The sequence below is a fragment of the Micropterus dolomieu genome, linkage group LG13 (genome assembly GCF_021292245.1).
Source record: "Micropterus dolomieu isolate WLL.071019.BEF.003 ecotype Adirondacks linkage group LG13, ASM2129224v1, whole genome shotgun sequence".
Lineage (NCBI taxonomy): Eukaryota > Metazoa > Chordata > Actinopteri > Centrarchiformes > Centrarchidae > Micropterus > Micropterus dolomieu.
The window spans coordinates 11,394,800-11,538,450 of NC_060162.1; the positions used below are offsets into that span (position 1 = coordinate 11,394,800).

Below are 143,651 nucleotides of genomic sequence, written 5' to 3' on the forward strand. Positions count from 1 at the left end.
AGGCACTAAATATCCCTGCAGCACTAAAGACCTTGTGTGGCCATCTAAAGTTGGCAGATCCTAGACTAAACTGTGCCACAGCTCAAATTATGCCTCAGAAACATCTCCTAGGCCTTGCTCTGTTGTTGCATGCAAGAGACCGCCATGCCTAGAAATACTGCTGCCACAAAACCACAGGGCAGAAGGGGACGGTCCGCCTCAGATTTGTAGCCCAGACTAACGGGGTGTGTTTTTGCCTCAAAATGGCGAGGGTGAAATTAAAGGCAGGGTTGTCATGTAATTGCACATGGATGTGCCCACTGCCCACGGCTCTGACCCCAGCTCTTGCACTCTAATGAAGGGTTGAGAGTTTGAACGGGGCAAACCCAGGCAAAGTAATGGCTGCAGTGATGCCGGCCGAATAGATTTTGTAATGTGCTTAAAGTACTAAAGCACAGGGCCCTTATCTTTTTTCTATCCGGCCATTCTCATTTAACCATTAGTTTTTTGCTTTGAATGACTATGAGACTATTATGTTACCAGTCACATAAACTGCATTATAATCAATTATGAATGCTCTTAGAATACTTTATATGTGTAGGCACTTGTGAGTGCACACTGCTTTTATATTGCATTATGATTAATAATGAATACCCTGATCTGTATATGCCCTATGACAAGAGTTAGTTAAAAACTTCATCTACATCTACAAACAGAAAGCAGGTCCTGTACAAAGCTCTTTAAATACATAAATACATATATGTCAAACAGAAATACAATAGATCTTCAATCTCCATTGTATTATTTTATTATTTTTACAGTCAAACATCAAACAATGACCAGCAGTGGAAAATAACTAAGTACATTTTCTCAAGCGCTGTACTTAAGAACAATTTTGAGGTACTTAATTGAGTATTTTCATTTCATGCTACATCATACTTCTTCTCAATTACACTATAGCACTAGTCATAGCTCCACCATGACCAGCTGCAATGTTAACCTGCTGCATATATGTTAATGTGTAAGAAATAATAATGAAATAATAATATTTCATAACAATATACCACTGACGTGGGGACATCCTGCTGCATAATTAGTACTTTTAGTTTTGATTCTTAAGAACATTTTGCTGATAATACTGTACTTTTACTTAAATACATTTTTAATGCAGGACTTTTTTTCAGAATACGTCTTCTAACCGCTGACAATGTCACACAGAAACAGTAGTGTATAAGGTCCAGGGCAGGCTGTGGTTGAGCACTGGAAACTTTCCCTGAGGAATGGTTTTACCAGCTGTGAGGCCAACTAGTCTGAGGGAAGGACAGTTATATTGTGTATTACTTTGAAATGAGGGGTTACAGCGTGTAGGTTTATACTTAAATAATATAGCATTATAATAGCAGGAAATCACACATCTGGTGTATTGATGATTTAGGGGAGACGTACAGCTCCTGATGTTGGAAAATGGCAGCAATTGAGAACTTCAATTACTGTCCATGCTGACAAAGATGACAGGAAAATTCAGTCTTACTTTAACCAAAGAAGTGGTTGCCTACAAAGTAACATTTTAGTGAGGGTGGTCCTGCAAAAGTGAAAACCCTCGACCCATGCTTTTCTTCAGTAGTCTATGAATACACATAGACATAGACTCACTCTAACCACATAATATGGGTTTGTACTTGCAGATGGTTTCATATTTGGCTCAAAGTTTATGTAAATGCAGATGTGAGCCCAACATCACTGCAGTTTGCTGAAAAACCCAAGGTTTTTCCAACCATGTTCCTGGGCTGTTAATCCAGCTGCCTTTACGTAGGCACATACTGTGATTGGTCCCAGATTTGCTGTGGGTCCAGTATAACTATTTGGCTTTTTCCCTGAGATTTTCCCACTGCTGCTGGCACACTGCGACCTGCAGGAAATGACTGAGAATTGTGACTGTAACAATGCTGGTGGACCAATGCCAGACCACAGCTGTTTATTCAACCACACAAAACATTCCTCCGGCTTAATAACCACAGAAACTGGAAGAGATCTGCTATTTAATGATTTGGTCTGGTACACAGTACAGTATGTGCTTCATTTGGGGAAAATTGCAAGCAGCTAAATGTGGGGCTTCGTATAAAGTAAAGCAATAATAGTCTTAGCGTTTGAGTCATATCCACATAGTGCACAAGTCCAGCGCACGATGCTCATGACTCAGTTGTTCTTGGTGCAATTTCTGGATTTTGTTTGAAAATAAGGTTTATTGTCACATTTTGGTCATTTTATGTTAAGTTTTAGTCAGGGTAGTCTTAAAATCTCTGCAGTATATATTCCACTTCACCACATGTATTTTAAAGAGTCATCATCTGCCTCCCAGACTCTCTTGAGTCCTTCTGCTTGCTGCCAGCCCTGCCCATCCTTCCTGGATATGAGGTCATGACAGAAGGACCAGAACAAAGGATGGGCAGCAGTCATCTTAATTTAAACTCTTTCATATATTGTATCTTTCCCTTTTTTGTCCATGTGAAGTAGAAACAGTGAAAATCAGCAACTAGAAGCTTATTATGTGTAAATGAATCTGCAGAAACAAGGCTTTTGTTGCAACTTTGTACATTATATCACTGTACACTTAGTTATTAGACAGAATGGTCCTAGTTTTAGTTAAGTTGTTTTTATTTTATTTTAGTTATTGTTTATTTCATCTGTCTCTTCTGTGCCTTGTGGCACATATGGCCTCAATTGTTTATATAAAAAATCCATATATTATCACAAAATATTGTTTATTTAGTTATCATTTCTGGATATGTATCCTATTTAGTAAATTTAACTATCTCATTTGTTTTTCAAGATTCAAGGTACTTTTATTTTTCTTATTCTACAACGCAGGGCTGCACAGTGGAATTAAAGCTCATGCCCTTTGTTGTAAAATGACAAATAAATGTAACATTACAGCGGTGCCATTTATGTGACTTGCCTGCTATAATGTTTCAATATTCAAGAATGCTAGCTAGGTAATGTTATCTGTCTTAAATTAGCCTCATTCACAGACTCAAAAGCCTTTGAAGAGGAACTTGTCACTTTAATAAACCAAATTAGGGTCACATAACTTATTTCAAAATAAATGACAAAACCTGAGGAGAAACAGTTGGCCAAAGTGCTAAATAGATAAGAAATGTTAAATAATTGTTTCTTGTTTCCATAAAACATACCAAAAAATGATACGTTAGTAAAAAAGAAAGTGGATTACAAACTAATTTGGGGCTTTGGTACAATACCCAACCCAAAAATAATTCTGACGGACTTTCTAACATGTCTGGGACAAAAACAACATGAATTCCCACATACCTCCTGGCTTTGATATTCCTCGTGTATTGTACTCACCCCTCAGCCGTACAAGCCTCTGAGCTCTCTCCCAGCCCAGGCTGAAGGAAGGGAGGGGGGGGGGCAAACGCCGACAACTCCGGAGTCTGGACGTGAGTGAAGATGAGGAGCTGCTCTCTCCCATTGAGCGAGGGAGACGGAATCAAAGTTCAGCATCAAATCTAGGAAACACGGAGAATAGCCTACTCAGAAATGAAATGTTTGCCTCTCAGTGTGCGTTTAATTTCCGACTAAACCCTGACTGCGAGCATCCTGCGGTAAGTTGTGTGAAGGCTCTCATTTGAGAATTTAGGCTACTAGACTGCTCGAATCGGCACAAGTAGGTTAATTACAACTATGAAGTATAATTTACCGTGAGGTAAAATCGATTATGTCTACAGTGGATGATTGTGATTACCAATAAAGCTAATTTCATGTCAAAGATAAATATTCATATTCACTTTTGTAGTTCTGGTAGTTTGTGTAATGGTCCAAGATTCCTATGTACTAGCATCATGGTATATTTTAAGGTGTAGACTTTGTTTCCTAGATATTTTTTAAGTGTTCTGCAGGTATTTTCAAGTCTTAATGATGTCTTGTTTCCAAAGGAGTATGCTAAGGAAAAGGTGATTATTTAGTTAGTTATTTATTTATTTAGTTTTAATCCATCAGAATAAACACATGAATTGCTGAATAATGACAATATTGAACTATGAATTATCTGCTTTTTTGTAATAACACGCACAAATCTTCCAATGCAGTTGAACACAGTGGATCTACTGACACTGGACTCCTTGCTCACTTCTGACATCCAGTGTCAGGAGCTGGTGCTTTGAAGATGATCAATCCTCAGATATTCCTCCACTACAACTACACAGGAAAGCTGGACCACCGGCCCAGCGTTGGCACAAGCCCTGGCACTGTGGACTCAAAAACCATTGTCTTCCTTGTCATATGCAGCTTCATCGTCTTGGAGAACCTCATTGTGCTGGTAGTCATATGGAGAAACCACAGGTTCCACAACCGCATGTACTTCTTCATCGCCAACCTGGCGCTGTGCGACCTGCTGGCTGGAGTTGCTTACCTGGTCAACCTGCTCCTGTCAGGAGAGAAGACCCTGCAGCTCTCCCCTGCTCTCTGGTTTGTCAGAGAGGGAAGCATGTTTGTAGCACTTGGCGCCTCCATTTTTAGTCTCCTGGCTATTGCTATAGAGAGACACCTGACTATGATAAAAATGAGGCCTTATGATGCCAACAAGAACTACAGAGTGTTTCTGCTCATAGGGACCTGCTGGCTGATCGCTATATCTCTTGGAGCTTTGCCTGTTCTAGGCTGGAACTGCCTGGACAATCTCCCCGATTGCTCCACAGTCCTCCCTCTCTACAGCAAGAAATATGTGGCTTTCTGTATTACAGTTTACATGGTTTTGCTCTTAGCCATGTCTGTCCTTTATGCCCGCATCTACATCCTTGTTAAGTCCAGCAGCCAAAAGGTGAGCAAGCACAGAAACTCTGAGCATGCGATGTCCCTGCTGCGCACTGTTATCATTGTAGTCGGGGTCTTCATCGCCTGCTGGACGCCCATCTTTGTCCTGCTCCTGGTGGATGTGGCATGTGAGCAGGGCTGCCACATTCTCTACAAGGCTGATTGGTTCATTGCGGTGGCTGTGCTCAACTCAGCCATGAACCCAGTCATTTACACTCTGGCCAGCCGCGAGATGAGACGGGCCTTCCTGGGTCTGGTGTGTGGCATTTGCTACAGGGGGAAGGCTTCTGTAAACGGCACAGAAGCCAGGCAGGCTCTGGAGCCCAGCCGCAGCAGGAGCAAGTCATGGAGCAGCCAGAACAACCCCAACCAGAACCAGCAGAGCTCCAGGCAGGAGGAGCTGGAGAAGGAGGAAAAGACAGTCCCGGTCCATGGCAACGTCTCGGTGGTGGCAGGAGGGGCTGCTCAGGCCGTCCTTGAGAGTGACAGAAAAGACTGAAATAAGGGAGCAAGATATCTACAATAGGAAGGTCAGTTTGTCGTAATGTAACGTCCTGTGGGCCTGTGCAGTGGTCACAGTGGACTGAATTGGTGACGAAAAGGAATTTGAGTGATTGATGATTGTTGGCAGTGGTTTCTCCTTTGTACTTAATATTTAGTTTGTGTCATTCATGATTGGGAATGTTGACACTTGGGATTAGACTGATGCATTAATGTATGAGGCCAATGTTCAATATCACCTCCAGGTTAAGTGGAGGTCATATTTCATTACCGTCCAGTGTTTCCAAATTTGGTTATTTAACAGCTAACTGAAGGATAAAACCCTTTCTCGGCTGAGAAAATAAGCCATGTACAAACATATTGGATTATCTGAAAAAATGCATTGTTTGTAGTGGTTTTTGCGGGACAATGACTATTTGCAAAGAAATGGTGCTCTTAACCCTTGACAGAAAATATAAGTACCTCTGTGGTTACACCCTGACCACGTAAAACAAAAGTGAAAAATCACCTTCAATGAATTAAAGTGCAATTATAGTTATGTAAAATAATGAAATGAAGAATGTTTGTAGACAATTATTAGTGTAATGAAATTATTTATTCTTTGTATTCTATTCTGTAATTTTGTATTTACTCAGTAATATTCTACATCACAATGTGCAGTTACTTTAATAAAAACTGCATTATAAATTGCATATGTGATGTTAATTAGATAAAAATGTGCTGAATAGTCAAAGCTACTACTCTTTTCATTATATCAGTAGCATCGCGTTCAAACGGCATTTGTTACCGCTGTACAAAGAATTAGATAATGCAGAAACATCAGTAGTTGCAAGTGATATCAGAGCTCCACCTGCTGGTTAATAAAGGTAGTTAATATCCTCAATGCTGCCTAGGAATTTTAACATGCTGCATGTTTAGTACAGAATCTTTTCAGTCCTCCTTTTTGTACCAAATTAAAATAGTTGTGTATGTGTTTATCTGTGTTTTATCTGATTTGTATCAAAGCATGATGCTTGTAAACTGAAGGAAGAGGCATGTAAATGCAGCACGTGAAATATGAATAGTGCACTACCTGCTATTTATATGATGCAAAATATAAGCTTTCACATAATATGTCATGTGTAAAAAATTTAAATATAAGGATAATTCACCTGGATCACCTCATGTTCCCAGTAAAGAGTGCAATTCTGCGTTGTTATGTGCAGTGTTTTTTTTTTCATTCGAGAAAATAACTTAAACGTTAATTCATCCAAATCACTAATAAATTTATGTTACTTTCTCATTTATTTGTGGTGGTATTTAGCCATGCAGGAAGTTTTAATTTCACATATCCACATTTAGAGACATCTGTCTCTGAGATTTCTGCAGGTAAAGGGATTTTTGTTTGTACTGCTCACAGAAGAGAAAAATAACTATTCAACATCTCTTCCCAGAAACAGCATCCTTGTTACTCTGGATAATCCAAAGACCTCACTGTGAACTGTTTTCATGGCAGCTACTTTGTTTGTCCAAAAGAAGCCACTATTAAAACTTTGGACAGTGTGTTCTGTGGATTATCCAGAATAACAAGGACACTGTTAATGGATATTTTTGTATCTCAGAATCTGGGCACAAATTAACAAAAAGTATTTGCATGGCAAGATATCACTAAAGTAAGTGAGAAAACATGAAAATTTATTTATATTTATATTTTGGATGAACTGATCCTTTCATATTTTAGAGAAAACTGTGATGACACTGGCTAAATGCTGGGACTACCAACTCAAAACTCACTAAAGTGAAAGATGTTATTGACTTTGACAACAACAGAGGTTCTACACATTCACGGTTTTATTGCCAACAGTCATACAGAATAATGATAAACCCATACAACCAAAAGATTAAATCTGTAAACATCATTTGGACTTGTTTCTTTGTTTTTATTTCCTTTTTTCTTTTACTATACCTGTTCCAAAATATCGAGTTTCTGTGTGATTCCCTCTGACAAAGATTTATATTTAGAATCTGGAAATGATACATTTATAATATATAGTAGAGAGGGTGGGAGGGAGAGAAAGAGACAGATAGAAAGAAAACGGTAGTCTCAAGCAGCAACACGCAGCAGGTTAAAACACAACCTCTAGTGAACAGGCATGCCCCATTGAAAATCAGCTATTGCACTTTGAAGAGAGAGAGTAAGAGAAACAAAAATACCATTTGTACAAATAAAAGGCACATTTTCATCAACAGAAATTTGGAAAGAAGCCATGTTCTTTTTGTGTCCCAGCATGTTTGGTTGTATAATTTCTTTATGCCACACAGCTAATCATCATGTCATCAGAGAGATTCAAGTATGGAGCTGTTCCTGCTATACTGTATATGCTTTTTTCAAAACTTTGCACATTTTGCCAAGGTGATTCTACAAATTTGCTCTTCAGAAATAAAGACTAATCTCAAAAGAATTCTTTACATTATTATAGCGCTGTTTTTAATTTAGAGCATTATTCCTTCTCCCAAGATATTAGATTTGATGAAATTATGTCACAAATTGGACAAAGTAAAGGTTAATGGTGGATAACTGTCAAAAAAAAAACACTTCAATGATCCCATGTGCCCTTCACTCTCTCAAAAAATGCCAATATGTTGCTCTGCAAACGGACATTGCTCAAAGAGACACAAGGAATCAGAGAAAGTCTTATCGGCTTAAACCAAAATGGATCTGGTGCTGGATTTTTTCATAACAATCCCAGTACTGCTCTTTGCCAAAATGTGTGTTGTTGTGAGATGCATGTACTGTACACTTCCTCTTGCAGCAAAATACAGGCACGTTATATTACATTGCATCTGTCTTGTCAAACTCATTGAACACATGCTGATTTTGGTTCAATTGAAGTGGTCCAGTGCATATCAAATACAATGCCCCATTCATTTGGTTTCCATCAGAGTACTGGCAATAGTGAGGATGAGAGCATTTAAAATGTATGTTGCCAGAACTGCTGTGTACTATTTCTATAAACCATTTTAAAAGTTTGATTCCCACTCTAGAAAAACAGTCTGTATAACCTAAATACAGTGAACTGTTCTGTGGAACGATTGTGTACAGTGGACTGCAAAATGAAAATGACCTGTCAAGCAACAATGTTTGAAAACTTGCTTCTTACAGAGTTGGATTTCCCCCTGTACTGTACACAGCCAGCATCCTTTGCTACTAATACGTGATGACACAAGAGAATTGAAGTGAGTGCGACTGACAGGGGCAAACAAGTGTCACATTTCTGTGATGACATCTAGTGGCGATACAGTAGTCTTGCCATAAGATATCCACACACATCAATAAGTGAAGGTAAGCTAATATTAAACATTCTGTGTTGAGTGGGCACTGTGCGAACTCAGCGTGTGTCTAATCCGGTCTCTTAAGTAAAAAGTCTAAATTACATCTCAACACATTGGTAATACGTCTTGGTACAACTGACACAGATAGATGATCAAATGATCTAACTTTCTGATTGTGCTATTCATTTGTGATCATTCAAATTCAAACAATTACTTTTTAAAAGTTCACCAAAACAAACTAAACAAAAATGCCGAAAATGTTGATTAAGAGTGTGAGAATATCCATTGCATGACTGAAGCCCCAAAATTAATCATTGACTACACACCTAAAAGAAGAATCCAGAGAAAACCAATTCAGAAATAGTCACTGGTTGAAAAGCATAAATATTTTTACAGTGTCAGCATACACAAGCACCTCTTTCAAATAAAGGGGTATCAAGGTCTACGAACAATGTCCACAAGAACAGTTGATTTTAAGTCATGCGACTGCAGTGACACAAGAAAATACTTGATACTAAAAAAAGTTCATCTTTAAAGCCATTGACAGCACTATGAAGGATGTCTGTTTGCACCCCAACACTGTGACTACTGCAAAGCAAAACACATTCAGTTCTAATCCCCAATAAAAGCAGATTTCATATAGTGACTAATTGAGTCAGCCATCACACTATTGGTGAGATTAAAGGACATTTTCCCCTAAAGTAATTCATTATAAACAGCATTTTTTGTCCAAACTTTTTTATGTTTCCTCTACCTCTTAGGCAACACTTCCTGTATAAATGTGGTTGTGCTTGACAGACAAAACTAAAATTTCAGGTTTTTATTCTAAAATACTCTTGTTAACACCTCTTTGAGGTTTGATTTGCACTTCATCTAAACTACAAGAACAAGTGTCTTTTTTTATCTTTTAAAACACCAAATCAAGATATTATGTCCAAATGCACCTATGTCTTCTCAAAAATATAGCATTTCAGTCATCACAACAAAATAATAACAGTTCTATAAATAAGTTTTTTATCTTAAACAAATCTTTCCAGTGCCTCAAGTAGAGTAACCACGGGCCAATTTCCCCACAACACTGTCAGCGCATAGAGCCTTTAAGCATCTTCTCTTTATGTTTCATCTTCAAGTTTCAGGATGGTAGGAGAGACTGTCCAGAGCTTCCTATTTCCATCAGGCATTGCAAGCATCACTGTTTCCTTCCAACGGGCTGTAGGAGACACAGTTCACTCCCAGCTGACACAATCGGCAGATTGTTGTCACGGTGATGGCCAATAAGATGGCTAATGCTGTCAAATATATGATCTTTTGTCCGTACCTTTGAAAAAAGAAACAGATGTTATATGTCTGTTTTGGCCTAATAAGAAGTTAAATTTTTACTTGCACTATGAAAAATCTTTCACTTTATGCATTCCTGCTCACTGAGACCTTCAGTCATTTTTATCTACAGTATCTCCCTGAAACACACTCCACAAGCACTTTAATCTTACCGTGCCCTCAGGGTCCACAAGCAGTAGGTGTTTGGCAAGTCCATTGTGCATGCCCGTCAGAACGTAGGACCCTGGGTTGGTAGTGCTTTTACGAACCAGGAAGTCCCCATCTTCTTTCAGCAGTTTTTCAGCGTCACGGCGGCTCATTTTGCCATGGTACCATGTTTGGCCTTCCAGCTCCTCCTGTGCCCGGAAGGCCAGTGAGCGCACAAGAAGAGGGCTCGAGTTGTCCACGGATGCTGCCTTGTGAAGACCAGAAGGCACCTGGGACTGGGCTTGCCCCTGGGACGGTGGATGGGACTGCGACTGAATGGCATCCTCGAAGGGCTCTGGTATAGGTAAGGGTGGTGCCAAAAAAAAGGTGAATTAAGAGAGGAAGGAAATCTGTAGCACAATTTTTTACTTGACATCCTACAGCTGTCAAGACCAGCTGCTATAATAGTTAGTATGAAAACCTGAATATGTCTCTCGGAATCACTCTTCAAGTTATCATTGCTTTAGCTTGAGCACAGTGTTCTCAGATTTCTTCATCATGATAAAAAAATTGTAATTGGATCATCACTGTTATTATTATTATTATTATCATTATAGATGTAACATCCTCGATTAGAATCTGACTATGGTCTTTTTTTTGCATGACATTCCTTTCTCACTTTTTCCCCAAGTAATGGACACTTTTTAAAAGGTACCCTGTGAAGTTTTCGACCACTAGTAGTGCTATGGAGCAACGTATATAAGAATGGTACCCGTTTAGTTTGTCTCTGGAATGCACTACACATTCCTGCCAATGGTTTCACGCTATTCCACTAATCGACAGGTGGCAGTAATGTACCGAGAAACGTAAAAATTTATAAATGCTTTATGAAGAAGGCGGTAGACTCAACACATTTAATAGACCTAAAGGATAAACACAACATATTTTGGTGAGCAACACAGAATGCAAAATGTTGTTTACAAGACAACTCCACAGGGCACTAACTTATTTACATTATATTTGTTCATTTAGCTGATGCTTTTATCCAAAGCGACTTACAATTGCTATACATGTCAGAGGTTGCACGCCTCTGGAGCAACGATGGGTTAAGTGTCTTGCTCAGGGACACAATGGTGGATGGGTCACAGTGGGAATCAAACCCGGGTCTCTCCCACCAAAGGAATTTGTCTTATCCATTGCGCCATCTGCACCCTTTTTTGATAGACTGGTATAGGTCAATTACATTTCCAGCACTATACCATAACTGTTACGGCTGTATGTGTTTCCCTGTGCTGTGTGTCTATGTTCCTCTTCTATCCTCTCATTCTGCACCAGGAGTGCTACAGCTGATTATGCCCTTGTGTTTTTGGTGTTCTTGATTTATCGTCTTGTTATGTTAAAAAAATCCTCTAATTTGGTTGTTTTAAAGGTGTTTATCTGTGTTAAGTTTGGGTCAGTGTTGGAGTGTTGTTTGCCACATGTAGCCACCAAAGGGTAGGGCGTAACCATAACCTATCATCATAACCTATAATATAGAACTGCAATTTGTTAGTAGAGGAACTAATATAATTGAAGAACTACAGTAGGTGGACGCCTGAACCTAGATTTGGATTTCATATAATAACAGTTAACTGCTCACGTGTAATTAGTGTCATGGCTTCTTCATACATAGTTACACACATCTTTATGTAACTGATCTGTCATGTACAATAATAGCAAAGCTACGGTTGAAGTTTAAAAGGAGGAATAAAGCTGTACACTGATATTAACCCTGTCCTATTGTCTTCATACGGATATGGTGCTATTATAATGCCACACTTAAGTCACTGAGAAACAAAAGCTGGAAAACCTCTATAATTAAGAACTCTGATTAGAAAGTAATTTTACAACTTTACTTTAAAGGCAAAGCAAAGAACCTGTTCAGATTCTTTGTAGTGTTTCAACAGGTGAGCCTCAACGACTGCTTCCAAATCCACTATTCAAATCATATGCCCAACAGTAAAAAGGGATGCACCAATCTAGGTATTTGAGTCAATATCGGGCTGATATCGGATAGCAGCCCGATACTGACTCAAATACCTGTTTTGGCATAAGTGATAAAGGGGCCAATGGGCAGATCTATTAAATTCAATTACACGTGTACTACGCGATGCACCACCTGTGCGTCAGTAGGCTTGAACATTTTTCTAGGAGAGCTAACATAGAATGGAGATACACCCAAATCTTAACAGGACTGAAACAATTGGACTGGTGCATATCTAATAGTAAATGAAATTTCGTTACACAGCATAAAGACTTACTCATATCAAACAGGTCCTTCTGTGGGCTCTCTTTGGCTGCAGCTGCCATGCCCTTTGTCACATTTTCCGCCTCTGCCTGGAGTGCTGCGAGCACCTGGGCATCAATCTGCTGAGTGTTCACATATGCGGGCATCTCCCCTTTTTTTGGTGTCTGACCTTTACTTTCGGGCAGACTGCTTATATCAAATGATCCTACAGTAGACATTTGAAGAAAGAATCATAGCCACAGTGTTGAACTGATGAAATTTAACATGTGTTATGTGTTTAAGTGGTGGGAAGCATGAATTTTCTTACCCTGCTGTATGAATATTGGCTTTCTTTCATCTCCCCAGTTTTCTCCACAGTGCCGTCCTTGGTAATATGTCTGATCTACTGAACCTGGGCCCATCTGATGACATACAAACACAGATATTAGTTATTACTCAATTAAGAAATGGAAATAATTAGTTGATATTTAAAAAATATTAAACATTGATTATGTTATTGCGATTGCGTCCACATAAGAACAAAAGTTATTCTGTTCAAGTTGAATACACAAACCAAGTTGTACCTGGGATCCATCTGGTGGCGCATTCTGATTACTCAGCCGGGTGTCGATGAAGCCTCCATGGGGTGGCATCTTGCCAGGGATGTTGTTATAGTAAGGATGTTCTGTTGACTCCTCCTCTTCCTCTGTCCATGGTAACTCCTCCATGTTTAATACCCTGAGGAAAAACATGGTTTGATCCTGAAATTAAATACTGTCTGTGTGTGTGTGTGTGTCTGGTTGTGTAAGTAAATATGTACTTTTGTGAGTGTTAGGTGTATTATGACCTCACCTGTCGTGTGTGGAGGACGGTTTGCTTGAGGGACACTGCAGGTACTGCTGGAAGCGAAGGTCAAAGGCCTGGCCAATGGTGCTGATGACGTCCTGGGCCAGCCCGTCAGAGCACTCCAGGATGTGACATGCTGACGAGGGCCAGAGAAACAAATTTTAATGAACATCTTACATGTGAGATATGATACACTCAAGTCTGAATTAAAGGCATGAACACCTACCTCTTCTGTTAACGGGGTCCTTTGCTACATAGGCAACATAATCTGTTGTGTCCTAAAAAAAGATACATTACAACTGTTGTAATAATCTCCAACTATAAAATACCATAATACCTTCATACAATAACCTTTATTTTCTGGTTATTACATATTGGCTTTTAATACCAGTGATGGGAGGTTAAAATTCATAATTTCCAAATACAGAATAACTAATAAATATTGTAATACAATTTGGATATTTAGTCATGTTTGAAGAGGGAACATATTTTGGAACAGGTCTTCAGTGAACAATGTACAGTATTGTCAGTAAGAGTAATACAATCTAGACTGTATAAACATTTGTTACACAGTATAATGACACATGCTTCTTTGAACTATATATACTGTAAATGCACTTCTTGCAAGTGCGTTCCAAAAAATTCCAATTAATAAAGATAGAATGACAATACAACTTTGATAAATAATAGTTTCTCCCATGGCCAAACTTATTTGTTAATTATATTAGCAAAAATATATTTTTGTTATTAAGTAGTTTTCATTATTATTATATTATATTATTACAGATGGCAGTTAATTTGACACAGGTGACTGAGTTACTTACAGGATCTCCACCTGATGCAAAAGAGATGGACTGCATGTGATGGTTGGCTATGATCTATCAAGAGCAAAATTATACAGTACACATTAGTTAGCACATGCCCCTTTATACAAACAGTGATAGATACAAAAGCACATGCATTAATTCTACACACATACAGTATATATACTTTAAAATGCATATCAGAAATTTGTTTATTTCTTTTATTCCTATACCCAACGACAAAACTCTGTTGCTGGTATCTAACACACTGTGACGCAGCCATATTGGAAGTCTTCTGAAACAGTACCCTATAAAGACATATTTTGAATTTTGTGATTTTCTGAAATGTATTTGCTTTCTATACCACTTTTATGTCTGTGTGTTAAATATGGAGCTGGAGACAGAAGACATGCTTTGCATAAAAAGTGGAGCAGGGGGTAAAATCCTGTACCCTTAGGCTCACTAATTAACACTGTGTATCTTAATTGTTGTCTATAGAAATGTAAAAATGAAAAGTTGTGGTTTGACTGACTGGTTGTATTTCTTAACATCTCAAACATCTCATCACATTTCTCAAAACAATTAAAACAGCATGGTTAATGTCATTGTTTTTGACCAACTGTTAATTTTTCTTCTAATACATTTAAATCACTTTCTGTTTTAATGTTATTTACAGGCTGTTATCCAGCAAAAGTATAGTATTTGGTCAGCTAACCATCAGTGCCTGCTTGAAAACACATCTAAAAGGCAGCTACAGCAGGAACCTGCTTGTTTACATAATCATTTAACATATAAATCCAGCCTGCTGCCTTGTTAGCAACAGTCAACAAAGGGAAAACAATTTGTTTAATTTAACCTTTCTTGAGCTACAACGCAGAGATTACGATCGAAGAGAGAAAGGGTTGGGTGAATCAGGGTCAGTCCCCAGATTTAGTGTTTTGTCAGCTGCTTCTCTGAATTATCACCAGAGAAACTGATATCAGAAATGTTATTCCATCTTGTTTGAGTGACTATGTGGGATTTGAATTGTTGAACTATTTACTCTTGCACCATCTGCTGGCAGTATTGAAGAAGGACACAGGAGTCTAGTTGCCAACCTCCTCTGGTTATTCTAGCAGCATCTGTTCCTCAAATGTAAGTCGTTTTGGATAAAAGCGTCTGCCAAATGAGTAAATGTAAATATAATGTAATATGGAGAGGTCATGTGCTCTCGCTTGTCTTCTTCTTTTAACTGCTCTTTTATTACATAAACCTCCTTAAACAAACATCCATTGTTGTATAAAAACTGTTATCACTTAAAAAATAAGATTTCCTCCATCGCGTCAACCTAAATTTGGAAACAACTGATCTCTGATTACTTTTTTCATCTTTTTAAATTTTTGACCCATGCAAATTGTACATATAGCGCAGGGTATACTTACTTCACTATTCTCTGAGCTTTCAAGCATATTCCATGGCCTTCTTCAGTGAATGTTTTTTTAGGTATATTTATTTCTGGCCAAGTCTTACTTTTGCAGAGCAATAATTAACACTGGTTGCTGGTAGGTTTGTGCAGACTGTCTAATACAATGGTGCCGCTTTTTTCTTCCTATATTTTTTTACAAAGGTTGCACACTGACCTGTTTGCCGTCAGGGGTCATCAGGTTGAGGCTACTAGTGGAGATATTTAGGTTAATAGACATGCCAGCAAACTGCAGGTTGCTTTTCCCCAGGATACTAGACAGAGCTTTGGACGGTGGCTGAGAGGATCAGAGGAGAACACAGACAGACACAAATATTTTACTATGTATCATATCTAAGGGAATAATTTAACATGTTTTCGGAAAAATATTTGCTATCCTCTTTGGAGTTAGATGGGAAGTTCAATACCACTCTCATGCCAGTACGGTAAATATGAATCTACGGCCAGCAGCCGGTTAGCAGATAGAGCTGCTTAGCTTAGTTTAGCTTGACATAAAGACTTGAAAAAGAGGAAAAGCTTTCCTGGCTCTGTCCAGCGTAACAACATCCACCTACCAGCACCTCTAAAACTCACAGATGGAAATGTTATATATCTAACTATTTCTTGCACAGGCATGGTGACTTCCTGGAGTATCTGCCGGTGCTCAATCAAAAAATAGTCCGGCAAATAACCTCCTGCAAATCTAAAATTAAGTACTGAGCTTTAGAGGCACTGGGTAAGCCTCTAATTTTGTCTTTGGACAGAGCCAGGCTAGTTGTTTCCCATTTCCAGTCTTTATGCTAAGCTAAGCTAATCTGTAGCCTCATATTTACTAAGTCTCGATGAATAAGTCCCTAAGCAAGAATGCTGAACTATTCCTTTAAGGAGTATTATCCATTAAAGTGTAATTTCACTGCTAGTAAATGAATACAGAAGAAACAATTAATCTAATAATAGGGTGGGATACTTAAAATACTGTTGTGAGTGGTGGTTTTGAAGAAGAGAGGAGGCAAAAGGCCAGATAAATTAGCCAGGTCCAGTGAAAATTCTCAGTATGAAGCTGATGTCACCATAGTGCATTTGTCACACAGCCAAAATAACATTATCTTATATCTTACATCTCTTCTGAGAGAGAAAATAGTCTGCACTGATTTTGAACAAGCTAGAGAGAACAGAGTAATGCTTCATTTCACACCCCACATTCAGATACAGTCTCCTCAAACACTGTGGACACACAACATGTACACGCACACACACAGAAGACAGACGCTCACACAAACATGCAAACAAGCACACACGTGCACACGCACACACACACACACACACACACACACACACACACACACACACACACTAGCTCAGCCTCCTGATCACAGATATTGTGCACTACATGAGTCACTATGCACTGTGCACGGTGTGCAATGCATCGTGGGCTGGAGCTACGCCCACGCACATACAGTCCCATACCTCTTCATCTCTCTTCTCTCTCCTCAACCTCTCTCTTCTCTAAGTACAATCTCTCTTTCTCATCATTTCTTCCAATCGCTATGTGCCTCCGTTTTCCCTCTCTTTTTACATGAAAAAATAATTTAGAGAGGCGGTGCTATATATAGAACGTGAAAGAGTAAATTAATATCTAATGCTGTTTCCTCTTTTTCTCTCTACTGTACCTTTCACTAACATTAAATTAAGATTTCTCAGCTCTCTCAGTGTGGGCATCACTTCTCCTGTGATCACTCCATCTCCCTCCCTCCTTTCCTCTCTGTCCATCCATGTACCTTTCTCTTCCGCAGAGCTCCTTTGGTCCCTGGAACAGCCTCACACACCAGGCTGATAGCTTCCCTAGAGAGAGGGTGAGAAGAGGATGAAGCCCAGATGGTGACCATAGACAGCCACAGAATCACACTTATTTTGGCAATTGGTTAGACTGTGCAGTTACTATTCATGATTTTGTAAATGATTTTTGTAATTGCCATGATAACAAAATTTTATTTTTGTTATCTTAACAAGATTGTACAGCCATGCTAGTGACTCTGTGAGTACATTGTACATTGGCCCAGTAGAGCTCTCAGCTAAATGCTAATGTCAATGCATGTGGATGTTTAGCAGATATAATGTAAACCATGTTCAGCATTCTAACGTTATCCAATTAGCACTCAACACAAGTACAAGTACAGCTGAGGCTGATTTGCAGGTATTTGGTCAGAAAGAACTGGACAAATTAAACATTTAAACCAGATGATGGCAGTAGATGAAAAGTCAGAATATCACCAAAGTCAGTAGGATTCATCCTCTGGGGACCATCTCTGCACCAACATCTGCACCAAATTTTATGGTAATCTATTAAGTAGTTGTTGAGACATTTAACTCTGGACCGATCAAATGAAATGTGATTCCTACAGCCACACCTTTAGCTTGGCTTAAAATATTTTCCTAAATTTAGGCTATTCCTTGATCAGTTATCATGATTCTTACTAAAAGAGAAATTAACTCTTGAAAAGCAAAACTAAAAATATATATTTTAAAGATTTTTCGACGTGTATAGGGAATGTTGTCAGATTTTATATTGGTTTTTTTTACAAACAGTTTTTTTTCTCTTCTGTTACATTTTTGCAGTCTGATTTGAGAGTTACTGGACTATTCAGGAATGTTAGATGTAAAGTTTACATATACAAGGAAACAAAAACAAATAAATAAATACACTACACAAAGAAATTGTAGAAATTGACATTGTATTAACAGTATGAACTCTACAGGTTGTTACACATAAAACTAAATAACCTTGGCCACAAGAGATCTGAGTCAATATAATTATAGTTAGTATAGTTATAATATGTAGTCTAGAGTGTTTTATATTGTGCCATAGGGAATATTACAAATGCACTGAACCTCTTGTAATCATGCAGCTGTATCTGGTATATAGTGCTACACATCAGAGTGAAATCTAAAACTGTCTTTAGGATGTGAAGTGAACACAGAAATATTTATGCAAAAGACATGAATGTGTGGATTAAATAGCGGCTAAAGATAGAGCTGCTTTGATGCAGAAAAGTCAAATTCCCCTCTGAGACAAAGTGAATATTGGTTTCATGACAGTAACAGAAATGTTAATTTTTGTATCCTTTCTACCTGGATAAATCACACACAGCAGTAGGTTCTTTTAGAAAAGGAGAAATCTAAAAATAGCAACAGACATAGCTTTATCTCTGTGTTTGTCTATCTCTCTCTTTATTAGAGACAGAAACACACATACACAGTGAGAGAGAGAGAGAGAAAGAGAGCCTACCGCTGTGTGGCCTTGCAAACTAACATTAGTCTGGACTGACTTCAGGAAGTCAAGCATAAAAGTGGACATGACACAAACTGATTCACTGTTGGCCTGTGCCTCACTGCACATTGGTCAATAATTTCAAATATACATACAGAGTCACAGAAAGTTCCATGCAAAGAAATTGTGATCCCTAAATGTATTCTAAATACATATAATATCAAAATATTATGGATTGCAGATAGAAGCTTAGTAATACTGATACCTAAGTTTATGCTTGTAAGTATACGTTTATATCTGGTAAAGCATGACAGAGCAGTGATTTTCTCAAGGGAAAAAAGGGTATTAATAGATAAAACTAAATGTATTCATTTCTAAAGGGAGCTATAATGTGAGCCATTTGGGCACAGACAACAATACAGAAAAACTATATTTAATTTAGACACACTAAAACATTTTCAGTGACTTACAATGCAGTAACAATGCATCAAATTCAATAATTTTTCTCTTCTAATTTCTGGTAATTATTTCTGTCTTTGCTTTACTCTATGTTTTCTGCTGTTTTTCCTGTGCTCTTCTTGTTATGTTTCTGCTCCTATTTTTTTTTTGCCTGGACAAGCTATAGAGACCTCATTGTCAGTCTTTTAGTCGCTATAACCATTGTGTATTTGCTGAAGTACACAAGTTATAAACAGACTCAAAACCTGGTAGGAACATATAGGTAGCTTGAATTTGTACAATTTCATTTAAAAATTAGTGTCTTGTTTTAGACCCAGTATGAACAGTTTTCTGGATTTCACTGGTATGGATACATGAAAGGGCATGTAAGACTCAGTCTTACATTAATTCATCAGTAGTTTATTCATCACAACAAAGTTTAGGCTAGTGGAATATAACATTTGATGGAAAGGTAACTGACTGTAGTGTAAGCAGATCTTTTACAGTAGACAGGTTAAGACAAAACAGATATGAAACTGGGTCCAGACTGCCCCTTACAACGGGTAGTTAACATGGTTCATTTTGTATTGAATGATGGTGTTGTACTTGTTGTAGGAGGCATATTAACTTTTATACAAGATAATTAATTTCATCAGATAAGATAGTTTAATCTTCCAATTCTACACAAATTAATATATCTTTTCACATTAAATTGTTTACAGTGAAACTAAAGTCAAGAGGCATTATATAATTTTATAATATTGATACAAGAAAATGTTTATGCCTATTAAAAAACCCTGACATGATTTGTATTGTAATTCATTATATTTAGTCTTTACTGTGAACAAATATACGTCAGTCTTACGCGTATGTTGTTTGTGGGTATAAGCAATAAAGATAAAGACAAATCTAGTGAATGCTGAAAAATGAGAAACCAAGTGTGAACATACCTTGTAATTTGTGATCTTGTGGTGAAATCCAGGGATCTCATTGACCGAAGGACTTCTATACAGCCCAGATACTGGAAAGAAAAAAGGTGAAAACTGTGTGAAATACATATTCAACAAGATGTTAAAGCTTATATTCAGATGTTCATGAGTAACACATCATCATGTACAGAAAAACACACGGGATTTGTTACTAATCCAAAAATTAAATCCAAAATACGGCAATCCTTTAATGTATACCAAATCATTACAATATTAAATTAATATTTAGAAACCAGGGACTTATTTCAGAAAGGAAAACCACAAAACTCTGGAGTTCCGTCACAACAGTGACGTGCATGATTTTTAAAAGCAGACTGAAGAATTATGTCACATTACTGTCATAAGCTCAAGTGTGTCGACATGTTTGTAGGGCTGGGCAATAAAACAATAATAATTATCACAATATAATTTTTTCTCAATAACAATATAACAACTTATTGTCAATAAATGATTTGATAATTTGATTTAATTCATTTGAATCATGGACAAATTAGCATGTAATTTTTCTATTAAGATGTTTATTTTGTTGAGGAAAAGGGAGTGAAAAAAAGATTATTTTTTGAAAAAAAGTTTTCACCATAATTGTTTTCAATGTTCCACCTCAGATTTGTGAAGTGATCCACTGTTTGGGATCAAGTGTTTGTCATGTTCTGACCATTAAGAATTTTTGTTTAACCACACAATTAACCATCTGGTTTCTTCAATTTTTACTCAGCAGCAATATCAGCCTTTAAACTTGAAAGAAATAATGATTTGACTTTTATTGTGATAATTATCGAATGGTATGAAATGTTTTTGGACATATCACCCAGCCCTACATGTTAGATTAAAAAGCTTACAAATGTGGGATGACGATCTGGATCATTGGTCTTGTGTGTCAGAAATGAGACAAAAATTGCTTATAGCTACTGTATAACAATAAAAAATTTGTTGTCTGTCTCTTTCAACTTATATTCTCTGCAAAATGTTAAATCATGTAACCGTTTGTATGTTGTTTCAGATGAGAGCTAACTATGGATCTTTCACAGTGTGGCCGTATATATAGGTCTAAAATGGTCTTTACAAACTTTAGTTTCATAGCAATTCTAAGTGTATTAAAATACACAAATACAGCAGAAACCAGAATTACTGAAAATCTGTCTGTTACTATGGCAACTAAAGTCCTGTCACTAATCTGCAGCATGGCAGGTTAACTTGATCCTAACCCCTTGTGCCAGGACAGTTTAGTTAAGTCAATCGCAAAGCACTTTAGGCAACTTATTTTGATTTTAAAATGTATGCATGCATTAGAATTAGAATTAGAAATTAGAATTGCTATGAAACTAAAGCTTTTCAGACCAATATCTATGGCCACATTGTGAAAGATCCATATTTAACCATTTGCTCTCATTTCAAACATACATACAATCTTGGTAAGATTGCCATGTGATTGGCTACTAAAACTGTGAATTGTGTCATGGGAGGGGAGTCTCAAAAAACCCACACACAAATACAGTGACGTTACCAAAAGACAAGTGAACCTGTATTTACAAGTCTGTAAATGTGTTACAATAAATCTTGCTTGAATTCTTTTCTGATTGCCAATTTGCAACAGTTTTGGACAAAAACAAAGACATTGAAGTTGTGACTGTAAAACGTTTAAAAAAATGTTACCCCTGCCAGAGAAATCGTTCACTTTCTGGCTAAGTTCATCACTATTAAGTACTGTCACAGGATGTGTTGTCTTTGAGTTGGTCACTGTGATATCCACTATTAATATCCAGTCAGCACAAAACACACTGAGTACAAATTATTTTAATTTAAGTCTCACCCTGATCTAATAAATGGATATGTAAGGGATGTGACTGAATATCAAATTGGTAATTTCAGTTATTATCCTTTCACCCCACCTTCGTCTGCTTGTGCACGTGAAAATAAGAGTTGCAAGCAGACCTAAACCCGTGCATATGTCCAATGTGCTTTCATAAACTTGCTGGTATGAGTGAAGTCTACTTTTTTGTTAAAATAGAAACATCTAGCAGGACTCTGACTCAAAGTTGGAATAAAATATTAAGTCAATGCTTGTTCAGAATGATTTGGAAACTGCATCAGTGTGTTACTATGCCACATGAGGTGATTGTAGTCCTCCGATCCCATAAAACCACCTACTCACATTACAACACCTCTTCTGATTAATATTGCACTGACTGGGAACATTTTGTGCTGATGACTTCCTATCGTTATCAGAATCACATTCATAATCTGGCTGTAAACAAAGCAGACATCCAGACACACTAACGTTCCTACTTCCACTCCTGTTCAGAGATAAGTTATTAGAATCATAACTTTCATATTATGAGGCCCCTTCTCTCCAGTGAGTGTTTTGTAAGTACAAGCAAACAAATTCCATTTTGTCAACATGACGTTTGCACATTTTTAATGTAATCTAATTTTAGAACAGTGAGTTTGAAGCGCACAATTCAGCAGGGCCAAAAATATATCAAATAGTTCTAAAATTAGTAGAGAACTATTCTGGGGCACAACATGAAGACATTTTTATCTTATGCTGTACAACAAACAAGAACATGGTTCACACAGGAAAACTGAACTTCAAATAATTCAGTAGGAAAAGGGAGGCCAGCCCATAAATGATCTAATAAATAGCAGACACATACAGAGTACTGGCTTTGTAACAGGCAAAGGCCTTTATCATATATCAGTCATATATCATACTGGCTGCAGTTGTTGCTTACTGGAGTTAAAATGGGCTCATAAATTAAAACATTTAGTTTATTTTACATACATAACATAAAACTTGGCTCTCATATCACTTGGCTGAACTCAGGTTAAAGATGTCACAAAAACTTGTTCCATAATGTGTACAGCTGTTACTTTAGACACATTGTATCATATACAGTCCAGTTGTATACAGTCTAGACAGAAGGACTAGAGGATAAAGCATGTGTTCAACAAACAGGCTAAATAAAATAGGCTGATGAAATGAGTATTTATAAATGTTGAATAATTCCTGCTGTGACCCATCCACCATTGTGTCCCTGAGCAAGACATTTAACCCATCATTGCTCCAGAGGCGTGCGACCTCTGACATGTATAGCAATTGTAAGTCGCTTTGGATAAAAGCGTCAGCTACATGAATAAATGTAATGTAATGAATAACTAGAAATATCTGTACCAAATAAGCATGATAAACAGGCATGGCTAACGACATGAGCAGAAAGTAATTACAATATACTAATCAATGTAAAAAGGATGGCAATTACTAAAATTAAATATTCAACAATGTATCACATGGCTATTTGTCTGTGAAAAGTGTCACGAGTAGTGATGAATCCACAGAGTTGTCACCTAAATCCACATTTCCCCATAGCTCTATGGAGCTTTATTGTTCTGTTTCTTTGCTCATTTTAGGACATTTGTTGATTATTTGTTGCAGGACAAAATCTGGACTGAATGTGTGTTTTGTTTTTTTGCATAAATACATAGCTACCATGGGCTAAAAGTGTGGGTGTAAACAGTGTCACTGTCAATCAATGTCCCTTTAGAGTAATGGTGCATGATGTGCGAGGAGTGACCACATGACGCTAATTAAAAGTGCTGTGAGCATAATACCATGTTGAACTCAATACACACAGGACTCAAACCACAGGAAAAGCAGAGGGTGGGGTTGCAGAGACCGGACCCATTTCCCCTCTCACAGTGTGGATGCTTTCAGCAGCATTGACTGGACAAATAAGCGCTCCCGTCCTTAATGCAGTTAATGGAATGTCATGCTGGTCACAGATACTGTAGGCTTTGTTCAGGCAAGTTGTAGTAGGTGTCATATGATGACAGTCATACTGTTCAACAGCATTGCTGTTCAGTATGCTCATTCAGCCCCCCTCCAAAAAACTACATCTTGCCTTTTGTTTACTGTACACAAATTAGAAAGAGAAAGAAAGACTGAAAAGATTACACGTTCAGGCACATGCACACTTTACTTCTACGTTATGGTTTCAGTGAAAATGGTTTGCTCCAGTTTTTTCCATTCTCTTTACACCTTGAAGAGCCAGGGCTCAGCATCATCACTCCTAATGCTAGTGACTCATTGCCAGCATGATGACATTCACAGCTCTCGTAGTTGTGCGCCAACTTGTGTTCCTTTAAATGATGTATGATGGCTGAACATTAACATGAGATACAGATGTGATGAGACAAACATGCACTGTATGTCTTCTTTTTTTTCTTCCTATTCCACCATTTCACTATCTGCGAGCTAAAACGGCCGTACAGCTCATACAGATGCACAATGTTCAGAAATAAAACATCACCATGGTTACAAAAGCATAACGCTGCAGCTTCACATGCACAGAAATACAATATAAGTTGAAATTGTTACAGCATGCTGAAAATGAAACTAATAATTAATGCTTTTGTTTTCCCATCACAGATATATCCCCTACTTTTCCCTCCAATGCTGACCTTCTATTTTCTGAATTATTCAATGACTATTTTCTGGTCGCTGCTCCTTCACTCAGACAACCCTCTCAAGGGCACGTTGTGATGTGCCGATGAAACTACATTATCTTTCCTTTATCCTCGCTTGCAGGTAGCTAAGCTTGAGTCATTGAAAAAAAGAGAAAATGGGGAAAGAATGGAAAAGAGAGACAGGATAAAAACAGAAATGAGACAGGGGAGACAGAGAGACCACCAACCTTCACAATGTATGTCACTCCTGGACCAGCGATCTTCTCGCTCGAGTGTAGCCACCCTCTGGAGGGTTTGCTCACCAGTCCACCACCTCCACCTGGATTCCAGTCTTCTCTGCCCGGCTGGTGCTCATCCAGCCTGCTCTTCTTGCTCATGCTGACGGCTGGCTCCAGATGCGAGCAGGGAGTTGAATGGGAGGCCGAGCTGCACAGAGAGCCGCCCACACCAGAGGCTGCTGCCGCTGCTGCTGTCATTGCACTGGGGCTCGGGCCACTGGAGCTGCTTGAGCCCGATCCCCCACCCACCTGCAGCTTAGACACAGCCAGGTCCTTGACAGCCGAGGGCAGACCCTTGATGCCCAGCAAGCTGCCCGAGTTGCTGAATTTCAGGCCGGACACCTTGTTGATGAGGGTACAGAGGGTGGTGCCTCCATCTTCCAGGTGGTCAGAGCCGTGGCTGGTGGGGGTGCTGGAAGCAGAGGTGGTGGAGGACGACTGGACCTCAGTCGGGGGTGTGTAAGATGTCTCGGCTGCAGACTGGGGGGTGGCCGAGACCTTGGGGTTCATGGACAGGCCGTGGAGAAGCTCATCGACGGATGTTACTGACTCATTCCTGAAGCGGTTGTATTTGGTACGGTGAAGCATACCCTTCTCTCTCTTGCTCTCTCCCCTCTCTCCACCAACCGACACGCACAGCCTGCCTCTTTCACAAGTGTGCTGGCAGACGTGGCTGAGCCGTGCTGATTACCCTCTCCTGTAACATAGCAGCAGCGGTACAGGCAGCAAAATGCCTTTTAGCAACACACAGGCCACCTGACTGTAATTTTCTCTATAGAGGTTACAGTGGTGGTTGTGTTGAGCTGCTGCTGCTGCTGCTGCTGCTGCTGCTGCTGTCGCCAAAGTCCAATCTGCTCTCAATGAAATCCAGAGCAGCAATCCAATCCGTCAGTGGGAAATATACAGACACAATCCAGCATTGAGGCAGAAGAAGAGGATGGAGAGAAAAAGGTCTCTAAAAGGCTGCCAGTGTTGTGGGGCAGCTTGTTTGGTTTCCAGCGGTGATGCTGCTGCTGCTGCTGCTGATTTCTAGCCTCAAAAATCCAAAAACTAAGAGAACAGAGGAAGGTCTATGTTGTCGATGATCACGGATACTGCGAGGGAAGAGCAAATACTCTCTACTGACTGCTGCCTGCCTGCCGGCTCAGAGCTAAAGCATGACTCACTGATCTGAGAAAACCTTCTCAACAAAAGGCTTGCTGAACACTGCAAATCACTTCCTGTCGGAGGGGGGAAAAAACCTCCCACTTACAGCACACTAGAACCAATCAATTTTTAAATTCCCCAGTCTGATATTTATTCTCTGCAATTCTGTCCTTCCTATTTGTTTTTCTGAGAAAAAGAAATGAAGAACGTGAGGAAGATTGATTAATTAACTTAACTGTGACATAATTATTCACACTTATTTGCTTGAATTCATGTTATACACAATTCGCATCTTACAAAATGGATGGAACCGACAAAAGTTGGGACAAAAGTCTGAAACACACGATAAACTAATCACAGAGGGGAAAATAAATTAAATAGGTAATGCAAACTAGCATCCATTTAATTGGCAACTACAATCTGAAAGCCAAAATCTTCTCTAAAAAATACATACATCTTTGATTCAAGAACATTTAACATTCACTCTATTTAAATGTTTCCCAAATATGTCACTTTCCTTAAAGGATGTAAAAGAGACCTCTATAAATCATTGTAAGCAACAACACATTTTAGCATGACCAGAAATACGCAATATCATTAATATATTGTCCATGTTAATTTATTATAGCTGCAGAATATGGACAGACTCCTGTTTCTCCATTATGTACTTTCAAAAATCTATGATTAGTTAATACACATTTCTCAAAATATTTATAATCAGGCAGTAATGCAAAAATGAATTTCTTCCATACAATTGTTTAGAGACAATTTGTCTAATGTGTAGCACTAATTCTCTGTCAGTATTCTGCAACAAAGGATTAAAACATTCAGTTCATAACTAGGAAGCAGATACAATCTCTAAAATACCCAGCAATTTGTCCAAGTTGAACTACATGAATGATGCAACTCAAAAAAACAACAATATGAATGACATGTTTCTCAGGCGGAGGAGTCAATGAAACAACCAAAAGCATAAAAGAAATAGCCCACGAGTCTCCTTAAAACCAGCAGCAATGAAGCATTTTTGTCTCCCCGGTAGCGGAAAGCACACAGCCAGACACCATTCATGTAAAATGTCCTCAGGAGCATCTAGCAAAGCCGAGAGACTGACACTCATTCATAAGCAGCTTCCGCTCTCACTCTGCTGCAGATTTCGCACTGCAGTCCCTCCCAACATCTCTCTTTCCTGCCTGGCAAATATAGAAAGAAAAAAAAAAGACAGCACGTCTGCCTTCTCTCCTCAGAAAAAAAGGCAAACACAAAAGCTGGGAAGAAAAGCCAGGCCCTCGCAAATCAAAAGAGGAGGCAAAAAGACAAAGGTGAGTAAACGCAGAGCACAAAAAAACATGCAATATTTAGTCTTTTATGTGAATGAAATAGCAGGCTGGCATACCAATGTTTCTGTGAATGGAAGCAAGGCCTTTCTACCTCTGCAAGGCAATCCCTTGGGATCGCATGGTCTTATCCAATGAGCAGCCAGCTCGATGACTCATTCAGGGGAGGCTTGCAGAATAGTGGAAGAGACCATTCCAGACGCAGGTGTACATTTCGTTTTCTCTCGACTGACCCCCTCAGATTTGAGATGTTTGCATAATGTAACAAGACAATGTTCTGTAAACAAAATAAGAAACAAGAAACATATCCAGGCAAGAAATTACAAGTAAAAATGCCACCCCCATGATTTGGATTATCACCATTATCAGCCCCCCCCCCCCCACACACACACACACACACACACACACATATTCATGTGAACAGTTAAAACTAACACATTTAATTAGTAATTTACTGTTTACATATATATATAAGGGTAGATAGCACAAATGTACTAAAACAACAAATGTATTTTGGGTTGACAAATATGGTTAGATAAGACAATATTTGTCTATTTTATTTGATTTTACTATTAGAATGACCTCATGTATGCAAATATCATATGTATACACTGTTAAAAAAATTCTGTGAAAAAACGTTCTGAAAAAAAAAACGTCCGGCAGCTGGGGCGCCAGAAAAATACTGCAAAACAACAATAAATAACTAACTCGTAAAAATACGGAAATATTCCGGCAGCTGGGGCGCCAGAAAAATACTGTAAAATAGCAGTAAATAACTACCTTGTAAAAGTACGGTAATATTCCATAATGACAATACAGTTTGTACAGTGAGGTGTACAAACATGCAGAAGAAGATCTGTGTGGGCACATGAGACTCTCAGAAAGAGGAGACACCACTGGTAGTAGGCTAACACCAGCTGGTCCAGAAGCTTCATCTTGATGATGGTCGGTTTAAGTCGTATTTTAGGATGAGTCAGGGACACTTTGTTGCAGTCTCCGGGACAATTCAAGTAACTGTAAACTTCCGTCAGCACAACTGCCCGTCTCTCCATTCATTAGATTGGACAATGGGGAAAAAAACGCGAATGACATCGGCCACGAGTTGAATTTTTTTCAACTCCGTGTGCTCAGAGCGCTCATTCAAAAACTCAAGGCGCAGTAGGCGGCCAAAACACGAGGCGCAGGATGCATTAATAGCGTGCAGGACTGCCAAAACAAAAAAATTTTTAAAGGTGCCTCTCACTGCAAAAAACGCATTCTGTCTGATCCGTGGAGGTGGTGGGGGGGGGGTCGCGAAATATTTTCAACTTCAAAAAGGGGTCGGACTGCCAGAAAGGTTAAGAACCCCTGCTCTATATGCACTGTTCCTGAGCTAATGTGAAGGCTACACGACATTTGGAGCACTGTCAGGGGTGGAAATTAACACCCGCCAAGTGCCAAATGCGGGTAGATTTTGCGTTTGGCGGCCAAATGTTGGAAGGCTACCCGCCACATTGGCGGGTAAACTATTCGGTACGATATATGTAAGGGGGTGGGCGTTAGGGGATTGAAGTCGGGGTCAGGAGCCGTCAAGTCGTGTTGGAGTCCCTGGAGTGTTTTTAGCATTTAGCTAGCTAGTTACCACTACAATGTGCATACCTGTCAACCCTCCCGTTTCCCCCGGGCTTCTCCCGTATTTTACCGTTCTCTCCCAGTATCCCCCCGTTAAAATATTTCCTTGCTTTCCGCTGTTTGCTACGTTCCCCTCCGTTAAAGCCAGTGGCAGCATGTAGAACAGCTCACAGCACCCGAGAGACAACAGAGTATTTCACATGCATTTGTACAAGAGATACGTGAGAACCAGAAAAAAGATTTACTACGTGTGAGTAAAAACTACAACCTACAGTCATTTTTGTGCATGAATGGTTGTGATGTTTTTATTAGTACTTAGCATTAATAAATTACAGACCAACGTATACTGTTTTTCTTGCACAAAGATTTAATAAATGAAAACAACCTACAATTAATATTAGGCCTATAGCAGTGATAAACTTTATATGAAAGTTTAATAAATATAGGGGGGGGGGGGGCTGAAGCAGAGCATAAAATAAAACTAATTAATGAGGAGGTTTAAGTTGAATGATAAAGCATGATTAAGAGTGAGCAGTAATGAGATTTAAGCTGAATGATTAATAAGCATCTTGAAAGTTTATATAACAATTTACTGATATGTCTTAAGTACATTTTATAGCAATACATATAGTAATGCTTATTATCTCTGTTAAAAGTACTGAAACAAATGTTTACGTGACATAAAAAGGCAAGTTATTATTTTGGCTTTGGTGAGCCAAAAAGTTAATTTCCACCCCTGAGCACTGTAGCTATTGACTCTGCAGTGGCCTACCACTTTGTGGCTGAGTTTCTGTTGTTCCCATCGCTTCAAATTTCTTATAATACCACTAACAGTTGACCGTGGAATATTTAGTAGTGAGGAAATTTCACAAATGGACTTATTGTACAGGTGGTAACCTATCACAGTACCATGCTTCAATTCACAATTCACTGAGCTCCTGAGAAAGACACATTCTTTCACAAATGTTTGTAGAAGCAGTCTGCATGCCTAGGTGCTCAATTGTATCCACCTGTGGTGATAGAAGTGATTTGAACACTTGAATTCAGTGATTCGGAGGGGTGTCCCAAAACTTTTGGCAATACAATGTATGTCGTTATATCACACAGCCCTATTTATTAATGGCAGTTATACTGTAAATCAAAAACTCTCAAGCTTTTTGGATGTAAAGAGCGGCAAGCAAGTGAAGATCATCTGCCTTTTGCTTATTGCTCACACTTGATGGAAGAGCTGGTGGTGGAGGGGGAGTGGTTATCTGCTCTGTCATTTTTGCAGCCAGGTAGCCACCTAAATTGAATTTTTCCTTAATTCTGTGGAGAGGGCTATCGTCCAACACATCTCCATAATCTGGTCACCATACCATTATTAAGGGAAACTTACTTTATGTCTTGCAGACCTTGGATAAATATGCTGTCTATTATGTTTGCGGTTGTTTATGTTTTCCAAGTGAGCAACCTTGAGAAGCAAAATGGTTTCTTAAGGTCATCCTGAGGTGTTGTTGTGCAAAGTCAGCCAAATCAGAAAATATACTTTTGGCTTGCATACCAAAAACTTGCAAACAAATGGATTCATTAGGACTGCCAAGAAACACTTGCATATATTCTACAGTGAGTGAGCTATGGCCACCCTTTGTTTGTTGTTTGAATAGGTATTATTCAAACCATTTTAAGAAAACGAGTTTCAATTCACATTGAATTTCAGGTAAACTCTCTGCTTGAGTTGTGTTTGTATCACATTCCCACTTGTCTTTCTACTTACACACATTTGCATCTATTTTGTATACCAACTTAATTTAGAAATTGTTGACCTAATTCAGCAATCAGCTGTAGCACTCCTGGGGTAGAACTAGAAGAAAGAAAAGGAACATGGATGCACAGCACAGGGAATCACATACAGCTGTGACAACATTTACCGGATACAAAGAACTTGCTTTAGAAGTCGTAAAATGTCATATTGAATCCAGAAAATTATGAAGTCTGTGGATTGTCCATGAAGTTCACTCTATGTAAAATCACCATTTTGGATGTACCATTATCCCCTCTCCTTTGCCTTTCATGTCTCTCTCTACAGTCCTATCAAAGCTAAATGCCAGTATTTTAAGAAATACTTTGCAATTACTTCACATTCATGTTCCACTTTAATCATGGAGCTGTGTCTAACAGTGTCCAAAATGTTCTTGATGTCGAACCAGTTGTGTTTCTAATGAATAGATCTGAAAATGTCGTCAATAAGGTAAATAAAAACTAGTTCAGAAGAACAGTTCTTTACACTGAAATGTTTGACTTTTGTGGCTTATTTGTTGTGAGCATGGAACTGAATAAATGGTCTATAAATAGTATCAGATGTGGGTATTTATATTGTGGTGGTAATTTAAAAGGTCTGAGTTTTCTCAAATTAAGTTAATTTAAGGAAGTCTGAAAATGTCACAAATAGTACAAGATAACTCAAAAAGGGTTTCCGGTCTAAGATTAATGGATATATATTACTCTAATGTAAAATGTGAACATGTGGTAATTTTTAATTAAGAGAAAAAACTGATTTAAATATGTTGGTTTGATAATACACCTATAGCTAAGACTCTTCAATCGAAGTATCTGTAAAATGGCATTAAAATTCATTTTTAATCACAAAACCATAATTTTACAGGAAGTTTACATTTATTTTTTAAGCCCATTAAAAGGTGTGGACACCTGTCATTTAACAATAAATTAAATATTACCTTTCTGTAATTTTACCACTTTTGGGTAATTATTAATATTTTAATCTAACTTGTAATCTAAGCATTATGATAAAAGTCAACATCTGTGAAATTACAGTAATTATGTCTGTTTTCAATGCTCAAAACTGTGTTTTGACAGTTTGTTGACATTATACACTGATTAAAATAACATGTATTCAATGTTTTTATTTTCCAAATATTCATAATTAAAGGAGATATGTGTCAATTAACAAGCAAATCTATGTCAAATTACAGAACACATGTTTTTTGTTACGGTTAACTGTTACTAATTGTACCAAGTTTAAGAAATGTTTTTACAGAATTAAACTTAAATTTAACAGTTTTTTCTTTTAAATAAGACAAATAATATTTGTGAAAATACGGTAAATTCCTGAATGTATAGGAACAGTTTGTTTATGTCAACAAAAACAATATTTTCTTTAAAATAACAGAAATGTTATGGTTATTCACAGCTACAGGTTTTTCACGTTATTTTACATTAGACATGTAAATTCACAGTTTATTTTTGTAATTTTTGGACATTTTCATGTATTTCAAAAATACAGGAATAATCTGTGAAATAAAAAGGAATAAAACTGTAAAATTACAGATGTTTTTTACAGTGTACATCATCAAGTCCTAAATGCCACCCGATGAATTTATATTAGCCTTTGCAATTTTATTACCCTCTGAAACAATCATTATTAATTCTTTAATACATAACGTCTTCTTCTTTTGCTGATTCCAAAAATATCAGCCGATACACTGGTTAAATTATAAGCAAACACTACTGGTCAAGCAAGTGTTTGTTTGTATTTTTTATTAGTCTTACCTTGCTAGTACACCAAATGAAAACTTTTTCGAACTAGGAAACAACTCCGTAATTACCGTAAAATGTAAATTTGCTGCAGTTTTGTTTGAAAGGTTTGATATTATGCAATGGACTAAAAACATCATCATCTTACAGTTTTATGCTATTGTCTTGCAGTTATTCTTTCTATAAACTTAAATATGTGCCACAACTGGCTTTCAACAATATTAAACAAAAAATAATGCATGATCAGTGCAAGCTGAGTCAGTACCGTATGGAGGCTCAGGAGTGTCAATATTAAAAAATCAAATTGCAAATTGAACTTTAATTTGATGATTTAATTTTCATTTATAATTTTTGAAATATCACTAGTGCCAATATAAAATTGGAACATCTAACTACACAGTCAAATCATTTTCAGCTATATATGGCAGTAAAAGTAAACCTTTACTTATACTGCCATATTTATAATCAAATTTAATGTGAAATAGAAGCAGCATTTATATTTTCAAATTGGCAAACAACAACATGAAAAATTCAAATTCAAACTGGGCTTGAATTGACATTGTGATTTAGTTAAAATGTAATAAAAATAGAATGGATTTTGTATAATCTGTTAAAGTCACCCATCAAGAGCAGGACATAAAATGCAAATCTCATAAATTCCTCCTCCAAACAGTGATTGTCCAATAATGGCTTCGCAATCACACCTAGGTATGGCGGGTCTGTCAATCTTCGGATTTGTCCCTTGGATGTATTGACAGAGCTGAATACAGGGCAGCTACTCAGCTTTACTGACAATTTGCCCCAGTGGCCAACTGCGACACTGAAACAAAGAAGTTCCTTATGCTGCTGCTGCTAACAAGGTCAGCTGCTAACAAGTGACAAAAGTCTGCTTAATACCCCTGAAAAAGGGTGTGGCCCTACAGCTGAATTGGACTGAGTAGCCTTGCTTCACAGTGAAGCCATGGGGACAGAAGCAAAGAAATCTCTACTCACGCATTGTAGTAATCTGTAAGCAGGTGTCCAGTAAGTAGTCAGAGATCCTGAGGCACTGAGAGCCCACCCACTGTGGAGAGAAACATGAGGGGGCTGAGTTGAAAAGAAAAGGTGGGAATATTTTAAATTAATCATGGGTATTAACTAAGAACATTCACAATATATAACCTAAGTTACCATGATTAACACGCAAAGCCTTTAATAGATGGAAGAATAACTACTTGTGATAAGTAAGAACAAATGTTCCATTGCAGCTAAACATGCAATATAATATCAGTTGTCCACCTAATGTGGCAGACATACATTAAGAGTGAATGAGAAATGAGACAGAGGGAAATGCATCCATTGGAAAGCAGCAGACACTTCTCCACTTGACTACTGTTGCCAGGTTACCAAAAACATTCAAAAAAGCAAGAGTTATTTTCAGACTATCTAGAAGCAAAATAACCAATGTTACAGAAAGGGCAGACACAGGCAACTAGTAAAATGTGACAATTTTCTTGTTTTAATAAAAGAAGGATTATTCAGAAACAGCAATGAAAAGCTCCAGAGATCTGTCTCATTTAACATTCACAATTAAACATGAACATATGGTACAGATTATCAGACTATGAGCAATATTGTTAAAGACAAATTCGCAGCATTTAATTTATTTGTCCTGTCAAATGTATTTTAAATAAGCTTTTCTTTGAGGCCTTCAATTTTCATTTTCACTTCTACAACTGCAGCGGGCCTTTTATCCAACCCACAGTCTAACATTACAAGTGCCAAACTAGACCTGGAAGACCGTCGGGCATTCATATTCAGCATGTCATCTTCCCAGATAACTCGAATGTTTCACTGGGTTGCAGACATGAAAACTACCAACCACCTCTGATGCACAGTTAATTGTGGATCCATACCTGCTTCCACAAGGTTTTGTGTCAAAAACAAGTCCCTGAAGTTGAAATGATATTAAACAGAAACTGCTACCAAGCCACCTGAGACATTTGAAATTCTCTCTCTTCACCCAAGCATCCAGAGCATGTGTAAGTCTGATAAGACAAATACAATGTTACTCTGGAGCAATCTACACTTTTGTTGTTTCTCAAGCACTTTACTCAACGTAACTAAAGCAGAGAACTCCTCAAACAAGTGAGTTGTTATCTCAGCAAGGCTACACTGAGGGACTGGGTCATGTACCAGGGCAAACTCCAACAAAGCAGCAGCAAGGGGACTTGCGCATGAGTTAAATACTGACATTATCTAACGTCTCTCTCGCAGCAAAACCATGTTTTTGAGAAAGTATTTATGATTTCCCATACTGCGTGTAAAACGGAGATTTGATGGTACAATCAGAGTGGAATATGAAGAGAAGACAGGACCTTAAGATGTTCTGTGAGGCTGTAGTTACACACAATGGTGCATGCTAAGATGCAGCTGGTAAGAAGGTATAATGTTCACCATCCTGGGTAGCATGCTAAAATTTGCTTATTAGCGCTAAACACAAAGACACAGCTGAGGCTCATGGGAATGTCATTAGTTTAGCAGACGGACCAGATGTTTGGCATGAGACAAAATAAAAATAAACCAAACTAAAAACTATGTTCATTGCTTCTGTTTGCTGCATCTCATTTGGTTACATCCCACTAACACTTCTGTTACAAGTGAATTACTGATGATAACATATAGTCAGCCCCATGTATATTCAGTATTATATGGGCCGGACACACATCTTTATTTGATGAAAATATAAATAAAAGTTACACAACATTTGGCTACCATTATATTCACACTGACTGGAATGGCGTTTAATTTTCTTGCCCTAAATCCATGACTTAACATTAGCCTGTTTGTAACCATATGTCAACAGCATTATGACTGTGGTTATACAACTGTGTGTCATGTTTCTTAAAAGCTCAATGAAACACAATATGATGAATAGCAAAGGGAAACAATGTTGATTGCCTACTTGAAGAGAGCAGAGTGATGTAAGAATTTCCTGTGTGGACAGTAACATCCACAGCCTTGAGAGCTCATTTTCATAATCATGTCTGGGGCATAAGCTTTCTGTGAATGGTTCATTAAAAAAGCAGCAGCAGCGGAAGCACAAGAGGTTCATATATGCATAAGTGTATGTGTGGGTGAATGTGTCTGTAACCCTATAGGCACCGTGACCTTACATTCTATACGCCATGCAAGCCAATCTTGTAAATCAACTAACCAAATACTGGTAATAAGGAAATGTATTCAAGAAATAAGTAATAGCCATTTTTAATTTAAATTCTTTAGTGGATACAGCACACCTCATGTGTTGATTGTTACTGTATTATTAACACAGTAGCCTACAAGTGCAGTAAAAGATGTGTTGAAACATCATCGAAACTGGCTGTTATTGCTAATGATCCTCTATTTTATGTGATAGAGATGAAGTGGTCATGTCTTTAAAAATTACATATATTCTGTGACCATGCAAGCCCATCTCTCACACCAAAGGCATGTGTCTTATCCACTGCTCCATCACCACCCCAATTAATAAGTCAAATGCCTTGACACAAAAATGAAATAAAATAAAAAAAACTGGCCCGTGTTGGGGGCAACACGGGCCAGTGCCTCTGTAACGCAGACCTTGGACGCCCCTATGGCCCCCCTCTGAACAAAAAGTCTACAATAATAATAGCAATATATCTTCCTTGCAACGATATGGTGCTAATGCGAAAAAGGGAACAAATGTGTCTCAACTTGGTGGTGCCCAGGAAGCGGAAGGAGTCCACAGTGGCGACTGGGGAGTCACACAGGATGATGGGGGAGGGTAGGGCTGTGCTCTTTTGAAAATCTACAACCATCTCCACTGTCTTCTGAACTTTTAGCTCCAGACTGTTCTGGCTGCACCAGGTCACCAGATGGTCAATCTCCCACCTGTAGGCAGACTCATCCCCCCAGAGAGGCGCCCAATGAGGGTGCTGTCATCCGCAAACTTCAGGAGCTTGACGGACTGGTGACTGGAGGTGCAGCTGTTGGTGTACAGGGCAATATTATGTATCTGCAGTACCGGAAACTGCAGTTTCAGGACCCCTGCAATCCTGGGACTTCAGTTCTTTTGCGACAGCGCAATCTAGTGGACTGGTGGTGGTAATGCACAGCAACACAAAAGAGGTTAACGCTGGCTGCTAGCACGTTGGCTGTGAGGCCGATTTGCTAGCTGGCAGTGTCAAGGTAAACAAGGGTCCTAGAAATGCAGTTCCGGTCCTAGGATTGCGGTCCTGAAACTGCAGCCTCTGGCACTGCAGCTACATACTACTCATACAGGGACAAGAGCAGAGGGGAAAGAACGCAGCCCTGAGGGGATCCGGTGCTGATGGTCCTGGAGTCAGAAACATGTTTTCCCAGTCATCATGTATAACCAATAAAAAGCATGCTCGTATTTTTTAATTTAAACCGAATTATATCATTGGTCAAGCCCAAGTGTGGAAAGCACTTAACAGTCTGCCCTTAATGTTGGTCATCTCATAACCCAGTGCTAAATCAAGCGGACTGTGAGAATAAGTCAGTTGTCGTAGCTCAAAATGAGTAAGAGAAGTGGTTGTAAACGCAAAGGAAACAGAGAAGAAGAGGAGAGGGAGGTGTCTTTATTGTGACATGTGTCATCTATTATCCAGGAGCCAGGAAGAGAATCAGGGTGAAGAAGTTGTGGAAGATTCTGTGCTTGTAATCTGTCAATGTGAGCTGGACTGTGAACCTAAACTAGAGAAACAGCTGTGGGGAGAGAAGAGGGAACTTACTGGCGGGAAGAGCTAAAGCGGTTGTGACTGTCATTAAATTTTAAAGTAAAAAAGGTCTGCCTTTACGTGGCGACGAGGTAGCCTTTTGTGTTTGTGTGTGAGTTATGGAAGAATCTTCTTCATGTAACTGGATTAGAAGTGAGGCAGTTTGTGTTTACATAATGCCAGTGATTTACTGTAAGCAATGGAATGTATTGATATTGTTGCTACTAGTCCAGGAAAGCATTGTTGCAATCATGTAGTGTAAATCCTGTATGATGGAGGATGTGTACAGGTGTTAGTCAGGTTAAGTCCTGAAGAGTCTAACCGATATGGGTTTTTGGAGGCAAATGCAGATATTAAAGTGAAAAAGAGAATTTTTAAGCTGATATTTTGATTTTGAAAATGTTTGGATAGAAGACCCCATTACTACTAGCTACTAGTAGGCCAATATTGAAAGCTGTGGGCTATAATACCTTTTCCTAAATGGATTATGTTAAAAAAAATAACTTAATAAATATTTCCTGCTAGAACATGCAGAGATAGCGAGAGAGAATAAGCATATTCACATCTAGTTTATTCTTGTGCCAGCACTCTTTAATTTTAAAGCTAAAGGAAACCATTTCTCAATCACTACATGATTGTCTACAACTACTTTGGGATTTCAAACTGTTGTACATTTGAAAGAGGAGCTAGATAACTTTGTTTGGCTGGAAGCTGTATAAGGTTCAGCTTACTTTTATTTATATGTTGGACTATAACTACAGACACGCAGATTCGCAGATATATTTAGAATAAGTTAAACACTATAATTTAACCATGTTAGTGTTCTTCAAAGCATGAACATGGAATTAACTAGCTGGCCAAACAAGTGATAAATATATGTTACTTATTAACTGTGTATCCTTCTAGCTACATCAGTTGGTAATCCTCAAAAGTCAGTAACTAGTAATAGTTTATGAATTTCCTGGGACATTCTGCGGTTTTTTAAGATGCCATACTAATTGCACCTACACACACACACAGAGTTTTGATAATGTATTTTACATTCATTGTTGCTCTGTAAATTTCAAGGTATGGCATCAGAGCATAATGGATATTTGTCTACCCACAACTAATGACACTGAACCTATCAGTGACTACAAAAAATCTTTTTAATGACCAGTCATGTTGTTCTTCCTTGGCTAAATGTGTTCCAAGACTGCATCTGATGTCTGAAGACGAGTGGAGACAACTGGGAGTGCAGCAGTCTCAAGGATGGATCCACTACACATGACACACGATCCATGTACCAACTCATTGGATCCCACAAACATCAATATGCTCACTTGCCTTCAAAATGCTAAATGCTAATATGTTACAAAACAATGTACTTGCAGCAGTATTTATAATAATAATAGTAATATTTGATTTTCTAATTCTTGGTGCTTATGTTAATCTTAGAAATTGTGCTGCTTTACTTGGTCACAAGAGGGCGCAATGGCTCCATGTGTGGTAGCTGCCGCATTACAGCGTCATGCTGAGCTACAGAAACTTGGCCTATGACAAAACATTTAGGATTTCCCCATTCATTTTTGTTATACATTAGTTGTCTTATACTATTACATAGCTATTTAAGATCTTAAGAACCTTTTTCTGATTATTCCAAGTCAAGTCGTGTCAATTTTATCTATAACATACATTTAAAAACAACCAAAGTGCTTCCTAGTTATATGGTCGGTGGGGCATAAGCGTTTCAGCATTTAGTTTATAACCTATATCTATAAAGGAAATACATTTTCAAGGATATTAATTGTATCCTCTGAAAATGTCGTAACTGGCTTCAGAGTGGGGAAATGCGTGGTGGACGTTGGTTACTAATTCAGACGGTGGAAAGTGTTGCTGTGGAAAAGGCTGACGTTTCACTGTACCACTCTAGATGGATACTGAAGGAGTAATAACCTGGGGTGAATATTTAATTTATTATCTGGTATCAGAAGTGACAAATGTGCTTAATTCAAACATGGTGAAAACGTGACTTCAGTGTAGGCAACAGATACAACAAACTCCATTTATTTCTGCTTCAAAGGCAAATAGGTAGTCACAGTTTAAATGTGAACCAAAATGAACTGCAGACACAAATCAGTAAGGTACAAACTCTATTACTCTATCATTTAACCTGTGCCATCCTTAGCATGTGGATGCTGGGGGTTTTATCTGAATTCCACTTTTTTAATGTCAAACAAGAGGTGGTTTTAAAAAATAAAAAAAATAAAAAATAAAAAACTTACTTCACACAGCCACCTAACTACATTCCTGCAATCAGAACCCTGTGAATAAACTTGGGCTTTGACTCTCTGGAAGGAAAAAATAAAGATTAAAGACACTATAATCTCAAGGGGAAAATGTCAAACTGCAAGATAGCTTTGAAGGACCGTACTGAGGCTTTAGAAGGCAGCGAAGGTGCAAACATTTGATACATTTGTAAAATAAACTTAACTATAAGCTGTCAAGATGTTGTGTCACTTATAAATGCAGATCAGTGCTCCTCATATACCAATAGGTTTATTGTTCCTGACAAGCACTGTTTTCAGGATGTTCATTTTCATCAGTAAAAGTAGAAACAAATGCACGGCAGCCCACACGCCCTCAGACTGAGGCTACATGCAGCTTTGTCTCCTCGGCAGTTTTGGAAGGAGTCCCCAAACCATCATCACAACCCGATGAGCCCCTGCAGAAGGCAGGTGTTGTAAATACTTTGCTGCACGGTCCATCAAACTCCTGTGTAAGACGTGAGCACTGGGACATCGTATTCCATCTGTTTATGATGGATTCAGTACCAAAGGTGTGGTCCACCTGTGATGATGACCATGATTACAACCAGATTCCGCCAACACAAGTGAAGCTTATGACATCTTCACAGAGATCAGTGGCCATCACAACTTTCCTGTGGAGAAAAGAAAAAACAGAGTTGAGCAGGAGAAAAGGATGTAAACATGGAAGAAATATTTAGGTATTTATCTTTTTAATGTTAATAAAATATTTTAAACTAACATCTAGACCTCTGAGTTGCTGGCCACACATTCAATTTCATCAGTCATTCAAATAAAAAGGAAACAAAATGATCATTCAGTCTGAATATCAGTCTGAAATTAAGCTAGTTTAACAGAACGCAAACTGCTTTGCAATGAGGAAGCTAGCATGTTTTTACGGTCAAACTTTATGCATGCAAGTAGTACACCTGCATTCACCAAAAGAGAGACATGGTCTCACAATTGAGACAGAGTCCCTTTCAATGTGAAAGGGAAAAGTACAAACAGGAGAAAGAACAGACAATGTAGTTAATTGTAATGTTGTTAAATGTTAAAAGTTGCAGGAATAGCTAGTAATTCAAATAAGTGTACTTCACTTTCTCAAACCCTGGCTTTAAATGTCCTAATTACTGCAAACCCTTTTAAAGACACTGAATAAAGAACACTAAAACTGTTTATTTCAAGCAATAACAATCAAATGTCTTTAGCTCTGTGTCCCTAGTTATTTGCCATAGCCCCACTAAATCTGGACTTTGCACTTCTCTAGTATTAGAAGGTAGAAGGTACAAACAGGTGCACATGATACAAGTCAGCCAGGGCAACTGCGCAGCAGCTTTGGTGAGATTGGAACGAAACACACTCACACGCAACATAAACCTACCCAGGCCTTTTCCCATCTTTTTAGCAGTTGCTCATGCTCTGTGAGTGCACCTCTCCATTGGTCCAAATCCCTGGATGGAACGCTCCCCTCATCTGTCAAATAACAACATCTTTCATCGATATAAAACATTACAAATGTCCATCAGTGGCATTGTTGACAACCAATCCCAGGCACTCTGTTCTATCACCTCTCTACGTGCATTGCTGTGATCACAATTGATCTCGTAAAAAGTTTTATTACTTCAATACATATTGCCAAGGTAGACAATCTCAGCTTCATGATGTTCTGCACACTGGACATTTTCACAGCCATACAACACCGGGTCCAGATACCTCCAATAGGGATGCGGAGGTCAACCTCAGACGTGTCACTTCCAGTACTGGCCTCAGCGACACAGTGATAACGGGCATTCTTTATCAGCGGCCCCTCTTGTAGCCAGCTGCTCACTAGTACCTCCCTCTGACCCAGCGGCCGACGGTATTCCATTATAGGGGTGTCCAGACTACGCCCATTTATTAGCCAGTGAATGTGGACATCACTTGGACCTGAGGGACAGAATCGGACTTGATGTTTGACCCCAGATGGTCATGACACCGACACATAGACGAACTGTACATGAAATGGGAATACTTGCCTTTGATTAGGTCCGTTTGTGGTGTTTCAATGAACCGCTCTAGAGGTTTGACTAAATAGATGTGCAGTGTAAGTGTACATGTATGCATAATACCTGATATCAGCTCTGATATTCAGTGCATCCTGAACAGTCGGAGTCACTTAGCTGTACATATGTCGTTTGCATAAATATTATCTGAAGGCTAATCATCACCAGTAACATTTACAGTATTTAACAATTTTTCTGTTTCTATTTTCATTTTATACAACAGAATCCTAATTTCATTGCCACATACAGACGTTTTCTGCAGTAGCTTTTGCCATTATCCTCACTAACAAGTTCACAATGTTGAAAAATACACGCAAGTCAAAAAATTTAAGAAAACAAACCAGTGTTGAAAACGTTTGACAAGATTTATTTAGCCTCCCTACCAAGAGCAATAGTCCCAAAATGTCCCCTAGATTTATTTACATCTTCTAAAATGTATTTTTCCATATATACAAAATATATTTACACTTGTTTACAGGCACAAAAAAAAAAAATTTATCCAGATAAAAGTATTGAGATGTAAGACATTTGCGCATACTATAAACTGTTCTGAGGAGAGATCCTCAACACCCTGGATTAAAAGGATCCACTTCTAAATTTTACATGTGTCACATCAGACTGCTGTTACACAATAATATACATAAAATTGTACCTTTCATAAACATAGAATTGAGAACCAGATCACTGAGAGTTTGACAGTTAATATTGAATCCCAGCTTTGTCGCTTTAAACATTCAATCATTATACAGGCATCTTACCAGACACCTAAATTTGGGGGTGAACAATTAGACACTTTAAAGCAAAGGGCAGGCTTGTCCAGAATCCAGAAATACACACATACACACTCCCGGTTAGTTTATGTTTGGGAAATGGGTGGAAGGTGTAGAGAAGGGAGAGAAGAAAGAGTGAGAAATAATGGCACAGAGAAAAGGGATGGTTAAAAAAAGTGAGGAATAGATTTCCAAACCGAGCAAGAGGAAAGGGTTGGGTTTGGGGTGGGGTGGGAGGGTCTGAGTCAATGTCACAGGCACCACTCACCCAAGGCCAGGCAGAAGAGCAGGAAGGCCTCCTGGGCATGCACCCTCCAGGCCTGGTCCTTTAGCAGGGGAGGCAACAGTCTAACATCTGCCTCCTGGGCCTCCACACTGTGGAGCTTCGTGAAGGAGGAAGAGGAAGAGTAGGAGGAAGGGGAGACAGGGGGAGTGCTACTTCCAGAGGAGGACAGGGAAGATGAAGTGTCGAGAGGAGAGGAGGCTGTGAGGGAGGGAGTGATGGAAAAAGAGAGAGTATTGAGGAAAACAGGAAATCTAAATAAGGGATGATATGCAAAACAGACAAAGGGGAGACTAAGGAATGTGGACTAGGATCTAAAACCTGCTGCAATAAATAATAAAATAAAAACAAATGAAGGAAGATACACAACTGCTTGCACAATAGACAACAGATGTGACTCATCTTAAATAATAATTCTCTAAGACGAAAGGCTTCATTAAAAAAACCCCAAAAAACTTCAGATTGTTTCCAGGGCTGTTTAAGAAAAAGAAAAAGTGATGATTGATATTATCATGCATCGAGTCATTCTGAACATATTTATGTTGTCAACAGATCACATAAGGGAAATGACTAGTAAAAAGGTTAATACACAGGAGCATCAGCGTTGTATTCATGTAAGAACGTCGACTTCACAGGGAGGGAAAAATAAAATACAGAGAAACAACACTGTCATTCACGACAACGCTACACGAGACAGTGGCTTGATTTATTCCAGCCTTTTTTTTAATATGCAAGTCGTCGCTTGTCCACTTGGTTCTCTTCTTTTCCGACCTTCAAACCGTACACTGCCACCTCACTGGGTGAGATTAAGGCCCACATACCGGGTGCTGCAGATGGCAACACTGTACAACAAAGCCAGGCTATAAACTGCAGAGCAAATCTTCCCTGAGAAATTACTGTAATATTGAAGCATTTATCCAAGTCCAATATCCTACACATTGCTTCAGGAAAAAAAGTGAAAGCTTCAAGAGATTATATTTCCACCAGGCTGTACCATAAAAAAAAAAAAAAAAAAAAAAAAAAAAAGGACTCCAATTTGGAAAACATTAAAGTATCTTACCAATTTGGTAAACAATGTTTCCAATTTGGAATTTAACAAAATAGCTTTTCTCGCTGGACTAAGCCGAGAGGGTGCAGCTTCTGTGAATACAGTTTTTGTTTATCATCATAGGAACTAAATCATACAGCAGGAGTTACATCTCTACAGGCAAGTGGGACGCCTGACTTCAGCCTTGTAAGAAGTAGTAAGAAGATGCAGCAAGAGCGTGACCCCCCCCCCCTATAAAATAGTCTCTCTACTAAGGGGAACAAAAGCAGATCAAAAGGCTTCTGGCCATCAGCAAAGTTCATCTGCATCAGCAAACTGGATGGGCTGAGATACGCAGTCCACATCGAAGGGTTTCTCCTGGGATGGGCTGTTGTCTCCAGAACAGTGAGAGGGGATCAGACCATTGCCACACTCCGGCTCAGTCTCATAGCCAGTGTCACGGAGTGCCCGGAGGTTTTGAGTGGTTTGGCTGCCATTCTGCGTAGGCTGCTCAGTCATGTTAATTTTGTCAGTAGCAGATGCTTCCATTAGTCCTGCTTCACAGGCCCGGTACTCGGGCTGATGGGCGCTCTTGTGACTGCCCAACAGAGCAGCTCGCAGCCGTAGGCAGGGAGCCGGAAGATACTGCATGTAGCAGTTGTACACCAATGCAGCCAGGAAGAGCAGGAAAAACAGGAGGAAGAGGAAGAGGAGGGCAATGCTGTTGTTTTGCTGCAAATATTCAGCCGCTGGGTCCCGGCTGTCTGGGCGGGGAGCGTTGGAGCTCGGGGGAAGATGCTGCTGGAACTTGATTGTGCTGCTGGGAGGCGGGGTTAGTGATGAGTCAGTTTGGGGTGGGGAGGTGAACTGGACTATAGCTGTGAAGCTGGGAGAGGCAAGGGCCGAAGTTAGTGTGGCTCTGTCTGTCTTACCATTACCTTCAGCTGCATGCGTGCCAGATGTTTCCTGGCTGCCGAGGGTGGTGGTCACGTGGCCTGCCTGTTGTGGGGGTCTGGGCGGGAGATCCAGAGTCAGGACGTATGCAGCCAGGAGGCGGCTGAAGTTCTTTCCAGCAGCTGGCGCCCATTCCACTGACCAGCACTCATAGTGACCTTGATCCTCTGGAGCCACGCTGTAAATAAGGAGACCATTTTCGCCTATGAGGTGGAAGCGAGAAGCCTCAGTGAGCGCCGAGCCGTTGGATTTCCACATCACCTGGGCTAGGTTGGACTTCACCAGACAAGGCAGCTCAGCAGAGCTTCCTGGTTTCACTTTCACACTGTGGTAGTCCTTCAGAGACCGGCCCGACACTGAGACACAAACCGAGAGAATAAAATAATGACTTTTGGGCAGTTAAAGTCTAGCCTAGTGAGAGGTTTGTAGTGTATCCTGCTCAAAACAGATGTCCAGTTGAGCACAATCATACATGATGCATCCTTGAGTATGAAAACAGCATTTAAGTTATGTTACAGGATAATGGTATTCAGTATCCATGTTGAATGTTGTGTCAGGACGGGGGTGAGCGCAGATATTCGCCACTTTTTACTCTCACTTCTATGTAATAAAGCTTCTTTACCTATGTGAGCATGTTTCATCCTACCTGAAGGACACTTGTCTGCGTCACCATTCAGGCTCTGGATTAGCTTCCTGAAAAAAAACAAAAAACAAGCAAGCATTGTTTTCACGACAATCGAAAGTATGCAGTCACTCTGAAATGAAGACATATCCAGTCTGAGACAGTATAGCAGGTCAAACTGGATGGAGCATCAGTAAAGTCTCTCGATGGTGGTTTTGTTTTTGTTAACCAGTCTTTTAATGTATGAGCCAAGTATCGGCATCTAGAAAAAAAAACTGATAAAAACAATAGAGCGAATGTTGCAAATCTAGCTTGATGGTGAGTCACCTATGCCGCTGGCTTGGAGCCTCAAAGATATTGACACAGGCAGCCGTGTGAGGGTCCCAGGCGCAGTACGGGTCTCTAGTCAAGACACAGTCGTCGCAGGACTGATACCTGCCACAGAAGGCTGTGGGCGACTGGACTACACCCGAGTCTGAACCAGCATACAGGGATCTTGTCTGTGGAAGCACAAGGTTGTTCATGTAAATATGCCATAGAAAGAGTGCACAAATTTTCACGTGACAACCATTTAGAAATACAATTTATTGAACTTAAATACGTTAAAATGTCGCAAAAATTAACCCTTTAATGCCTACAAACCACTTTTTAAAAACTCAAATCAGTAAAATGTCTGTCATAATTTATAAGTTGTAATGCAGATTCCAGCAAACAAACTAAGTTTTTGGTTTTGCTCTTAACTGTCATGCCATCTTCTTGGTAACTTCTTATTGTGAGCTTTTTCACATCAGAAAAACACGCAAAAACACTTTATAAGGCTACGGACCGTAGTATACCCACATGCACACACTGCCCGTCAAGGTGTTAAGTAAAACGTCTAACTCTTCTTCCACAGTTGTCTCTTTGTACAGTTACAAATGTTGCAGTGACTTCACTGACCTCTGAGGACAGCAGTAAGTTCTTGATGGACTCAGAGTTCTTCAGGAGCTGAATCTCCTCCACAATATGGACATCCCCTTCAAACACTACTGACTTGTGCAGCACTCCCTTATCTAGAGATGAGAATGGTAAAATGTCATCATTCAGCAGAGGCGGAAGCCAGTAAAAAAAGAAAAAGATTACAATGAGAGATGTTCTGAATGATCAGTACACAGAGCTGGTTAAGGCATATTTCAACTGACCCATTGTCTACTACTAAAAAAAAATATATAGAATAGCTGTGATGCCGGGAATAATAAACTTGATAGGACATCCTTATTTGTAAGTTTCAATTTCAAATGTGTTATTAAGTGTTAAGTGATGTGTTCTTACCAGTTCCAGTGAAGATGACATCATAGATGTTGTTATTGAGTGCACGGACCCTCTCCACAACTATCTGAGTGTAGTTGACATCTTTGGTAATGAGGCGAGGCCCGTTGCCGATGGGCAGGACGGGATCCTCCAGCAGGGGGTGGTCCTTAACAAACTGAAGGGTCTTGTCTGGCAGGTGGAGAGAGCTGCTAATGTTCTGCCGTCGCATCAGGTTGTTAATACACTGGTGGAGGAAAAAAAAAGGTAGATTAGTCATTAAAAAAAAAACAAAAAAAAAAACACGGAGTCAAGATTCCCCCCCCTCCTCGAGGTCTGTATTAGAATGACTAACTAACCACAGCATTTCCTAGCCCTGGACTAGCATAACTTAGCTAAGGCTTAATTATTCGAGATGTGTTAAAGGTACTTACTGCTCCAGGACGTGGAGAAGGAGTGATGCCGTTATACCGGACCCACTTGGTGTGAGACTGCTCCACTGTGGCCTTCTGCATGTACTTGCCCTTGGAGAAGACCTCTTCCACAGCTGTCATGTTGTAAGCACACACTGCTGACAAACCCACATTACCCCTGGGGGACGAGGATGGAGTGAGTTTAACGTGCTGCATTATATTGCAATATCCTGCTTTTTTCTTTTTCTGACCCCTACTGATCCCCTACTCAAGATCAAATAACTGACCACTGCGAGGTGAAGACCCCGTAGATAACGGTGTCCCTCCAGTCTGCCCCCTTCAGGATGAAGACATCATGAACTACGTTAAAGACAAAGTTGAGCTCAGGCACGGAGCACACCAGCTTGGCTTTCAGGAAGGAGGTCCATTTCTTCTGCAGAGTGCGCTGCCCCCCGAGGTCACCCTGTGGGAGAGAGGTTTGTCAGCACATTAGGCGGTGTGGGGAGAGGCAGTCGAAAGAGGCTGAAAGCAATCTCCACTTTTAATGTTTCATGTTGATTTTCTTGCCAAACTCTCTTAACATTGTTCGCTTACTGTCCCACCACAATAGTCCAGAATAGATTAGATGAATGTTAACAAAAATGGTTGATAAACTCATCTAAGCCGCCTTTATTTATCACCCTTCTCTCAAAGCAAAGCACTGCGCCTCCCCCAAAACTCTTTGGAGCCCACCTAGAGAGGCCCGCCTCCCACTTTGAAAACCTCTGTATTAGTACTGACAATAAAGAGGGTAATATAGCATTTGTATTTTTAAAATTAAATAATTAAAAAAAAAAAAATAGCCTACATATTTACTTTTTTATGTCATTGTGCCCTCCCCCCCCACCACTCCTGAAATCAGACCTACGCCCTTGAATGTGTGTACAGTTTAATGTAAATGTAGTTTTAATGTAAAGAAATTAACTTCTGTGTCCTGTTTAGATTATGCTTCTGGCTTTTTCAGGAAACATGTTAAAGTTTATGATGGAGCCATTATATCATGGTTTTGGACATCAGTGGTAATACGGGATGGGAACCAGCAAACGTCAGACATTTGGAACAGACTTGCTAGTATGCCTGAACAGCTGCTTACTGTAAACATCTTTTAGAGTGACATCTTTATTTTGTTTGTTTATTTGTTTATTTTTCAAAACAGGAGCAATAATTATAATGCACAAGGAAACAGTAGTTGTTTCTTATTCATTATGTTTGTACCAAACATTAACTGTGTGTAGAGCCTTATCTGAGGCAGAATTTCACTGAAAGTCAAAGACCTGTGTGCACAGTTATGTTTAGAAACAGGCAGACAAAATGCTCCGATTATTATGTGATTTAGGAGACTGAAAAAAATCCTTTTCATGTTTTAATGCCATATAATTAAAGAACGACTCAACGGCTTCACTTTTTAGTCAAATGGCCCTTCATTTGTGGTTTTAGTTGAAGGATTATAAAAAAAACTCAGTTACGTTTTAAGGAAGGGAATCTTTTATTGTGGCAATTTCATTTGTAGACTTTGGAACAGGAAACAAATTCTTTGACAAATATTCCACTGTTGCAACAGTATTTTTGGTGTTTTTGAAGTGCAGTATGTGCATGACGCAATAAATACCATACCTGACTAACTGTACTTGATTTGTACAGTGATGCGAGCTCAGGTCAGATTAAGAAAAGAGATACTGGAAGATAATGGAAGGAGAAAGACAGAGGGATTGTAGTACGCTACTGGTATGTGCAGATGGTGTATGACGTGTACTGACCTTACAGACACGTGCCACCCTGGGGATGAGCAGCTTGCCAAAGAATTCGTACTCCACTGACACCTCAGTGAAGAAGTAGTAGATTTTATCATCCTCACCATCTACTCGGTTTCGCTCTTCTCCCCTGATCACGTCGGCAAAAACAAAACTGGGCTCTGCAAGGAAAGCAGAGAGGGGAGAGAGAGAAAGGTATTAGTAAAAAGAAGACTGGGACAAATGATTCAAAAGATGTTAAGTTTAATTTATTTATTTATATGATTGGGTAATTCAATTCCTGAAACTGATGTGACACAGTCCGCTAGAGAGAAGATGTGTCACTCTGTTAGAACTACAGAAACCCTCAGTCCACCTGCAGTTCTATGGTGGTGTGCACTATATTGTCTCAACTCACCATTGAGCCATGATGTGGAGTACTCGGTTCTCAGCAGGGACTGGGATGCAGAGTATCTGGAAATAATTGGTTCACTCCCTAAGAAGTTATAAGCTGTCCCCGAGTACAGCTCTCCATCTGATTGAAAAGCAGGGAATAAAACAAACCAAAAATAGCAATTCATTGTCCAGTGAGTCCATTTTACCTCCCAACAGATTATTGAGGATTATTATGCATTTTACCAACCAAAACAGCTCTGAAATGCCATAAAATTGGCCTCAACTCACCAACCATGACAGTAGTGAAGCTTTGTGCGGGGTCGAAGGAGCACTTTCCCCTGCCATCTTCAGGTTGACTGTCCAACGAGAAGTCAGCGAGGTTCTGAAAGGAGTTTAAGATTCAATTTCAGTTAAAAACAAAAAGGTTGCTGCGATGATTGGTGAGCCCAATCACGTTTATTTGTGCGGTGTGATGTTCGCAGTTAAGGGGGGGATTAAGTATTAACCTACCAAGTGGTCACACTGAGGTTGAAAAGCGTGTGTGCCGCAGACATAGAGCCGTTCATCATCTACGAATTGGAGCACTCGAATGTAGTTTAGACAGTCCCGCTGGAAAGCAACATTCGATAAGCTAATTACAATAAACTGATTTTTTTAAAGCAGATGGTTCATTTATAACACTAGAAAAAATTACTGATTCCGATCCCATATAGATTAAGACAGATAAAACATCAATATATGAATTATTGAACTAACCTCTAATGATTTCCCTTTAATCTTGCACATATGCGCGGGTACTTCCGAAACTGGCCACATAACCTTGTTTAATCGAAAGAATATCATAATTAAAATTTACAAGTAGTTTACAAAATGTACAAGTTTATTTTCCTCCCTTTGTCACAAATCTTATTAACATTTTCATACCTGGTTGTGTCTGACTGTGACATTCGTCTTGCTGAGCTCAAAAATGGCCTCCCTGGCTCCTACATACAGTGCATCCTTTTTATCGCTCAGCAGCAACGTGGTGTAGTTGAAGATCTCAGGCTCCGAAAACTCCATCAGATCTAAATCTGAGCACAAAACCATTGGATCACATTACTTAGCCATCCAAAAACACCACAAACTAAACATGCTAAGTTTTACTTGTCAACGGGTGTATTAAACATTGAGAATTCAAATTAAAGTTGCAATAATAAATATTTTATTTTCATGTTTATGTGGCTTGTAGGGATTTTGACTGATTATGACGACTCTCCAGTTTCCCTCAGCTCCATAGAGTGTGTGCGTTTTAAAGTTTTTCAGCTCATTGTTTTGGTTTTACGGCCCGGGACTGTTTTACTGTGTTAGTTCACTCTCATCAATGTTGTTTTCACTCGCAGCAGGCGGTTGTTTTCAGCAGAAAAAAAAGCTCAGATAAACACACTGAACACTACCTGCTACCAGCAGACAGACACAGTAAATGACTGGCTGGTGAAAATAGTGGAGTGAGTCAGATATTTTTCTCAGGAGATAAAAGAGACCAAAGCAGAGCTAAAACGAAAGTGAAAATTGGACTTGCATTAATCCAAAATATGGCTCAAAATGAATGCTAATGTTGTTCCATGTATGCTGATGTGTAAATAAGGGCCATTTTGATAAGTTCATTATAACAACTTTAACTCTAATATAATATTTCAGTATTGTGTTTACAGCTTGTTTGTTTAAAGTTGTACTTTGAGTTCATCGGGAGTAAATATCGTTAATGTCTTACTCACTTACTGCAAGACTGTGGAGGCTGAACCGCCAAACATGTTGTGTTTCAGACATGTTTCTGCTTTTTTAAATGAGACACATTAGCATTGTGTTGAGTGCCTCTCTTGTTATACTGTGTGCTGTGATTGATGGCAAACCTATTGGAGAGTTTGCCTCTGGCTGACTTTGGTTGTGCCAGGTGCAAGTAGGTTCGGGTTGCAGGTGCCTGGACATAAACACCACAGTGATGAAAGCAAATACTCTCACTGACTGACTGAAACAGTGACTGTGTCACAGTGAGTGGAGAAACTCGACTTTGTTAAAGGGTAAGCAGTGCTGGTTCTCACAGGCCGACTGAGTTACTGGAGCTATTTATGTAAACAGCAGTATACAAACACAACTGCCACCTGACAGGAACTTGACAGCCTGTGGTGAGACCTTCTTTTATACGGTCTGTGGGTGAAACTGAGTGCAGTCCCTTGAGATAAATTAAACAGGTGTCACTCAACTATCTATTGTGAACCTTGAGTTGAAAACAGAGTTTTTAATATATTTTAAAGATCCATCTATACAGCATGAAGGCTCAGATCTCATGGCTCGTGGAGCAACTGAATTTTACATGTTTTAAGCATAAATACCAACTTAGACAAACGAGCACGTCAGCAGTGTGGTTTCAAAAGAACATTTACCAGAAATGAGGCTGGAGTTCGCTGTAAAAAGGATACAAGCGGAAAAGGGAAAAGGATGTTGCTAAAAAAAAAACCTTTTATAATAACTAATATATTAAATATTTGATTAGATGATAGATTTATAAAATACTTGATGAAAACAGAACAACAAATGCCAATTTGAAATTACCAAAGCCAAAATGTCTTATTGTATTGATATCTTTTATGTATTAATAGTAGTAGTACGGTCTAAAATGTACTATTATCAGCAAATGATTTTACATAATGAATGATTAGTTATCACAACTGCAAACAGTTTTTCTGTCAATCGTAAACGTAACACCTCAACAACCAATTCTTTAATCACTCAGAAATATTACATTAGTCAGGCTTTACCTTGGTGTCTCCAGGAGGTTCTAGGCACAGCATGGGGTCCATGGGTGGAAACCTCCAGGAGCAGCCCCAGAAACACTCCCAGCACGCCAAATCCCATATTAGGCTCAGATAACTTCGGAACTGTGAAGTTTCCTCTGCAAGAAAAACAGTAAAGCAATACCTAATGCACCAAAATTATGTTTTTTTTAATGCAGAAAGGGAAGAGTTCCTCAGAGGCTGATTGTATCATGCAGCACAGACGCTAAAAGGGGACAGGCATCAAATCCACTTCCCTCATTCTGAAAGCTGGCAGGAGAGATTCATCCTCTTTTGTATCGCTTAAGAGGTTAGTACAGCACGTAACATGCATTTGAATAAAATACACAATATTTTGGACAGAAACTGCACAGTGAAAAAAAACAACACAAAAACACAACCTCTCTTACAATTAAATCACATGTGAAATACAGAAAATACTTCTCATGTGAAAACACATAAAATAATGTTTTTAAAGTTCTGATCACTCGAGCTGCAACATTAAATAAATGTTCAGTCCATTGACTGATAAATATCAGTCAATGGACTGAACAAAAGTGTGCTTTAATAATTTAAAAGTGATGTTCATGTCCCAATTCCAGATTAGATAGAAAAGCTGCACCTATAAATCAGGAACTACTGCTACTCATGTCCTTTCTCCTTCATGTTTATGAATCAGTAGTCGTATTGTTTAACACAATGCAATATAAAAGGAAGTAAATTTTCACTAGGGTTCAGAAACAACTCCTGTCATTTGCAGTTTTTATACTTTCATGCCAAAGGACATCTAAAGGCAGTCTTGTAAATGACTGGTCGCTTTTGGAACCGTTTCAGACGTGCGGGGTTACAGAGCAGGTATAACAGTATGTGTAGTTCCATGTGAATGATGAATCAGAGAGGGGGCTGTGAGGAGGACAGAGAGGTAGGGGTGCAGCATGTGGTGGGGTCTTGAACTAACATTACTTACAGTGGCAGAAAAACACCTGCTCTTGTTTGTAATATTTACAATAACCACACACACACACACACACACACACACACAGAGTTGGCCTGACACAGTAGCATGCACATGAACGCGTGCAAATTTAATCTTTATTAACAGGGCAGTTAATGTGGTGCGTGTCTTATGACCACGGTATGGCACTTGAGTTCATTGTTGGTATATATGCGTCATGCAACAAATTAACACCTCAGGCATAGGAAAATCCCGGTTTGTATTGAAAACTGGTTATTCTGCACTGCACTATTGTTGAGACACGGCCATAGGTGTATCTGTTTACGCCGCATGATGATAACGATAATGACACAAATTCCTGGTAGCTATCAGCTTTTATCAGACGTGGGTGTCGTTTTCCATTTGCCAATTTGTGGAACATTGTGATCTCTCTGCCTTTCAACAGCTCTCTTGGTGCATTCACTTCAGGATGTGCCCGATACGGACTCCATTAGGCGGATCTGTGCCATTTGTGCAAGTGTATAACTTGTCCAGACCCACCTCAGGAGGTTCATGTTGTCATATTCAATAAAAGCTTAAGTTGTCTTATTTAATGTCTGGTTTATTTCTTTAGCACTCAGTGGTGGTAAACGATACTCTCTTTAGCAATGGCCTTACTCAGTGATGAAATGGTAACATAGAAAACAATGTCACAACATGGTCTTATCTTGAAATGCTGTGTATTTCATTTTGGAATGTCTTAAACATAGAAGATTCAGTTACTATAATTTTGTTGGGACTTATTTTTGTTTAAAATGGTATCTTCTTCATTGAACAAACCGTATTGAAAGTGGCCTGTTTTAGGTCAACAGAGAAGCTGGGGGGGGGGGGGGGGGGGGGGGGGGGGGGGGGCGCATGCTTTAAAGCTTAAATATTAAAATAAATCTCTAAATCTGTTCTCAATCCTGCTTGTAATACATTTGACAAATTTACTGTAATGCAAGGTCATGCGCAGAATAATCTTAACTGTCTACCAAATTCAATTGTAAGGTTCAAGTGCTTCCTTTCTCTTGATCCAATCGGGAAAGGAGCAGTGTGGGCAAACCTCCAGCTCCGTAGCCCTGGCCATTCTCTCGTTTCACACAGATGAAGTTGCCTTTTACAATAATGACCCTGGCTTGCTGATGGAGCCCTGTGGAGCCTGCATACATGTGTGTTTAGGGAAGGCCAGTGTTGTTTTAATAAGCAGAAGGCAGGCTGGTCTGGCTGGTCAGGTGCCTGGGTGCAATGTCTCTAAGTAAGTAAAATGATCCAGCAGAAAGCAGGTTGTTCGGGTTTTCCACAACGTGCTCAAAAGAAGCTGAGGTACCTGCAGGACCTACACAAAATGGGTGGGCCTGTCACACGAAGAAGGGGATTAAAAGGTTATGGTAGATGTCTTGTAAGATGAGGTCTGACGTAACAAAAACTTGTCTCTCACAGGAACCAACAAGCAGTCTCACCATGTCCCAGTAAGATGGGTTTAATTAGCATTCAAGCTACTGATAGTAGTTCATAGCATTCACTCAGCTTACAATCAAGTGGCTGTAGGAAGTAATGAATAAAAATTATATACATTTGTTATAAGATCTAAAAAAAACTATACTACCCATTTGTCCTCATTTTAGATTTTATAACCAAAATTAGAGAACAAATGACAAATAAATCATTGTCAACCACTTTTTGAATGACCTAGTAACACCATTGTGGCTCATTCCACTCAAATATAGGTTAGTAAATCAGTCACCCAAACGAGGGGGAGATATATCATGTGGCACAGCACGTATAAACAATCAATGAGGGCCACCACAGCTAAAGAAAAAGGAAGAGAATGATAATTGGTTATTGATGTGGTTGTAAATAAGAACAAATGGCCCCAGAGGCATGACCTTCCTGATACTGGGATTGTTCATTTTTTGTGTGTTTTCACCAACTGAATCTGGCAAAGATGGAATTCCATCCCGGCTTCAGCCCTAGCCATGGACTCCACTCTGCTTAAGAGGGGGTCAAATACACAAGGACCTATTGTTTGCTGAAGATGAGGGTAGCCTCCACTCCACCCCCATCACATCCACATCATCACTGCAGAGTATTCAACAATGAACAGAGAGCGACAGAGAATGGAGAGAGGACAGAACGAAGGAGAGAGAAAGGCATCATGTCTCCCTCACATCCAGTTCTTTTACATCCTTGCCAATCTAAATGCCAGGACAGCTTAGCCCCGAGCCAAGCCAGTGTTTTCAAAGATCACACAAGCCCATGAGATCCGGAGGCATTCCCCGAAAACGCTCCATAAACTATCTAATGATGGCAGCAGATACTGTTATTATTTAACGGAGACAGACTGAAAGAAATAGAGTGACGTAGGCACAGTGTGAGTGGATGAGATAACAATACTGAATCAATGACAAAAACCCCGGACAGACAAAATACCTCTCCGTTTTCTGTCCTAAGTGAAATCCTCTAGTGGCACACTGCATAAATAAAAGTTTCAAACTACCCTCATTCCTCCATCTGTGCACTCCTGATGCCCTCTATCAATCTTATCACTCTGAACTGAAACCCATTTAGGGCAAAGCTTTAAAAAAAAAAAATTCTTCATACCCCTTTGAGCCAGTGTTACAGTAGCAGAAAGAGCACACTGGCAGCTACCGTATGCTGCTGAGAGATTTAGAGGAGTGGCCATACTGGCCTGGGATATTTAAGACGGTTACCATGCTGGCAGGTCTCTTTGAGCCTTTTGTGTTTCCCTCTCAGCGCCTTTGGCTGGGCAGGGAGGTTGACACCTGCTTGGGGCCTTGGGGTTCCCAGCACTCTGCTGTTAACTGGGCAGAGATACTGGCAGGCTGCCCACTGAGGACAGGGGACAGAGAGGGGGAAACTGGAGCTCTGCCTATCTGTGCATAAGCACTTTGAATGAAAATAAATCAAATATATCTGAAAAGTGCTTTTATGTCTTTATGCAACACAAACAAATAGTTAGGGGTGTGCCAACCATTTCATTTTGATTGACTGTAATAAATCACTGTATAACCAGATTTAACCACTGGGTGGGGGTTCATAGCTATACACCTTTTGATTATTGTTTTTCCCTTCGGCGCACACCATTTGCTAATCAAGCAAGACCGCAATGACTGCTGAATTACCAAGGCAGCCTATAACTACTACACTGTTCCCTCATTAGTACTTTTCTGTAAAAAGCCAGTTTAAATGGTAAAGAAGAAAGTTTGTTTGCACTTCTTAGACAAGACAGAGCAGTGTCCTTGTAAATTACAAATGATAAGAGATACAGAATGGCGTCTTCACAGCAACAATGTTTGTTTAAGGCCAACGTGTGTACAAGACAAATCTTTTGATTCCAGGTGTTGGAAATATCAAAGACAGCAAGCTGACAGTTATCCTGAGTTGTATAATCCACCCAGTCATGTTCATTACTGAAAATGAGGGGGGCCTGGTGGAAAATATACAACAGTACATTTTGTTTAAGAATTATCAGTCTAAGTGTATGTTGTAAGAAACTGGTGCAGAACTGCTCTTCTTTGTCTGTTTGATCAGTTCTTTTTACATTCCCACCTGGGTGTGACTGACCCATCTACATGTATCTTTTCCCACCTTATAGAAACTCCAGTGGGTTTCTGTTTCTTTCCCAAACACTGAAGTAAACGCCTAATCGGTGTTGTCTCCTAGGCTGAGTCAGCCAGACCCTAACGCATCTCATGATCAATTTAAATTAAGTAACTGTATTGTATTAAATAGTCATTGCCTATACCAGACCTGTTTATTAAAGTCAGGTACCAATCTGGTGTATCAGATCGGTCCCTAATGCATACTCCACACGCAGAGTTGGTGCATGTTGATACAGCAAACATCTAAACTGTTCAGTGAACACATTACTGGCCATGTGTACATAATAAACATGGACTACAAAACCACACAATCACATTTTTAAAAGGGAAGCATGACAAAAGTTTGCTTTGCATCATACCTGTGGGTACCTTAGTGTAAAAGCTTTATTCGCACTTCTTATGCCATACCTATGATGTCTACGTGCGCTCCTACAAGTATCTGACGACAAAGGAGATCGGTGAGAGAGACGACAACATGAAACAAGTTGAAAAAAAGGCTAGCTACTCCTTAGTAACACATCTAGCAAATCCATTTTCACTGCAATTCTTCTGCTCGTGGCGACCCACGCTCTCTATAACAGATATCGAAAAAATTTAAATACAGTGACTGGACAGAATAGTCTTAAATTCAGTAATGAAACAAAGTGGCATTCATTTAGGCTTTCCGACTGAAACCATGTCAGATGAGGTCGTGTTGTATTGCAAGTTAAACCTGGTTTCACTTTTTTGCCGGACGACCCCGCGTTGTTTTGCTGGAGCCTGCGTTGGCACTCCTGCTGCGTCGACGGGCTGGCTTCATTCAAATGAGGGGAGGGCTGGACACGGCCTAACAGTCATTTGATTTTATTTGTGGTGACTGCCATCTGTTCAAGGGCTAATAGGCAAATTGTTATAGTGGCCTGAAGCTATATCAACTAAACCGTCCATATCTGACTCAAAGAGAATCTAATTACCTGCGGAAATGGTTGGATGACTTGTCACATAAGACCACATTGTAGCTTCACCACTAGCCCCTTCATTTCCAATGCGGGAGAGTGCAGAAAAGAAGCTCCACATCCTGTGAGCACAGAGTATGGTGAGGACACATGGTGTGATCGAGGATGATGAGAGGGAGTTGGACATTCACTGCCTGCCAACAACTCCAACCTCTCACTTCTTTTCCCTCACTGGCTCTCTTTTCCATGTCCTCACTCATCATCAGCATCAACGCACAGAGATGCTCTTCTTCCTTTTGCTGCAGCACGCAAAGAGGCTGCTACTGATTTTTTTCTGCGCCTGTTGCTATAATACCCATGTGCCTAGCCATACACAAACAAACTGTAATGGGAAATGTGCTTTAAGTAGTTCATTTTGTGGAAAGAACATCTCTTGGCAGTTCAGTGTGGCATTTCCATGCTGTGCTGCACACTAACTTTCCTCTAGCTAAAGTATTTCATCTTCCTCTTAGTAAAAAAAAAATAACAACAACAACAACTTCTGCTGCCGTCAAGTTGCTCTTTCACACCTTTATGTAAAGTCTATATCCTGTTGTCAATTCAGCAGCGAAGGGGAGGAATTGTTCTTTTGTGTGACGGCCAGTTTCTTAGACAGTAGACCAACATGAAACCATGGCAGTAGGGGTAGACTGATAGCTAGGATTTTGAGATAATCGGCATTAGCCGATACCTACATCACAAGGCGTTAAATAGCTGTTATATTGTAGAGAATAATGCAGATTGGCGTCACTTCTGAAAAACTGTTCCCCACTCTTCCTTAAACACAATTAATAAAGATTCTATCTAAAATAACATGTTACTGGCTAAGATAAGCATTAGATTGTACTCTGCACAGAATAATGGGATTATACATGATTTTTCTTTGTTGTTATCTGCAATATACATCGGCTACCCTTCTCTCTAAGTATCGGCATTGGCCACTGAAAAACTCATATCAGTCGTCCACTACATTGCAGGTCACATATACTTAGCGTTTCCTCTGTCCTTCTCTACATCTGGTATCACAATTTATGAGCTTGTGGCTGGTTGACATATCCCGAGGAGACAAGCAATAACAAAACTGCACTCTGTTGGCAGTTTATAATTAATTAATACCTAGCTAAAACTAATGCAGTCCGGCAATAAATCCCACCTTCATGAAGACTAAAATACTTAGTAAACTGTTCACTTAAATTCATGGCCATTTTGGAGGCTGCAGTGTGTGTTGCTGTTGAACTGTACTGCGTTACACTGACGGGTGTTTTCATTATTTTGTCCACCAGATTCATACCAGTGAGGATAGGCTAAATAACAGAAACACACCGCTGTATAATACAATACAGAACTGTTTTATTACACTGCATTAGTTTTGGATTGAACACCTCTCAAATACTTTCAACAACAGCTGCACATTATAACCTTGATAGGATAGATAGGACTTCATTAGTTTTAGCTAAGTGTACCTAATAAACCATCAACTTGACGCATATACAACATTTTCTTAGTTCACCCCTGACTCAATCAACAGTACCATGTACAGTACCCGCCCAGCTGTGGGAATGGTGATAACACAGCACTTACAGTTTATGCAAATCAGGGTGCTCTTCTGAATCGTATACTGTAGTTTGACATTATAACCGGCAGTATGACCTCGTGCCTGATCAGTCCCCACAATTGATCAATCATTTAAGCAATCTTTTAAAGGGGGGGAAAAAAAAAAGAAATCACTGGTTTCAGCTTCTCAAATGTGAATATTTTCTGGTTTTCTTAGCCTTCTTTGATAGTAAACTGAATATCTTTGCACTTTTGTTTGTTGCTGAACAAAACATTTAAAAACATTACCATGGGCTTAAACAACTTGTTATGGACATTTCGTTTCTATTTGCTTCCGTGTCCATAGGACTCCAAGTACTGCAGGTGCTTCTTTCACTAGGGCTATTCTCCACGGGTATTGTGGGTTATTTGGAGCGAGATAGCCTCCACTTGAAACCAAATACTGCAACCACAGAGGATGACACACTGATGGGGACAGATGTCTGCTCCAATGTCAATTGCAGATTAATGGAGTTTGGCTATAGATGTGGCAGAGACTCGAGCACGCTCACATGTGTACATGATAATGCCAACTGTAGGCATCAAATCCCTCATATGACCAGACAGGGACCAAGAGCCCATCTTAAAATACTGCCAGCTGCATCAGAGTTTGGGGTTGTGTTTCCCCACAGGCGGATGAACTGTTTTTGACATTTCAAGTGTAGATAACCAAGGCTTTACAGTCTTAGTATGGGCTAAGCTACTGCTTTTACAACTCCAGCTGACTATTACACTTCCATCTGGTGATCAAGGCTACAGTCTCTCCAGTTTTGTGCCACTCTTAGGCAACATCTTAAAAAGACAACTTTCCTGATTTAGCATTACATTCCCATGACGTCACGATGGACACTAAAAAAATTAACACTGTTTCGATGCAGCAGACACAAGAGAAATGATCTCTCTTATTCAACACATTCTTCTTAATTGTCAAAATTTGGCATCTACATTAACCACAATGCAACACAAGCACAGAGGGTTCAGTCAGGGGATTTAGGTGGATGTTAATAATGTCTAATGTAGCCTTGAGCCATTAGCTCCGTGCAGAGATGAGGAGCAGCTCACAGAGGAATGGTAACATCACTTCTTTCAAATTCCACACACACAGCCTGTTTTTTCCTTCTCACACTTGTAATGTTCAGCCACGACCAATGTTTGAAGTGAATATCACTTGTGGCAATAAGACTTCCTGCACCTCCTTATGCATCAAAGACTTCCCCTTACTTTCAAGAATAGTCTTATTTGCTCAATTTGTCAAAGTCATCGGGATAAATCAACACACAACCAGTTCAACCTGCAGCTCTGGTCAATGTCCAAACCATCAGGTCTTCACTGAAGATAGGCAGCAGCTTTCATTTGTGAAGTGCAAAGCTACCGTGTCAAAGCCACATCATGTTAACATAAAGCCATCTGAAAGCCAGTGAACAGCTGCAGAACCTCTACTGTACAGCTGACTATTTGCCATAGGAGAAAATCATCTAAAAACTGCAACAGATGATGCAGCAGTCATCGTACATTATCCATGATGAGCTCACTGGATGACAAATGGGAGGAAAAGTTAAACTTTTCAACTTCTTGATCTGGCTATATCAAGGATTAAGGCATGATCTGCTACATTCATAACATTAATTCACTTCTACATTTAATAATGAATGATGACAAGGAGCACATGATGCTCATTTCTGATGTGTAACAGGCTAGAAACTGGTACAGAAAATTAAGTAGGTAGAATAAAATTTAGGTAAACCACGAATGACAACCCAAATGTCTAAATTGAGGAAAACAGCTTGTGTGAATTCAACACTACACAGGGGATGTTAAATGGAAACCCTCCAATATAATTACTAGCTGTAGGGCCCCTGCTGAGCTAGCATGTCGACCTAAAGTGGCCACAGCAAAGGCAAATGAGGGGTCAGGTCCAGTAAGGGGTATATTTAGTCTGCCGATGGAAAGCTTTTTAAAAACAACACGCCCTTTCCCTGAGTCACATGGCTCTGGAAGATCTGAAAAACTTCCCTATAAACATACAGGCAAGTGAAGTAAGCTAACTAGAGGACCAGGATTGCTGTGTGGTGTTCCCCATCCAAGTACCCAATGTTCCTCTGTAGTTTAACATGAAAACATAATCACCATGCGCTTTTTTTTTTTTTTTTTTATTAAAAAGGAGAAAATAAGTGGAGGAGTTTTACTATTGACATCTGCAATGACAAAAATAACAATAAGGGAACTTTTGAGGATTACCTACTTACGCATTTACACATCTGAAAATTGCCTTTTAGGTCTCCTGTTAGTACACAGGTCTCAGACAGCAGTTTGTTGAAGACAATTAAGACTTTACTTCCAAGTGTCTTGATGCAAAATGCCAATATTCCCAATAATGCACAATTTCCTGTAGAAAGACAACTAAAACTTCCTCAAACTAAGCTTCTCACACTAACCTGATGTGCTGTGAGGAGACCGCCTAGGTGATGCTGCTCTTCAAATGTGGTGTTCAAGATCCAGTGAAAAACATTTGTTTTGTCACTTATCATTGGATGAATACGCCACATAGTCTGGGGCTCAGATGAAAGCCACCACGCACAGTAAAGTCATAAACCTTTCAATTGATGTAGTTTTCTTGAGGCTACGGTGATGCCAGCCAGGCCTTGAGGCGTATAATGTGGGACTATTTTGGGAAGCTGCGAAAGCCCAGCTGAAGGTCTTGTGGTCCCCAGCTGAAGGCCTTGCGGTTGGTGAATGGTAGTCACATTGATGGTAGCTTTTTAAACAGCAATAGCCAAGAGCAGGTGACTTCAGCTCCCAGAGCAGAATAAGTCTCAAGGTCTGGGTTTTGAATCAACTGCCATGGAATATAAATATCTAAATAGGACTGCCCTTAGTTACACTGCAAACATTTTACTGATTATGGTGCACTGGTGAAAGAATACAATGAGATAAATAAAGAAACAAAAACAAACCGTCTTTCAAATTACAGTTACTCAGGGGACATTTGAAGGAAGGGGCTGTAAACATCACTAAAAACCCTACTATATTTTCTCCTCTCTTTCCTGCCTTTAAGAAGAACTCCTTTCTCTTCAGCTTTTCTCCCTTCAGCAGGCACTGATTTCATGGTGGTAATTTTGGACAGCAGAGACAAAAACCTCCATTGGAGTGCTGTGTGAAAACTCACCCCATCACCCACAGGCTGCCACAACACTAACAGTGTGTCCTCCTGAACTTGGCATACCAGGAGATAAAACACTAATTTCACCATTTCCTTCACAGCACAGAGAGGCGTAACAAACACAAAGCCAAGCCCAAAACGTTTAACACTGATCACACAGATTTCTCGTGATCTGGCGGGCAGATTTAGGACATACATCCTGGACTTCATGGTAATGAAAATAATTTACAGCATTAAAAAAACATTAGTTAAAGCAGCTGAATAAGCAGAATTACTTATAAACACAACTTCAATAATATAAATACATCCTGAAAGTAAAAGCACTTTTGAAAGACGTGATCCCTGGGGAACAGGTGTTAGCATCAGCTCCTCCCCTAGTTAACGCCACGCAAGCATTCTTCTCTCACTACAATAACACTTGAAATTGGACGTTATTTTTCCAAACACGAGGTCCTCAATTTCACACATTGTTAACACAAGTTAACAAAAGCAGACTTCTCATTTCCAGCTAATGACAGCATATTTTGTTAACTGAAATGATGACAGTCGCCATTTCATTAGCAGTAGCTAGCTAGCTTATTTAGTTGCTAAAGTGTAAAACTTCCCCAAACCAAATTATCTGTAACCCCACATAATAACGTAGTATGCTAAAGATTTGCTCCTTGGAATTGGAAGTAAGGTTAGTTTACCACTTTACGTAGTACACCGGTTAGCTAAAAATGCTAACATAGTAGACAAACACGCTGCTTTATCCAGTACACTTCTGCTCCAGTGTTTTTGGTGGTGAAAAGGCCATAAAAAAGAAACCACCCTTCAAACTCTTGAGTTTAAAGCCCCATTCACACTGCTTCCGCATTTGAATAAATTCAAAACTTGACAGACCTGACGTGCCTTGTTACAGTTGCAAAGTACAGTTGCTATGATTGGACAATCACTGTTTGGGGGAGAGGTTCAGCAAACTTTCAACTGCAAAGCTACAGAGCGTAGTTTGTTGTCCAAAAGGCCACTGGAAGCAAGCAGCAATGTATGTCACTGTAAACATTAGATGTATACAAAACAACGTAGACCATCAGCTTGCTTCAAAGCAGATATAAAACAAGAAAATCACAACTTAAAGAGAAAAGGAAAGCAAAATCACAAAGTGAAGAAAATGACAGTGATTGGTTGAAAGGGAAAGTATCATTACAAAAAAGGACTCAAAATTGGCACCACAAGCACCAAAGCCAAGCAGAATCAAATCAAAGTAGGATTGCCCAGGTCAGGTGTGGACATGCAGGGGGAACAAAAAAGGAGTAAAGCCCCGGGGGTGGTTACAGGAAAGGGGTTGTAGATGCATGCAGCATTCGTGTTGAAGCAGGCGGGCTCATGAGCAGCTCAGTGTCGCTCTGCACAGCAAAAAGGGGGAGGGAGGGAGAGGAGTAGAGTTTCTGACCTGTGGCTCCTTACAAGATGCGACGCTCTTCCTCCGGAGAGAATTATAAAATCCTCAAGCTAGGGAGGGGGGGAGAAGACAGAAAGATCAGACAAGACAGTTATGTAGAGAGTGTGTGCGCCTACAAGAGGGAAGAAGTGGTTTGTGTGCATTGTGTGCGCATGTCCAGTGTGTTTGTGTGGTAAGCTGACTAGACCATGGTTAGACAGACAAGGTGATGAATCAGTAAAAACACATGATGCACAATAAGACTGCCATTAAACAACATTTACAAAAACACATATCACTTATTCACTCATCCACACACACAAGTTAGGTAGATAATCATTCTGGGAAGGACAAATCTATTAGGTAGTGACTTAAATATCCACTGCCCAAGCCAGTGATTTCATATGTCAGCCAGGACTGTCCTAACATTTTATCATCAAGGACAAATGACTGGTGAGCATGCAAATGATCACATTAGCACATTAGAACTTTAGCTTGTAGAAACACCATCAGAGGAACCTGAGGTCTGTGACTGCTATATTCATTTCCTCTTCCGCTTCTTTGCCTTTGAGATATGTGAGCACAAATGTTATCAAGGCCACTATAACCTTCAAACCCCCTGAAAACATGCATATAAATGTGAAGTATTTCTCTTAAGTCTGCATCTAACAGTTCTTTTCATGAATCGATTAATCTGCAGATTATTATTTTCTTGAACAATCAATTAAATTGTTTTGTGTACAAAATGTCGGAACAACATTCCATAGCAAAATCCTAATTGGTCCATAGAAGTAGGTGACTTCCCCTTTTTTTTCAAACTCAGCCTCAAACCTCACGACCAATAACAGCACAGACAGAAAATCTCTCAATTGAAAACAACCAAAGCAGCTTTAACTTTGGCAGAGAATTATGTTGTAATGTAGCTCCACATTGTTCACAAAAAGAAGCTGATTGAGAAAACAGGTTTTTAGGGCTTTCACAGTTTTGTACAGTGTCAGCACTGGGGTCGTGCATCACTAATGAATCAAAACGAGAACAAAGACTTTAGGGAATAATCTGCATTAGCAGTAACAGAACAGTCAGCTGGGAAAATTCTTTTCTTTTCAGTACACAAAAACAAGTTTTTATAAGTCAAAAGGGAGGGAAGGTAGAAATCTTATTGCCATCGTGACAGATGGTTGGGCCTCCATTCACAACGCTTTCCACTCTGTTCCCTTAGACTGCTTCCTTGAGCAAAATGAAAACCTTTACAACAAGGCTGAATACATTCTCCCTGCACAAGTACACAAGCTTTATTCCCACAGTCCACTACAATCCAACTCTGTTTGAGTGGAAAACATGGACTTACATATTTACTTTGCCTTGGCTATAGTTCACTTTGTGACTCACTTTCTAACTTTTTAACAGAGAATCAATGCTCCTTTCAACATTTCTTTCCAATCTTTAAATAAATAGAGATAAACAAAACAAACAAGCTGTCAGAGTGGATGTTGCTGGCAAAGCAACAAATGCTGTCCCAGAAAAAAGGAGACAAATCTTCCAGACAACTGAATTCAGGTCACCCAAATCAACTAAAATATGCAGATACATTAGCATTTGCCCGGTGGGGTAAGCTACTGTAATGCAGGCCCCCTGCCCTACTGTATAAAAGAATAATCAGATTATGCTAAGCAGAAATGATACACACCAGACTACAAACATGGGCACTTCACTTACAAAGGATCATATTAAGACAAAAAAGAGAAGCATTGAATGTGCATGAACATGTCTATTCTCAGGTTGCACATATATTCAACTGTGACCCCAGTATCCTGAGTTAGTTGCGGTGGGGTATATTTATCCATATTACAATTACTTTTTGCATTTGTATCAAGTATGGATTTCAGCTGACCATAAGTAATAGCATATTACTTTCAGTTTCCTAAAGCCACATAAGATGGTTACTCATGTACATCAAGGTCAAGCGCCATGCTTTATAGTTGCAGTGTATAACCACTAAGACTATGCAAAATGTATCACTGTTTTTCCCTTTCCTCCAGACACACAAAGGAAAAAGAAAAAAAAAAGAAAAAAGCAGAAATACACGACACAACGAGTCCCTGCCTCTCACCATCCTCTCACAGCATCAATGGACCACTGGGAGAAGATGACAGGTGCTTAAGATTGATGAGCCGTGGGCCAAAGGGTGTATCCCCCTCGACATCCTTAGGAAGCACTTTGACTTGGCTTCCCTCGGCTCCCACAAATCCCTGTGACAGCTGATACAGATCTTTTAACTATGCACCCACGATTGTCAATGACACCAGTGACACCGCGCCTTCACGTCTCAATTCAGGATGTCCGGAGTGGCTGTTAAGCCCAGCCGTGCCCCAAACCACGCCCTTGGTGACACCTCAGTCTGGAGAGGGGACAGAGAGGAAGTGGAGATGTCATGGGTCTGGGTTTTTTTAATTGATGAGTGGACCTGAATGAGAGTGGGCAAAGCTGGCCTTTTGAAGACTCTTCAAGCCAGAACAAATGTATTAATAGGCCCTACTTCAGAAACCCAGCCTATGGTAAACATACTGACAGGATGGGCTATTGAGCTCACATCACTGTGACACCTGATTTCCCCTCCGACGCCAGCTCAAGCTTTCGTCAGTATCATATGACCACCACAACTCTATTTCTCTTACCAGTACCCCATGTCTTACAGAAATAGTGAATTTAATTCAGGCATTTAGAACCAAATCCTTACTATCAGGAAGTCTCCACATAAAACCTACAACAAACCAGCTGGACTATTTTATTTCAGCATAATGTTCCAGGCAATTGTGTTGTCAGCTTTTGGGTTTTTATTTCCATGTACAGTCTTGGCTGAGAAATCAGCTAAATGTCTAAAAGTCTAAAGAACCCCTGTTCAGCCAAGTTCTGAAGCAGACCATCTATTCATTTAAGTACCATAAAACAAGGGTCTACAGCCACGCAGGTGGCTTTGTGAAGCCGTACTCAGACCCAGCGGTGCTTTGAGCTAAACTCCCGCCCCCACCAGCATGCTAACACTTTCACATTGACATTGTTAACATGCTGATACTTAGCTGGTATAATGTTGACCATGGTAATCATCTTAGTTTAGTGTGTCATGTTTGCTAATTAGCAATAAACACAAAGTACAGCTGAGGCTGATAATTAGTTTTGCAGGTATTTGGTCATAAAAAAAAAAGTACTGGACCAATTCAAGTGTTGACCTGATTATGGCGCTAGCAGGAACAGTCAGAGGATTACCAAAGTCATTAGAATTAATCCTCTGGGCATCAACTCATATCTGTACAAAATTTAATGGTAATCCATCTAAAAGATGTCCAGATATTTAAATCAAGACCATAAATTTCAACCACATAGTGGCACAAGAGGAAAAGTCAGGGGGATCACAAAGTCTGTAGGATTCACACAAATCAGAACCACATTTTGTGGCAATTCATCAAATACTTTATATATTTCAGCCTGGATGAAAAGTGGTGTGGACCGACGGACATCTAGAATATCCCTAAAAATCAACGTGGAGTTATTGTTGAGACAGTTAAGAGCTGCATTCAGGTGCTTGGTGGAAAGCAGGAAAGATGCAATTATTAATCTACAAACATACAGCCAGATTGCACATAAAAGAGCAGTCTCTTAAACACGTTCTTCTAACAAATCCTTCGATTCAGTCTTTCAGTTGTCTGTATTCTCAGGGGTGCAACTTCTGATCAAACATTTGGGAGTTTAGCAGGTTTCTAACTAGCATACATGTTGCACTTTACTGTAAGTGACAGTTACAAAGCTCTTAACCGGCTTCTTAGGTGGTTTTGGATCCTAGCTCCCCTGGGACTGACATGAATACACACAAACACGTGGGTCCTTGACTGACACAGATATACAAAGCAAACAGACCTACAGTAGACTGGGAAAGGCCTCTCATCTCTATGACAGCGTGGTCATTCCAGCAAAAGCACACACAGTCTCTCTCATCTCTGTGCAGCTACCCTTACTGTCCATCTATAAACATCCCAAGTCTCAGGCCTGTCAGTGCGCACCACCACAGGTGGGGGAGGGAAGGAAAATGAGCGAGAGGGGAAGAGAGAGAAAACAAGGTTTGCTATAAGAGAAGATATTTCAGTGTGCAGATTCATACAGTGGTTGGAGAGAGGACAAAGAAAAGAACGAGGAGAAATGAGTAGGAGGATGATTCTCCTTTTGGAAAACCGAATGGATCCGTTGCATAAAGAACCATGGACGTATGGTTAAAGGGGTTTAGGAATAACACATTTTTCCATCTTGCTTTTGTGTTTTTCCCCCAAAAGAACAGAGGCCCAAATCGTAGCTTAGAGTTTTACAGAAATGTCAAAATAACATTTGATTTGATTTACGAATACATTCTCGCATTTGGGGCATTGTCTTTCTGTCCTACTTTCATGATGCAATACAGTGAACCCCGGTGCAAATCATTGGTAAAATTCCTGTTCATTGAAATCCTGGTTGGAGGGAGCGTGGACTCTGTACTTGTGCACACACACGAAGAGGATTATGCAGACTTGAATTTCAACAGAAAGAATCCCCGTCTACAAGTGCTACGGAGCAAATCTGGCTTTAGAATGTTTCCTCATCCCAGAGCATCCTGGTACAATAGGAGGCTGACCTCAAAATCCCGCAATCGAAACATGTTCATTTTTGAGGGCACATTTGCAGCTGGATAATCAGCTCCTGAATGAATAGCAGGTTCTGCACGGAAAACACAGATGCAAAGCTGTTACACTAAGCAAATGTGAAGTTTGTGCACTTGAAGGTCATGTGCACGTTGTTGGAAAATGTCAGTAAATGTTGTGTCTGCATGGTAGCGTGTATCTGGGAATACCAATTGGAATGCATATATCTACAGAAATGTCCACTCATATCCCGCTAAGTGCAAATGTTTGGTCATGAGTGAGCTAGAGGAAAAAAGGGGGCATCTGTGTGTGCGTTAGAGAGAAAATAAGTGGCCGTCTTCTTCTGCCTTTGTATGAATCTTAAGTAGTTCCATGTTGAGGGAGGCTTTGTTCGCCGTCACTGTTGGGGGCACGTCCTCCAACTTCTCCCCTCACTTCCTTTTGGCGTAACATTTATCATTCTTCCCTGACAAACAATCATCCTACAACATGGACTAGCATCTAGCACACAATAAACTGCCACCCTCCCCCTTTTCGCCCCTTTCTGGTTGCCTAGATACCTTTCATCCAATGGGACAACTTGTCAACAACATCATCTCTTACTTAGAAACTCCGAGCCTTCACTTCACTTTGATTTGGTCCAGCAGAGTCCCATTTAAAAAAAAAAAAAAAAAAAAAAAAAAAAACTGCTGCATCTTGTTTTTTAAAAATAAGGTTTTACAAGATCATCTTTTTTCCTAGTTTTTCTTTTATGCTGCATCCAAAACACTTAAAAAGTTCCCAGCCTAAACGTCTGGCTCTGCATAAACAGCAATGCATCTTTAAGGGAATGGCTGAAGTGGTATAACCTTCTAATTTGCAAGAGAAATTCCCCTCTGGGCAAGTATAGCATTATCCGACCCTACAAACCAATTAGATGCACAATATTTTATACTGACATTAAAGTGTGCTGTTCTTAGCCAGGGTGCTACCCAGAGGCCTGTTTCATAGAAAGACTGACTGACTCACCAGACCTCACCCCTTCTCTCGCTCTCTCTTCCTCTGAAGAGGGTCAGCAGGTGCATTAGTAATAAGTGGAGAGATGCTAGAGGTTGACTAAGTGCATCCAAACACTGAATCACATGAACTTCATTTCCCATAACAACACTACCTTGGAAACTTTACTGTATACATATAAAGCTCCTCTGCCTTTCCATTGAGTCCTTCATGTGCATCCATTACCAGTACAGTTAAAGTTTTCTGAAAACAGCCTGTTTCTTCTTTTTTGTTACTGACCAAACTTTTTTCTTTTTACTGCCCTTTTCCTTTTCTGTAACTCAAAGCACATAATAAGCCTGGCCTTGTTTGGCCTTCACCGTGTTTGCGTCTATCCCTTTCAGCTGACTGACCATTCACCACTTATTCCGCTTATTATGAACGCTGACAGCAGATTATTTTGCTTACTGCACCCAAATTCTCCATCCTCTATAGATAAAAGTCCGACACACACCGGACCGAGAGACAAAGGCAAAGTTGACAAAAGAGACAAAAAGAGAAAAGAGATAGGGAGCATAGAGAACGGGTCCAAAATGAAAAGGGGGAAGGGAAAAGATGAAGGAACAACAAAAAGAAGGAGCAAACGAATAGGTAGTATGGCGAAGCCTCAAACCCCTTTAAATGTCTGTTTTGTCAGGGAAATAAGGACCAACTAACAGCAGCAGCAACATACCAGCAGAGTGAACGAGAATGCAAATGAGCCCTGATGCAAATGTCATACGTCTTCAGGAACAAAACAGACCGTCTTTATACCACCACCACCACCCCCATTCCCCCCAACACAACACACTTCTCTCTGTGCTATCAGAACCCCCGACTCTCCTCCACTTCTGTACTGAAACACACGTCCAGGAGACAATCTTGAGCCGAGCAAGAAAGATGTGTAATTGTGTAATCACAAGAGACAATCATCGTCTTACTCCACACTAGACAAAAGGACAGTACAGTGGGCCCTTCACACAAATACACACAAGCACACATTTGAACAAGATAAACCACTTACTTGTCTGTCATGGCGTCGGCTAGCGAATACTGATTCATTAAAACTTCTTTTTCGCTTTTCTTCACACAGTTGGAAATGGTTGATGCCCAGGGCAAATCACACCAGTCTACAAGAGAGGAGCAAAAGTAATGCTTCATTAGAGTAAATCATTAATACACAATATAGTAGTAGGTAGACAAGATCATAATACTCCCTCATGTAAAATTACTTTAACTTGATAGTAACATAATCTAAGGCTGAAACTAACAATTAATAATAAACCATTTTCATTATCAAATAGTCATTTTGGCCCTGGCCTTTCTGTGTGGAGTTTGCAAGTTCTCCCCGTGTCCGCGAGGGTTCTCTCTGGGTGCTCCGGCTTCCTCCCACCATCCAAAGATATGCAGACTGGGTTAATTGGCGTCTCTAAAATTGTCCTTAGGTGTGAGTGTGAGTGGTTGTTTGGCCTGTTTTAATTTATCTGGTTTTAATTTTTAGGTCTTCTACTGTACAACTTGTCGAGCACTTTGGTCAACTCTGGTTGTTTTTAAATGTGCTTTATAAATAAACTTGACTATGTGTGGCCCTGCGATGGACTGGCGACCTTTCCAGGGTGTACCCCGCCTTTCACCCGATGTAAGCTGGGATTGGCTCCAGCCCCCCGCGACCCTGTATGCGGGATAAGCAGTTGTCGATGGATGGAAATAGTGGTTTTGTCTATAAAATGTAGGAAAACAGTGAAAAATGCCTGTCACAGCCCACTATGATGTATTCTTATAGATTGTTTTATTAAGCAAATAGTCTAATACCTAAAAGATAAGGAGAGAAAAAAATTATTCCATCAGAGAAAACATGAACTATGTACATTCTTTTGTTTTACTTGAATGTAGGTCAAGTAGCTAGATGATTCAACCCTCTCTGGCAAGAAACAAATACCTTATAAAACAAAGAGGTCTGAGAAATCACTTCTATTGAGATGGCTATGAAAATCACTGAGGGCATAAAAAACCCTAACAGGCCCTTGTCCAAGATGGGACTAAGGCTAACTTTGCAGACAATGCTTCACTTGCTCACAATTAGCCTAGCAAAGTCTGGTCTCTCCAACTTTCTGGGGGATACTGTTACCATAGTTACCAAGGCAGCCAACCAGCCAGCTAGCTAGCATAAACAGAGTGCACCAAGAAATCCTCTGGGTAAAAAGCAGACAGGATAAACCCAAATCACAGATGAATAATGCATTGTGTGACAAAGGAGCAGCGACAATTTGGATCAGTGCAGCTGGTTGTCATCCAGCATTAGATTGAATTAAAAGATATATTTTTAAAAGATAATAAAAATTCAAAATGATCAAGAGGGGCCATAAGAAGGTGCAACAAATGCCATAATCTGAAGAAAACTATAAACACGTCTGTGCTAATGTTTGAATGTACATAAATTAGCAGATGTTCACTGCCTGCTAGAATTCAGATGTTTAAATTTTAATGAGCCGATCACGAGAGAAGGCACATCCTGTGTCCTGCTGGCTGATGAGCAAACTCCCAAACCTGGCATTAGCTCTTCAGCTTATCTGCCTTTAAAAGATTATGATAGCAGCACGTTAGATTCATAGATTATACCCTGTTATGTGTTAACACACTGGCATAACACAGATTGTGACCAGCCAGAGTGGGATTTATGTTCCATAAGCAGATAAAAAGGTAAAATGACATTTCAAGTACACATAACAGACCTGAAGCAGAATAGGCAAATCATCATTTAAATCATATGTTTTACCTCAGAAAACATGTGTATTTCAGTTAATAATCCAACACTGATTAATCCAAGAGGGTTTGATTGCTGTCAGCTACAACTGGAGGGACAGAGGAGTGAATGAAGTATCTCAACCCCACCCAGTCCTTTCAGCCCCAAGCCCAGACAGACAGCCACCAGCCTCAGAGCCAGCCAGCGACAGTCTGTCTGTGTAAGGAACGTGGCTCATCAGGCTGACGTGCCTCCTTTTCCATGCTACATCACCCCTGAATTCTTTGCAGATGTCGAGTATGAATTGACGTTGATGCTCCCGATGCATTTGTTTACCTGTCCGCATGTCTCTTCCATTTTCCTGTCTGACAGCAGCACATTGAACTTGTGTCCATGTGTCTGTCTTCAGTGCATAAACAGGCATTAGCTGTATATACCCAAAGTAATCTCCGGTAATCAGTTTAGTTCCATTTCCTGTAGTCTCTCAGTCGCTGCGTTTATGGGAAATATTTTCAAAAAAGGATAACTCCGATGTCGTAATTACGTTCACACAAAGTCAAATGAACTGGGGTGAAATTGGAATGAATTTGTGTACATTGGAAATACATGTGATTGTGCAGGGCTATCTGCCAAATTTTTTAACAAAATGTTATGGATGAAATGTCACATTCTGTCTCGAGAAGCACAATAAGTCCATTTCCAAATGACATTTCCTTACATTCCTAAAATTGTTGAAATATGCAGTCCATTCTTTTGCCTAATGTGGCAATCCACCCAAGTATGAGAGCTTTATATGAAAAATGTCCCATGCGCGCTGTTGTGATGATGCAAGTAGTCTTTTCCTGCAAAGCGAGGAGTTCCTTACCCAAAACCCCAAATTAAACTCTTGTCTTCTCACGCAAACAGTGATACAGTGCCTGGATGCTGGCAATTCAACACAATACTGAATGCAGTTAACAATAAACAGCAGCCAAACTTGTGCTGCAAGAAACCTGCAGCTGGTGGTTTAAAAAAAGTCACGTGACTGACAAGAGATTGAGTGGTTTCTCGCAGTGAACAGCAGCAATAGAGACCTACTTACAGAACAGTGCTCTTTGAAGTGGAGTGATAGCACTTGAAAAAGACATGTTAGCAAGCTTTGACATAGCTGAACCCAGTGCTCACAAGCAATTAAGTTGTAATGTTAAGCAATGTTACTTTGTGGTTTTCTATTAGGAACAGAATGTAAGACGAAAATGTGCAGACGCAGATGTCTGTAAGATGCAGACAAGGCAATATAGTCTAAGGTGCAGCCAAGTTCAGTTTTGTGTCATAGTAGTTTCAAGACATGTAAAATACTACTCAAGTAAAATTAAAACAAGCTCACTGCTGTTTGAAAGATCTTTTGACAGCAGCCATGAGGGATATCGGACCGTGGAACTGCCAAAACTTTAAGACACCTGACCACAATTTCTAATATGCCAGAGATCTATTCAACTGTCCACAAGCCAGATAGTAGGCAATTAATCACGCATCATGACCCACCTCAAACTGTGCTGCATAACTGATATGGCAAAAACTCGGCCCAGTTCTAAAATTAATCTCAGACAATCCGTACAGTGTCCAGCCAGCTTTACTGCAAACAAAACAGTAGACAACAGTTCAAATAATTTTAAAAACTGCCCTCTTCTCTTCTTCTTAGTCTTAGCTCAAAGTGCGGCAAAAAGCAGAAAGTAAACTGTGTGGGTATTTCCTCAAATAAGGAACAGCAGAGCCCCACTCACTGAATTATGAAAATACTGAATTATTTACCCCCCGATGAGATTTGGGTAAAAATAGCATGCACTGTCCTGGAGACTCTGCGGAGTAAACATAAAAACATATCTGATTGCTATGACATAGGGAAAAGGTGTGGACATTGTGAGATGCCAGCACTCACACTCCTCACAAGCCATTTGCGACGTAAATCTTACCATAGTCTGAGTGGAGAGATCCTGCAGGTTGAGAGAGAAGAGCGCTGAGAGAGAGAGAGAGAGGGGCTCTTCCAACCCGGCTCAGTCACAGTTATTACTGGGAAAGTCACCGCTGTTTTGCATGACAGATGAAATAAATGTGACCATCCCGCACGACTTGTCTGTCCTCCTCCCTCCCTTCTCTCCGGTCATGCTCCTTCTCTCTCTCTCACACTCACACACACACACACACACCCTTCCTCCTTCGGTCTCCCTCTTTCTTTCTATCTTGTACAATAAAAAAAAAAAAAACGGCACAAGAGGCTGCAAAGGGTAGAGAGATGGTGCTTGCATTAAAGTCCCGTTTCACATTAGCGCATGTCAGTGGCAGACTCTACCCTTATCCTTCATCTGAGTGTATTACACAACGGCCAGGACTGCCTTTCCCCTGTCACAGCAGTCAAACGCTGCTCGCCAGTGGAGAGCGACAGCACAGCGATCGTGCCTCTGGAAAGCGTCAATGCACACAATTGCTGAGAAGGGGGAGGGGGAAGTTTGGGTGAGGGTAGTGAAGAGGGGGGAGGGGGTTGAGGTTAGGGTAGTGTCTATGTGCGTCTGTAGGAGTGTGTCTATTGTTGTGGCGACGTTCCTCCCCCCCTCCCCTTCCTTTAAGAAATTAATGGGGACCGCAGGTCCAGCTGCTGCCCTATCTCAGCACTGTTTTTAGCATTGGGTGATGTCCACTCAGTCGCCAGTTTATTAGTTAGCTAAAACTTAGAGGTTTAAAAATGTATGGTTAAAAGGTGCATTATGTCCGCCTTTATCTCAACGAGGTCTGAGTAATAACTGAAACAGCTGAACACTGAATCAACACCTCTCCAATAAAACAAAACAACAAAACATTAGAACCTTCGTGAAGGTAGGATTTATTTCACGGCAGTTGCATTACATTATTTTACCTAGCTGTACCTAATAAACTGGCAACACACGTTAACTGTAAAGACAGTTTGCATTCTCAGGCGAAGGACCGTTGATGCTGGGACTATGCAAACACTAACCAAATCAAACCCTGAGCGACAACAAACTGATAAAAAGCACAACGTATTAAAAATCTGCTGATTAAGCTGCAAATTAAGTTCGTCACGCAATGTCTTCCCTATGCAAAACTATCACCTATAAAACAGACGCTACTGAGCCTTTAACCACTGAACTGCTTCATTACAGATGAACGTTGCACAAAGACAGAGAGCACCTTCTCCATTCAGCTGTGTCACTCAGTGATATCCTCCTCAGTAACAGAATGTACTGTATGTAGGCTAGCTCCCCACTCCATTCCCTTCCAGCTCCCTGCTCCCAACTCCACAACACTGGGAACCTTTTCAAAACATCAAGTAAGCTGTCAATAGCACTGCAGCAACGCATCAGTAGGTTTCCTGCACTCTCAGCAGAAGCAGTCACAGCAATGGGTGCAGCATCTTGGGAATCTTCACAGGTTTCCTGTACATTAATGTTGCCAGCATTTTCAAAAGAAATAAATGACTGCTGTGGACGCTATTATAGCTACTTTTGGCCACTGACTAAAAGCGACTAAGCCTAGCAGGGTGTGGACTGTTCTTCACCTTTATTGTTACCTAACAAATAAAACCAAGAAAAACAGGAAATTATAACCCTAGTATACAGATTCGTAACCACCATTCAAATCATGAGACACTTTTGCAGAGACATCTCTGGAATGCAGCAATGCATTATGCATGGCCAGTAAAACACAAGCACAAACACAAAAGTGCCTACACATGCCACTGTCTGCTGCTGACATGGAGCCAGAAGCTACTCTCTTTGCCAATAGGAAATTATTCCAGCCTGAGGGTGGTGGGGTAACTTGGGTGTGGCAGTGGAGGTTTGTGTGCGTTTCAAAAGGAGGTGGGGGGTAGGCCCAGATGTGTGCTCCACAGAGCCACCACATCACACCTCTATAGCAGAGCAGCACAGATTGGTCCCTGACCTCTACCCTTCAACTCCTGCAGGACCAAAAGCTGCAAGTCATACATCAAACTTGCCTACCTTGTTTCTTAAAACCATGGCAATTAATCAGCTTGTATGAAAGGTCACTACTGTTGACCTGTGCATGGCTCGTCTTTTGGCATGCTGTGCGTACGATTTTAAATTAAACAAAGAGTCTTGCCCGCTGACTCGACTGCCAGGATATTCGGTCTGGATAATTAGATTTCTAATGAGCAAGAGGGAACAATAAGGGGTCACTTGTGGCCATGTCAAAGACGCACCATCTTTTACAGTGACCTCCACAGCAGGCGGTGGGGTGCTTCTGCACGAACATATGCAGGTATTCTTCAGCCTTTTCTATCAGAAGAACAGGCAAGACCAGACCCAGCAAAGGAGATGAGTTGAAAGCCTTTGAGGGCTCATGAATGGTCACCCTCAAATCCACTAAGAGTTTATTCAATAACCTGACAGTCGCTCACTGTAAGCATGTGAAGAAACGTGACGTCTCTTAAAACGGGGTGTCTTTTGAGGCGGTCGAGTAATTGCATTTGGATTTGAAGAGTAGCACATGAACACAGCATGTGATGTGAGTAACATGCGAGCCTATATGCAACACTGGATACGCTCCAAGGAGAAGCAATTTTCAGTGCGCCAACTTTTTACGAGAGAGAAATCTGTCAAACAGCCAGGACTTCTTCTTTAACCCAAACAAGGCATCCAAGTAAATAACCCCTGACATCCAAAACAAATTCCATTTCTGCACAAAGTTCAAGTTTAAGACAAAGCGCTCTTTCAGCCATGCAGTTCATGACTAAATTCCCATTTCCCACCCATTTTAAATTGATTAAAAAAAGTCTCTAAAGACAGGCTTGCGTGCTTCCGTATGGTTATTATAAACAAGTAAGAGCGTTCTGTGTAATTTAGCACATGTGAATCCTGTGCTTCCAATGAATGTGGGGAAAAAAGACAAAAAGCACCAAGATGGTTCAGTTTCCCCACTAACAGAATTTAGAACAAATCAAGTACAGACACGTGTTAAAAATAGACTAGTTAGCTTTCCTAAAATGGGAAGTCTTGGGAAACATGTGTGCAAAGATTTCCTCCCATAAAAAGCAGGTATGGGAAAGTTAAAACACAAAATGGATTGATGTCAAATCAAAGAAACCGGCCTAAATCAAAAACTGCAAGACTATGACCATCAGAGATAAGGGCTGGATGATGGAAGATTGATTACATTTTACTCCTCTCATACCCATCTATTTTCACACAGAACAGTAAAGCTACTTTATTTATCCTTGATGACGGGATGATAAGATGCAGTGACAACCTCAAAACGCAAACACAACCTGTAACCTGAGGGAAAGTCAGAGTGACAGACAGAAATGCCTGAACCGCTCAGCGGCATGCAGCCACTGGTTTAATGATTTGTCTGCTGCTGGTGAATGATCACACAGCAATATCCTGTTCTGGCTGGTTCTCCAGCCCCCCCTGAGGGTCTGGCTGACATGATTCTGGCTTTCCCCGGTGCCACTGAAGCGCCAGCCAGCCTATCATATTGACAAGATCCGGGTGGCTGCCCCCATGCCTAATATGACCCAGCCAAGGACCTGTGGAATCAAACTCCATGAGGCAGAAGAATTACTTAGTGAGGCCGCGTGAGAAGGGATGTCAAAGCCTTGGGTTGCATTTTGGTGAATTGCTGGTGCAAAGAGGAGCGAGAGGAGGGATGGTTAATGTCACTAATGAAGCTGTGGAAAACAGATTTAGAAAACACAACAGTTGTATTTAGGGAAAAACTAAGTGGATGGCATGTTTCAAAATTCCACAGTAATGTGAGGGGTGTTACTTTACGCTTAAGTGAGGTGCATTTCTTTATGAATTTCTTACGCACGTATATGAAATGTTAAAGGGTGTGTGGGTAAGGCATAACAATTTCACAAACTCTTCTATTTATCAGGAATGTGCCTGCAGTTCATTTGTAGATTATTTTCTTGATAAACTTGTTTTAACTTGTTTAAATTCTTAAAAAGCCAATCACATGTATTCAAATAGCTTTAATTAGACCCACAGTCCAAAACATTCGACTATAATGCAAGATTGCAATTCCTCACATTTGAGAAGCTGGAACCATCAAACATTTGGCATTTTAGAAAAATAATATCTTTTCTGAGCTGAAACAATGAATCAGTGGACAGACAATTAACAGTCATTTCTATTTTTTTTATTATGTACTAGTTCCAGCTTTTCAAATGTGAATATATGCTTAGTCTTCCATGATAGTGAATTGAATCTCTTGTTTGGACAAAATAAACAATATGAAGGCAGGCGTTAGGGAATTGTGATGGGCATTTTCCTCTATTGTCTAACATTTTATAGACCAAACGCTTAATTGACGGAGAAATTAACCTGCAGTTGATCAGTGAAATAATCAGTTTACTATAAGACAAGGAAATGGAGCAATTCCCAATACTTGAGAAGTTGGAATCCCCGAACATTTGAGATTGATCACAACTGGGGCTTGCAAAGGCATCCTTCTCTCCCTCTGTCTCTCAAAAGTCTGTACTTCATTTCAGGGTTGAAGAAAGTCCAAGAGTAGGAACACGGTGATGATGGTGTAGCTTGAATTGTAGTGCACCGAGCCAACAGAGTCACACAGAGACACAGGGCTTAAGTTAGCCAGGCCAGAGGGCAAATAGTGAGACAGAAAGCAGCTCCATAACTTCTTATTACTGCCTCCTGTCCACATATCTCCACACCAACTAAGGCTAGACATGCATGCAGGTGAAATGTTTATGAGCATCCACTGATGATCCCCAGCTGCACTGGACTGGTCCTCCAGGCTGAACAACTACAAAAACATCTTGACATCTCACAGTATGCTGCAGGTCTTTATTTCGTTTGATGCCAACTGGATGCGCCAACCAGTCTTCATATAAACTGCGGTTATGTGGATATGTCCTTTGGTGCTGTCAATGAAGCGTCTTTTGTCGTTGCAGTGAAAGAGCACCCTTAAATTATGCGTGCCAAAGGTAGAAACCCCTAAATGACCTCTGGGTGCCAGAACTTTATTTTGAAAGTGCAAGGGGAGTTTAATCTTTAAAAAGATTTGCGTGAGCACTGCCTGCTGGACACGAAATATTATATTCACGAGTTATTTTGCTCTTCAAGGACGGTGTCAGCGACTGCGTGGACTCTTGACCCCAATACTCGTCCGCTAACTTTTTTTTTTTTTTTTTTTTAACTACAGTTAGGCTTTGAAATGTGGCGGTAAATTATATTTAAAAGTTTTATGCGCAGTCAAAACGCGGAAGAGCTCCCGAAAAAGGCAACTATAACGCTGCGTTTTTCTTCTTTTGTGTCTCAGTGGGGTTTCAGCCACAGTGCAACAAGTGCAGCTGAGCTTGAAGTCCGCGACAGCACGCATGAATACGACCAGCGGGGCACAGGCTGAAATAACTTATCAAGCTGAAACAGAAAAAGGCCCGGCGTTACTTTTAACAGCTATCTAGAGAGTAAAGTCTGCACAGGTACAACTCACCGTGGGGAAGTTTTCCTCTTTGTCCCGGTGGGTACGGAAATGAGCGTCGGTGCAGCAGCAGCTCTCTCTCTCTCAGCTCAGCATGGCCGCCGACTGGATTCAAACCTCTCCGGGCTGCGGTATCAACAGACAGGGGGAGGGTGCAGGGGGAGGTGGTGGTGGTGAGAGGCCAAGGTTTCCTTCAGAGACAGCTTCATCCTGGACTTTTTTGTTTTTATACACCCAGAGCCAGTGGTGGATTACTCTGTACTTAAGTACAATTTTAAAGTACATTTACTCTTTATGTTAGGCTACATACTTCTACTCCACTTGCAGAGGTAAATTTTGTACCTACTTTTGACTACACTACATTTATTTAGCAGCTTTAGATACTATTACTTAAATTCAGAAATTTTAAACAAACTATAATCATATTAATCTGAAATGGGGCTGTCTGCATAATGAGTACTTTTACTTTTGGTATTTTATGTTCTGAATGATGCGATCTGAGTATTTCTTCAAGAGTTCAAGAGTGAATGAGGAATTTGTAAGAGGGGGGGAAAAGTTAGTTTAAAAAAGTGATTAAAGTTATTTAAATTAAGACAAAGACTGACAAATTTGTAAATGGTATAAAAGAGGATATTTCAATGTTATACTTCTTTACACCTATACTCCACCACATTACAGAGGCAAATATTTGCTCCACTACGTTTATTGACAGCTTGAGTTGATCGTTACAATGCAGAAAATTTCATCCAAAACATGTGATCAGATTATATTAAGTAGGATGCATTATTATAAGTAATTAAAAACATCACAGCAGTGTTTATATGTTTTTACATCTGTATCATTAGTCCAATAATATTATTATAACAATCTAAAAACGGCCATTCTGCATTGCATTTAAAACCGCTGTACTTTTACTCTATTGAATTTTGAATGCAGGACTTTCACTTGTTGTGAAGTATTTTTACGTTGTGGTATTACTTGTAAATGACCCAAATATGTCTTCTACCACTGTAATACCATAATAGACAGCTGCTAACTGGTGCCTGCACACCGTCACTGTAGCCAGGATTTTAGAAATACTGAAGTCATGAGTACAAATTCCACTTAAAAAATCTGCTTTGTATCTACATTGCCTAGGAGTTTTTTTAAGTGTCAAAGCCTTCTCTACACTACACTACATGTAAATTTGGTGGTGAATACAAATCATTCACTAATTTAAACCCCACAAATGTATTAATTTAAAATGGATTTAATATGACCGAGGACATGACACCAATGTCATTTGTGGCAGCTAGCCACGGCCTTGGTTAAGAATCAGTTACCTTAACCCTTGGCTGAGGGGACTCTGCAGGTGGGGCCAGTGGGTTTAAAAGGTCACTGTTGGAGGTCAAAGTTTGTACAACATTTTCCTAGTGCAGAAGTGAATCAAAAACACAGTGGAGGAAAGACAGGCTGACCCTTGTCTCATTGTGCAGGGCAGAGGAGGAGGGAGAGGGGCTTTCCATGGCACTGCGGACTGAATACAATACCATCTTTGACTAAAAGACAGATTGCTGCGGGTGTTAGATAGAACAGCGTTGCAGTCTACCTCTGAGGCTGCTTTGTGGGTTCACTGAACAACAAATGTTGAGAAATTTACCTGCCCGGTTGAACTGAAATAAGTCGATAATATCTGGGGAAGAATTAGGCCGTATCCTTAAATATGCCAATACTCCCAGGCATCATCAGCTATACTACAAATTGTTTATTTTCATATCACCCCCTGGTGATTTGAGCTTAAGAGTTGAAGGCTGGCTGGAGTTAAAAGGGGACGGTAAGTGCTGCCTGAAATTAATACGTAAAGCAGCTGGGTTTATCTTCACTCACTCTGTGACATGTGCTGCTAAGAGAAAACAGGTGATTGAGGAATGTGTGCTGAAACCCAAATGTAATACTGGAGCTCAAATGATTTGTAGCCACTTAGGCAGATCTGCATTTTTATAGATACATTTTCTGTACTTCTGATTTCTATATGTAGGTCATTTTTGTCTGTCCCCCTTTTCTTATATTGTCTCTCTTTCATGCACACAGAAGTTGTACTTGTTGGCGGTTAATTTACTTAAAAGAATGACTGTTTTAATACTTAAAAGGACAGACAGACACTGGGAAACAAAGACAAGACACTGTGAAGCTTATTTGAATGCAGCTCTAAATAAACAAAATATCAGATGAATGCCCAAATGTAAATATAGCTGAGACAGCGAATCAGAATAGACAAACACAATAGAGGAGAAAGTTATAGAGTTAGGTGTAGATTTCCAGTGTCAGTATATGATCTCCATGCCTAAGCTCTTCAGAAACACCAGTTGGATATATTTAGAGTCCCCAGCTGGTGTATCCATGCTACAAGGCAGACCATAATCATTCACAACACTGGAAGGGCCAGCGCTGGTCTGAGATCAGTGAAGAGAAGAGTGCATGTGTTGTGGGTTGTGGTATGGGACAGGATTGACACCACAAGAGTCAGAAGTCATGGCCACTCACAAGTATATGCAGTAAACTCTGGAGTTTAAATGGAAAATGATCACCTATATGACTTTTAGTACAAGACTCTGCAGAGCTTATGTTTTAATACACAGAGGCTTTTATGGCTGATAATTTAAAACATTTTTCAATATACATTTCTGAAGAAGTGAGGTCTTACAGATATGAACATAGGTTAAAACAGTGTTGTTGTACACTTAGAAATGGTGTGATGTTGCTTAATGATGAACTAATCATCAGATATTCACAAAAATGTCTTCCCCTTTTTCCGCTACTGAAGAAATGTAAGAAACAGTGATATCAGAACAAGCTGCAAGACAGACGTTTGCTCAAGAAATATTGTTGGCATTGTTTTTTTCAGACACCTGCAAAGACTGTTGGTGAGCAACCATCTTAAATACCATTGAACAGAAATATTTCCTGTGGGCCAGTGTAACTAGGGCACTCAACATAGCCTACAGAAGTGGAATGGCAGGCGTTTGGTGTGCTTTGAGTTTGTATGTTGCAGCCTTGGCCTGGCCTCTCCTCTTTGACATTTACTCTCCCACTTTCCTTGAAGAGGAGGAGTTAATGCAATGACATATTTTGGGAGAATTTAAGCTTATTTATTTGCCCAGATATTTTCCTAAACGAATAGTGTAAATATGAATTATGGCCAGGTTGGTTATTTCATATCATCAACATCATTGTTTTGCAATAAAGCAGGTTAACTAACACGAATGTGGCGAAGCACCACCATCTAGTGACAAATATCGAACACGGCATCATATTTACGCCGTTTCGGCTTCATTTATAATAAACAGTCTCTGTGGTTCGGCAACCTATCTTTAAATTGTTCCATCAGAGACCATGATGGAGTTGTTATGATTTGTGAAATATCACCGGAAATCCTGCCTCACGTCTCCAATAGACTGACTAACTGCGCCCTCTGGCAGGACCTTAATTTATTACGTGTGTACATATAGGCTACTGTACAATGTTTGCAAATCTGCTATCAGTAAATTGTATTGACGTCGTTAAAACAATGCGAGGGTTAGGTTTAGGGTTAATGGGTCAGTCCTTTAACAGCCTACAAATAGCCATGTCCATGTCAAGAGTAGCAGTGGTACAGTGGTACCCTTAGTATCACCTCTCCAGCCAGTTCACATGTTCTGACCTGAAGTCTGAATTAGGTTACTTCTGTGTTATACAAAATGGTATAAAAAAAGGGATTACTAAATACAGAACCAATACAGGTCACTTTATTGCATTAAATATGTAATCTAATCTTTCAGGCAGTCCATTTCATTTGTGAGTTAAAGGGTGTAATTTTCCATGGACACTGAGTGCTCATAACTTAAATTTACTAAAGCAACACATAAAGCTTGTTTTTCTGTTCTGTGCAATTTAGCAGATCTGTTATCTCAAATTGTGTTGTGCACATTCACACTGGTCAAAGAAATGCTTTTATTCTATATAATTTTTAAAACCATGCCATATTGTCGATAAATAGCCTACATGACTAATTTAATATCATTGTTGTATCAGAGTTGCTATGTGAGAGATAAATTAATACTTTGTATAATATATTGTACCTTGTAATGGGTTGTTTATATTTACTATTTTGGTATGTCCTACTGTTAACTTTAATAAATATATTGTAAGGGACCCAATTAGGGTTTTTTGTAACTATAGTTCAATTTAATCCAGCTAATGGGTCAGTTTGCAATTGCAGCCTAATTCCTTTACATTCAGGCAATTGTTAATGTTCCAAATTTACTGGTGTAGAGGTTAGTGATATGCTGCTAGCACAAGAGCAAGCAGATGGAAGAAAAAAAACGCTGAGATCTCTTTGCTAAAAGGCAATATCATAGGTTAAACGTTAAAATATATGCTGCAGCTAGGATATAAAATATAGGTGTCAGTGGTATGATTATATAGAAATTGTGATGACCTCCTTCTTTCAGTTTGTATAGGGGCTTTCAGATTATTGGGGCATTACTGCCAGGACAGGTATATGAATCCGGAAAAGGCTCTTGCAGCTTCATGTCTAGTTTTTATCAGTAAACGGAACCATGAATTACCATTACACACAACGGTAATTTTTCGCGGGGCGGGCAAAGATCCTGTGCTCCAACCACTCTCCCCGGTGCGGTCACGTGCCTGCGGGTAGCCAATAGTGAGCCGCAGATTAACCAGTTTGCCGCACCCAAGTGGGATGATGGTGGATGGGCGGAGCGACGCAGGGACGACAAGCTCAGAGAGATAAACCCACTCTGAAATCACCAGGGTCGGGGATAAAAATAGTGAAAAACCACCGTCCAGCTTTCACCAAGCGCTGTTTATATTTCATCACTTCATCAAAGAGAGGGTAAGCTCCGAAATAATCCATAGCTTTTGTGATTTAGCGGCCGTGTTTGCCCGCTACAACATGGCCCGTGTGTGTGTTTTTAAAAAAATGTTTGTCGTTGTGTTTCACTGTAGCGAGCTCTCATTGTTTTGCTAATATGTTGCGTTTCAGTCTGCAGAGAGGTCGCGGTGCACGTTTTTAATTTCATACTGTTAAACGAGTAGCCTATTTCTGCGTTTTAGCCTGATTCCGCCTCCGCTCATGTGTCGCACAAAAACAGCCCAGAGCCACATTGTGCCCGGTGTGTTTTGACCAAGTCTCGTTAGCCTGCTGCCCGAGCAGGCCTGTGGTTGCACTGTTTGCATTTCACATGCGCACAGTGACTGTAGCAAGGCTATTTAATGGATTATTTAGCTTCCCAGATCGATACGTTTCTTTATGTAACTTAGTGTTTCTGCACTTTGTTGGTCTGTTTCATTGTCGGGGCGTATTTTGATGTAATTTAGGAGAAATTAGGCTGTGTTCAGTTCTGTAGTGATGGAGCATTTTCCTGTTGGCCAGATTGGCACCATATCCTTCATTATAATAACTGTGCACGTTCATTTTTTAAATTAGTTTCCTCATCACTTTTCGTCCTGTCTTTTCGCAGTAACGTTAGGCTATAAGAGGAAACGCCTTGCCACATGCCTTCAGATAGTACTTTATTGTGTTGTCACAGTAGCCAGGTCTTGGTTTGTATTTGCAGTGCAATGTATTGAACATTGCATTGCTTTATATACAGTCTATGATTGCATTGCATTGAACTCCAAGTATACAGTATAACGATAATTCATGGTAGTACACTGTACATTAGTAGTGCAAATGCAATAACGCTATATCATGCTTACCTAAAACTGCTTAATTGTGGAATGGATTGGCCCAAAATCCATTCAATCATTCATTGAGGACAATTAACAAATATTTCTTGCATCTAGATGCTGCTGCTTTTAGATGTGAGATTTTTGTCCTTTTCTGTTTTTTGATAAAGATAAATTGAATATCTTCATGTTTTGGGCAGTACTAGCAAGTCCACGATGTCATTGGCTCTGGGAGCTTGCAAAGGGCGTTCTACTGCACTCTCTGACATTTAATAGACTTAAACTGGATAGAGTAGATGGAAAATTTAAAAGATGAATAAAAAAATCAAATAAGGTGTTAGTTGCAGTCCCAGTTGTCCCAAGAGTGTCAGGAGGAGTATTCAGAAGCGATAATTACCTGAGAGTTTGTGTCATGCTGTGCAAGGTTTGTACAAGGGTTTAATGTGTGTTACTGTCTGACACTGTTTGTTTTTAGGCCCAAACTGGAGAACGTAACTAGTAAGTTGTTTGCTGTGTCTGGCTTCTTTCTCCACTGTGAAGTCCCTTCCCCCTCATACTGTATGAGGATTAGCACAGCCAAACTGCCAAGATAAATTGTCTGAGTGTGTGTTAAGGGATGGTAACTCCCTGGATTTGGTAATTGTGTTAGAATGAGTGAAATTCCCAAAGGAGGGAGCTTAGCTCTGTCAGTCTGGCTCCATGTTGCCACCCTCCACGCACACTTCACTACTACACACTCACTCCAGATACAGAGCAGTGTTTATTTTACTCCCACTCCCCACGCCCACACCCTTGACTGCAGTGCAGCTGAAAATGTGTTCCTCATTTCAAGTCCATTCTCTCTATTTCACTCTTTCCTTCCTTCCTCCCCATATGTGATCACTTTGCATGGTTTCAGGAGACTTTTTTAAAGTTAGAGATGTGAAAATATGAAATTATTCTTGAACTTCCATTCACACCACAGAGGTCACTAAAGATCGTGTCAACATATAGCAATGTTTGGGTCAAATGTCTAGTCAGCAGAATGCTATACAGATGCACACATGATAGTACAAGCCAGAGAGTGAGACTAGGGAAACTGTACAGGGAGGGGCGTGTTGTTTCACAGAGCAATCTTCTGCCACTCTGTCCCATATGACATGCGACAGCCAGATAAACCCCAAGCCACTCCACAACACAGCAGCACAACACAATGGTCTGGCTGGGCTGTGGTAGTCAGTAGGGGTGGGAATCACCAGAGTCCCCACAATATGATATTATCACGATATTTATGTTGCGAATCGATTTTATTGCGATTTTAAATATATTGAGATATATTGCAATTTATTACCCTTTTCCAACTTCCAATTAAGTCAAACTTTGTCAACATCTGTTTATCTAAAAAGATACATTTCTCTGTTTGTTCACATCACTTTTTCAGTCCTGTTAAGTTTTCTAGTGGACTAAAAAAGCAATAGATTTTATTATTCTAGTACCAAAAAGTTAAAACTCCCATCTGCAATTTATATAATAAAATATCGATACTTGGCATCCGTGTATCGATACAGTATTGCCATGGCAAATATCACGATACTATGCTGTATCTATGTTTTTTTTGTTTTTGTTTTTTTTTCTCCCCCCACCCCTAGTAGTCAGAAGCAGATAATACCTTTCCCATGAAGATATTCCCTCTGAAGTTGAAGCTTAAATGCAGTACATTTATTTAAAAAAAACATTTCGTTGGCTTTGTCTGGGGAGCAATTTTTCTTGTCTCTCAGATAAAACTTGAATCAATGTCTCTTGGCTTTTATTTTGGAGTGGACAAGGTTTGAATTGAATTAGCTTATCTTTATTTAAACCTCCTATAACTACCTAGCTGGTCCTATTAGCTTCTAAATGCTCAACAGTGTTCACCAAATCAAGGATATGTTTGTATTTGGACTGTGGAATTTAAGTTATTAAAATGTCATGGCGCCCTGCGATGGACTGGCGACCTGTCCAGGGTGTACCCTGCCTTGCGCCCAATGTCAGCTGGGATTGGCTCCAGCCCCCCAACGACCCTGTACACAGGATAAGCGGTTGACGATGGATGGAAAATGTCATGGCATGCAGTATGGTATGATATTCATACTGAGAAAGGTAGTGGCACAAGTTGAAGCAGGGAGTCACCAGCAATGTTGCTACAAGGCCAATGTTTCTTGCCTTCTTTAAGTGATGTGTATAGTACTGTATTTTAGTTTTGTCTGCCGTTAGCTCATGTTGTAAATCACTAAAACTTCTCTGTGTGTGTGTGTGTCAGTTAATGTCAGGTGCACAAGACCATACACGGGTCCATGCTAATATGAGACCCGATGCATTCCTACCAGTCATAGTAGTTAGGGTCTGTAACATGCACGCACACACCAAACACTAAAGAGCAGTTGCCATTGGATTCTTCGTCCCCAGTAATGACAGGCATTCAGCTCAGAGATATAAAGAGGCTTGTCTGAGTGCTTCTCTTGAAGGTCTGAAAACTGCTTCACCAACTGTACACACCCCCACCTCTCCCCCCATTACAATTTTTTTTACACCATAATGATCTTTTTGAATGGCTATTGCTTGATTGGCATATATTTGGAACAAACTAAATGGGCCCTTTTATCAGATTGCTTTCTTTTTTTCAGAGAGCTTAGTCATGCAGAAAAGATGCTTTTAGTGCAAGCTTCCGTTTCTCAAAAGAAAATTACGATGAAATTGAAATATGTACAATGTACGCCTGGCGCTTGTAAAGTTTAGAAAAAAGCCAGCCACCGTGGGAGAGCAGAGAGCCTGGTGCTTCTCTTCATACAGCCTCTCTACCTTTTCCTCTTCCTATCCTTGGCTCATGGAGGCCTCTGCAGGGAAGGGAAACCTCTATATTCAGTGGTGTCATAGCAGGTTCAAAACACGAGTTGACTCACTCATCTAGAAATTCAATCTCTTATTTAGGAGGTTTTTTTAAATCCTGGATAAATAAAGGTTTAAATGAATTAATTTAATGCATCAGCATCCTGTTCTCTTTTCGGGTATGCGGTAGACATTGTCCTGGTAGACAAGTCCGTCAAGTTATGGGTTTAATATTAAGAGGTTAAGAGTTACTGCCTGAAAACGTAGACTTTTCTTCTACAAGAGCAATATGATGTTGCATGCTGTGAAATGACAGATGTAAATGGGTTTATCAGACATTTTGCCTGAGACTGAAGTAAGCAAATCAATTAGCAGAATTGCTTTATGGCAGTATTGCATTTTGTCCATTGAAGTACCTTGATTTGTCAGATATTTAATTCACTTCATTTATCGAAACAGGCATTCCAGTGTGAATATTAGTCATGATTGCAGCAAGGCTCTGAGGCAGTGTCGTTCTGTTGGAGAGAAGTTCTAACCTAGCATCCTCACCCCCACACAGCATGGCCAGCCATGGCAAAAATGTGGGTGTGAATGTCTGATTGTCAGTATCGGAGAGATACAGAAATGGTCAGATATTCCTTATTAAGCCAGTAGTTTTCCATGAATGCAACCTTTGGTCAAAGTGAAGAGCTGTCAGTGGCTTTCAAACAGGCCGCACAATGAGCACATATGGTATAGCTAAGATTTGTAGTATCCTCTGTGAGGTATTGTAATCGGTCTAGTGTTTTGCGGCCACAAAATGTCGCCTAATTTCTCCCACAGATGCAGGTGGCATATACTGTACTGTATGAATGCGATGCTTGATTCATCATTACAACATTTTTCTGTTGCTTGGAGACAAGAAAACCCTCGGATATTTACATTCCCAGGGTTTCCCACGTCCACAGTGACAATGGAGGCAGAATTAGCAGCTTTCGATGCGTGTGAAACTGTTAAAATGCAGTGTGTATTAGTGCGTACATAAGCGAAGATAAGTAAAGAGAGAAGGACAAAGCAAAGGATGATTATTCAACATTTAGGAAGTTAGGGGTCTTACCCAATAACTGACTTGGTTTAAATAGGAGCTTAAACAGTTGTTATTATTATTTAGTAACTGTGGAGAACCCTCTTATGCACTTTTCTCCCCTCAAACACACAGGACTCTTAGTGCTGGTCAGGTCAGAAAAAACAATTCTGCTGCCTTAAATTCTCCAGCATTTGCAGGGTGGTGCATGAGCTGCAGCTTTAGGCACACCCATGGTTCCTCTCAGTGAGGACAGGGTACTTTCCAATACAGATTATTTAATGGGTGCGGTTATGGAAGCTAGGGTGAACCTGCCTTTAGGGAGAGAAGCATTCACAAGATATTCCATTTGTACCGTTACTGCATTTTTGTTAATGGTGTTTAGTTGATTCTGTCTCTGCTAAAGAAAGTTCAGGTGGACGAGATGAGCCCCTTCTGGTTGTCTTGACTTGTCCCAAGGTAGTATGGATGTGACTCTACCCTTAACCTATGCACAGTGACAAGTGCTTCTGATGCACAGTGGCATTTCCAAACACAGTAGAATTTTCTTAGTTTCGGTCTTCATACAGAACAGGTGCATTTATAAAACAGTGCACACCAGTCTCATTCCATGTCACTGAAGACTATAATAATAATAAGACTATTGTAGTAACCTTGTGAACTAACATATGCATTAAATTAGTCACATGCTCCAATTAAACAAATATTGCTCCCCAACATGACTTCATCCTAATCAAAAACAAATGGGATGTTTTTAAGTCAGTGTATATTTGACTTCTGACATGTTGAAACAGATGGAAAATGAGTACCACGTTAGTTTGGAGGTGTGTGCCTTGTGACTCTGACCGGCTTGCAGCGTAATGTTGGCCTACAGCTACTCTTACATAATAGTAATCTTTAAAGGCAGTCCTGTGTTTCCATGGTAACGTGTTTGGTTTCCATAGTGACTCTTAACATGAGTGGAAGCTAGCCAAGCCCCTGCACATACATATCTGAGGAGAGATGAGGAAAAATGGGAGTGGGGTCTGGTGAGGCGGGGGCGCAGGTGGTTGTGAGATGACCACATTCTGGAGAAAGCTTCCTGCATCAATGACTGTTATTGCTACAGTATCCACAATATTTGTTTTAGAGTAGTTTACACCATAGAAAAAGATGCTCTAGAGATGTTCATGCTGGAATGGTGTCTAGTATTGCACAGCTGGAGTGTTTCAGTTAACGTTTGGCAGGGCAGAGTGCAGCAAGAAATGAGTTTACTCAAACAAATGCTCCTTGAGATGGCGGTCGAAGTGACCTGATTAAACTCTGTTACTAATATTTGTTAATGCACAATAAGGCATAATGTATACCCCTGTAACATTCCCTTGCTTTGTTCACTCTAACACTGAGGTGATTAGACTGACAGCGACCACAAAACAAGACAATATTTGAAAGTGATAATTTGTGCACATCATCTGATACCCTCATCTTCGCTCCTGTTGCCCCTCTTTGATCTTTTTCCTTCCTGCAGTTTTAGAGATACTTTAACAAGTACTTATGGTTCGTTCACCCTGTATTTGCAAGTGTTAGCACGTTCTGTGCTGGTGTGCACTGCAGTGTGGTGCTGATGGCTGCTTACAGGCAGGGTTAAGGATCCTATTACACAGTTCCTGCAGCACTTCAGTGCATAGAGAGCATTGTGAGCAAGTTGATATCAAGCCAAAATTCAGTTTTTTAGTGCTAAAATAATTGCTTGTACTCTTGAGATGAAACGTCAGTATACCTCCAAACCTTTTGTATTGCTTTTGGCAGCAATAGCAGCCATAATTGGCATCTCTAAAAATGTTACATCCTATGATCTTACAAGGTAAAACCCAGAAGCTCTTAAAAAAATTGAAGACATCACTGTCTGGCGCTTAAAATAAGGGTCAGTAATATTAACTAATGGCAGAATTATTATATTAGTCTACTGAGGACGGCAAATGGATACTGTTTTAACAGTTTCACTGTTTCTATCGTGAGAAATTAAAAGTTGTGAAGTTATTAATGTTATAATGTGTGTGCTCAGTTCTTAGCAAAGACTGGGAATGGAGTGATAAATGATAAAATACCAGTTTTACCATACCATTTTATTTTTTCCCCACACTGAAATACCAACAAATAGAGGGCTCTGTGGCCTTCTGGTGTTTATTGGATATATTAGTGAAAAGACTGAACACTTTGTTTTCACCTCAGATGGATTTCCAAACAAGTATGTTCTCTCTAAACAACAAAGGTCAATGGGAGAACAGCATGAATGTTTAATCCTTTAGGGTTTTGCCACTTTTTTTTTTCTGGTTGTCCCGTTGTCAGCAGACATGTTTGATTTGCTTCGTTGCCGCCAGCAATGAACACTAACATGAACAACTGTCAGCAAATGCAGCATAAACAAGTCAGACCAAATGGAATGAGATCAGACTCGCTGTCCAGAAGCATTGAGATGCTGTTTCTGTAAACCAGTCTGACATTGGCCAGTCTTGGAAGGGTTGCAGAGACTGTACTGTTGTACCTTCTTTGAAGTATTAGACATACCAACCCCACCTGTATCTAACACTATAAACTTGTATTTGTTAAGTGTGACGCTTTTAAGAAGAGTTTCGGAGGCAGATTTTGATGTGCATAACACTGTTGTTGCTAATTTTCTCTAATCTGAGCTGATTTTTGCAGTGCCTGGAGTTACATTTGTATTAATAACAGGCCAGTGATGGGAACTCTGTTTTTCCCTAATGACAGTATTTGGTACCAGAGCTAACTGCTCATGTCCTTATTCTTGTGTCAATAACTGATGTTCTAATCACATGAGTGAGACAGAAACAGAGAGTTTTCCTTGCTGAATGTTTGCAGAGACAGTAAGCAGCTTGGATTTCTTATTGTTCTTTTGTAATTGCGATTTACGACCTTGGGTCTCAACCCCAACTCCCAGCTCCTTGGACACAGTATGGATATCCTGCATGCATCGTAAGGATTCATAGAGTATTTCATTTTAATATTTGTCTCAATAAAAAGTGTTAGATGTTGAATATTTGATCCAGAATGACCCTATGATAGGATACGCTAAATGCAGTAACTACATATTAAATCAAATTTAAGACCAGACTGTAAACAAGTGTTTTTATGCTATAGAAGAAATGTATACCATGTTAAATTTGCAGTTATTACTTACAGAACAACACTAATAACCAAATAAAACAGCCTCTAAAATCCCAGCTGTTTCATGTAAATGACATATATCCGTGATGATGAATTAACATCATGGCAATTTAGTTTGTTATATTACATAAAAAAAAGATTGAATGTGGTTATGGCGGGGGAAGAAACAGCCAAACCAGCCCTGCTAAATGTTAACTGGCCTAGCTCAGCAAAGTATCAGTAAATAATTTTATTATATTGATTTTAAAATAATTACTAACAAATGGTAGGTGGACAGCAGAAAGAACACACTTTTTTCGATCTGTTATTTAAAAAAAAAGAAAAAAAAAGACATAAAATGCAAGTATTATATCCTGTCCATTTGTTACCAGTCATCCTGAAAACTTTTAAAACTTTTTTTTTTTCATCAGCCTTCTCTCTACAATGTTAAGCTGTGATCATTTCATTTCCCTTTGTTTAATGTGTTTATGTGGTGAAAATGGACAAAACACTTTTGGCCTAGAATTAGCTAAACAGCATGAACACACAAAAACGCACACAAACCTTGTTTGGAGTAGGTGACCTGAGATTTGTGAAAATGTTTGGTTTGATGTTGTGGAAAATCTCAGAACAGAAATAAAAGTGGGTCGAAACAGAGAGCAGCTCTGTCAGCTCTCAGTGTGATACTGGATGCTTTGGGTTTGGTCTGCAGTAGTCATGGTAGTTTTGGCTGAACATTTGTATTGATGCAGACTAATGGGCTGCATCAGTTTCTGCCAGAGCACCCCCACTGCCTTCATTACCCATGCATGCTTGCACAGACACATTTCCCTATGCTCGTAAGTCTGTGTGTGTCCTTCAGAGTCGGTGCCTGAGTAATCTGTGCTGCTGTGACAGACAGGCGGAGGCTATTTATCCTCACATGCACCTAGCCAGCTGGATGGACATGGATCTATAGGAAATCTGTCTCTCTATTCTCTTTATGTCTCTAAATCCCCTCCCTGCTGCTGTCAGTTGAAGGGAATACATGGTAATGTTTGAGCTAAGTGTCAGTTATTGATTCCTAGGTATAAAGTAATATTTATGTCCACAACATACATTAGAAATTACTGAGTTATAATTAAGAGTTTTGTTGATGTTTTCAAGCTGAATGGGAAGAGACCTTTGGCTATATTTTTTGCTTGACTTTCCTTTGCCCAGCCTTTGGCAGTTGACTGGTGTTGTGATTCTGGGAAACACATTGTGGAAATCAATAAAGAAAAAGCCCTCTGAGCTTGGAAGAGTGATCACATGATCAAGAAGGGGAGAATGTGGTCTGTGTGATTGGCTTTCTGGTCTATGACTGGTGATGCTCATTTCCCCCTTATGGTCAGGGAAAATTTCTGTGTCCCTCTCGCAGCGTCTTACTACTACTACTACTACTACTATACTTTCTTTTTTTTTTTATTATTATTATTATTAATTCATGACAATTATAGACCTCCCCTAAATATTTAAGACACAAGCCCTAAAGTATAAAGCAGACATACATTTACATTTATTCATTTAGCTGATGCTTTTATTCATAGTGACTTAGCAACCAGGGGTTAAGTGTCTTGCTCAGGGACACATTGGTGGATGTGTCACCATAGGGAATTGAACCTGTGTCTCTCACACCAAAGACATGTGTCTTATCCACTGCCTATCACCACCCCAGACAGTATACAAAGTTAAAATATTCATATGTTTTATATCATTTTGATTTGGGGTAATGTATATATTGCGATACATGTTTTTCCACTGATGCATCTAATCATATTTTTATTGAGCATGGAGTTTAACTTTCAACTTAGACTGTATTGTCCCATAAAACAATGTACTTGAGTGACAGCCTGGTGTTTGTCCAGTCATCATCATTCCACCCCACAGACACTTAATTTTGATCATTATTAAAAGTTATGTTTTGTAACAGTGTGACTGTGGGCCATGGGATAGACCTAATGTACCTCTAACAGGAAAATGTGTTCTGAGAAACGTTGGATTTAGGGAGACATTTAATAACAGTGCATTAACTTTTTGTGTTTAACTGATGGGGGGGGAGTTCAAAGGTCATCTGTGTCACCCCCTCTACAGGAGGCCTGCCCAGGATGAACGGCGAGTCAGGTGCCGGTGTGGTGACTGCCCCCCCTCCCACCACAGCCCCCCACAAGGAGCGGTACTTTGACCGAGTGGATGAGAGCAGTCCGGAGTACCAGAGGGAGAGAAACATGGCACCCGACCTGCGGCAGGACTTCAACATGATGGAGCAGAGGAAAAGGGTCTCCATGATACTACAGAGCCCGGTCAGTGGAACAGATGCATTCAAATCACTCACATATTATAGAATATACTACACTTGCTGTACATTCATTACAATAACTGACAAAATACTGTGCTCACAGAGTTGATAAAAGCACACTGCCACAACCAGCATTTTAAAATATGAATAGGCTCCTTTAGTGTAAAGGCGGAAGCCTGCTTAACATCACATGATGGATCCAGTTTATTCCTCATCAACAGTGTCTCTGTGACCAGCTGACCAGCACTGTTTTAAAGGCCTATTGTATGTATGAAAAGCACTGATGTGTTCACGTCCTGAGTCAACAGCTCTCTAAAACAAAAACTAAACATTACAACCTTCATGAAGGGAGGATTTATTGCAGGACTGTTGATCACATTAGATTTAGCCAGGTGTACCTAATAAACTGGAGTGTACACTAATGTGTGTACTTTCTGGATGGCCTGTCTGCCAATATGCTGTCTGTTGAACAGCATACTTAATGTTCATGTAACTTAAGTAACCTAAGCATACTTAGGTGGAGCTACTTTTCAGATTTACATCTGAAAATCAACTTGCAAATGTTTGAAACTTGAATGAGGGTGTCAGGTTACATTATTACTTTATAGGACACCTTTCAAATTAGTTTATATATATATATATACACACATGTGTGACCTCATTATGGGTTATCTGTCTAAAGCATGTTTCGCATCTTTGCAAGTTTTATAACATGATGAAATTAATTAGGGGTGTGACGTGACACTTCGAGATTGGATTCACGAGATTGAGACGGGACAAGATTTTAACACTATTTTAAAGAAATCTTTTATGATGAATCATATGAAAATTTTGAGCATTTAACACTTTCTTTCCTGTATTGTGATGTAAATGCTCCGTATTTGTATAGCGCCTTTCTAGTCTTTTCGTCCACTCAAAGCACTTTTACACTACATCTGCATTCACACACATTCATTCACTGAGCCTAAGTGCTCAAAACTGTCATTCACACACATACACTGGTGGACCAGCCGTCAGGTGCAATTCGGGGTTCAGTATCTTGCTCAAGTATAAATTTTATTTATACAAGAGAAACACAAAATTTAGGTGGCAGGTGACGATTCAAAATCTATAGCCTAACTATAACAGATGTAAGTCAGTGCAGCTCTCAGTCATTCTGTGTTGCTTTCAGATCTGTTTCTCCTGTAGATCAACTTTTCTCATGTAATATCATCCCTGCTGATTCATGATTTAGTCTTCCCTCTTCTTTGTGTCTTTGTTTGGGGAAGTAACCTCTTTAAATGTGGCACCTTTTCACCTCAATGATAAATTTTTTTTGATACATTTTTATTTATTTTTTTAATTTTAATTCAGTTATAAACTCCTGGACTTTTAATAGTTCCTGTGTTTCAGCATATTTTCTGCTCATGTTCAAAACTTTCGCCTCATTTAGAATTTCTCCCACAGATCTGGACATGTTCTCTGACATGTCCAGAGAAAAGGCAGAATATTTCCAGACTAACGTCATCATTTAATGAGAAGTCTACCTGCCCTATACTCTGCTGTGCATTACGTTATTGATCCGCTGGTAGTAACGTTATCCCCTTCAGACCGTTTGACCGACGCAGTTTGGGACTGCATGTTGCATGTGAAACCAAAAGTAAATGAAACATTTTGGATCAGGCAGAAATCTCACTATAGATCCACACACGTTAACTTCAGCAGCTATGATAAAGTGCAGCTCACAGTCCCAACCAGAGAAGGCTGCGCTTAAATTTTTAGCCGTTTATGTTGCAAAACTCTACCAGTTACATTACCACTTGTCACAGCTGTCTGGACCATTGACTGTATAAAAAGGTCTGGACTCACAGCGTGAGCAGGTTTGTATGCCGGTGTCAATCAGCTGGCCGGAGTTAATTAGCTCTGTGAGTCTATTTTATCAGTTATACATTTGTATTTCACTGCATAAGAAAATTAATGGGTGGCTGCTTGACAGTATGTGGAAAAATGTCATTTGCGTGAGTCTCGTGAGACAGCTTTTTACCTGACGAGATAATATAATATAGATGTGTTAGAGGCTCATAATTTAATCTTGCGAGATCTTGTTGTGCGAGATCTCGTCATACCCCTAAAATTAATATTTCAAAAGGGACTGACTGAATGGTCAGTAAACACTGCAGCATGCTGTCAGAAAGTAATCAGGCTAAAATATGCAAAAACAATGGGGTGGTTGTTTAAAAGCTTTCAAACGTAGTGTCAGGATATTAAATTCCCTAAATGATGGATGTTGGTTCTAAAGTTGCGCTAGTCTCTCTGCTTCAGACAAGCCAGTTTGAGGCATTTTCTGTTTTTGGGTCATTGGCCCAAAAACAAAACAGTTTTGTTTTTTTCCCCTTACATATGTGTGTGTGTGTATGGATGACCGGCAGGCATTCTGCGACGAGCTGGAGACAATGATCCAGGATCAGCTGAAGAAGGGGAAGACGCCCACTAGCCTGTTGGCTCTGCAGCAGATCGCAGACTTCATGACCACCAGTATGCCTTCCATGTATCCCGCTGCCCCACAAGGAGGCATGGCGGCACTCAACATGAGTAAGCACAGAAGAGAATGAGTGTGTGCGACTTTTTGACCTCAGCCCTGCTATGTCTGTGCTCACAATGAGTAATACAGTGTACGCCAAAGTTAATTTACGGACAAAGAGTCCAGTTGGATTTCACTAATCAGAATCCATCTTATTGTTATCTGCAAGTCAGATTTTTTTTCTCTTTCCTGCTAGCAAGGAATCAGGATGGTTCTTATTTTTTCTGGACAGATTCATGTAAGCAACCCTGGATTTTCTATCTGACCTATCTCTTCCCTTCAGGTTTAGGTATGGTGACTCCAGTGAATGATCTGCGTGGCTCAGACTCTATTTCCTATGACAAGGGTGAGAAGCTGCTTCGCTGCAAGCTGGCTGCCTTCTATCGGCTCGCTGACTTATTTGGCTGGTCCGAGCTCATCTACAACCACCTCACAGTAAGATTCTTCTTCAATATTTCAACCGACCATGTTGACTGAACTGAATTTTCATTTCATGCATTCCTGAATCATTCTTTTATGGGCTTTAAGAAAATGTTTTTGTGCTGGTGAACAGCCTTGTATTTATGAATTGGCTCAGCTCAATTGGAGCCAATTTCCATTAACACTGTAATCTAATGTGATTTGTTTTCTTTTAGGTCAGGGTGAACTCAGAGCAGGAGCGCTTCCTGATTGTCCCGTTTGGGCTCCTGTACAGTGAAGTCACAGCCTCCAGTCTGGTGAGAATCTGTGCTGACCTCTATTAGAACTGCATGTATTTTCTTATGTTAGATTATTTCACTTCTAATGTGATAAAATATGTTGAAAAAAGTCCGTAGTTGTCTGCATGAGATTCATAGCTAAACGTGCACCTGTTGCTTTGAGTGACCCTTTTGTTGTCTGCCATGCTCTCCAGGTGAAGATAAACCTTCAAGGTGAGATAGTGGACCGGGGCAGCACCAATCTCGGGGTGAACCAGGCTGGCTTCACTCTCCACTCTGCCATCTATTCTGCACGGCCCGATGTTAAGTGTATCGTACATGTACACACCCCCGCGGGTGCTGCGGTAAGAGACAGTGTATACAGACTAATTTATACTCAATTAACACACACAGACATGGATACATTACAATCTTATGGCACATGTTGTTTGTTGGGTTGCAGGTGTCCGCCATGAAATGCGGCCTGTTGCCCATCTCCCCCGAGGCACTGTCCCTGGGGGAGGTAGCCTATCATGACTACCATGGCATACTGGTGGATGAGGAAGAAACTACTCTCATACAGAGGAACCTTGGGCCTAACAGCAAGGTAACAGCAGAGTGTGTGTTATAAGTTTCCAACTGTTACTACTTGTTTTCCACTTGTGACTCTCTGTGAAGTCGCTGGCCTCTTTGTGCTGCTTGGTTTGCTTGCTGAAGGAGAGTCTGTTGCTGAGCACGGCTCTCACTCGTTCTTTGGAGGCAGACCATTAAAATAAAATCAAATCCTAAAAATTTGCCCTAAAAAACACAACTGGCAATGGGCTCTGCCAATCGCCCATAGCTGATATATTCACCTTGTCGCCCAACCCTAGAGGGTCTATGTAAACATGATAATGTAAACAAGAGAAATACCGCTTCCATTTGAAATGTAAGGTTCATTATGAAAACCTGCTACATTTAGATGTTATAACTTGAGAATGAGTTGTTTTTTTCGTTATTACATGTCGTTGTTCTTTGCCAAGTTGTGATTTTTTTCCCCCTCTGTCTCAGGTTCTCATCCTGAGGAACCATGGCTTGGTGTCTGTAGGCGAAACCGTGGAGGAAGCTTTCTATTACATCCACAATCTGGTTACTGCCTGTGAGATCCAGGTAGGACGCACACTGAGCTCTGTAAAGGACATTTCCTCTGAAATGTCACTTAGCAATAGATACTAGCACATAGACAATAAAGAAAAAAAAATAATCAAATAATCTTATTAAACCCTTACAAAAGGATTATCACGTTACTCATCATTGTGGTATGATTTATAGAACTGTGTATTTTTATTTGGGTTGTTGTATTTGGCACCATATGTTTGTCTGCATTTTTCATAACAATTGTCTTTGTCCCTTGTCTCTCCACATTTTTATATATGTTCATCTTTCTTCATGTTGGTGTGTGTGTGTCCTCATGTCCACATTTTCTTTTCTTTCTGTATTCTGGATCCTGTCTGTGCATTGTCTGTATGTTTCCCCTCCCACAATTTCTTTCAGGTGCGAACACTGGTCAGCGCTGGAGGGCCAGATAATCTGCTGATGCTGGACCCGGGTAAATACAAGGCACGCCCACGGGTCCCGGAGCCAGCCGGCGACGGGTCCTCTACACATCCCAAGTGGCTAGTCGGGGAGCAGGAGTTTGAGGCTCTTATGAGAATGCTCGACAACTTGGTAGGTACAAATGGGATAGCCCCTTCCACAGGGCAGTGGGAGCAGGTTACTACCTCACCTGTTTGATGACTTGACGTCCATAATTAATCCAAAAACATGAATTATTCCAAATTGCTGAATTTATTCAATCAGTACAAATATTAACCTCTAACTTAAACACTGTGCCGAATGTTTGGATTTTGCATGGGAGTCATATTTGACTTTTGTGAACGGTTTTATTTGTAGAAGTTGTTAAGCAATTTCAAACAAAATTTCAATAAAATGGCAAACTTTAGATAGATTGCTAACATTAGCTACCATAATGGTCATACCAGACAGAGTAAGGCTGTAGCAGTAAACTATTGAATTGAGCAAGGGTGTTTTTCGTGCCTACAAATTAAATGTTTTGTTTGTGAGAAGAAGAAGAATGTGTTCACAACATAGTGTCTCTTTTAACACTGATAGATATTTACTGTATTAGCCATTTGATAACCCCTGTTGTTGTTTCCCAGGGCTACAGGACGGGTTACCCTTACCGCTGCCCGGCATTGCGAGACAAAGCTAAAAAGTACAGTGACGTGGAGATACCTCCCTCCGCCCACGGTGGTTACTCATACGGGGAGGACAGTGACTCAGGTGCTCGCTCCCCGCTGAAGCACAGCTTCCAGCGCGGCCAGCGTGACAAGACCCGCTGGCTCAATGCCAGCGGCCGGCCCGAGGAGCCCTGCGAGGACGGGCCCGACGGCAGCAGCCCCAAGTCGAAGCCTAAGGTGTGGACGAACATAACACACGATCACGTCAAACCCTTGCTGCAGTCTCTCTCGTCTGGTGTCTGCGTGCCAAGCTGTATAACCAACTGCTTGGTCTGTGCCTACCTTATTGTTCATAGTATAGATTTTACAGCTACCTTGTTGGTGGAAACGGGTAGGTGGTCGGCATCCTGAGGTTCTGGGGACAGCGTGGAGTAGAAGTTCTGATCACTTTTCACTGAGCCTTTTTTATTTAAACGCTAGGCTAAAAGTGGAAGTCAGTATAATCTTGCTTTTCACTACTTTTAGGTGTTTTTAGGCTCACTCACTCTGTAATTTCAGATGTCCTATTAACCCACCTTTCTAATACAGTTAACTGCTCTTTTAATTACTTTGAAGCATAGCTGTAACTTTCTTCTGGCCCCCTTTGCTCTTTTTCCCTTCTGGTCTCCTAATGCTTCATGATGCCGGGCCAACTGCCCACAGCATGCCCCACTGCATGTGTAGTAGTGAAATGCATTGTTGGTGTTGACATTTTTTCCCAGAGGAGCGAGCAGCAGGGGTGTGGCATGAGTCCCCAAGTGGGCAGGTGAATGTGGCGAGACACGGTGACGTTGCTGCTAACCACACTTCTGCTCACCGACACCCGTTGTACACACTTTTTTTTTGTCTTTGCATCTTGAAGTAACTTTGTTTCTCAAATATGATTCGGTGAAAGGGGTAAATGAAAACATTCGTACAGTGCGAATTAAGGCCATCTACCACTGCCTTCTAAGTGTGTGTTTGCTTTGTGGGCTGCTCAAAATGCATTTATAAGATTTACATTGCCTGCATATGAGGGAGGTGGCATGTCTCTTACTGAAAGATTTTAATTACTAGAATAATATTAGATGCATTATAGACATTTGATAAAACAAAATACTTATTATTAATCATCAAAGCTAAATTTCATTGGCAAGCGATATGTAGCCTGCTTTCTAATTGTTATTCTCAAACACCTTCAACTGCTCCCAGTTGTATGTTTCTGTTTTCTCTATTATTTATATTCTCTATAGCTTCTGATTTCACCTCAAGTCCTGCATGAGTGGATTTGTTTGGGGATGGGGTGGTGGTGGGGGGGGCAACAATTTAAAAAAAAAAAAAAAAAAAGCCATGGAGTTTGACCTGATTTTGATAAATTATCTCCTGTTGGGAAAGTAGGAAATGTTGTGTTGTGAGACTCTTTCTCAGTGAGTATATCGCGTTTACATGTTCATCTCATTCTCAACCAACCCCAACCCGGCTACTTCCATCCAGAAACCCTTCCTCATCTAGTACCCCGTTTGGCAGCAAACCAGCCAAGCTTAAAGTAAACACAGGAATGAAGTCATAACCTTATGCTTTCCGCTGTGAAGTACATGCCTAGTTTAAAAAAGGTTCAACAAAATATTTTGCATGAAAGCTGAAAATTTTATTTGTATGTTCACCCGCTGCTCATTCAGTTTCGTGCGAGAAATGGGTACATACTTTATTTCCCTCAATCATGCTGAGCATTACCAGGTTTACAAAAACAATCTAAAAAGTAAAGGGGCTATTTCACATTAAGAGGAGAACATCAGATAACAAGACAATAAAAGGTTTCCATCCTGTGCAGGAAAGCTACATTATCTTTGTCGCGTTTTGACAGTGGCTTTGTGGGCGAGTGTCCTCGGGTGTGTTTCTCTCTTATCTCTGTCGTCCTTGTTGTTGTGTATCAGCCTGGGAAATGACTTTGGTGATGCCAGCTCACCCCTCACTGCCACTCTCGCTTCGTAAGCCAGACTCATCATCTCAGTCACCCACCCAGCCATCCCTCACTCCCCCTCACCTCTTGACACCACCCGCCCCTCTCTTCTCCCTCCCTTACCCCCTTTTTTCTCATTCTGTGATGTTTTCAGTTGATCGCCAGTGTGCTTCTTCTGTTTGTTTTTTCAGTCCAATAGTATATCAATGATGATGACAAATGGATTTCACTAGTACAAATACACTGTTAGGCTTCAGTCCATGCATCTTCTCGTCATGCACAAGGTCTCTTTATCAGTTTCTGACTGTGCTTCACCAACACACATGCATATTAAGCCAAAAAGGGCTTATAACTATCTGAAGGATTTTAAAAACATAAGTGTTTTTCTCCGTGGGCTCCTAAAACCTTCCAGACAAGGTTTACTTCTCAGCAGCTTAAAGAATTATAAACCCCTTCTCATATCCAATATACACATGAAACATTCTGCAGTTCTAGGGATGGGGATCGAGACCAGTTTCCAAAAGGACACAGATCCAAAATTTCTCAAAACCCGAAAATCAATAAGGTTTGAGCTTATCGATACTGCTATCGAGACTTGCAGGTGATGATGTAACATTAAGTCTGGAGCGTCAAATCTAATTTAATTTGAAACGCAATGGATAAGAAAATCATCAGGCTGCAGTCTCTGCCTGCTCTCTGTCGGCACACACACGCACACAAGCGGCAGCAGAGCGAGAGGCTGCGCCGTCGCGGTGGAATAACGTTACGGAGAGGGTTAAGTTAGCTCCAAACTACTGTAACGTTAGGTGATGACAGCTACGCTCGTTACTGTAAGTAACGTTACGTGCGATAAAAACTTCGCAAGTAAAAAGAACATACTTTATCAATACACCTGTCTGTAAGGTAACGTTAAACATGTAGAAATGCTTAATTAAATCATCTCTGCCCTCAGTATCTCATCCTGTATGAGCTAATAGCTAACGCAAGCTTGGCATTAGCCAAATGTTAAAAACAAGCTAAATAGAAATCTGTCTGTCTGGAGCACAGACTGGTCTATAGTCTTAAAAACTCAGCTGCTGGCTGAGACAAACCAGCCGCTCCTCCTTAAAAACAACCAGGCAGCTAATACGCATAAGTGATATATCATCTCAATATATAACGTTATCGCACATTGAATATTTTCCTCATACCGTGCAGGCCTACCTCCATGCCTGCATGTTGGGTCTGGTCTTACCAAATAACCATCACTAAATAACAGTAAAGTATCAATAGTGGTATGGATAAAGAATGGCATCGTAAGGGTATTGATAAAAAATTAATGATCCCCATCCCTATGCAGCTTCTTTGCACAAAACGTACTAAGAGATGTCAGAGAGCACGTAAAAGCACAATTTGTAAATATCGGTTTCACTTCTCACTTGCAGTGCTTTGTGCAGGTTCATATGAGAGTTTCTAGGGTTTTAGCATCAAGTGTGTGAATTGAATTACAGATTTGCTTGATTTATAATGCTTGCAACAAGTTGCATAGTCTACAAATACTGAGTTTGAGTTTTTGAGCATTTCTGTAAAAATTGCTTCCTTTTTTATGACCTTTCAATAGTTTTTCAGTAAAATTACACCTTAATTGTGCAATCTATCAGACATCACCACAGTCCTACAACTCTCCATAAATTTTAAATAATTTAGGTCCTGCTCCAGTATAGTTTGTGAAAATTCACTGCACAAATCAAACACACGAGAGCCAATTACATGATATCATACCTACTGGGGAAAATACTATGTAATATAATCGGTTGATAAGTAAGCCTCAGAGAGGCGATGTAGGTAACAATAATATGAGCCTCATACAAAATTTACAAAAGTATAAATGAGTCTTGCACATCTTTTCCCAAATGTGTCTCATCATTGGTTCACTTTTTACGGTCAAACCTTTTTACAGCCATCCAACTTTGTCCATTTCAGTTCAGCATGATTCTTGTGTTGTGAAGCCTGCATAGTATTTTGTCTGAATCTATTTTTGTGCTTTGGTTTTTCATGTCATTCAGTATATCTGGTTTTAGTTGGGTTTTTTTTTAAACACTTGATGTCGCGTTTATAGTGGACAAAGGAAGACGGACTCCGCCAGGCTGCCGTAGCCAATCAGTTCATCCCAATGAACACCAACCCAAAAGATGTCCTGGAAATGAGGAATAAGGTATAACAGTTTACTCCTGTTTTGTTTTTTTTATGTCTTTACTTTTGTGAAACAAAGACTGTCGAAGGCTCCTGGTGCACTGCATGTTTATCATTCTTTAATGACTTAAAATGTTGTTGTTTTGTAGATCCGGGAACAGAACCTGCAGGACATAAAGACAGCAGGGCCCCAGTCTCAGGTTCTGTGTGCCAGCACCATCGTGGAACGATCCTTTAACCAGGTCAGTCTGTGAATATATAAAAACCTTGCTGCTACAGCTATCCTGACCTGGAGATGAATGCGTGTCACATGCTGATTAAGTATTTGAGAGTTTGTGTAGTTTTGCCTCTTTAAATTAATTGATTAAAATGATTAATTTTGAAAAAAACAATCCCATAATATTCTGTCCAGGTCAGGAGTCACCCCTCAAAGCAAAATGCTGTATATTGTGCGTGATGTTTTCTTGGACTCTAAGCATAAATCGGTTGTAATCAAAACCCATTCATTGTTATCTGATCTAACATCAGTTTCTGAAGGAGCAACTTCACCACTAATAATGGAGAGCAAAACATGTCCTCCGTGTTGTTTCCAAGAGCATGGGGTGACTTTGTAACTCTTACATTATTCTTTGACCACAGAGATTGTCAATCTGGCAGGTGAGTAGTGTTTGGGAGAGGTAACCTCACCCTGCTCTCCCACCCTGCCAGCTCAGGTTGTGTCCATATTCATACATTTGTTTAGTGTTTTTTATTAATTTTGCCTTCTCTTTTCGGTAGTTCAATGTTGAGGCTGTTGTCTGTCTCAGCACTTGCAGGCTGGTCATTTTGGTCTCTTGCAATGTTTAAGAAAGTCCCCACTACAGTCTAATGTACTTAGGTTTCATTTCTGTGCATGCACTCTTTATCCTCTTTTTGAGAAGTAAAAATGCAAAATGGAAAATTGCTTTCCGTTTGCATTGTTTGCCCTCCATTCGTTAAGCTCAGTTTGTCCACTTCCTTGTCTTTTAACCCAAAGACCACGAGGAGCAGGACACAGGCAATTTAAAACAAAAAAAGAGGGGGAAAAAAAAGCTGCAAATTATTTTTAAAGTGCATTAACCAAGTTTTAAGGTTACGTAAAACTTTACCAAGCATGTCAGTAGTCCATAGGAGTTATTGATGTGATGTTTTGTGTTAAGACTCAGATTGTATAAACCACATACTGTATAGCACCCCTGTGTGGAAAGTTTGTCTTTACGATGCATGGTCTTGGCTATTTTTTTGATAACTGCTATGCTTTTCACAGCCCCATATGTCTTTCCAGCATCATCTCTCTTTGCATGCATTTCCAATGTTTGTGTATGTCTGTATGGTATGTGTGTATGCAGAGATGAAAAGAAACTAATCAAAGACAAAAAATCACACCAAGATTTCCCACTGCTTTTTAATGAAGAAAAGGGATGCAATACAGATAAGCCGTTGTGTTTTATTTTATAACCAGGAGGACTTATTTACTTAGAGCCTCTTTTCTGAAAGGCAATGTCTTTGGTTAGCATAATTTTAAGTGTGGATTTTCAATGAAATTGCTGTGGGCAAGTTGACAAATTGGCCCTTTTCATGTTGACCATAAATATGTTATCGAAAGTAGCTATTTTTGCACGTTTCAACACGAGTAGCCTCACATCTGCTTAAGGATTAGTTAGATAATAGTATTTGTACTTGAGTGAGATATCAGAGTATTCTTTCCACCTTTGCGTGTGTGAAAGGTGGTATGTTTCCAAATGTCTGCACACATTCATGCCTGCCTGATAGACTGCTGAATTCAATGTGCTGGTGTTTAAGAGCTGGGTTGTGCCCCCCCACCTCACTGGGTTTACTATTGCAGGACGCCCCTCTGTCTGACTGTACAGACACTATTGATGGCCTCGATGTGTCCGAGGGGTCCTATAGTCCTGCTAAATCAATTAGAAAGGTACTTGCTGCTCCAATCACAAATACTGTTCACCTCTATTTCACATCATCTTCCAGTCATTCATCTGAGCCTGTTGATAAGTACTTAATACAGGGTGTCCGCGGGGTCTTAAAAAGTCTCTAAAAGGTAATAAATCAATTTTGCGAAAATTAAGGCCATTAAAAAGTATTAAAGTCTTAATCGCCATTTAACAAGGTATTAAATTTTGAAGATAGTTTTTTCAATGTGAAAATCCAGTTTGTCCAAAAGTTTGTTTGCTAAAAGTGTAGGTGAATGTATTTATTTATAATGCATAGCCAAAAATACTAGACAGGCAGTGAGTAGCAACTGTGATTCCTTTCTGTAACGTTAGGCGCAGGGATCTACCGAGCGCCTATTTCACTCTTAAATGCTCCAAAAAATAGATCTGTGTGAACCAGAAAATTAGTTACGAATACAGCCGACCGTAATCTCCCACCCCGCCGGACCCGCAAGTCGGAGTGGCGATGAGTGGTAACGGGATTAACCCGGTTGGCCGGTCGCTCTGTGGCCACTTTGAACAGCCCCGTTCCTGAAAAACAAGAGCCAGATGCGCCGCCAGCAGCGGAATCGGTAAGACAGAAGACAACAGGGAAAATTCAAGGAGCGTGTGAGTTTGGCTAACGTTAGCCGGCTATTTAGCTAAATCTCTGCTTTTTATTGAACCAAAGTCTGTAATAACTGAACAAATTCTACTTTTCATAAAGCTCTCTTCAGTGTCACTTTGTGAACAAATCAATCGCAACCTGGATGGAGTAGGATTTAAAAAAAAAAAAAAAAAGCTTGATGTGCTGCTACAAACTTTATAAATGTTGAACTCAGTGTTCTGCATAAACAGTTATGATTATTGACAAGTTAGTAGCCTTCCCAAAATCAAGGTTGGAGACTATCATGTAGCCTAGAGCATTTTTCTTGCACAAAGTTAACAAATAAAAAACAACCCCAAACTGAAGCAGCTGTAAGTAAGTTATATACTATTATATTGAATATAGTAACATAATGAATATATTAATATCAAACTTTTAGAATACTATGAAATTAACAATATACTTTCAATTTAATGTTCTAATACAGTCATTTAGAGTAGTTCCTCCTCCAGGTTGTGCCTGTGCTACACCGTCTACACTACTTACGTTATTCATCACTCAGTTTATTCTCTTCATCTTTGTTCCCTCCTGGCTTATTTGAATTTTGTTGTATTGATCAAGTGGACGGTGAAAGTTATCACACATAGCAGGCAAGCTCACATTATCTAGTTTAAACCAACTAAAACACAAAATTACACTGTTTCACATGATTTGCTGTAATATTGCGTACATAAACGTCATAGCTTATGTAAGACGCAGGAAATCTGACCAGTCCTTCACATAGAAAACTGTTGGCCCATACAGGCAACTGAGAAAGTTGGTGAATGCCTCAATTTTTAGGTGGCGTTACAAACTTACATTTATTCATTTAGCTGACACTTTTATCCAAAGCGACTTACAATTGCTATACATGTCAGAGGTCGCACACCTCTGGAGCAACTAGGGGTTAAGTGTCTTCGTGGATGTCTTACAGTGGAAATTGAACCCAGGTCTCCCACACCAAAGGCAAGCATCTTATCTATGCGCCACCACGGATCCAGTGAAATTATTAATGTGTTGTTTTTTGTGTCAGCCAAGTTCCTTGAGTTAAATTTATGTCATGCCTGCAGGAGAGATTTTCACTATTGTTTCAGAACGTATTGTTGCAAGTTGAAGTGGGCAGTAAAGAGGTCCAGCGATGGTTTTGTTTGCTGCATGTATTGCACATATAAAAAAAAATTAAATCTCTTAGTGAAGTTAAAACTAATGTGTTTGGGATAAAGAACACAACTACTGCTATGTCTACTGCAGTCACGCTTTTTTGCTTCACCATGACTACTTTATGTGCACGGGGTGATGTACTGTTGGCCTGAAGTCTTTCTCAAATCTGTCAGTGCTTGGCTTTTATGAAGCAGTGCTGTTGTATGGGATGTAAAGGGAAAAGTCTTGCTCTTTCCTGATTATAATTAAAATACCCTGTTCTTGTACATCATAATCTGAATTATGGAATGGCCTGTTAGCTCCAACTTGTACTGTGAAGATGCATTTATTCATCTATGGCTAATACTTCTGCTCATTGTACATAATAGTTGTGTATAAACTGCCTCTAATCTGATAATCCTGTTCAAATTTGAATAATAATTTAAAAAAAAAATCTACTTTTTTCTCTAGAGCAAATTTTCAATGAATGACATACTTCCATGTGACCATGATTGTCTCATCTCTTTCCGCCTTCCTTCTGTGTGTCCTGCAGGGGGAGCTAGTGACAGCGTCCAAGGCCATCATCGAAAAGGAGTACCAGCCCAAGGTTATTGTTAGCAAGCAGGGTCCCAACCCCTTCACCAAACTCACCGACCAGGAGCTGGAGGACTACCGCAAGGAGGTGGAGCAGAAACAAAAAGGGACTGAAGGTAAAGCTGACGAGTGGAGAGGATGAAATGAATCTCAGTATAATGTGAAGGGGAAAAAACATCCTCTGTAAGGGTAACCCATCCTTTAGCCCTGGGATCTTCTGTTATGGATCAAATGATACTCATGGTTTGTATTTTGTCTGCTTACCACGGTGGTCAGCTCACCGTAACCCCTTTTAGTTTGAGGAATAGAAACAACCTCGCATTGTCGGCCAAAATGGCACATGGTTTGTGGTTATATTCCACTCTTGATTTGATAATGGTACATGTATATAATGACTAAGTAAGTTTAATCACTTGATTTAAAAAGGAAAAAAAAAAAAAAAACCTTCTCAGGGTTAAATTGCATTGCATGAACAACAGGGAATTGCACTGTGTAATTCACAGATCCGTGTATGGTTTGTTCTTTGATTATTTTGTTTGAAAACCAAATTGGAAAAACAAAGAAATGTTTTTGTTTTTTGTTTGAAAACCAAATTGGAAAAACAAAGCAGCTGCGTTTTCTTCTATGACCGGTGTTGTATCCCTACTGGTTTTCAAACTAACTGGCTGCTGTACACGTGCACCTGTTTGCAACAGCTGTGGTCTGCGTCGGGCTTCATCCAACCAGAGGGAGGTAGCTACCGCAACCTCCTTTCCCTCACCCTGTACGATCCAGTGCCCCACTCCCTCTCCGGTAGACCTACTATGGGTTGTGCTGCCAGTGGAACCGGCGCACGGGACGGTCAGTGGTTGTTCCCTTCTGGCTGGATGAAGTCCATCCATCCATCCATCGTCAACCGCTTATCCTGCGTGCAGGGGGGCTGGAGCCAATTCCAGCTGACATCGGCTGAAAGGCGAGGTACACCCTGGACAGGTCGCCAGTCCTATCGCAGGCTGGATGAAGTCCAATGCTCCAAATTTTACGCATAGCCTAATCCACGTGTTACTGGAGCTGGAGGCTCTCCGCAGTGCTGCGCAACTTTGTAAATTCTCCCATCTCACAAAGAAAATAAAGGTCAGGTTGAAACGGTGAGGAGGGGCTGAACGAAAATTACCCATTTTAATCTGTGTATGATTCTTTAATATACGGCTCGCCAATTTAACTAATACCAGTTCATGTTTGCTGTGTACATTGGATGTACTGACAACTATTACTGAATTTATTTGTTACTGAAGAAATCTGGGGGATTCTCAGGCAACTTCTGAAGCGTTCCTCTTCCTGTCCCAGTTTGTGAGTTACAAACTGAATGGTGGGCCTCCAGTTTTACTAACTAAAAACCCACCTATGTTGATGTTCAAGATCATCTTAATTACATTTAATCAGGCACCGCCATCGCCGAAGTGTATCTGCTGCAGGTTTATCAAGTTTTAACACACAAAGCTACACTAATTGGACACATTAAATATCGAAATCAATATTTTTCTATTTTGGTTTTAAAACCAAAACACAGAAACGGATGTCTGTTTTTGTTTTTATTTTTTTATTTCTATTTAACTTGTTTTTTTTGGTTTTTCCCATTCGGCTTTGAAACAAAATAATCAATACACGGATTTTCACAGCTCCCTCCTTCTGTGAATCGCTCTTCTTTGACCTTCCTCAAGAAGAGAAAATGTCTGACAGAAACAGTAATGTCTCTTAGAGCTTCACAGACGTCTACAAAGTAAGCATAGATACTTGCAAAAATTGAGTGGAGATCACCTGAGTGGTTATGCGTCTGTGTCCATTTAATTCTGTTTTCAGTTCAAGTTATGTACAGCTATTTTATACGTACTCGAGAATTTTTTAATATACTTGTAATGAAGGAAAAAAATATTTACCTTCCTGCAGAATGATGAAAAAAAAACTGATGAACTTCAGATTGGCCAGACTGTGATGTTATTTCTCCACACACACACACACACACACACACACACACACACACACACACACACACACACACACACACACACACACACACACACACACACACACGAATTCACAGTGCAGGGACGAGACGATAATAGGGAGGAATCAGCCTCCACGGTACCCTGTCCTGAGCCTGAAAAGCTACCGGGGGGTCAAGCCTCTGTCTCTACACCTCTACAGTCTGCATCCGACTCACCAAGCTTCGAGAAAGCAACGCCCGCTACACCAACATCTTCTTCCCACGGCCTACCCAGTGGGGAGGAGCCAGCTCAGGGCGGCGCCGACTCTGCAGAGGCAGTTGTGGATGACGTTTTCTCGACTGCAGATGAGGTTCTTTTAGTTCCAGATTCCCCAGAAAAGGAGTTCCACTGTGCCGTGGTGCGAGCCCTCAGCAAGGAGCAGTCAGTGGTAGAGGCAGCTAAGGCAGATCTGGCTCCAGGTAGAACAGATGAAGCGGAGTCGTGCCTAAAATCTGGCCTCCCTCCTTCCCTGCTCAGCCTTGGCCTGTGTCACTACCTACCGCTGCACTGGGATTGTGGGAATCCCTGCCTGCTGTGTCCTCTCCTTCTACTGGGGGTTTGGAGTCTGCTGCCGCTGTTTTACCATGCGCAAGCATCCTCCCTACCCACAGTTCAATCTTCGAAGCCTTTGCTTGATTATTTTTCCCCCCTCATCCCCTCTCTCTGATGTCTTGTCCAAAGGCATCAGAGTTCTGGCAGATCAGATACCTTTCTGCAGTTTGATTGGACGAGGAGCGGAGCAGTGAGGATGTGAGGAGTAAAAATCGAGCTCATTTTAAGATTTTCAACCACCCCTTGTCTTTGAGCAAGCTCTCTCAACTCTAAAAGTTGAATGTCGTCCTAACCTTTTGAAGAAGCCAAATCTGAGCTCAGTCATCCAATCAGAGCAACCCATGTGAAGACATGAATAATGGTGTCCTTCCTCTCTTCCTGTTAACCTGTCCTGGATATATCTCTGTTGGTGTCCACTCTCCCTCTTATGTCTCTGACTTATTTCCAATTAAGCTAATGGTAGTTTAGGGTTGTTTGGCTCTATGGGACATTTCAAGGTTGCTTTTATCGGGATTTGGTTGAAAGCTTTTGCAGTGTTCTGATTAAGGCTTCCTCCCTCGTTTGGTTCTTTGTGTTGTCCCAGCTTTTCTTTGTGTTGCGATGTTGCTGGTGTTGATATCTTAAGATACTTTCAGTCAAAATGTGATTTTACTTAAATTTACATTCCTTACGTATTTGTGGTGAACAGTTTCTCACTATTTCATTTCTGCTGATTGTCATTCAGACCCGGAGGAACCTGAGGAGGAACCCAAAGGCCAGAAACCCACAACACCACCCAGCACCCCGGTCAAAGCAGAGGAAGGTAGGTTCACCTGACATACTTGACACACCCTGCCCGCCTGGTTCAGCATGAGTTGCTCCAGTCCTCTGGTTGGTTGGGTTTTTAAGCTTTTCTAGGGTCTACAGAGGGAATGCAGAGGCTCCTTCCCGTCCACCTGCCTGTCTGTCTTGGGTCTGTTAATGTTGTGGTCTTTTTAATAATACTACTACGGGTGTTGTGCTGTTTTTTCTGTAATAACAGGCCAAGAGGTTTTGACTATTTAATCAGTTTTAAGCTAGGAGAGATGGGAAGTTAAAGGTGCAGATGAGGATTTAATTCCGAAGTCTCCAGATCTAAACATGTCAAGAAATAGTTTGGAGAGACAGTGAGTGATATACCCAATAGAAAAGGTATGATATATATTAGAAAAATAATTTATAACATATGGACACCAGTGCAGACATCTCAGTATATTTCCGATCTTTTATTTTCATTTTTCGTCCTCTTGGTCTTTATTACTATTGGATTACACCTATGTGATTAGTATCATCCATAATGATACCAGAAATAGCCCTAAAACACCAGGTGGTTATAAGCTTAGTTACGTTTTATTAACAACAATTGACATTATTCCAGTCATACACTGTAAGTTTCTTCTTATAGTAAGCAAACAGTTATAGTCAGCATGAGGGAGGAAGGGGATGAGTAGCTTTGACCGCAGGTGTAATCTAATACCTGAAATGTTGTTATATAACAGATGTCTCTATGTACAGAATCTCCTTTACCCCTTCACTTCCATTCTCCATCTTTTTGGGGGATTACTAAGAATGGTTCCCAACCATTCTTTTTAAATTTTTCCTCTGGTGTTTTTTTTTTTTTTTTTTTTTTTTTTTTTTTTTTTTTTTTTTTTTTTTTTTCTCTATTCAACATTTTAATTAATTTTTTTATTTAACACGGTGCCTGTGGTTTGATCTGCATAGACATTTGTTTCTACTTGTGCTTTTTCTTCTTTGTGGCTGCGATTACAATCAGGAGATGGAAACTCAAAAGAGTACCTGTTACCATAGTAAGTATGTACTGTTCCACCTCCTCACCACCCTCCGAATTACCCATCACCCTCCATGCCTGTGTTTGATCATTTACCCCTTTTTCTTTGCATGGCTTCACTAGTAGAGCTGACCTGTGGTCTGAACTAACCCGGGGTTTGAAACTGTTCAGTCGGTTTTGACTCCTGACTCTCTTTCTTGGGGTTGATGGGGGTTATTTCAGAGCTCCTTCCTCTCTTGTAATTAGCCAAGATTCACTGTTTTCAGTTTTTGGAAAAAAAAAAGACAAATTTCAAGAAATGGATACTTGATACATTTTCCGTGCAATCTTATTTCATCCCATTTACCTGAATGACAGTGACCTGGTCTAAACAAAATCAGAGGATGTGTCTGAAGTAAACCTCACAACTCACCAAACCTCCTGTGTTAGATAACCTTTTCTTCCTGCCAATGACTCACTATCAAATGAACCAACCTCTCAAACATGTATGCACATTCTATCAATGTTAGATGACACCGTGTGTATTTGTTTCATGGAAGAATCAGGTAATGTTTTGAAAATGTGTTGAATGTTGTTTGTCTTACAGATGAGACCTTTACGAGGTACATCAGTGCTTTTATTTGAGTGTGGCTTTCAAAAACCAGACTTGCTGCTGTTGGCCTTGCTGAGACCCGCTGTTGGTTTAGCTTGAAAGTTGTTCGAGGTCCAGTGCTTGGCTGTGTTGGTGGTGTTTAGTCTCTCCATCCATGTTATCTGTGTGTTCGGCGTTGTATCTGTTCTGACAGACATGAGAGATGTAAAATGAAGACTGGTGTAGTGTTTTCTCAGGTCTTGACAAAGGGTCTTCCATGCTAGTCTCTGTAGCATGTGAGCAATGTTAAAAATGATTAAAAACCGTAGTTGTTTTACACCTGACTGCTCTGTGTGAGCTTGTACCTGAGCTTAAAGCAGTGTTTTGGAAGCTGTTTGGGCTGCTGATCCATGCAGCTTTACTGAAGCAGACCTCCTAGATCCATCACAAGCACTTGTTGTTTCTTAACTCTTATTGCTGGGAGTATTGGATGACACAGTCACTTGAGAAAATATCACTAGACAGTCTCACTCAACTTAAAAATATTATATGTACTGATGCAAAGGTATATTTTCAATATGTTATCTGTTCAGTAAGCCCCACCTCCCTTAATTACTGTCGCTACACCCATTAAGCTTTTCCAAGCTTTTGCAGTTTACAATGATTACGATTAGATTTAACATTTAAGAAAATGCTTGGAGATTGAGGCCTAAGCAACGTGTATGACACTATTTTGAGTAACAATTTTGGGGTGGGGTTGCCGAACTGTAACCTTAAACTACCCCAAAAGCAAGGCAGAGACACTAATGTTAGCTTTGATATAAAGTTCAGAACACGTTTGTGGCTTTGTCTAGTTTAACCTGTAGCCCCACTAAAAAGAGAAGTGTTAGTTAGCAAATAATATGCTAACTCTCTTGAAAGTGGTTACTACTGTAGCTAGTTAGTAAATTAGTCAGGTATGCTAATGTAAATGAAAAACGTAATAAACACACTGCTTAAACCTTTACTTTCTGCTTCTTTGTTTGCGGGACTGGAAAGGCAAACCAAAAACCACTCTCCTCTTGTTAGAGCGCCTTGCATACTGCTTCAGCATGTAGGGAGGTCCAAAGCTTGATTGAGTTTTGAGGGATTTTACTTATACAAAGAAATGTAAGTGTATATGAAAAAAAGAAAGTGCTTAAAGTGTTTGCTCTGACCATAAAGAAGGGTTTAAACTATAATTAACCATCAGGTTTCTTCCACTTTCACGCAGGAGCAAAAATCTGCCTTTAAACTCGAAAGAAAGAACAGTTTGATAATTACTGTGATAATAATCGATATCGAAAGACTTGTTATTGTGATAACAGTTTTGGCCATATTGTCCAGTCCTAGTTTCTATACTCCCAGCAACTGGATTTAATTGCAATCAAATGCATTACTGTACTCTCTGGTTAAGGCTTTCTAATGCTTACTGTATTCAAGGCTTATTTGTCCTTGAGGGCTGCGCCAGTTTTGAATTCATTTAACTTTATCCCCTCCCCTGACTTGTTGTGTAAACTCACTTGTGTGGTTACATTATTACAATCTTTGAAAACATTGCAATATATTTTTTGTGTCAGACTTTTATTTTTTGTCTGTTTGTACACAGGATGCAAATGAGCAAGGGAACTGCGCTCATTAAGATTTCCCTGTTTAAATGAAGGTAAAACACAAGTACTTTGTACCAGCTTGGGCCATAAATAAGAGGAGTCAGAGAGAGATGAATAACCAAGATGAATGAGAGCAAAGCATTTGTAGTTGTTAATTGTTGTTGTTAATGGTAAGAAGTAGGTAGTGAGTCCTGGAGAGGTGCTTTTATGTTATTTAAGAGAGACGGTGCATCTTGTTTTGGCTTTTGGTGTCATGTGTATTACTTAGTGTGTTTTATGATGTGCTCTTCTGGCTTTTAGTGGGAATGTTGCCTGTGGAAGTGCTAGACGGTTGTGCTTTTAGTCCCTGTTAAACTAAGAAGCGTATTATTTATGGATCACTCATGCGGTGACAAGTGGATGCTTCTTTAAGTAGAAAAATCATGTGGATTGAACAGCTTATCCAGTGGTTGATTTGTAGTAGCGTCAGTGGTGTGTAAGCTCAGCAGCGCCAAATCCATCAGTTTGTCCTCTGTGATCAATAACGCTCTCCTTTCTCCATCCACCAGAGTCCTTGCCAGAACAAACCTATAAGGATGAGAGCGACGCAGCCACCCTGAGACAGACCCTTCCAGATTTAACACCTGATGACCCCTCCGATGCCCCAGCACTTCCTGCCGAAGACTCCGCCTCGGCCCCTGCCACCGCAGACGCAGACGGAGCTGAGGGGGAGGAACCCGCTGATGCTGGTGACCAGGAGGGGGAGGAGTCTCCCAGCAAATCACCCTCCAAAAAGAAAAAGAAGTTCCGCACTCCTTCCTTCCTAAAGAAAAACAAAAAAAAGACAGAGTCCTAGATTGGAGAATGTTGGATTGGTCCTCAAGGCTGGCCTCCGCATCTTTTTATTTCCGCTTTTTGTCTGTTATCATTGCACCCTTCGAGCAAGCCACAGTTATGCTTTATGTTGTTTTGATATCATTTGTTGCTGGCTTATTAACCTATTTTTCCTCGTTAGCGCGTGCCAATTTTGTATACAGTGTAAAAACGATTGATTGCATAAAGGTTTTTAATTATTAGAGGCTTTTAGTTGTGAGTGAGTCTTGTCCATTCCATCTGGCCTTTTATGCATGTCTATTACTACAGGCCCGCACACTTGATGTGAGGGTTAAGGGTTTTATCACCCTCATTTTTTAAAGAGTATTACTAAACAGTTGTAACCACTAGAATGTATTGGGATTGTATCAAAAATATGTCTTTAAAAGTGTCTTTTAAAAACAGTGAATGCAGAAAGAGAAGCTTGTATTCTCTCATTTAACTGGTGGTAAATTCCAGGAGAACTACAGTTGGGATATTTTCAGTGGATTAATTACCCACGGAAAATGCAAAATGGGCAAAGAAATCCATTTTAATGCCTCCATAAACCAATATTTTGATTAAATATCCACATCCAAGCTAAATCCTATCTGGGTGACTTCAACTTAATCATTTGACACAGCCTTAATTGACAGGTATGTTGTATATGGCTTCAGATCTGTGGGGCTGCAAACCTTGTTTGAACCTGGTGATGAGCGTGATTCACAACAAAGCGTGACCCCTCCCAGGGAGTGTTGGCAAGCATTGTGCTTGTTGATTATTCCAAGGGTCGATATTTGCTCCTGGCTGTAAGTCTTCAGTATGAAGGAATGTGTAAAAACAAATTCTCAGTTTATGTTTTGCATTCATTCTAATTGTTTGAGCCTGGCTTTGTTTTGCATTTGCGCCCTCGATTTATCTCTGTCTCCGTGAAAGACAGAAAAAGGCAGGAATGCTACAAATTGGGGTTTACATATTTTATTATGTCATTTCATTATTGTGTTTTTTTTTTTGTTTTGTTTTTTGAGACGTCTTGCGCTCTCTCACAAAGTAGATTGAGCCATGATTGCTTGCTGTGAGAGCGCACTGTGAACCTCCTCTTTTATAAACCACGGTCTGTCATCATTAATATACAGTTGTTACAGAACATGTAAATGACAATGTCACTGTTATGAAGCTGCATGATCAATCATATTTCAGAACCCTCAACCTGGACTCTCCTGTGTAAAACGCCACTCTGGGCAAATGGGCTTTAAAACCTGTGTGTTTCCAGTTGCAGTAAAGACACAGTGTACACTGGAGAAGCAATTCTTTTTTTTTTTTTTTTTTTTTGTCACTGATGTGTAACCAATTGTGTGATGGCATATGAGCTGTGCTTAAGGTTTCAGGGCATTAATACCAAGGCCATCTCCATGCATTGCTTCCTAACTTGTGTTCATTCATCCTGTTTTAGGTTAGTATTCAATCTAACTCATGGTGAACCAAAAGGCAAAACTAACAGGAAGCTTCACCTAATCTGAGATGCTTAATAAACTTTTTGGTTTTTGTTGACCACCGGTGGAGTATCTACAAGCACAGAATGTCTAACTAATGAAGGACTGCATGTGTAGAGTGCTTAGAGAGTGTACTGTCCTTTAAATGACTGTAACTACCACTTATTTGTATTTTATTTTAGCTGTAGCGTGCCGCTAATAGTACTAGAGTCCTTGTAGTCATGGTTTTAATTTGAGTCAAACAGATTTTTTTTATTTTTATTATTCTCACAGCTATGCTCCTTTGTATTCTGTCTGATCTACTGTCTCGTCATTATACCATCTACAGATGTAATACTTCCACCTCTCTTTTCTCATGGTTCTGCTTATTTTACAACCATGAATAAAAAAAACACTACCATGAAAGTCAGTATTGTGTGATTGTAGTCATTTATGTAGATTTTGACATTTGTCAATATTAAAAGCATTTCTTCAGATTCAGCATGGAGAACTTAGTAAAAAAACAACTTATTAATTGATGTGTTTACATAGTAGGGCTGGGCAATATTGCCAAAAAAGTTTTCATGATAAAAACATTTAATGTCATTTGATGCCGATAATTATCAGGATATATGTCTAATCATTATTTCTTTCAAGTTTAAAGGCTGATTTTTGCTCCTGAGTGTAAATAGAAGAAACTCGATGGTTAAATGTGTGGTTACACTTTTCTTTATGGTCAGAATGTGACAAACGCTTGATGCCATACAGTAGATCACTTAACAAATTTGAGGTAGAACAATTAAAACTATTATAAAAATCTTGCAGCAAATATGACTAGTAAATCTTTTTTCACTCCTTTTTCCTCATCAAAATAAATATTTAAATAGAAAAATTAAGTGCTAATTTGTTCGTGAGTCAAATGAATTAAACCAAATATTTATTGACTATATATTGAACATTTATTATATTGTTGAGGAAAATTATATTCCGATAATCATTCATTTTATTGCCCAGCTGTAGTACATAGAGAAATATTTATTTATTTTTAACATTTTACACACAATGGGTAAATGTAAACCATAAGAGCTTGCACATTATACTGTCCAAACAATCAACAGGCAACGTTACTATGAACCTGTTCATCTGGCCAGGGAATACAATATCCGTATTAACGCCACATTACGTCATAATGTACATGTTCTAAATTCGAAAAGTGTGTGTGGCCCAATTAGTGATTTATTTTTTTACAGTCTACATTAGTCTACATTTCACTTGTAGACTACACCGTGTGAGGAACTTATAGTCTCAAAGAAGTCCACATCTCAAGAGAAATACAAAGATTGTTAACTAACAGAACCGCCAGTGAACGCAGTGGCTAGAAGCTCTTTCGCGAACAGGTAACGTTAACGCACGCTGCAGAGTAAGATGCACTTGGTTCTCCAAACACAATATATTAGCTTGCAGTTGGCAATACAACAGAATTTTTTTTAACTCAAAGAATTGCTGACGAAAGTTAAGAAACTGGGCTTTATGAGATTTTGGCTATTGCTTTTTACAGTACCTTAATCACCTCTTGGGGCAGTGGTGGAAGAAGCTTTCAGAGAAATGTTAATTAGAAGTACAAAATTCAACATTTTACTAAATTAAAAGTACAGAAGTATCAACAAAATTGCTAAATTAAAAGTACTAATGCAGATTGGCTCATTTCTCTATGCTGAGTTCTATGCTACAAATGTAAGTTACAATGCATCGTATGTTATAAACTGATGAGGTACTATGTACAATCTCCGCGAAGTAAGTAGTAATTATAAAGCTGCCAAATAATTTAATGAAGTAAAATATACAGTATTGTCCTCTGAAATGTAGGGATTTAGAAGTAGAAAGTAGCTTTAGTGATGTTCTTTTACAGTTTGAACTTGTAGGCCAAAGGTGTGTCAGTGTTTACCTTTCATGCTATTTATAATTCAGTTATTATTATTATAATTAGAAGTAGCTCCTTGGGGACATTAACTGTCCAGCAATGTTTCTGTTTCACCATGCTTCTTCTTGCAGCAGTTACACAAATGCTGCTCCTTCTCATCTTGACTCTTAATCACTAACCAACCCTAGTGATACTCTCCAACAAAAGTGTCTCAAAACCAGCTTCTTATCAATGTGTGTCACAGGAGCAGAGTAACCTTCAGACAAGAGTCACTCTTCTGGATGAGTTCAGTGAGAACAAACCGTAGGGAGGCATACAAAACATCTGCCAACAGGATGGATAACAGTGGAGATTTTGAACGTGCGGTGGAGGAGATGGAGTGGGAAGACGTGATATCCACTCTCCAGGTGGCAATTGATGAACTACTGGGAAACGCACCCAACCCTCCACCCTGTCCTCTTCCTGTCCCTGATGGGCTTGTAGGAAATGACGCCCACCCTCAGACAGTGGAAAGTCTGAGCGGAGGATATGGTGGGTACTTCCCACTGGGAGCACCTCCCCACACTTGTGAGCAGCCAAGTCCGTTGATGACTCCTTCAGGACTGAACGCTGGACAGGCTGCACCCATCATCTACCAAGGAGCACTGTATGATCAGAGCGTCATGCAGTCAGGTCACCTGGGACAGGTAAGAGTCAAAGTAAAGGGTAGAGATAGGTAACCTTTATCAATGCCTGAACAAAAAAAGATACTATCAATTAGGTCTGAAAGGATTAACCAATTAAACAATTAGATGATTGACAGAAAATGTAGATATTTTCATAAAAGAATAATTGCAAAGTTCACTGGTTCTGGGGCTCGAAATGTGAATATTTGCTGGCTTTCTGTACGATCAAACTGAATATTTATATTTATTCATACCAAAAAGAGAAGTTGAAGAAATACACACAACAAAGGAAGAGGGAAACTATATATTGGAACCAAAGCAGTTTTGTGTAGCTGGCACACATGGTGATGGTGACTTTCCAATCACTGTGATGTGAATGTACAGTATATTGGTAATACAGTCTCTTCATTATAACAGTACTTAAAATAAAGGTTGCAAACAAACTATCTGACCAAGCAAGCCTGATCTCGCCGTTGAAAATGTGTTCTGTGTCGGTTTATAGTGAAGACTGTGTGTTTACATACATTTAAGATGGGTGTTGGTCTTTTTTCAGTGGCCTGTGGATGACGTCCCAAGATCAGCAGCCGCTAGTTACCCTGCTGCTCCTCCATACCCAGTAAGACCCTGGTTAACCACACATACTCGCTCATTGCTGTGGGGAAATGATATCAATGCTGTAATAGTCACAGCTGTACAGAAAAACAACAACAATTACAGTAACATCCACTACTAAAATGTGGAATAGTCAGTGAGTATAGTCAGTTTTTTTAGGTTTGAATTCCCCAAACCAATTTTAATAATCAGACATCTAAAACCTTAAGTCCACAGGTGGGAGTTATTACACCAAAAAGGCCAGGCTATTTTTAACGAGGATGCATTAACAAGGTTGTTGCCTAGCTTTTTTATCAATCCTGAGCCTATGACAGCTACGAGTGTGACACACGTCCCTGCCGCTCATTCAAGCAGTCGCTATAACTAAAAGAGAGGGCAAACTCTGACACCAGGTAGGCACATGACACCATTGCAGCTTATCTAATCACCTGTTCTGTTTGTGTTTGTGTGTCCAGTATGGCTATGCGCCAGCGGTGAGGCACCTTGAAGGCACGGGCCAGAGCCTGCCTCCAGTTGGAGTGCTGTAAGCGACTCACACACAAATGCAAACATACACGCACGAGTGAACACAGCGACTGAGCTCCTGTTTGTCTCGTCAAACTCACTATTTCTGTTATCTGTAATGCCGCGTCCCTTTTTATCTATGTAGGAATGGACACCTGGTGTACGGGACCACAGCAGATGTTTTCGCTTCTTCTTACTTTGCTGCTCCTCCGCTGAACACCTCCGTGTCAAAGTAAGCAAGCTCTGGCCAGTTTTGGTCAAAATGTACTTTTCTGTGTGACTGATGATCTACGGCAGGGGTCACCAACTAGAAGACCATAAATAAGTCAGACGCATAATCAAATCAGCAGCCTTTTTTACTGCTGTTGTGTGACTGCAGGTGTCTGTTGTTGTCTACCAAGATGCCAGCATGAATATTATAATGATCAGTCTCTTTTAATGGGTCTTAATGTGCAACACAGCATGGACAAGGATGAATTTTACCCACGTCATGTGTTATTCTGTTTACTTTACTGTTTTCCTTCTAAAACACTTCTTTCCTCACAGATTTACACGTGTGCTCTTGTTCTGTTTGTTTTTGTTTCGTATTCCCATAGCAAGGAAAACCAGTGCGATGAATTTCAGCCATACGTAAAGAAGCCGCCCAATGCATTCATGCTGTTCATGAAGGCGCAGAGGCCGAAAGTTATGGCCGAACTGAAAATCAGCGGGAGTGTGGTGGTAAACACTATCCTGGGACAGAGGGTAGGTGTGTTTGCGCTCTATGTTTTTAGACACACAATCGTCAGTTACAGTTTTTAAAAGATCATTTTCTGCGGAAAACTAAATTCAAGCTGAGAGTTTTCAGCATTTTATGACACAAATGCCCCGTGGGAATCCTTCAAGTGGATCTGTGCGCACATTTATGCATCTGTTAGTATGTTTTTATGCTCCTTTTTGCGTCACGTGTACTAGCCGGCCTGTATTCGTGTGTGTGTGCGCGCTCACAGTGTGTTGTCGTCTCTCTACAGTGGAAGTTGCTGTCAAATGAGGAGAAGGCCAAATATATTGAAGAGGCACAAAAAGAGAAACAGCTTCACTCACAGCGACACCCCTGCTGGTCATCCAAGGAAAATTATGTATGTACACTCTGCTCATGTACAACTCGCACATGTTTACATAACTAGGCTAAAGCCGATGAAACAAAGTCACTGAAAAGAGCCTTGTTTTTATCGGCCGATATCACACGGAAATTCTAACGTGTTTGTTTTTGTGTAGGGCAAAAAGAGAAGGAGGAAGAGGAACGTGTTCACCCCCAGTGTTCGAGGTAAGACGACATTTCTGTGGATCATTGTGTGTTTTCGTGTGAAATGTGATGAAAACTCAGGATCATATTTTAGTTTTCCAAGAAACAGATTTGTGAAATTATTTTTAAATACCAAAAAAAAAAAACACACGTTGTGGGCTTTTAAAAGGAAATGTGAATTTATTCAACATAATATCAACAATATTACGACTTTGTTTGTGTGGCAGCGTCTGCATCTAAACTCAGAGAGGCCACTCAACGGGCCAAGAAGCTGTGTGTGACCCCAGTGCAGACAGCAGTGAAGGAGCCTTCTCCGTCACAGAGAGCGTCAATGGAGCCTTCTCTCTCTCACAGAGCAGTGATGGAGCCTTCTCTCTCTCACACAGCAGTGATGGAGCCTTCTCTCTCTCACACAGCAGTGATGGAGCCTTCTCTCTCTCACACAGCAGTGATGGAGCCTTCTCTCTCTCACACAGCAGTGATGGAGCCTTCTCTCTCTCACACAGCAGTGATGGTGCTTTCTCCGTCACAGACAGCAGTGATGGAGCCTTCTATCTTACAGACAAGCGTAATGGAGGCTCCTGATACACAGGCAGCCGTGATGCAGCCGACTCACGTGCAGGCAGCAGTGACTCTGCATGTGTGTGACTTCTGTCACCTGCCACATGTGTATGAGACCTACTGGCTGAACTCTCCAACAGCAACCGCGTCCACAGTGCTGATCCACCCTGCTGGTCTCACCCGCTGCACCGACTAAAACACATACATTGGAGCCCAGCCACTTGTTCACTGATGATGGAGCAGCTTGAGCGATTGTGTTTTTCTGTCTTTTTCTTTCCTGTGTGAGAAATAAAGTTGCTCTGAATTACATACTTACTGGAATGTTTTATTTAGCTTTTATTATATATATACTTTATAAAAATACTGTTGTATTGCCAACCGCTAGCTAATATTGTGTTTAGAGAACCAAGTGCATCTTACTCAGCTTGTTAACTTTGCATACAGCACATTTTATTTAAATCAAATGTAAGACCAAAAGCGTTTCTGAAGTTATAAAAGTTAACTTAAGCTAATGTATGATCGGTTAAGTGAAGCGTGGTAACAACAAGGATCCCTCGACTCAAACTTTTTAAAATAATAATACATACAGTAGTTATGTCATTCTGAATCATGAGGCTGATAACGTGATTTTCAAACATCGATAATCACTTAGCTTAAGTTTAAAGATTCAATTTAAAGTGAACTTAGTAAATTTTATTTGTTGAAATTCTCTTTACATCCAGACAGCAATGAATAAATCAAAATGTAAAAAGGCTGACTACCCCAGCTTTAAATTGGATGAATTGACAATTATTGAATTATACTCAGTCACATTTACAACCTTTTTTACTTGTGACCTGTTCAATCAAAGAGTGATTTCCCCTATTCAGACTTTTCCATTGAGCGTGCTTGGGGTATATAACACATGTGCGTGTCCAGCTTTTGACCAATATATACAATTTATGCAGACACTACAATGAAAACTATGTTTATTTGTATGCTAATTATGGAAAAAGACATTTGAACCAGTAATCATGTATTTGTGCGATTTTTTTAGTCTAATCTAAATTAGAGCCGATTTTCCGTATAATCCGTGCTCTTGTTTTAAAGAATGAACTTCCAATTGTCAACGCTAGAGGCGTTGTAGGGAAACTCACACCAGAAGTAGCTCTTCTCAGCTTCTTTGTTTTAAACTTTGACCTCAGACTTTTGCACGTTGGGAATGGAAACATAGTGAAACAACGTGGATGGCAGACAATTAAATTGTTATTTATTAAATTCAGCGTTGGCGGAGCGTAAATGCTCCACGGTTTCCGCTGCCTGGATTTAATAACTCGACCCTTTAACGCGGCTAAAAGGTAAACTCTGCCACTGAGTTATAATGTTAGGGTGTTTACAAACTGTTGACGGCTCGTAGTGAAGCTAGCTAGCTATAAAGTAGCTCCAATGTATGCCTTTTACCATATAATCGTCGTACTTATTACATTTGATAGTTTTGCTTTGATAAGTACATTAAAGTCACACACATATGTAAGTGTTGCTCTTAGCATGTCCTAAAGCCCACTGTTAGCTAATGTTAGCAACAGCAACCTGGGACGAAACATACCTGATCCAGGGATGCAAAACCTAACCAATCACCAGAAAAGAGATCGTTAGAACAAAGTATTAAATAAGAGTTTCAAGATGATCTGGCTCATTCAGTCTGACACATGGAGGTATTTTCCTCATTTCATCGATTGTTTTTTGGGTCTGTAAAATATCAGGTAATGGTGAAAAATGTTGATCAGTGTTTCCCAAAGCAAAATATGACGACATCAAGAGTCTTATTTTGTCCACAGTCCAAAGATATTAATTTCACTGTCATAGATGAGTAAAGAAACCAGAATACATCTACATCTAAGACGCTGAAACCAGAGAATTAATCTTAAAAAATTTCTCAAACCGATTAATCGATTATCGTCAGCTCTAGATGGAGGTAGCCTGAGGCTGTCAGTGATGTTAGCTCCTTATTCTGTTCCAGATGGGGAAGGTACCAAAGAAGAGGAGCCTTGCTGACAAGGTCCGCAAAACCAAGACCTCTATTGAGATAAAGAACAACCCGTTTGAGGTGAAAATCAACAGGAAAAAATTTGATGTTCTGGGGAGAAAAAGCAAGCATGACGTGGGTCTGCCTGGTGTGTCTCGATCCAAAGCCATTAATAAGGTAAGAGGAAATCTCATGTTGTTACTCCCCACCTATCTTTACAATTCTGCTACATTACGTTTCCTAAATCCTTAAATGGACTAACATCTTTTATCTCTTTACAGCCCTCCAACTAAATTTAAACCCTTATTTCATTTTTCTTTGCGAGCTTAGTGGATTTATAGACTACTTTATGTTCTCTTATAAGGTAATTTAAAATGATCATCATGAACATTTTAAACATTAGCTGCAGTAATATCTAATGATACATTTTAGACTTTTAATCAAAATGACTGCTCTTGACAGTATAGCGATGTTGGCCAGCGATGTCAGGCAGATCTGGGCGGTACAGCAGAATAAAGAAAAGGAGGGCAGACTGAATAAAACCTAAACTATTCTGCCGTCTGATGAAACTTATAACAAAATCAAAGATAAACTCTTATACTGTAGCGCTATATCTGGCAGCCATGTGTCACAGCCCATCATCCATTTAACACTCTGTGCTGTGAAGCCTGGCGCTCACAGTATCATGCTGGGAGAGATTTTGTGCGAGAGAGGCTGAGGATACTTTGTAACAACGGAGAGAAGCATCAACAGAACTTAGCACAAGTTAAATTGAGGATAAAAGTACAAGCTGCACCCTTGATTACATTTTACTTCTACATGATTGTGTATGAATGTATGTATCTGAGTTTTTTTTCTGCTTATCAGATTATCGGTGAGGCAGCTGTGACTTAACTTGTGTTACACTCAAAAGGAACAAAATTGTAACTCTCTAATCAGTGTCAGAGTCAGTATTTGTGTAGCGTGTTGGAACTTTGTGTCTGTGTGTGTGCTTGGACAGAAACCATAAAGAATTTTCGATTTTTCATCTGTAGAGAAAGGAAACCCTTCTGAAGGAATACAAACAGAAGAACAAGTCCAACAAATTGATTGACAGACGCTTTGGAGAGTATGACACCAAGATGGCACCAGAAGACAAAATCCTACAGAGGTTCGCGATGGAGAGACAGGTCAGTGATGTAATAATTTGAATAATTTCCTGCCTCACATGGTCACGTTGGACAGGACGTCAGGTTCTGGCCTTTTGATAAAATAAACAAAGAATTCAGACAAAATTGATATTTTACAAGAATCATTTGTTGCTCCAAACTTCAAATGAGGCAGTAGTCTCACCAGTTCTGTCACTGGCTTCAGTATTAGTTAGACAAACAAGTACAGAATGAAAAAAGCAAGTCAGACAGAGTTTCTTACTTTGGACTGCGGACGTAACAACTCCCTGAAAATTGGGAGCTAACAAATCTCACAGTGTGTAATCATTTTGTCATCTGTTAGCGTGTCCACGATAAGAAGGATGTGTACAACCTGAACGAGGAGGAGGAGCTGACCCATTATGGCCAGTCACTGGCTGAGATGGAGAAATTCAATGACCTTGTGAATAGCGATGATGAGTCAGAAGAGAAAGGTCTTTTGTCAGGTGAGCATTTCTTGTGTCCAAACACGAGATGTGGTGCTTTGAGCATGTTTCCTCTTAATGACATCATAACATACTGTCATTTTTTCCCCCCTTCATCCTTTTATTGTCAATTCCTGAGCTATGGATGTCTATGAATAATCTTGTAAATATTTAGTATAAATTGCTCTTTCCTGGATTCTCCTTCAGTTAAACTTACAATGGTGTGATAAGTATCTGTATTTTTACTGAAATTTGTGTGTGTGTCCCAGCAATTAATGATTATGAGAAAACAAAAAAATATTTTTACATTATCAAAATGCAAAACCCATGAACGTGGTGGCTTTTTAGATGGGTTTGATGTTATAGACTACAGAGCTGGTACACAATAGTAACACTACTTCTCTTTCTTATCTAGCTGAGCTGACCGCCTCCCACTTTGGAGGAGGAGGGGGCCTCCTCAAAAAGAAAACGGGGGATCAGCAGGACCAGGAAGGAAACCAGAGGGCCAAGTCCAGACAGGAGCTCATTGAAGAGCTCATCCAGAAGTCCAAGCAGGAGAAGGTGAGCCAGTAACATAATCCTGCTGGGGTAGGTCCCACACTGACCTTTTCGCCCTTTTAAACATAGATATATCCCCACAAGTGGATAAGACTTGTGATATCCAACATTTTATTGTTGTGAAAAACAAACAAAACCAACTATGAATCGCTCTTACTAAGACGTATTGTCTGTGTAGCTAATGCATAATAAAGCTTATTCCTCTGTGCCGTAGACCACCATTGTTTTCCAGTAACTATTTAAAACACACCAATGAGCCACACTGTAGCACTGGCGGCCATTGTAGTTTATCTTGCGGTGTTTCCACATACACCGTCTTACTGCTATAAGTATTCACTAGTGCCCCCCAATACACAGCTAAAAATATTCCCCTGCAAATGCACCAATTACTCCTGTTTGAGTAACTTTAGCTAGAGACACCATCTACTTAATGAAATTATTTAGCATTGTTTTAAAAATGAAAATATTTATGATGTAAATGTATTAGTGACCCTTTTTTAAAGATATACATCCTCAGAAGCAAACAGTTAGGTCCACTACAAGGTTTATTGCTGAGTGCTGCAGACCGGCTGGGTCGAAAAATATTGCCTGCCTTCTTTAAGGATGTTTGTTGGAGTGATATTTTAGGGGAGATGCGTCTTGTCGTCCAGATGATTAACTTCTGAGTTTACTTTACTTTGACTTTTTCAGCGGGAACGACAGGTGCAGAAAGAGGAGGCACAGGAGCTGACTGAGAAGCTGGATCAAGAGTGGAAGAGCATCCAGGCTCTGATGGTGAAAAAGACACCCAAAGCTGAAAGTGCCGACAAACCGGAGGAGAGGCCCAAGGTAGGGTCGCACCAGTCGATGAGCAAAATGATTTTCCTCCACTGTGTGCTTTCATGAATCACTGACAGAGACTGATGTTTCTTCTCTCGCTCTCTCTGCTGCCTCTGTGCGTTCTAGCTGGAAGACTATGACATGATGGTCAGAGAGCTCGGCTTTGAGATGAAGGCTCAGCCCTCGGAGAAGATGAAAACCCCGGAGGAGCTCGCCCGAGAGGCGAGGGAAAAGCTGCAGAAACTAGAGGTATGTTCACAGTGCAAGGTAACATTTCTGTCTCAATGCAAACAACTTCTTGTCGTTACCACATACGATATTTCTATCTTAGTATTATAATATTTAGAATGCTCCATTTGATAGTAGATTTCTTGCACTCTGTGCTTTCTCCAGGCGGACCGTCTGAGGAGGATGATGGGAGTTGAAGTTGGAGACAGTGCACAGAGTCACATCCACATGTCTGCCGATGACCTCAACGATGGCTTCATTCTGGATAAGGAAGACAAGAAGACCCTGTCTTATCAGGTAAGAGACAACGCTGTGTGTGTGTGTGTGTGTGTGGTGTGTGTCACTTTTTTGTTGGTGTATACCGTAAAACTTCAATTAATAGCCGAGTCCCAAATAGCTGCCTACCCCATTTACTGGCCTGGTGTGGGAACACATTCTGACAAATAAACGTAGGTCCCTATTAAACGCCTGGTCTGGTTTTTATAGAAGTTCTATGTATGTATAAATCCTCTTAAACCCTGTGGGGTTGCCCGCTTTAGCTGCTGCTAAGCTGCTTAGATCGTGCATAAAAATATTAATGTTTAAACTTATGATTATATTTGTCAATATGAACATGCTACACATCGTTAGATCAGTTAGATTCTCCACAATGTAATCGTTCAGTTCATTTAACGGAAACAATGAGCCAAAGTCTAATTCATATAGATTTACCGGTGTAACTGGCATGGTAGGAGAGAAAAAATTGCCGAATCCCGTTACCTTTGAAGCGCACGTTAAGTTCGATTTTGGCCGTTACTTTAGTCTGTAAAAGTCCACTGATCAAAAGAATCAAAACAGCTTTTCATAAAAGTAATCCAAGTTCTTAATCCTGTCATGTGAAGTTCATTGCTCTCTCTCTCTCTCTTCATACTGTTTGAAATAAATAAACTGTTTTCATAGTAGTTTCAGTTTTGTGCAGGAATTAAAGGCCTGTCCCATATGTACGGCATTGGATACCTGTCCCAATTATAGGCAGGGTCAATTCAGGGATTTTAGCAAATAAAAGCCCGGCTATTAATCAAAGTTTTACGGTATGTTAACACACAATGCGTTTAACTCGCATTCCTCCAGGATGGAAAATGGAACATTGGAGAGGAGTCTAAGGAAGATGAGGACGAAGATGAAGAAGAGGGAGAGGGAGAAAGCGGTGAGGAGGAGGAATCGGAGGCAGGGGAGGAAGATGAAGATGGAGAGGAAGAAGAGGGGGAGGAGGAAGAGGAGCAAGATGGCAGCAGTGAAGAAGAAGATGGTCACTCGGACCTGGAGTCCGAGCAAGAAAGCGAGGATGAGGAGGAAAAACAGGACGATAAAGAAACCGGTGCCAAACCGAACAAGAGTCTGAGCAAAGAGGAGGTGAAGGCCCAGCAGGAGGCTGCTAAAGCAGAGCTCCCATACACATTTACTGGTAAATACACACAGAAACAAATATGAAACAACCTTTGTGGGCCTTGTCATTAAAATCAAACTCTAATTTGACTACTTTTACTTTAATTATTTCTTCCTCTCGTAGCTCCAGAGAGCTACAGCGACCTGAAAGATTTGGTCAAAGGCCACACCCCCGACAACCAGCGCCTAATCGTGGCCAGGACTCAGAAATGCAACCATCCTAGTTTGGCTGTAGGCAATAAGCTCAAACTGCAGGTACAGTATGGAGTAGGCAATATGTTTATGTTAATCAGTGTGGTACTTCTGTCTCTGTAGCCAGCTTTAGATTGTGTTTAGTGCTGTTTGAACTTACAGTGTTTTCTCTGTTTTTCTCAGAAACTGTTTGGTTATCTGTTGGAGTATGTTGGAGAACTGGCCACCAGGAGTCCACCTGAACTCACCACCATAGATAAGCTCATACCGTGAGTTCAAAAAGTGGCTTTCTTTCTCCGATTCCAGCATTTAGTCCTCGAAACTAAGGGCATCTGTTCATTCCTCTTCTTCTCTCTCTCTGTAGAGAGTTGTACACGTTGTGTCAGATGTTTCCGGAAGCAGCCTGTAAGGCCATGCAGAGCATCCTCGGAGACGCTGGTCACAGCATGGAGGAGGTGCTTGAGGTCAAAGGGCACATTGCTTTCCCAGCACTAGACATGGTATGGATTATTTGCTGCAAAAACTACATGTTGTCAGGGTTCAGAGGTTTTAAATGTTACTTCACTCCGTCTGTGTACATTGTTGGTCTATAGGTCAATTAACAGCCCTGTAACCATTTCAGCCTCAGCTTTACAATTTGCTTTGATTCACAATTACTCTTTATCAAGGGTGTAGGTTTGGTTTCAGACTGTGTATGACAAATACAGTAATAGTAGGTTTGTTTTTGTGTTTCAAGCTCATCTACCTGAAGGTGACAGCGCTGCTGTTTCCTACCTCAGACTTCAGACACCCAGTTACCACACCAGCGCTGCTTTACATCAGCCAGTCTCTCACCAAGGTACACACAGCTGTTTTTGTACTGCTGTGACTGTGTGTGTGTGTGTGTGTGTGTGTTTGTGTGACTTCTAATGGGGTTTCACCATCTCTCATTCTGTTTGAATCCAGCCTTCATCCTCTCATTAGTCATCTGTTTTTTTGAGAGATTTTCTATATTTACACCTCAAACATGTTTAATTATGTATAGAATCTTTTCCGTATCACAACTGCAGGAAGTTAATCTGTCGTTTTATTTTCTTCCTGCTACTACAAAATCAGTGTCACTGGATGAATGGATGTTTGGTTGTTTTGCCATAATCATATCTGTGTGTGTGTGTTTTTGTCCATAATTCTTAACGTCCTTAGTGTCCAGTGAGATCATTACAAGACGTGACGTCAGGTTTGGTCCTGTGCTGTCTGGCAGCGGAGTACGTCTCTTTTTCACAGCGCTTCCTGCCTGAGCTGATTAACTTCCTGGCTGGAACACTACATCTGGCCGTGCAGGACAAGACCTCTCTAGGTAGTTGCACACTCACACATTTCCACAAGTCTACCATGCATAGATTGGTGTCAGCATTCGTAAGGTGAAACAGAGCAGCTAGACTTTGACGTTGTGTTGCAGGTTACACTGTAGTGCCGCCCTTTAGGCCTTCTGGGAAGTGCAGTGATCTGCTGGTGCTGTCGGTCTCCGAGTCCTGCAAGAGCTGGAGCAAGAAAAGCCTTCCACTGTCTGCTACCCAACACTTTGAACTCAAAAATGACCTTGACCGAGATCACCATAGGTAGGTTGGCCAAAAATGTAACGGTTTGCAATTTGCTACTTCAACATGGGAACTGTCTTAAAACAAAGCTAGTTGGGTATATTGAGACTTTTCCTCATTTTTCACATAATTCACTTTGGAAAACCCCCACTTCATTTGTCTCAGTTGAACTCATTGAAGGATCATCTATTCTATTGGAGAAACTGTCAGAAATATTTTGTTGACAACAGAATTGTTTTGTTTTTTTTGTTAAATTATGGTTTACCTGTTCACTGTTCCAAAAGTATTTCTAAATGTAAGCCAAACCCCTCCACAGGTGTCCTCAAACATACTGTGCATACCCTTTTGTATAAACATCTGACCCCCAGAAATGTGGCATTTAGAAACAACGGATCTCACAGTACCTTAATTGGCCATTCAGAATTGAGTGTGTAACAATGCCATGTAATAACAAGAGTGAACACTTGCCTGGAGACAATTATAGGCTCAGTAGGAAGAGAGGGAGGGAGATGAAGTGTGAGAAAACATTTTGTCTTCACAGACCAGAATAAGACCACCAAAAAATTAAATGGCAGTTGCTTTACAAATGGTTTTTATAAAAATGAGCATATCCCGCTGTGCTGATAATAATGAACGAATACGTAATGGGGAGGGTCTGCATTAATGGCCACCACTTTACGACTGTGAAAACCATACATGCATACACAAACATAAGCCATCATACTGCGTTTACCTGTACAGACTTTATGGGCTCAGATCTGATACATCCACTCATGTGATTCTGATGAGTCGCCAGCGTGGTTTCACACAGCAGCTGGTGTGTGGGCACAAAGCAAAGCTTGCAAACAGGCTTCAGCAGACCATGTTTGTGAGAATATACATTTTTATTCGTATTTGACTAAAATTAATACTCATAACATGCCATAAAACACTCGGATGCTGTTATGTTGGAGATAAATTAATTTCATTTAATGTATATGCTATATTTGTAAAGAAATATAATTCTGCGTATGAGTCATCAGAATCATTAAGCATTGGGTTTTTTGTGTCTGTATATCATTAACCAAAAGCATACACTAGTTTATTCAATGTATTCATGTGAAAGCAGCAGCAGTTATACAGTATTTTAACCCATAATGTCTCAGACTGACTCATCTTTAAAATGCCTTCCATGGAGGTCCGATGTAGTCCAGTCTCCTCCACACTGTTATGAACAACAGCGCTGCTCGTGACTCCTGCTCCTCACACCTGGGCGGCTAATCATATTCTAAGTTCTGTGTTCCTTCAGGCCTTACTATGACGCATGCACACCAGAAGCAGCTGTGTGTGTGTGCAGAGTGTAGTAGCTGTGGTGTTACTGCCATGGTGATCCAGTGAGTGTACATGGTGTGAAAGTGAAAGTGTACCGGAGGGATTGGCACAACATTTTGGACATACATTCACTGTGCCCAGATGATATGTTGGCTTACTGACTTTGATCATCCCTTGGTTTTCTCTTAACGCCACCATGAGGTTGACATTTGCGGTCTTGAGTGAAATGGTTCGACAACTACTGGATGGATTTCCATGAAATGTAAATGCATGCTCCCCTGAGGACTCATTGTTGTCTCTGGTGATCCTCTAACTTTTCAGCTAACACCATTAAATTATTATAGCATTAATTATAATTTCTCCAATCCTTAATACCTGCAGAAGTAATGACATCACCATGAGGCTCAGCTGTATTTAGCGTTTAATGCTAATTAGCACATGTAGGTGTCCTAACATGGTAAACTAAGATGCTGATGATGGCAAAAATTCTGCCTACATAGCATTGTAATTGTGAGCAGGTTAGCATGCTGACGTTAGTATTTAGTTCGAAGCACTGCTGCGCCTAGGTACAGTCTCACACAGGAGCTATCATGGCTGTAGACGCCGAGCTGCTCACTTCATTGTTATTGTGTTTTTTCTTGAGACATAATTGAATCCATTTCTACACAAAGATGGAGAGAATTCATTCTCCCAACATCTGTTTTTCTTAGGAGACATTTACAGGACATCTTTCTGCTTCTGCTGAAATAGGCTCCAGATACACAAAATAAATACATTAATAATAATAATAATAATACATTTTATTTAAGGCGCCTTTCTCGGCACTCAAGGACACCGTACAGGGATGCATGCAAGACATTTAAAAGCAGCAAAACTAAGAACATTAAAACAAGCTAAAATCAGAAAATTTACATCAAAAGAGGTAGGCAGTTTTAAACAGATGTGTTTTGAGTTGCGATTTAAAATGGGAGAATGAATCGATGTTTCTAAGTTGGGGTGGTAAAGAGTTCCAGAGACGGGGGGGGGGGCATATTGGCTGAATGTTTTGCTCCCCATTGTGGTGAGATGAGCAGGGGGGACAGACAGGTGTATGGAAGAAGAGGATCTAAGGGAGCGGGTGGAAGTTGGACCCTGCAGGAGATCAGACAAATACGGAGGGGCAAGGTTGTGGATGGCCTTGAATGTTAACAGAAGGACTTTGAATTGGATACGGGACAGGACCGGGAGCCAGTGAAGCTGTTGGAGAACAGGAGTGATGTGGTGGATGGAGGGTGTTCGAGTTATGATGCGGGCAGCTGAATTCTGGACCAGTTGAAGTTTATGAAGGTATTTGTGAGGGAGGCCGGAAAGGAGAGACTGTGAACAAGAATGGAAGTAGGCAGACCGGGTAATGTTATTGATGTGGGACTGAAAAGATAAAGTGCTGTCAAGGATGACTCCCAGACTCTTAACCTGGGGGGAGGGTGAAACTGAGGAATTGTCAATAGTAAGAGAAAAGCTGTTGGTTTTGGCTAAAGTGGATTTAGTTCTAATGAGGAGGACCTCGGTTTTATCACTGTTTAATTTGAGAAAATTATTGGTAAACCAGGTTTTTATTTCCGAGATATAGTCAGTGAGGGAGGTGGGGGGGAGAGAGGACGATGGTTTGGTCGAGAGGTTAGAGCTGGGTGTCATCAGCATAACAGTGGAATTGAATATTAAATTTGCGGAAGATATTGCCCAGGGGAAGGAGATAAATGATGAAAAGTAGGGGCCCCAGGACAGAGCCCACAGGGGCACACCTGAAGTGACAGGGGAGGGACAGGATTTAAAAGACTTAAGTTGAACGAACTGAGTGCGGCCAGAAAGATAAGATGTGAACCAGTCTAACGGAGTGTGAGTGATGCCGATAGAAGGTAACCTGTTGAGGAGAACAGAGTGACAGATGGTATCAAAGGCTGCACTCAGGTCGAGGAGGATGAGAATGGTAAGTAGTCCAGAATCAGCTGCCACAAGGTCATTGGTGATTTTGATAAGTGCTGTTTCAGTGCTATGAAGTGGACGGAAGCCAGACTGGAACTGTTCATACAGGTTATTGTGAGATAGATGGAGTTGAGGGGCAACTGTTTTTTCAAGAATTTTGGAAATGAATGGTAAATTGGATATAGGACAGAAGTTATTGAAGAGGGGTCGGCAACAGTTTATTTCAAAATCGGTGTAATGACAGCAGTTTTGAATGATGTAGGGACAGTTCCAGTGAGAGAAGTGGATGATAGCATAGATGAGGGGAACCAGGGAGGGAAGGCAGGCTTTTACAAGTTGTGTGGGAATGGGATCAAGTTGACAGGTGGAAGGCTTGGATTTCCTGATGAGTTCTGTAATTTCTGAGGTAGTGGGGAGCTGGAAGGAGGAGAATGGATGTGTGAATGGGTGAGAGTCGGTTGAGATACTGAGGTGAGGAGTAGATCCAAGGTGCTGGTGGATTTTTTTTAATTTTTTCAGTGAAAAATGACATGATAGAGTTGCAGAAGGATGTTGTGTACAGGTGAGGGGGGAGAAAGTCACATTAGACATTTGTTCTTTTTATAGGGTTTACATTCATGCCCCACATAAACAAACATACTTACATGCATGCTCACCTTTACATACACACATCTCTACATTGTGTTCAGCAAGGTATTTTTTAAATTTGGGCAGAAAGGATGACACTCCTGCCAAACGGCCCACCGAAGTATGGTGAAGACTAGATTGAGGGGGTGGTAGATGTGGTGTTACGGTGAGTGCTATGGGTGTGATGCCTGTGTAGTTGAGGTCAGCTGTAGGGAGGCTGAGGACCATTAGCAAAAATAAAAATGAGATGTTCATCCAATTTTATGTTTTTCTCCGCAGGTTGATGTGTCTGTCCACTTGCCTGGACGTAGTGAAGCGGTGCTGCCTGCTCTACAAAGACCTTGTGTCCTTCACATACATCTTCCAGCCAATCAGAACGCTGCTTTCCAAACATCTTTCGGCCCAGACATTACCAGAGTGTTTACAGGTTGGTGCCGGGGGGGGGTTTAGATGATACAGCGAGGTCTCTCTCTCTTTTTCTCTCTGAAAGTTTTCTTTATTTTTTTTTGTCATCTTGTTGCAGGAGCTTCACACTGAGATCCTGGAGACCATCAGCAGGGCTCCTGTGACTCACAGTCGGCTGGTTTTAGAGAAGAAGAAGCCTGTTCCTCTGAAGCTGCTCACACCCAAGATTGTTGAAGTGTAAGTGGTAATCTAGTGAATACAGAAATGTATTTTTATTGATGTTGAAATAAATGTCCCCATCCAGAAGCGGTGATAAAGCATGCAGAGTTGCTGGGATCTCTTTTAAATAACTCATTTGCTTCTTTAATATTTGTCAGGTTGGACTATGGAAAGAAGCGCGGCAGCAGCAGAGAGGAGAGAGAGAAGGAGCGATTGAAGCACAAGTACAAGAAGGAGTTCAAGGGCGCTCTGAGGGAGATCAGGAAGGACTCGCGCTTCCTGGCCAGAGAGAAGCTCAACGAGGTCATGAACAGGTGTGGATAACTCAGTGTCAAACCATAATGTCTCAGAGAAATGCTTCTGTTAGTAAAAGCCTCTAACTATTTACGCGTTCTGTGTTTCAGAGATGCAGAGAGAAAGAGGAAAGTGAAGGAGCTCTTTGGCAGTTTGGCCTCTCAGGAGGGAGAGTGGAAGGCTCTGAAGAGGAGGAAGAGGAAGTGAAATACAGAATCTCAGTCTTCATCGCTTCTCTCCGTCATCTGTTCCCTGTCAAATGGACATCTCACATCCAGCTGTGGATAACAAACCTGAATAAGGTTGACATTTGTGGAACTGGGAACTGTTTTGTACTTTATTTTTTTTTAATCGTGAGATAAGATTAAGTCAACGTCCTTGTCGCAACACACATTTTATACAGTTTGAGCTGTCACAAATGCACACCAAGTTGTCAAACATTCTGATGTAGGCGTTTGATGTGACACTCGGATACTGTTGTTGGAAGTGTCAGTCAACACAGCAGTGAATATTTGGTTTGCCCCCCTCCCACACACACACACACACACACACTCCATCAGTGTGATGTGCTTCAATACAAGAAAAAAAAATCACAGTATCTTTCTGTTCTCTTATTTTGCACATTATTTTCCAGTCAAGCCCAGCAAAGGAAGGTCTGGGTTATTGCCACCATGAAATAATTTCAAAGTCAAGTGCTTTGGTAGAAAAGGGCTTGTTCATGCAAAGCCTGTGACTTTTACACAGTGGAATCAAACATTCTGTGCACATTCACAAATTAAACAGTAATTTTACACGACTGTCAGTTCTCTAACATAAAACGTTTGGATTGTTCAGTGGGAGTCTTTAGTTTTATTTCATAAATGAGAAGTAAACCACAGCCACACAGTTGTTGAAGGATGGGATGTGTGAGGAAAGAAGGGATGATGGGGATACATTTTGAGCTGTATGAAACCAGAAAAAGAATGCCAGTTGACCCTTCTCTAAGACCACTTCCTAGAGAAGGGTCAACTCTGACATTTTTCCACCTTCTCGTTGGCATGCTGCCTGTTATCTCTGAGTGTCCATGCCAATTGCAAAGAAGATACTCCCATCAGTTCTCAGCCGCTGCTCTGTCGGATCAGTCCAGGGGTTTTATGGGGCCTTGAAGACTACATACACATATTGAATTATAACTGGATCGTGATAGTCTTCCAGAGAATTATAGCATTACAATAGTCATTAATGGACATTAGCGCTTGAGTGCTATCCAAGTGAAAGTGATCAAAGCATGTATGGCTGTTATTTTCCACTCACCCCAAAAGTGACAGAGCAGATGATATTATAAAACAAACGCATCATGTTCTTAGTTTCCAGTGCAACTTAAGGTTACAGGCCGTTAACGCAGTGTATTGAAGTGATTTATGTGATGCAGAGGAAATACAATTAGTGTACATTTCAGTAAAGGTGAAATGCCACGTTAGTGTTGGTGTGATGGGCCAATTCCTGGACACCAAAACTATTAATTCTAATTAATTAATTAAAAAAAAAGATGTCTGTTGCTTTCTCCACATAAATAGGTCCTCATGGGGCTGGCCAAAATATAAAGTCTGAGTCATGAAATAAGCAAAAATACGAAACATAAACGTCAAGTTGTTGTCACAGTACCTGCCTCCGCATGGAGCTGTGATGAATAATAACAACAAGGAGTCATCGGCTACTTAAAGAGTCTGCGGGGAGGTCCCAGGAAATAGCAGTTGACAGGTATGGACAATAACAAGTGATGGTGCATACAAGTATAGGCCTCTGCAGGATTCATTAGTGAGAAACGGAAGTGAAATTTTGAGAATTAACAAATGACTCTGTTTTCTTGGGAGTACTGATCTTGATGTAAACTGTGAAAAAGTGATGTACACGTATATTTAAATGTAGTTAAAGATGAACTGCAGCTGTAGATGGACGCGTCAAGCGCTAACATGCTTTATTATAATAACATACTGGTGTTACAGGAAGGATTATTGCTTCCTTTAAACCAAATGTCAAATAAACATGCTTTCCTCTGATGAAAGTGTACCAAAAATAACAGTACGTCTCATTAATCCTGAAATGACTAAATCCTTAAAACAGCAACCTGTCAGTGGTGCTTAGGCACATGTTGTCCTCTGTTGTCCCCCAGAGATTGTTTCACAACTAGCCAACACACAAACACAGGCTACCACACACGTCATTGCTGCTGGATGTTTTTTCTCGTGAGGGATAAGATGTCTTGACATGAGTTCAGGCGTCGCAATAATTTATTTGTATTTACAGGGTAAATTGCTTGCAATGTTAAACACATAAGATTAATCCAAATCAAAACATGCCATTTTAAAATGGGAATTCTTGGAAATCAGTTTAATGGAAGGGATGTGTTGAGGTCAACTGTAGATTGACTTATCCATAAATATTAAGACATTTCAATACACAGTGTGAAAAATTATTGTACAATGTAAAATTTTGTATTGAAATGAAGATATTCAAACTTTTTACAAATTATTGAAAAGTAATGTTTATGCATTATATACTATTTCTCTTGAAAATATCAATATCCATTAAACTCTTCGTAACAACTATAAAAAAAATAATGTGATGTTGGTTTGTTTACTTTGTGTCTACAGTGACTCAGAAGTCACATGAGTGATTGATTCTCTGTGATTAAGGAAACTGGGATCAGACACCATCCTGATAAAGGCAAGAAAGCTGATAACGTTTGGTGTACCGGAAAAGAGTTGTGTGAGGCAGTTTAATTTTTATGGACGCTGAAGCTCACACTGGTTTCACCTGACTGTGGGTGTATTATCAAAAGTGTCAACTTTCAATTTTAACATTAAAATACACACAGCATGTGAAATAAACAACATGTAAATTCATCATGTGTAATCTGATTTGTGATAATTATGTGTACACATGAAGAGGGTCATGTTTTCAAGCAAAAAAAATACAACAGATAGATGAAACTAACAGAACTGCCTCTCAAATTTGATTGTAGGATCCACTCTCCCTCTCTATCGAGCTCACTAACCCCTAAACACCGATCGAACCAATGAAATGTTTACATAATAAAATGTTTCTGTGGCCTTTATTAAAATGAAATAATTAAATCTATTGTTTTAAATCAATGAAAAGGCTCATAATTTTTGATCATATTACTCCACCATCGAAGAGCATGATGTTGTCCTTTAAGATGAAGCTTTACTGCACAATATTCATTCGCTTGAGGCAAAAGATAGAAAGACACATTTTAGGAGTATGTATAGATTAAAACATGCCTTTAATACGGCGGCCTCTGAGGACATAACACATACAAAAGCAACAAACACAAACATTCAGGAAATGCACTCCAAATCCAAAAATGCTTCAGATTGTAAAACATATGCAAAAGTCAAAATGCAAACATATAGAGAAATGTTACAAATACTAACCTACAGTTTATGAAGTATTATTGGAGCTTTCTCCTTGTGTTTTTTCTTTTGCAGCGATTTCTTTTTTAGCACAGCATTTCCGTATGTGATTATTGCTTTTGCATGTGAATTGTCCTTAGGGGCCAACCATCGTGGTAAACCATCAATTGTGCTTCTTCACAGATTCATGCACATACTTGTATTTTTTCCAACATGTTATTCTGATTTAAGGGTGTTAGATAGTCATATTTATCTTGCCCCATGTGGCTCTCCATCCTGAAAGGATGTTCCCAAACCCGAGAGGCAACATTATGCCCACTTCTCATTTGAGTCACGTGAAACATGTCATTCGATGTTACATGTGAAAATGAAAATATTTATACATGGGAGAGTGTGAGGATCCAAAGGAGTTTCTGCAGTAGAAGGTAACAGGCAACGTTATCATATACCAAAGTGTATGTTTGCCTATTTCTGTGGTGTGGATGCAAATTTTTTATATTCTTATTTAGTCAGAAAATAGCTTATTTAGGAAAGCTTCATCTATGATACTGATTATCTGATCTCTGCATCCCATTCATATCCTCAGATAAATAACCACAGGGACTCACTTATATTTATCTGGACTCTAGAAAAAAAAACATTAGTGACCCCACACAGCAACATACAGATAAGTGAACCAAACTTCAGCAGCAGCACACTTTTTGCTTATTTTATTCAACACTTAACTCCATATCAATTCATATCACAGCGGTTAAGCTGAGTAGTTTTACATGCTCTTGGTTTTTCAAAAGTCCATTCAATATGAGATATATTCGTTACAGCAGTGATAACTTAAAAAATACAGTATGAATGCACAAATAGCTCAGCACTTTATAGTCCACCGCAAAAAACAGTGACAGTATACAGACAAAAATAGAGAATATCATTATGCTTCCATTTCAAACAGATCACTGTAAATTCTTCATTTATATAGAGACACTTAGGTGCTTGAAGTGGTCAATTGTGGTAAATTTCCATGTTTGAGTTACTGACATTGCCACACAGTTAGACAGAAAACATACACAAACACACACACACACACACACACACACACACACATGCAGGGAGTCACTGTAAATGACAGCTGGTCGAGCACGGCACACACCTGAGGTCCCTTTCAGGACCTGTGTGTAAAAGGCACACGCATTCATGCACACAGGCCACACACACACACGCGCACGTACACACACAAACAACAATTCTCTTTCTTTACAACATTTACACATTTACAGCGGTACAGACATACATAACACCACAAACAGAAACACACACACACACACACACACACACACACACATAGACACACACAGACGTTGGGCACAGACTCCATAAAGGACCAAAAATGAGGCACAACTGGACTTGGCAGAGCAACATGGAATATTTAGGTAATTGATTTTTGATTGTGAAGCTCCCGTTCAGTTTAGTCATCGGTGTCCTCCTGAGAGAGAAGAGGAAATTAATTTACTGTCCTGTATGTAAATGTACCTTAGATGCAACATCAGCATATGGCATAATGAAATCATATATCAGGAACTCTACACACCAGTTGGGGTAATGTTACAGCACCCGTTAAGATTTATGTCAAGTATTGCTTGGTTTTTGTTTTTCAGTTTTAGAATATTATTAAACAGGTTTGGGAGACAATGCAAACTTAAAAGTTGCCTGTGTAATGTCAGCTTTAAGGATGGAAAACATCCACAAATGCCATAAAATACACAAACCTTTAAATGAAATATATTTTAATATTATTTAAAGATCAGTGTTAATGTCTTAAGGTCCATAAACTGCTTCCAAGCATCACCTTAAGAAGCAATGGTGTAATCTGTTCACTCTCACTATGGGTTTTGAATTTAAGGCTCTTCAGCCGTTTATCTGTCCATCAGCTGTTCCTTCTTTAACTCTGAAATGCAGCTTCACATTATTCAATCTAGGTTTTATGTCGACCAGTTGCAAGTAGAGTCTCACCTCTGTAGCATCGGCAGGGTCAGTATCAACCGGTGACTCTGCCACGTTCTGTACTGCTGAGGCTTCATCACCCTGGAGAAAGACAAAATATAATAAATAGTATGATCCACTTTGATGTATGCATGATCTTGCAGGAGTTACTGTATGCTTAATGTAAAAATAGAGAATGCAAGAAAGAAGGAGGGCCGTTGAATGTCTCCTCAATTCGGGTGTGTTTCCAAAACGTCTCTGGTGAATCTCGCGGACTCGACTCGCAAGTATGCACAGATTTGATTGGTTGAGCAGCGTCACATGAGACGATTGGAGCACATGCGATTGGTCTGTGAGTTTCCTGGTCCTCTAAACCAGTACAGTAAATGCTAGAAAAGCTGCGCGGGTTAAAATAGAAACGCTCCGTCACGAGGTAGTAGTCTCAATAACAAATGTCCGGATCCGGACCGCGGTCCGCCTATTAGTGACCTCTGCTCTAGAGGGCAATAGTTCCTCTTGTTTTTAGTACCACTTGTAATTGCCCTTCCAACACCTTGCACATAGCTTTGTTTATGTTCAAGTGACAAGGCCCTCAAGCGGCAGTAGGAGTTATTCCTCATGTTTGCGGGGAGCAAATGAGAAAATAGTGTGATATTGTTATAAATTCCGCAGAGGGAGGAAGGAGGTTGTGGTAGTTGGGTCAAGCAAACATAAAACTTTATGTGTGACCAAACAAAACCAAACCTTGCACACCTGTGTTAGATCAGAAAATGGTCTTACTTCTGCAGCTGTGGTTTGTAACAGTTTTGGAAGACACTGATAAATTACATTGTCCCACTAATACACCTCTATGTGTCTGAAGCAAAAAAATTATTTTGTCTTTTAAATGAGGCATGTAGCGCGGGGGTGGGGGCAGGTCTGTCTAGCTGAAAAGGTGCCTTGATTATACCGTACCATTGAACTGACCTTCCTTAATGGGGAGCATTCACAGTGCACATGTGAATGTGTATGTGGCGCGCTCACCGGTGGCTGACATAACCTTAAACCAGATTTTGCACCTTCTTCGCCTGCTGTTGCATTTAACACCACCCATCAAGCTTCCATCTGTTCACCCAGATGAGCTGGTGAAACGTGCACTCGTGTAAACCCACACACAAACACACATTCAGACTTCAGTTTGCCAATAAACACTGCCTTGTCTTTTTACTGTGATCAGATTAAACTTTGGCCAAAAGTTAAAGATTTGTTCACTTTTGAGGACAAATCAAACCTGAAATATCTGTGTAAACCATAATCTTCTGAAGAAAATCTTTGAGTAATACCTCACCTACAATCTCCGTATTGTTTCATTGCAGCTTTCAAGCAGAAATCGCTTCCCAATCGCTCCCTATGAAATGCAGCATCCTTTTAGTGCATGTTGCTAAAAAGATCTGAGCAATAAGACGTGTTTATTGAGACCATTTTCTATTTCCTGTCCTGTATCCTCCTCAGCTCCCCCCACCACTCTGCCTGCTCTTCTCATTGTCATTTCCCTCTCCTTCTACCTTTCAGGCTTTTGTGTGTCCTGATGAATCACCAGCAGCTGATGAATTGATGAAACAACTATGAGGAGATTAATCAGACTCAGTATCCCACCACCCTCTGTTTGCTGGTGTGTGTGTGCGTGTGTGTGTGTGTGTGTCCGACGCAGGAGACAATCTTTGATGGGCTCTCTCAACCTGGCATGAATTTTTAAATGAAATCAATATTAATGATGTTAAATGGCTGTGCCGCCTGGGAATGATGGTTAAATGAGGACAATCTGCTGCCGTCTGCATGTCAATCTCTCACTGGAAATACCAGCATTTTATTTTTTTTAGTTTTAATCTCTGTGTCTCTGTTTATTCCGCTGTCAGTCAGTCCACAATCTCTCCATCAGTCAGTCCACTCTGCGTCTGTTTGTCCATCTGTTTGTCTGTTCTTCCTGCCAGTTTGGCTTGTCAACATTCCTCATAATGACGCTGATCACATTCCAGGTGGAGCTCCATCAGTGTTTTATCCCCCTGGGTGAATACCATGA

At 40.2% G+C, this 143,651-nt stretch overlaps 7 protein-coding genes and 2 long non-coding RNA genes across 21 annotated transcripts in view; 5 read left to right on the forward strand and 4 right to left on the reverse strand.

Annotated features, from left to right (window-relative positions):
* The first annotated feature begins 3,404 nt into the window (after positions 1–3,404).
* LOC123981574 (sphingosine 1-phosphate receptor 3) lies at positions 3,405–7,205 on the forward strand. The gene is made up of 2 exons (XM_046066498.1): positions 3,405–3,599; positions 4,083–7,205. The coding sequence occupies exon 2, from the start codon at positions 4,160–4,162 to the stop codon at positions 5,303–5,305; it is 1,146 nt and encodes a 381-aa protein (XP_045922454.1). The 5' UTR covers positions 3,405–3,599; positions 4,083–4,159; the 3' UTR covers positions 5,306–7,205.
* Positions 7,014–33,852, reverse strand: shc3 (SHC (Src homology 2 domain containing) transforming protein 3). Of its 3 annotated transcripts, none has more exons than XM_046066496.1 (15): positions 33,798–33,852; positions 33,495–33,564; positions 27,416–27,633; positions 24,826–25,573; positions 20,096–20,166; positions 17,218–17,281; positions 15,618–15,737; positions 14,020–14,073; positions 13,422–13,473; positions 13,202–13,331; positions 12,934–13,087; positions 12,678–12,771; positions 12,384–12,575; positions 10,110–10,438; positions 7,014–9,937 (listed from the first exon to the last, which is right to left on the reverse strand). In XM_046066496.1, exons 4-15 carry the CDS (start codon positions 25,462–25,464, stop codon positions 9,809–9,811), a joined length of 2,028 nt encoding a protein of 675 aa, XP_045922452.1. In that variant the 5' UTR covers positions 25,465–25,573; positions 27,416–27,633; positions 33,495–33,564; positions 33,798–33,852; the 3' UTR covers positions 7,014–9,808. The 3 variants fall into 3 exon arrangements, with proteins under 3 accessions (XP_045922452.1, XP_045922453.1, XP_045922451.1); XM_046066497.1 differs by having other exon boundaries at positions 27,451–27,633; positions 33,672–33,813; XM_046066495.1 differs by having other exon boundaries at positions 33,672–33,813.
* LOC123981575 lies at positions 8,803–14,603 on the forward strand. Its single transcript, XR_006827792.1, has 2 exons — positions 8,803–10,447; positions 13,185–14,603. It is a non-coding gene; the product is annotated as an uncharacterized LOC123981575 (long non-coding RNA).
* Positions 33,853–39,270: 5,418 nt separating the features above from the next.
* On the reverse strand, positions 39,271–79,701 carry sema4d (sema domain, immunoglobulin domain (Ig), transmembrane domain (TM) and short cytoplasmic domain, (semaphorin) 4D). Of its 4 annotated transcripts, XM_046066243.1 has the most exons (21): positions 79,536–79,701; positions 70,347–70,452; positions 63,657–63,715; positions 51,884–52,017; positions 50,013–50,158; positions 49,845–49,907; positions 49,599–49,697; positions 49,377–49,470; positions 49,111–49,227; positions 48,720–48,874; positions 47,211–47,386; positions 46,945–47,101; positions 46,535–46,757; positions 46,163–46,275; positions 45,551–45,723; positions 45,248–45,294; positions 44,586–44,957; positions 42,606–42,821; positions 41,239–41,451; positions 40,907–40,998; positions 39,271–40,160 (listed from the first exon to the last, which is right to left on the reverse strand). In XM_046066243.1, exons 4-21 carry the CDS (start codon positions 51,978–51,980, stop codon positions 40,140–40,142), a joined length of 2,574 nt encoding a protein of 857 aa, XP_045922199.1. In that variant the 5' UTR covers positions 51,981–52,017; positions 63,657–63,715; positions 70,347–70,452; positions 79,536–79,701; the 3' UTR covers positions 39,271–40,139. The 4 variants fall into 4 exon arrangements, with proteins under 4 accessions (XP_045922199.1, XP_045922201.1, XP_045922197.1 ...); XM_046066245.1 differs by lacking the exon at positions 41,239–41,451 and having other exon boundaries at positions 79,536–79,699; XM_046066241.1 differs by lacking the exons at positions 39,271–40,160; positions 40,907–40,998; positions 41,239–41,451 and having other exon boundaries at positions 42,678–44,957; positions 79,536–79,697.
* A 4,561-nt stretch (positions 79,702–84,262) lies between these two features.
* Positions 84,263–116,099, forward strand: add1 (adducin 1 (alpha)). Of its 4 annotated transcripts, XM_046067750.1 has the most exons (18): positions 84,263–84,396; positions 94,396–94,604; positions 97,009–97,171; positions 97,444–97,595; positions 97,796–97,876; positions 98,053–98,202; positions 98,301–98,444; positions 98,888–98,986; positions 99,371–99,544; positions 100,036–100,293; positions 104,133–104,228; positions 104,356–104,448; positions 104,846–104,863; positions 106,071–106,157; positions 108,495–108,651; positions 110,616–110,978; positions 111,836–111,913; positions 115,666–116,099. In XM_046067750.1, exons 2-18 carry the CDS (start codon positions 94,410–94,412, stop codon positions 115,950–115,952), a joined length of 2,595 nt encoding a protein of 864 aa, XP_045923706.1. In that variant the 5' UTR covers positions 84,263–84,396; positions 94,396–94,409; the 3' UTR covers positions 115,953–116,099. The 4 variants fall into 4 exon arrangements, with proteins under 4 accessions (XP_045923706.1, XP_045923705.1, XP_045923704.1 ...); XM_046067749.1 differs by lacking the exons at positions 104,846–104,863; positions 106,071–106,157; positions 110,616–110,978 and adding an exon at positions 112,904–112,937 and having other exon boundaries at positions 115,666–115,804; XM_046067748.1 differs by lacking the exons at positions 104,846–104,863; positions 106,071–106,157; positions 110,616–110,978.
* Positions 116,100–118,631: 2,532 nt separating this feature from the next.
* LOC123982303 (transcription factor 7-like) lies at positions 118,632–123,277 on the forward strand. 4 transcript variants are annotated; one of them, XM_046067753.1, is made up of 9 exons: positions 118,633–118,817; positions 119,586–120,027; positions 120,560–120,622; positions 121,074–121,141; positions 121,268–121,354; positions 121,719–121,866; positions 122,133–122,240; positions 122,380–122,428; positions 122,764–123,277. In XM_046067753.1, the coding sequence occupies exons 2-9, from the start codon at positions 119,623–119,625 to the stop codon at positions 123,162–123,164; spliced, it is 1,329 nt and encodes a 442-aa protein (XP_045923709.1). In that variant the 5' UTR covers positions 118,633–118,817; positions 119,586–119,622; the 3' UTR covers positions 123,165–123,277. The 4 variants fall into 4 exon arrangements, with proteins under 4 accessions (XP_045923708.1, XP_045923709.1, XP_045923710.1 ...); XM_046067754.1 differs by having other exon boundaries at positions 122,914–123,277; XM_046067751.1 differs by having other exon boundaries at positions 118,634–118,817; positions 122,635–123,277.
* LOC123982304 lies at positions 122,568–124,686 on the reverse strand. The gene is made up of 2 exons (XR_006827938.1): positions 124,554–124,686; positions 122,568–123,245 (listed from the first exon to the last, which is right to left on the reverse strand). It is a non-coding gene; the product is annotated as an uncharacterized LOC123982304 (long non-coding RNA).
* Positions 124,146–138,258, forward strand: nop14 (NOP14 nucleolar protein homolog (yeast)). The gene is made up of 19 exons (XM_046067745.1): positions 124,146–124,305; positions 124,968–125,150; positions 126,008–126,142; positions 126,465–126,606; positions 127,001–127,146; positions 127,834–127,971; positions 128,089–128,211; positions 128,356–128,487; positions 129,301–129,634; positions 129,740–129,870; positions 129,991–130,076; positions 130,172–130,307; positions 130,544–130,645; positions 130,990–131,143; positions 131,246–131,405; positions 135,564–135,711; positions 135,808–135,926; positions 136,067–136,222; positions 136,313–138,258. Exons 2-19 carry the CDS (start codon positions 124,968–124,970, stop codon positions 136,407–136,409), a joined length of 2,622 nt encoding a protein of 873 aa, XP_045923701.1. The 5' UTR covers positions 124,146–124,305; the 3' UTR covers positions 136,410–138,258.
* Positions 138,259–140,313: 2,055 nt separating this feature from the next.
* The window catches only part of LOC123981775 (alpha-synuclein-like), a 9,010-nt gene continuing 5,672 nt past the window's right edge, over positions 140,314–143,651 (reverse strand). For both annotated transcript variants that reach the window (XM_046066927.1, XM_046066928.1), the window contains exons 5-6: positions 141,623–141,694; positions 140,314–141,095 (exon numbers count right to left, since the gene is read on the reverse strand). In XM_046066927.1, the coding sequence (XP_045922883.1) occupies positions 141,078–141,095; positions 141,623–141,694 (90 nt within the window). In that variant the 3' untranslated portion in view covers positions 140,314–141,077. The remainder of the gene's footprint in view (positions 141,096–141,622; positions 141,695–143,651) is intronic.

Excerpts from the sequence above, each read along its gene's own strand:
- LOC123981574 (XM_046066498.1), top strand. The coding sequence starts at position 4,160 with ATGATCAATCCTCAGATATTCCTCCACTACAACTACACAGGAAAGCTG.
- shc3 (XM_046066496.1), bottom strand. The coding sequence starts at position 25,464 with ATGCTTCACCGTACCAAATACAACCGCTTCAGGAATGAGTCAGTAACA. Across the intron at positions 17,282-20,095 it reads ACAAGATCACAAATTACAAG|GGAAGCTATCAGCCTGGTGT; the intron begins GTATGTTCACAC and ends CCCTCTCTCTAG. Across the intron at positions 9,938-10,109 it reads TTGTGGACCCTGAGGGCACG|GTACGGACAAAAGATCATAT; the intron begins GTAAGATTAAAG and ends CTTTTTTCAAAG.
- sema4d (XM_046066241.1), bottom strand. The coding sequence starts at position 51,980 with ATGGGATTTGGCGTGCTGGGAGTGTTTCTGGGGCTGCTCCTGGAGGTT. Across the intron at positions 47,102-47,210 it reads GGGGTCTTCACCTCGCAGTG|GGGTAATGTGGGTTTGTCAG; the intron begins GTCAGTTATTTG and ends CTCGTCCCCCAG. Across the intron at positions 46,276-46,534 it reads TGTCATCTTCACTGGAACTG|ATAAGGGAGTGCTGCACAAG; the intron begins GTAAGAACACAT and ends TCTCATCTCTAG.
- add1 (XM_046067750.1), top strand. The coding sequence starts at position 94,410 with ATGAACGGCGAGTCAGGTGCCGGTGTGGTGACTGCCCCCCCTCCCACC. Across the intron at positions 98,445-98,887 it reads ACCTTGGGCCTAACAGCAAG|GTTCTCATCCTGAGGAACCA; the intron begins GTAACAGCAGAG and ends CCTCTGTCTCAG. Across the intron at positions 111,914-115,665 it reads CCCGGTCAAAGCAGAGGAAG|AGTCCTTGCCAGAACAAACC; the intron begins GTAGGTTCACCT and ends TCCATCCACCAG.
- LOC123982303 (XM_046067751.1), top strand. The coding sequence starts at position 119,623 with ATGAGTTCAGTGAGAACAAACCGTAGGGAGGCATACAAAACATCTGCC. Across the intron at positions 120,028-120,559 it reads AGTCAGGTCACCTGGGACAG|TGGCCTGTGGATGACGTCCC; the intron begins GTAAGAGTCAAA and ends GTCTTTTTTCAG. Across the intron at positions 122,429-122,634 it reads GTTCACCCCCAGTGTTCGAG|CGTCTGCATCTAAACTCAGA; the intron begins GTAAGACGACAT and ends TTTGTGTGGCAG.
- nop14 (XM_046067745.1), top strand. The coding sequence starts at position 124,968 with ATGGGGAAGGTACCAAAGAAGAGGAGCCTTGCTGACAAGGTCCGCAAA. Across the intron at positions 128,212-128,355 it reads AAAAGCTGCAGAAACTAGAG|GCGGACCGTCTGAGGAGGAT; the intron begins GTATGTTCACAG and ends TGCTTTCTCCAG. Across the intron at positions 135,712-135,807 it reads CATTACCAGAGTGTTTACAG|GAGCTTCACACTGAGATCCT; the intron begins GTTGGTGCCGGG and ends ATCTTGTTGCAG.